Source organism: Neovison vison, chromosome 2 (assembly GCF_020171115.1).
Source record: "Neovison vison isolate M4711 chromosome 2, ASM_NN_V1, whole genome shotgun sequence".
Lineage (NCBI taxonomy): Eukaryota > Metazoa > Chordata > Mammalia > Carnivora > Mustelidae > Neogale > Neogale vison.
The window spans coordinates 29,171,598-29,311,649 of NC_058092.1; the positions used below are offsets into that span (position 1 = coordinate 29,171,598).

Below are 140,052 nucleotides of genomic sequence, written 5' to 3' on the forward strand. Positions count from 1 at the left end.
GAGAATCTCAAACCGACTCTGCCATGAGCAAGGAGTGAGGAGTGGGATGTGGGGCTCGATCCCATGACCCTGAGATCACGATCTGAGCCAAAACCAAAAGTCAGATGTTCAACCAACTGTGCCACCCAGGCGCCCCTCTCCTATCTTTTTTCAATCCCTGTTACATCTGTTAGAACCTCCCAGCAGCCACTGCCTGATTTTCCCATAAGCTACTTCTCTAGAATATTCAGAGTGGGACAACTCTGAAACTAGATTAGAGTTAAGGTGTTCAGGTCATGCCTGTACATCTCTTGCTTGAAAACTATGAATGGTGATTGTTACCCACCAGACAACTGCCTCTTTGGTCCCCTGACCAGTTGCCCCAATGCTTAAGCCACAAAAGGTCCAGCAGCCATCTCTTAAGAGACAGAAACAAGGCACCTGGCAGCTCAGTCAGTTAAGCATCTGTCTTTGGCTCAGGTCATGATCCCCCCAGTCGGGGAATCCAACCCTGAGTAGGGCACCCCACTCAGCGGGCAGTCCACTTCTCCCTCTCCTCCCCACTTACTCTCTGACACTATCTCTGTCTCTCTCTCTCAAATAAAATCTTTTAAAAAAAGATTAAAACATACAAACAACCACTGTTAAAAATACATTTATCATTAAAATATATTACATATATGAGAGAGGGGATGCATCATATACAGTTTGGAGGATTGTTGACCCGGAAAATTCCATTTGTTTCCCCAAACACCACTTTCTTCAGTACCTTCATTTTTAAGCCACTGTATTGCCCTCAGAGGCTGAGTGGCCAGCCTCAGAGTTGTTTAGTCACATCTGAGTAGGAAAGGGGGTAGGGTTTTTATATACATATATATACACACGTCCTTAGAGCCCTGGAAGCATCTGGGTGACTGTGATCTGTTTATCCAGCAGATTCCACTTGCATTCTTGCTGTCCAATTCATTCTCCCTTTAGGACCCCAAAGTTTGTTCAAATATCTGTTCAAGGGGAGCCCAGCTCAAGCTACAGGGAAGGCACTGACTATGTCCTGAAGGCAGGCTTCAGTGAGTGAGAACAAGAAACAGAGTTATTTAAAATCTTTAAAGTTTAAAAAAATAGATCTGTGTTAAATAACTGAAGTTGAACATTGACAGTCGGTTTTATTGTGGCGGATTTCCCCCATGTCTTCAGAACTCAGGGTGACAGGACTGTGACAGCCATGGTGGGGCGGGGGATGGTGTCAGGGCTCAGGAAATAGGCAGTTGCCGCTTTTGCTTCCAAGACACCTCACATCTTGTTGTGGTAGTTCTTGATCTTAAACAGGTGGGGCTGGTAATTGACTGCTTCGAGTAAAAGAGGAGAGGAGACAGGCTCAGGGTGAGTTGCAGAGGAACAGGTGAATAAATTCTTGAGCCTTCTTCTTCTCTGCCATGTCAGGCTTTTGGTGACCAGCTGGGTTTCGAAGCAGTAAGCCGCCAAATACACTAGCTGCATGAAACACACAGAAGACAAATGATTCAGCAAAAGAAACGCTACTAATTCTTGTGTTGTTGAGTTGGGAGGAGTACCTGAAAGCATTATTTTCTGCTTGGAAAAAAACTGTGTGAGGGTAAACTTGGCCCAGAGCTAGAGATTTTAGTTCCACTGCAGTGGTCTTGGGACCTTCCTCAAGCACACTTCTCATAATGAGTCTCTCAATATACAGAGATCTTTCCCACAGAAACTTGACTACTTACCTAGAATATTCTCATCCAAGTGATTTTTTGCTGATTTTTTCAGCAGTTCTCGCAGAAATGCCATCAAGTAGTTGAAGACATTTTGGTGGAATGTAGGGAGAGTAGAAATGACCTGAAAGAGGGAGAACGGGGATTTGTCTTTTCATTCATTCATTCAAACATTTGTCAGACATGTGCTATGTTCCAGGAGCTGAGTACATGATCCAAGGGACATGAGTAAGACTGTGCACAGGAAACTCCGATCACTTACCACTTGGCACAAGAGTCAAAAGAGAAGCACAGATCAAGTGCTTTGTGAATTTAGAGCTCAATAGCTTAACTATGTGCTCTCAAAAGGTTTATGGGAATAGAATAAGTTATAAGCTAGGTCTTGAATATAAGATAAAATTGGACCTGCAGAGGTAAGGACTAGGGCATTTGGGGCAAAAGAAAGTATAAAAAAATGCAAGAGAAGGAACACAGTGAGATAAGGAGAGAGAATACACAGAGAAGTCAATTTTTAGCAGGACACCCCTTGAACAGGTGCTAAGCCTGGAGGGATGGATCAGGCTAGAACTCGATGAGTACTCCAACTATCTGTGTATCATCTTTATCACTTAGGAGGCTTGTACAAGAAATATTCCAAAAGAGATTCCAATTCAGTGGATGTGGGGTGAGACTCTGGAACCTGTATTATTAGCAAGTTTTCTAGATTATTCCACCATGGCCTGTTACATGTGTGAACCATTAGGCCAGACGGTTAAAAGTCTTGCCTATTTGTTTAAGAAAATCATTCACTGGCAATGGAGAGCCAAGCGTGGTTTTTGACCAAGAGGGACGTGATGAGAGCTTTCGAGCGTGTGATCAGATTGCGGTATGAGAAACAATTGAGCAGAGGGAGAGCCAGAACGCAGAGCTTAGAACCAAGGTGAGTGGATGAGAATGGAAGACAGGTGACAGATCAAGGGAACTGGGCATGGGGGAGGTGAGCAGAGGACAACTCAGGAATGACTCAGGTTTCTGGGATGAGTCACTGGAATTCAGGGTGAAGCCACTAAAAGAAAAGGGGACGTGAGAAGAACAGGTTCGGGAAGGAGAGCTATGAAGCTGAGCTGCTAGGACACTGTATTTGAGGAACGGCGCCCACTCTGTTCCCTCAGGTCCTGTGAAGCCCAGGGCTGCAGTACCTGAATGCTCAACGCTTCTCCTCACCTGTTTACTCGCGGTGTAGTTGCCAGAACATTCCAGGCAGTTATGGTAGGTGCTGTAGCAGATGACAGGCTCTGGCAGGCTCTCCAGGAAAAGCAGCAGGGCTTCAGCTACGGAATGATTGCTGGCGGCTTTTGGCCCATCGTTAAGGAACTGGCAATGCCATGCCATGGTTAGGAAAAGGCCCAGGAGTGAGCACATGCCAGACGTGCTTGCTGCCTGCCCAGGAAGGCTCTCTGCTCAGAGCTAGGATGCCAGCCTGACATAGCGAAGGGGCCAAGCTGCTTGTCAGCTTAGCTGGGCCCTCCTGAGTTCCTGCTATATTGGTGGATTAAAGTTGTAAAGTCTTCTCTATGCAAACTTTAAGTAAGAAAAATATGACAGCTGAGGACATAAGATATGATTTTGAGCCTTAAAATCATAATCTTTCTTTTCTCTCACCTCTTAATCATATTCACACATACACACGCACGCATGCACAAATGTCTGAGGATACAGAGGCTTTCAATCATTCCAGTATCCAAACAGTCCCTGATATGCTCAAATTCTGACCTCAGGCCTGGCTGCTGGAACAGATCTTCCTGCAAAAAGAAAGTCACCAAATAATTACATTCTCAGAAAATCAATCATGATCTCCTGACCTAGAAATATGATCACCACCAAGGTGCAAAAAAGGGGCAGTGAAGTGAGGCCTTTGAATCAACTGGTAAACAATCTGAAAAAGTTAGGGCTGATGCAACGAGCTCATCCTGCCGGCCTTCCTAAGCATGCTCCCAGGACAGGTCTTTAAAGTGATAAAACATCTATTATAAAACAATAGGTAGGGAATACTACTCATAACAGCAAGGGAAAACTGAAAACGGTTTCCTGCAGTGTTGTGGAAGGATTAACCAGAAAAAGGAAAATGTGAAGAAAATATGTCATTTATAAGATGGAGAAAGTTAAAAAGATACAACCTTGCTTTGTGAAAAAAAGATTACGGCAATAAAGGTATTTCCAGGGGCACCTGGGTGGCTCTGGGTTAAGCCTCTGCCTTCGCTCAGGTCATGATGGCAGGGTCCTGGAACCAAGCCCCGCATCAGGCTCTCCGCTCAGTGGGAAGCCTGCTTCCCCCTCTCTCTCTCTGCCTGCCTCTCTGCCTACTTGTGATCTCTCTGTGTCAAATAAATAAAATCTTTAAAAATAAAGTAAAATAAAGGTATTTCCATTAGTCCTAGCATGCTTTATATTCATTTGTTTTCTTAAATGACTTAATGCCACTTAACTGAATAATAATATTCTATGTATTGTTCAAGTACACTTGAAAGGAGCTCCATGGAGAACATAAGACTACTAGCACAGTACTTAAGAATGTGACTTCTGCAGGGCGCCTGGGTGGCTCAGTCGCTGGGCATCTGCCTTTGGCTCAGGTCATGATCCCAGGGTCCTGGGGTCGAGTCCCACATCAGGCTCCCTGCTCAGCAGGAGACCTGCTTGTCCCTCTCCTACTCCCCCCTGCTTGTGTTCCCTCTCTCACTGTCTCTCTGTCAAACACATAAATAAAATCTTTTAAAAAAAAAAAAAGAATGTAACTTCTGTGCTCTCTTTGGCAGCACATACGCTAAAATTAGGACAACACAGAGAAGATTAGCATGGCTCCTGTGTGAGATTGTAGACTCCCTAGGTTCAAATCCCCATCCTGCCCAGTTATCAGCTTTGGGATCCTGACCAAGTTACGTAGCCTTCTGGACCTCAGTTCTTCATCTGAGAGCTATCGGGAGAACAAACTGAGGCAATGCTGTTAAACACTTAGAATAGTATTTGGGGACACTGTAATAAGAAGTGTGAGCGAGGGTAGAGTAAAAAGACATGTCAAGAATTTATGTTGCTCCCAAGCAGTAGAGCTGTGGTAGACTACAGTTTCTACTAGTCTCCCTATACGAATGAGTCAGTGATACAGACTGATCTGATCTCATGAAGCTGGCTCAAATCACTCTAGAAATCAGGACTCATGACTCCTGGCCTGGGGGCTCCATCTGGTCTCCTGCCTCTGTCTGGCTTAACAAGGAATTAGCCCCTCCCATTTCCATAAACTGTCAAGAGTTCCTCAAAAGGATAGGCTGATGTTCTGAGAAGGCTCCAGATGGCTTTGTACTGGGAGGACCCCAGAGGCCAGGGAAGGGTACATGTTGTGCCGTGAAGGCCATCCTATACCAGGCTGCTTCCTTTGGGGGGGTAATCAAGTGCTCTATGTAATAGCAAAGTCTCCTGGGGGTGTGAAACATGACTCTATCTGTCCCCAACTCACTCCCTTGGAAAGCGATAGCTTTCCACAGATTTGTTGGGGTAAAATCTTCTTATACCCTAAGTTCTTGGGGTTGATGTTCTTCCCCAAGGCAGTCTGGCTTCAATCAGTTCTGATTGCTTAACTACCACCTACCTGCTGGATAGCATTTTGGTACAGGTAATCAACCATCATCCAGAGCTCTTTGGGAATTCCCAAGGGGTTCTCCAACTGGACCCCATCATCTTCAGTCTGTAGGGGCATCAGAGTCTGAAAAGAAATGAAAAGCAGAGGCGCCTGGGTGGCTCAAGCGTTCAGCTCCAGTCACAGTCCCTGAGTCCTGGGATCGAGCCCCACATCAGACGCCCTGCTCAGCGGGAAGCCTGCTTCTCCCTCTCCCTCTCCCCCTGCTTGTGTTCCCTCTCTCGCTGTGTCTCCCTCTGTCAACTAAATAAATAAAAGCTTTAAAAAAAAAAAAAAGAAAAAGCATAACACGAAGGCCCGCCCATGGACCTTCTGATAGGCTGGCTCCGATAATGGGGCAGCAAACCTGCAGAGGAAGGGATGCACTTCAATCCCCTAAGCAAACATGCTACAGGCAAAAAAAAAAAAACAAAACTAGGTGACACAATCAAGGTACCAGAAGGTGATTTTTGAGAATTAGGAGTGGGTTATGACAAGCAGTTTCAATAAATCAGGTGAAATATGCATGATCATCTTTGAAAAAACATCCTGCCAACAGCATTTCACTGTCAGAAACAGGGAGACAGTGTGGTCTGGTGCGGTAAGGGCAGAGATTTGGGAGTCCAAAAACCCTAATGTAGGAGCCAGGTCCACTGCTAACTCACCGCGTGACTGCGAACAATCACTCTCCTTACTGGGCCTCTGTTTTCATCTTATATAAGGGAGAGGATAGAAGCCAAGAGTCCCTAAGTTAAAAAGTCCATTGGAACGGGGCAGGGGGTGGGATATGCCTATTACTATAAATCTGTTCTGAAGTAGAGCCCTTGGATTCAAACTGTCTCCACAGAAGTCCTTTGCATCTCAGAAAATTTAGTTCAGGATGATGAGGAAGCCGTGATTAAAACAAAAAAAGGAATAAAATCACAGGCCTGGGAAACTTCATATCTTACTATCCATGGCTGAGTTTCTCTAATGTACTATGTGTGAAAAAATTGAGAATATCTTGCTTCACTGGCTCGGCTGCTACAGTTCTAGATGCTTCCATACGTCATGTAACTTACCAGCTCTCTAATTGTTTCCAGTGGCAGTTCCAAGATTGGTTCCCTCATGTAGCACAGTGTATGAATGGGAGATCCAAAACAGCTGGGCAGGTAGTTCCCAGACACAGACAAGAAGTAATCCTTGCCCCTGTCCAAGTGCAAAACCAGAATGTCTTCGATTTTGTCTTCACCTGAGTTGAGCTTTGTAGCCGTGGTCTTATTTACAAATAGCTCCAATTCAATCTCAACAGCAGAATCTGAAGAAAAACATTAAAAGTAATGTTGGCTGGTGGGAGGCCAGGAGGAAAGGGGGAAAGAGGACAGCAGGCACAAGGCTCAGGCACAAAGGGCTGGGAAAGGGATTCAGAGGAATCAGCTAACCAGCAGGTATGTATGTGCTTGACATACAAGTCCAAGTGGGGACATGAAAACAACACACAAAAACATGGGAAGAGGCAACTGCTATGAAATTCAAGGACAAAGGAGCACAGCTCAAGTCAGAATTATTAATACAATCAGAAGGCATGGGTCAAAGAGCTTGCCCTGGGACAGGTCAGATGAAGACACCTGATCCAGGAGAAAATACAATGCAAGAAGCAGCCTGTGAATCGTCCACAAAAGAGGCTTCATCCCTCTGCCACACAGCACAACACAGAGTGCAAAGAAGTTAGGGGAAAGACATGAATGGTACATTCCAGGACCAGAGGGAATTTCTGGATTACCACCCCGTTATCTTTCCCTACAAGAGCGGACGCTGGGAGCTGATTATAGTGGGGCAGACAGTGAAAATGAGTCCTTCAGGAGCAGCACCTGCTTCCCCGCCATCTTCTGTCTTCTCTTTCTGTGAAATTACGGAACACACACACGGCTGAGAAAGCTTTCCAGGCTGACCTCATGCCCCTTCCTGTTTTATACCTTAAGTACAGATGGCTCCCCCACAGGGCTTTTAGAAGTTTCGATCAGACAGCAAACACTCAGAAACCAAAAGAGCTTACTGGAGAAAAATAAGCAGTCAGGGTAGAGCAGTCCCCAAACCAGCAGCCGGGAGCCTGGGAACGGAGGCCTCACCTGGCAGGAGGAAACCTCGGCTGGGGTTGGCGTTCAGCCACTGCTTACAGTACGACTTCTCATCAGGCTTGTTGATGAATTCAAACTGACAGGGAACTTGTCCATTATGAATTGTAAAGGACTGTACTTGCAACTGCATGTACTTCACATTCTGAAAACAGAACTGGGAACAGGCCCGGGACCAGTCGGATCAGTGCCCTTTTCTCGGCGACCTGCCCAGCCACCCCAAATGGGCAATCTCTGCCCTTTCTGGAAAGACAATGAAGGACCGCCTCTTTCAAATCATGTTTCTCCTTTAAGTTTTTCCCTAGAAGGCCACAGCCCCATGAAAGACCCGCAGTCTGTGTTTAACCCCAAAACCCAAAAACTTAGGTTGTTTGATAAATAAATTTCCTAAAGGAATCAAAGTTCAAACCTTCTATCTTCTGTGCCCAAAGACCATTTTCAAAATACCCTTTATAAATTTCACCTCCAAACTTGAAGACCAAGCACATCCTTCCAAGTAGCTGGACACCCAGGGCACTAAAAAAATATCCACACCATAAATCCCCATTTGCTTGACTTCCAGGTATTGTCCATCCGGAATGATCTATGCTGTAGCTCTTCCATGAACAATCTTCTGCCCTAACTTGACTTTCCCCACCACAGATCCCTTGTCTACACTGCCTGCCCTCCCCCCATTGCCTCTGTGTGCACCCAAGAAACTCTGACTCAACTTAATCTTGGTCAAAGCAAAATATCAGGAGGAAGACATTCCTTGCAAGAACACAGACCAGCTAAAACCAAAAAAAACACCTTTTGGCTCCTCTGCGCCATCACTTAAATCATGAATGGCCCATGTGTGGGTGAAACCTATGAGCCACAAAGGTTAAAGTCTTCTGATTCAGAAGATCAGGAGAAGAACATAATCTAAACCAACAACCCCACTCCTCTCAGCAACCAGCAGCAGCCTCCCTGGAACCAGAGGCCACATGTCAAAAAGACTGTGGAGTCTGGGGGTCGGACAGGTGGCTCCTGGATTCCTGAAACCTCACAGACGAGATTTAAGTTCTATAAATAGAGGAGCCTGTTACCAATATTGCTAACATGTCCTTCCTACCTCTCGCTTAGAAAGGGACACGGAAGGAATGTTGGCATTTTCCATCTTGTCCAGGGAGCGAATGATCTCCTCCAGAGTCTTCCGGTAACGTTCTTCATTGACCACCTTCACCTGGGAGGCAAATATCGGAGCCTGAGTGCCTTCTGCCCATTTCCTCCTTTTCAGGAAAGAGGACATGCACAGCACCGGGCAAGAACAGCTGGCGGCCACGCAGAAAGTGAAGACTGAATAGATTTAATTAATTAACCAAGAACCCAATTAACAACAGACTCAGGAAGGGTCCTCCAGAGGCCGAGCTTGTGAGGAAGTCAACTGCTTCCTGATGAGCAGGGAGAAGAAACAGGGGTGGAAGTCTGGTGGGCAGCTCTGCCGGCTCGCAGCCCTAGGGCAGAAAAATGTCCAGTGACTAGCTCTAATTCACTTGCTGCTATCCACCAGCCTGTGGTGAGACACTGCTAAGGTTTAATTTCAAATGGCATTTCTCAAGTTTTTGTAACCTATGCTCCAATGGCCAAGATTTCGTCAGGCTTTCCCTTCTGTATTCTGAGTCATAAACACAATTGTTGTCACTTTCCAATACAAAAACTCTGTAATATTCATTAGGCCCTTTTTCAAACTACTCACACCTTCACAGATTCCGATATGCCTCTACCCGAACCCTTGAGAGTGGATAACGTAAAGGAACAAATCACAGAAGAAGAGATAGTAAGCACGAAGATGTTCAACCTCACCAGCAAAATCAAACAAATGTGATTTAGAATAATGAAAGATCTCTTTCTTTTAGCTCACTGGGCTGGCAGAAATTTAAGATGGCTAAACTCCAATATTAGCCAGGGTGGGGGAAATAAGCTCATACAGAGTTGGCAGACGGGAGGAGGAGGAAGCTCTACCTTTACTGACATGGAAAGATCTGCTAAGACATAGTCAGTAGGAGAAAAAAAAGATACTATCTCAGAACAATATGTATAGAGGTGCCTGGGTGGCTCAGTGGGTTAAAGCCTCTGCCTTCAGCTCAAGTCATGATCCCACGGTCTTGAGATCGAGCCCAGCATCGGGCTCTCTGCTCGTCAGGGAGCCTGCTTTCTCCTTTCTCTCTCTGCCTGCCTCTCTGCCTACTTGTGATCTCTGTCTGTCAAATAAATAAATGAAATCTTTAAAAAAAAAAAAAAAGAACAATATGTATAATATGATCTCTTTTATGAAAAGAAAAAATACCCTCTATGTTGTATATAGAATACTGCCCTGTTTATAAATGCACAGAAAAACTCCTGGAAAAATGCAGGCCAAAAAGCAAAGCGAAACTTGCACAGACAAAGAAATATATAGTAGAATTATACCAAAATAATTATGAATAAAATTTAAATATAAACAACTCTTTTGGTTTTTTTATTTTTAAATAATCTCTATGCCCAACGTGATGCTCAAACTCACAACCCCAAGATCAAGAGTTGCATGCTCCACGGACTAAGCCAGCCAGGTGCCCCTAAAAATAATTTTTAAAAGCTTTCTCACACAGGGTGGAGGAGAAGACCAGAACGACAAAAGTGGTCTTCGTTATAGGAACCAATTCCCCATAGGGGTGCTCAGGATGGGTGTCGGCTGCCCACCTACCCCAATGTCAAACACCGAGCTGACAGGCTTGTGGTCGCTGGTCTTCAGGCCCATGTGGCTCTGGTAACTCAGCTGAGTGATGTTCTTCCCTTTCCAGAGGACCCGGTCACACCAGGCAGGAGCACGACACTTCTCACTGAAATGCAAAGTCCGCACTGGGGCCCCCACACAGGCAAGCACATCCACTGCCTGGCCAGTGCCCCGGGGCAGCTGGGGAATGACCAGGCAGGGCCTACAAGTCCAGGTGACCCCAGGGTCCCAAGAAGGCACAGAGATTCGGGCCCACCAGGGGATAGCATATCCCATCACCCAAGACAGCCGTGAGGGCTCCAAGCCAAATGCTGTTCAGAATGAATCTCTGTTCTTTACCTTCCTATGGGGAGGAGATGAAAAAAAGCAATCTGGAAGTAAGTACTCCGTGGTCCTTAAAACATGGTGCTTGACACAGCCTCTCAATTCTTACTGCCTCAGTTATAATCCTGGTTCTAGGCTAGCCTGCTTGGGAGGCTCTATACCTTACTTTTTTTCTCTTCTTTTACAATTTTATTTTTAAGTAATCGCTACACCCAATGTGGGGCTTGAACTCATGACCCCAAGATCAAGAGTGGCTCAAGAGCTGCCTGAGCCAGCCAGGCACCCTTTGGAAGGCTCTTTACTTTTTGCCTGCCTCAGTTCCCCGATCTAGAAGCTGACGATGATAAATCACACCTCTTTCAGCTGGCAGATGAAGACTAAGTGAGGTCACAGAAGTCAAGTGCATGAAATAATGTGAAGCATACCAGAAGCACTAACGAAAAGTGATAAACTCCTATGTAATGACCAAGTATAAGCTAAGTGGGCTGGAGTCATCCTATCCCCCTAAGCATAGCTGGAAAGTAAATTAGTACAGAACAAAGGCTAAGGCACTCAAAAAGAAAACATGCAGGAAGACAGAGCTGCTGAATGAGCAGATGCTGCCAGAAAATGTCTGACCAGGGGCACCTGGGTGGCTCAGTGGGTTAATAAGCCTCTGCCTTCGGCTCAGGTCATGATCTCCGGGTCCTGGATTGAGCCCCGAGTAAGGCGCTCTGCTCAGTGGGGAGCCTGCTTCCCCCCTTCTCTCTGTCTACCTGCCTTTCTGTCTACTTGTGCTCTCTCTCTCTCTGTCAAAGAAAATGTCTGACCAGAGCACAAAACACGGGGAAGTCACAGGAATCCTATCACCTTCTGTAGGCCAATGGGGACAAGAGCTTCCCTGAATTTTGGGGTTTCCATTTGCTCAGCCCCCTGGAAGCAGCCCCCTACCTACCTGGTATCCCAGTCATCGGAGCCAGTATCATACTTATAGGTAGGCTGGAACGTGAGTTTGCCTTCAATGAAGCCTTCAAAGACAGCCTTGGTAGCCATCTGAGTTTTCAGCTACAAGAAGAGATGGAAGGGAAAAAAAAAAAAAAAATCATCTCAGAATAAAAAAGTCAAACCTTGAATTAGCAGAGGAAAGGAAATCAATCTGGAATCTGAACCCTAACCCAAAGGGAAAGGCCCAGGAGAAAGCTATCCTGGAAGATCTTGACAGCTAACTCCTAGGAAGGGGAGCGAGCTGACAATTCCTTTGCCTGTTGTACCGTTTTGTGTGTGTGTGTGTGTGTGTGTGTGTGTGTGTGTTGTTATTATTTTTTAAGATTTTATTTATTTATTTGACAGACAGAGATCACAAGTAGGCAGAGGCAGGCAGAGAGAGAGAGAGAGAGAGAGAAGCAGGCTCCCTGCTGAGCAGAGAGCCCTATCCGAGGCTTGATCCCAAGACCCTGAGATCATGACCTAGGCCACAGGCAGAGGCTTAACCCACTGAGCCACCCAGGGGCCCCTGTTGTACCATTTTTAAGGCTCTTTTATAAGAGGATATTTGTATCCAGGGGGCCTGAGTACCATCTTGCTGAGATGTCCCTAAGAGGATCAGGTACCAACAGAAAAAGGTCTGGGAAGATACTACCCAAAAAGCAAAGGGGAACTTCCAGGTATCTAAAAATAAATAGCAGAACGGGCACCTGGGTGGCTCAGTGGGTTAAGCCTCTGCCTTCAGCTCAGGTCATGATCTCAGGTCATGATCTCTGGGATCGAGGCCCACATCAGGCTCTCTGCTCAGTGGGGAGCCTGTTTCCTCCTCTCTCTCTACCTGCCTCTCTGCCTACCTGTGACCTCTCTCTCTCTCTCTCTCAAATAAATAAATAAAATCTTAAAAAAATAAAAATAAAAATAAATAGCAGAAGGATACCAAAACATGTATGAATTAAATTTAAACAATCTTCTAAAGGAGTTTATCAAACAAGTTACACGAACTAGGGGAAGCTCTGTGCCTTGACTTCCCCCATTCGCAAATTGTGGATTTGTAACAGAATCTGCCACTCAGGACTGTTGGAAAGAACTGTCAACTTAGAAGGGCATCTGGAACATTCTGAGAACAGCCAGCATTCCTCCCACTATACTCATTTTAGGGACTTCCTCCAGATCACACTCGCAGCAAGATTAACAACCACAGGTGTTCCTCTGTCCTCCCTGGAGGACCAAGCTCGGCCCTATGAGGACTGATGAAGAACTTTCAGCTAACACTGGAGACAGGGGGCAGCTACTCAGGGAACAACAATTGCCAAATTCCCCAAAACATGAATTCCTAAAAAAAAAAACTCCTAAGGGAAAACCCACAGAAATAATAAAAATGGAGATATTAATGTAGGATGATTCTTAAATCAGTATACATAGACCTTAAAACCATCTGGGAAGTAGAGAACACACGGAACAGGTACTGTTACCTGAAGAAAGACCAGGAAAAAAATAATAAATAAAAATTTAAAAAATAAATAAATCAATAAATGAACCTGGGGGAGGGGGGAAATAGAAAAGAAGGCAAGAGGCAGTGGGCATGAAACCACCAGGGAAGTTAGAATGCCTCACTCAGGAATACAGATGCAGTAAACTCAGTTACAGAGTAGACCGGATTAATGCTGAAATAGGGACTAAAGAGGGAAAAAAGGTAATTTACCAAGGAAAGAAACTGGCAAGAAAAATGGTCCAAAAAAGATTATTCCATAAAGAAAGATATAACAAAGTTGATATTTTTTCCCCTTTGACTGATGTGCACCAGGGGACAAAAGGGTTAACAGAAAGATCCAGACTGATGACAATAAGAAGGGGGCTACAGACTAAAATGAAAAGGGACTTTAACATTCTGAACGACTCTGATGATTTGAACAGTCTTGAAACCCACAGAGAAGGGTATAGCCTGACGAAAGTCATCGAGACTCAGGTGGCTCTTGTCCTGTGAAATGGCTAATGCTCCGAGCAAGAAACACTGACCCCAACCACGGCAGAGAACCGCAGCTTACCGAACTGGTTCCTGTGGGACGTGAGGAAATCGGTTCAGGAAGAAGAGTGGTCATTTACACTAGACAAGTCTGGTGAGAGCAGGAGGGGGCAAGGCAGACTCACTCAGAAAACAATTAAATTGTCTTAAACATCCCAAGTGTCTTTAGGAGAAGCTTGGTACCCCTTCACCCCTACCGGAATGAATCAATAAATGGGCACTGGGGAAAGAGGTTGAGAGAGAGAGAGAGAGAGAGAGACTGAGACAGAGAACACACATGCTCTTGCCATCCCCAGGGGGATGAGGCACCTGGAGAGAAGAGCCAGTGGGGTCGGGGGGCGGGGAAGGTGGGGGAACAGCCAGGGACAAGGCTGTTCAGCAACTCCTCGGGGAAGCCTATCCCATCAAGGAAGAAGAGGCTGAGGGTGGGGAAGCCAGGCCTTCCTGCGAGCTCACAGTGGGGGGACAGCTGCCAAAGAAGGCCCAGGAGGCCACGTGTACCTGATCATACGCATACAGGGTTTGAAAGTCCTTCTCCTCGATGAGGTTCTTCACTGTCTCCACGTCCAGCTCTTCTATCCTGTAGTTGAGGTCCCCCAGCCACAAGATCACACTGTGAGGACAGAACACAAAGGCCACAGGTTGGGGAGGGACTTTACCCATCCTACCCGGCGTGCTTCTGAAGGAAGGCCTTTGAGGCCAGCTTCTTGGGAGCTGGGAGGGCACTGACTCTGCTGTTCGGGAAATCTTTTCTCTTGCCACTCCATTTCACGTCACGGCTAACATGCTGCTTACTCAGGGACCTTTTGCTCCAGGTTCATCAGAAACAGCCTTGAGTTGTCCTGGACCGTTTTACGCTGTGTGGTTGGAAAGATAGTCTAATAAGATCTAAAAGCAAGACAACCATTTACCTCATTCCTGGGAAGAGGCACAAAAGATCAAATATTGAGAGTCAGGTCAGTTGCTCGGGGACTCCAAACCAGAGGATGCCATGATGTCGCCTCCATGCACATGACAGTCCACAAATACACTCTCAGCCTTTGTTTCTAGAACTGAGGTGCTCTGAAACAAAGTTCAACCTGTACAGTGGAGTCTGGGTTTAACCCCCACTGTATCATCGGTTGGCTCTTTTTGCAAAGTGGGACAGGTGGTTTGTCACAGCCGCTGCTTCGGGAGAAGGGTAACCGGACATCCCCGAATGACAGCGCACAGCCTGCCAGGTCCAATGCCACGCCATCCGAAGCCAGCAGCCAGGTCATTAAAGAACCCGCACAGCAGGACACACGCACCAAAACAAAAGCATCCACAAGCTCAAAGCGGACAAACTGACATGCGAGTGGCCACCTCCCAAACTAGGGCGCTGGGAGTCCAGCAGAACGGAAGACACACTGCCTGCTAGGTTCCCTGGAGAAGGAAAGCCATCCTGTCAGCTTCCAGAACACCAGTGAGCCCAAGACCGTTCCACCACCGCAGCAGGCGGGATGCGAGGCTTGCATCTGGGGACTCCCCGGCTGACACCATGGCCTCAGGGGCTTGCTTCTTCCTTTGTCTAAAAGAAGTGGCACACGCTTCGAGTGTTACTGTAAAGTCTGAAATTCTAATATGCCCTGACTTGAGACATATAGAACGTCTTAGAGATAAAGAAAACAAAGATTAGCACAAGATGCTCTAAGCAGCTATCACAGCAGCTTTGTAAAGCTGGCTCGAGAGGGAAGGCGGACCACTGCAGTGCAAATCTCAATAACATGTGCTTTTGGAAAGAAAAGACCCATACTATCCTGAAGCCTACTTCTGAAACCCGGACTTGAGACGCTCACTGTCTGGTGGCTTTCCTCGTGGGGTTTAATTCAAGGCAGACCCACGTTAAAATAAATCTTATACGTGTTCTGGGGACAAATGATGTGCAAGAAAGAGTCTAGAGGCCTGCCTGATGGTATGTTAGGACACGGAACATTCCCACGAGACATAACCCACATGTAAGCGAGCGATGGCTAGAATCCCCACTCTGGGAGTGGAAAGCCTCCCCCAAGCACCTCCATGACAAAACAGAGAGGCCCCAATTCCGCAACGTTGGAGCAGTGAACTACTTGGGGTCTGAGCCCAGACTCACTCGTGTTTGCTGATGGTGAGAGGGGGAAGGCCTGGGTCAATCTGACAAAACTGCATTCGAGAACAGATGTCTTTATAGTCCTGGTTCCTCCTCTCATACTCTTCTGTGTGGGCTGCCAAGTGAGAATTCACTACGCAGATGCTGGTGTTGTGGAACTGGAATCTGATGGCCACGCCTCCTTTGTTACCCTACGGGAAAAGAGCCCGGAAGAACGCAATTCACAACGTCAACATGGCTGCCATTTAAATCTGCATGCTTTCAACATATTTTCTCTTCAATATCATCCTGACAGCTAAGTGAAGCAGTTTGTATTTTCATTTAATTTTTTTTTAGAGGGGGAGAGGGAGAGAGACTATCTCCAGCAGACTCCCCACTGAGTGCAGAACCCAACACAGCGCTGAATCTCACGACCCTGGGTTGTGACTGGAGCTGAAATAGAAAATCGGACGCTTAAGCAATGGAGCCACCCAAGGACCCCTACTGTCTCTATTTTAACAGGTAGGTAAACAAATCCAAGAAAGCAGAGTGACCAACCAGTGGCAAAGCTGAGTCCACTTTTCACTATATCACAGGCAAACCACATGCTTGGTCTTCTCCGCAGGAAACTAAGCTCTTGTAGGAGAACCTAAAAGCAGGACTTCATGGGTGCCTGGGTGGCTCAGTGGGTTAAAGCCTCTGCCTTTGGCTCAGGTCATGATCCCAGAGTCCTGGGTTGGAGCCCCACATCGGGTTCCCTGCTCAGCAGGGAGCCTGCTTCCCTTCCTCTCTCTCTGCCTGCCTCTCTGCCTACTTGTGATCTCTGTCAAATAAAATCTTAAAAAAAAAAAAAAAAAAAAAGCAGGACTTCAAGAGCCTCAAGAAGAGGAAATTGCAAACCTATTATCGGCATTCTTTATCTTGGTTTTCTGCAATGTGTTTCATGGGTGAAATGATCACTTCATGATCAGCTGGAGGCTCTGGTGTGGCGCAGACAGGGATGTGCGCCAAACTAGCCAGCAGCTCACGAAATTACAACTTCTAAGTGGTCCGCTCTGTCTCACCCTGCTTAAGGGCACCATTCATCTTGTCACACCAGTCCCCTCGAACTGGGACACACCAGTCACAGTGTCGTGAGAGGCAGGGTTGAAACCTTAGGGATCAAGCATAGCCCCCAAACTCACCATCCTGCCCATGATCCCCGTCCCCACGGTCTCGGCTTCCACCTCGGAGATGTGCGCTGCATGTTCCTGTTTGACATACAACAGCAGCATAATCCCCACCAGTCGGACGAGCTTCACCTGGACAACAGAGCCAGACATTCCCATCACAGCATGAACCAGAAACCAAAAACAGGAAGATACATCCCAGATGAAAAGTGGTGTTGAAGCCGGCCGAGGATGCCAATGTGTTTCCTTCTCCACAGCAGGACACAGGGAACTCACCTGTGCAGCTCACCAAGCATGCTCTGTGATAACCCAAGTAGCCTACCACTGCCCAGACCTGCATCTCTCCTACCCAGAGCGCCTCTTCTGGAGGACTTGGAATTGGAAGAATTAGGATGGGCTTATAATAACGGTGACAGGTCTCAGAATTTCCTTGCATAGCAACATACAATTAAGGGTCACTGACCCCTCGCTTACCTTCGCATACTTGGCATCTGGGTGAAGACCTTCTGACACAGCTTTAAACCACTCTTCCTCCTTCGGGGTATCATGGAAGAAAAAGGCTTCCTTACTCAGATCAAGCTCCTGGAACCTATAATAAGCAGCAAGCAGTCAGACAGTCGAGAAGAGTCGTGTGCAAAACAGCACATCCTCAGATTGGGTGAGCTATGTGTATCCTTGCTTTCCAGCTAAATCACAGGGCCCTCGAGGGGAGAGAAATAAATATGTGGAACCAAGGGACTAAATGCTAAGGAGCTACCAGCGCTTTGACGAGCTGTCACCCACTTCCTCTCTATAACCAGCCTGGGAAGCAGTCAGAAGTGTCTCCATTTTACCCCTGAGACTCCTGATTCACACAAGCAGCAAATGACAAACTGGGGACCATGCCTACATCTAGATCAATTCCAATTCTAGGCCCTTCTCACTTTACTACACAGGCTCCTTTGTTGCCCCCCTCCCCATTCACAGTGCCCAGGACAGGGCTAGTAGGATAATATGTACCGAAGAAAAAATGACTGACTGATGGAGCCTTATAAAAAAAAAAAAGCCAGTCAGTTAAGTGTCTGACTCTTGATTTCGCCTCAGGTCGTGATCCTGAGATCAAGCCCCGCATCAGACTCCACGCTAGGCATAGAACCTGCTTAGGGTTCTCTCTCTCTCTACCTCTCCCTACTTGTGCACTCTCTCTCTCTCTCTCAACAAAATTGAAACAAAAAAATAAATAAAGCTGGGGCGCCTGGGTGGCTCAGTCGGTTAAGCATCTGCCTTCAGTTCTGGTCACGATCCCGGGATCCTGAGATGGAGCCCCACATCAGGCTCCCTGCTCAGCGGGGAGCCCGTTTCTCCCTCTCCCTTTGCCCCTCCCTTCTGTTTCTGCTCTTTCTCTCTGTCAAATAAATAAATAAGATCTTAAAAATAAATAAATAAACAAAGCTAACCTTACTTCCCTGGCAAAAGCTATTTTCGCCTTGTGACCAATAAAGACCCGAACATCTAAGTGATATAAGTCAGTTTGAGTGTAGTAATTTTAACAGAGGGCTGCACAAAATAACAGCATTTAAATGCCAAGCACATCGCTTTAATGATGCCAGAAATTTGTTTAATTCCAGGAAGAACATCAAACAGAGAAGCAGCTGTTATTAAGCACATGGTCATTTTTCAATTCCTTTACCTGCTGTGAGAACTCAGTTATACATTCATGTCCTTGTCCCTTCCCCTCAGCTATATTTTCTGGAGCTGGAGAGGCAGAACTGAGAAGAGAAGCACTCACCCCACACAGTATACATCTGGGGCCGGGATGCCGTGGCTTAGCCAGGGCCGGAGGCCTTCTTTTGGGGACTGGCCATTCACGTTGTATGTTCCCACAAAAAACCTGTCAGCAAAGAGAACGGATCAGTCCCTTGGGAGGACAATGGATGTGATGGGGAAAGCATCCTACGCTGACTCCACCCAGTTTCAGGCTCTCTGGAAACAAATTTTAAGACATTTCCAGACATTGAGCAATGTCACCCCAGACATTGACCAAGGACTGTGACACTGAAGGGTGACTTGCAGTCTGTCATGATAGTTGTTGCTTTTGTGGTAACTTCAAATAGTATGGGCCTACTGTGAACATTGCTATTTAGCCTTGGCAGCCATTAGAGCCATAATCCACAGAATGATTCCTCGGCCTGTGTGTGCTGGGGAAATGAAAGAAAAATGAAAAGTACCTTGGTAATTATCTTCAGAAGGAAAGCAACTGCAGTGTTCACCGTAAGGGATTGTTTGTATACCTGGAAGCAATGTCACTTGGTATTACAGGCCCCGTGCACGGATTTAAAAAGATTTAGCAGAATCCTGCAGCCTCTATTCATTTAACTTTTGGTAGTCCTGTCTAAACAAATTACCAAACACCAATTTCATTTCACTAACTTCAGTTTAAATGACTTCCTTCAAAGGTCCAGAATGACCAAGAGATACACAAATATCAGGATATCGTTCCTTCTTCTGTCCTTTATACCTCTTCAAATACTGCCATAATTATCTGTAAGCTGTGTGACTCCGCTATACCACACCTACCACCATGCCTGGCCAGAAAAGACAGAATAAATGGCTGCTCCTGAAGAGTGAAAGGAAATGATCATTTTGAGAATGCCGGGTGAGATTCTGCAGAAGGATCTGTTTCCAAATCCAGCGTAGGAAGTGAAGTGCTGAAATTTCAGAGCTGAATGATCATTTTATTTTGAAAACAGTCTGCCCAGTTAATCTACCTGAAGTTCTGGATATAGGTATAATCCTCTTCTTTCTGCATGAGACGTGATTTCACTATTGTATCTCGTAGCCCGAACTTCTGCATGGATAAAATGTGAGCCTTGTCTGATACCATGATAGTGGAGGAGCGGACCATGTCGGTGATTTCACTCTTGGATTTATTCTGTCTAGAAAAACAAACAGACAAAACTTTATCACATTCTGATGAATTCCCCATAACAAAATACATGAACATGAAGCTAGAAGTTTTCACACACAAATTGTCTGAGTCACAGAAGACGAACAGAGGCCAAAGTCAAATGTATTTACTAAAACAAACAAACAAACAAAAACAAACTCACTACATCTGTGTGTAATTAAGTAAATTTGTGTGTTGTTGAATGTATATAGCACATTGGTCCAGAGATTTTCTTTTTTTTTTTTAAGATTTTATTTATTTATTTGACAGAGTAGGCAGAGAGGCAGGCAGAGAGAGAGAGGTAAGAAGGCTCCCCGCTGAGCAGAGAGCCCAAAGCAGGGCTTGATCCCAGGACCCTGAGATCATGACCTGAGCTGAAGGCAGAGGCTCAACCCATTGAGCCACCCAGATGCCCCTGATCTGGAGATTTTCTGATAGAGATCTCAGATCGGAGGGGACCTTAAAGACATTTTGATCTAATCCCTTCCTTTCCCAAATAGCAAAAATAAGATCTAGCACCATCCACCCAGCTGGATGGCAGCCGAGTATGGACTAGAACCCAGATGGGACAGTACTCTTTCTAGACCCTACTGCCTCATGTAACAAGTCTATAAAACTACCCAGATCCTTTGACTTGAAAATTCTACTGTAACTCTTTCACACAGGAATAATCCGGAATAAAAGAGGAGCAATGAAAGTTCGCATTTCACGATTATTTATGTAGTTTTAATAGCCAAACTAACAATTATTCAAATGCCAACATTTAAAGTCAAGGAAAATTTAAAAATTGACATATTTACCTAATAGAAGCCCAATAAAAGTGCAAGAAACTTTTGCCGAACATTATTTAATGAATTGAGATATAGAGCACTTGCAACAACTTCTGGCCACAGAAGTATCTGATATCATATCATCAAGTCCATACTAATTACGGCCATGTAAAAATGTATCTGTGTAACCAAAAAGGCTCCAAGTGAACTGAGCAGGACAGATCCAGCTACACTTAAAGTTCAGGGATTGTTCGTTTCTGCTTAAGTGCATAAAAATACGGAAACAAGCAAGTTTTTTTTTTTAATCTTGACCAGCTGTTTCTGGCTATGAGCAGCAGGGGGCACTGGTGTACAGACTAAATATAAGAGCACATCAGGAAAAAGAAAAGTAAATAAAAACAGAAAAAAAGAAGTATCGGCCGCCTGGGTGGCTCAGTTGGTTGGACAACCACCTTCCGCTTGGGTCATGGTCCTGGAGTCCTGGGATCCAGTCCCGTACTGGGCTCCCAGCTCCACTGGGAGCTTGCTTCTACTTCTGACCTTCTCCCCTCTCGCACTCTCTCTCACTCTCTCTCAAATAAATAAAATATTTTTTAAAAAAATTTTTTAGAAAAAGAAGAATTATCTTCAGAGTCAGGAAACTCCTAAGAGAATGTAAGGGAGAAATAAAAATGTTTCTAATCTTCTAGATGTCTAAGGTAGAGTTAGACTGCCAGTTTCAAATCCTAGATGGGCTACTTGCTAGTTCTGGATCTTGTGTAAATGATATAAAGTCTTTTCACCTGCAACGGTAGAACATAGTAGACAATAGTACTTATCTTAAAAAAAAAAAAATAGTACTTATCTTTTAGGTCAAAATAAGATAATCCAGGTAAGAGCATGGAGCCTGCGTACACAGTAAATGCTCAATGAACATCCAACATTTCTTAAACCAGCCACCCTGGGACAACTTACATCACGCACAGCAATGGTCTCAGTTCTCTGTTGAGGAGAACTGCGGCCCTAGGACGTACAAATGAATGGACAGCTGCATTACCTTGTGAGTAAGCTGTCTGGTGTATCCTGAGCACAAGAGCTTGGGTCCACAAGCAGGCCTCTCTTATCTGACCGTGAATCATCAAAGTCAGAAGCACCTAAGGGGAAGGGGAAGGAATGAAAACAGGCTTACACAGACTTAAACATAGAGAGCACAGCTTCTCTAATTGTTGTCTACGAATCACTGGTTGTGCACATAATGCTTGAAAGCATAGGTAAGGTGGATGGTGGTACCGTGTGGAGCACAAGAGAGAGGGCGAAAAAAACAAGCATTTCATCCAGAGATCTTAACTTCTGAAAATGTAACTCTCAGCTGGTCCGACTCCCTTTTCCTAGAGACGGAATGCCTAACAGAAAGAATAAAAACTATGCAAGCTGCAGACCTAAGTTCCTTTACTGGCTCTACTATTTACTGACCTTCTGACTTCAAGCAAGTCATCCAACCTATCTCAATCTCAGTGACTTGACATGCCCTGCCCTTCTCACAGGTTTATTGCCGGGATCAAATAGTTGACACGTGAGTAAGCATTTTGGAGGCAACACGGCATATTATGAAATATAAGATAGTGATCTCATTTCCATTTACTCCAAGTGGAACTTCAAGTTCAAGGAGAAGAGAGCCAATGGTCAGAGATCTGACGCTGGAAAGGGAGGATCTAAGTGTTAGAGAATAGCCTATCATTGTTAATAAATTGCCTCAAAAACAAAAGAGCAAACCAAGGACCTTTTTTTTTTTTTTAAGATTTTATTTATTTATTTGACAGACAGAGATCACAAGTAGACAGAGAGGCAGGCAGAGAGACAGAGAGAGGGAAGCAGGCTCCCTGCTGAGCAGAGAGCCCGATGCGGGATTCGATCCCAGGACCCTGAGATAATGACCTGAGCCGAAGGCAGCGGCCTAACCCACTGAGCCACCCAGGTGCCCCTCAAGGACTTTTAATATATAAATACTTTGGGACAGTTGTTAAACCAAGATAAACCTGAAAAGGAAAAGTAATCTGCCAATAGCTTCTTTGCTCCTTAAAAGCCAAATCTCTTGTCCACAGAAAACAGAATGGAGAGGCCACAGAACCGGGCTGCTTCAACATACAAGTTAAAAGGAGCACTGCAGGCATGAACCATCACGAAAGAATTCTGCCCTGAAGACTATTACTAAACATGGATTTTTCGACCATGCATTCACAGGAACCAGAACACACACACACACACACACACACAAATTTGAAACGTGAAAATAATATTTCAAAATGCCAATCACCAAGGCCTTTCAATTTTGTTTCCTGAATGCCACTCAAATCAATACAGCCCAATGTGACCCTATGACCCATGTTACCAACATCTCCCTGGAATGACTTCAAACTAATCTCCAGGCCTCCCTTCTTACTCCAACATCTCTGACCCAATTTCTACACTGTGGCCAAAGGATTTTTTGAAAAAGGAAGGCTAATCACATCACTTAAGACCTTTTAAAAGCTTCCCATTGAATAAACTTAAACCTCCCAGTATGGCTGCCAAGTCTCCCTTCAGTCGGGATCCCACCTGCCCTCTTGCATGTCTCACCATAGTCCTCTGCCTCCCACCCCCTTGAATGCCATAGTCTATTAAAGTTACTGCAGTTACACCACAATCCCATCAGAAACCCACTTCCTTCTTTCATTTTACTTTACACGGCTAACTCCTACCCATCCCGGGGCCAGGGGTGAGCAAACTTCTCTGCAAAAGGCCAGAGCATAAATGTCCAAGGCTCTGCAGGCCAAACCGTCTCCATCACAACAATCTGACCCTGTCGTCACAGCGAAAAGAAGCCACGAGCATGGCTGTGTTCCAGGAAAACTTTATTTATGGACACTGAAATCTGAAGATTACATAATTTTTACATGTCACAAAATATGAATCTCTTTTAATTCTTTTCAAACATTGAAAACTATAAAAACTATTCTTAGCTCCCAGGCTGTAAAAAAAAAAAAAAAAAAAAAAAAAGCAGGCAATGAGCTGGACTTGGCTCATGGACTATACTTAGCCGAGTCCTGCTATAGACCACATGTCAGGGGTCACGTCTTCGAAGATGCCATCTCTAACTTCCCCTAGATCAGGCCAGATACCCTGCCACTGGTGTCCCACAGCATCCTGCACGTCTCATTAGAGCCTCAACTGCTGTGTATTATAATGTTCGTCCCCCAGTTAGACTGGAAGCTTACTGAGGACAAACTATGTCTGATTTATTCATCACTGCATCTCCATTACCCAGCACATAAAAAGCAGTTCAACCATTCAACAATTCAACAGAAAATACTGGATGTGGGGCACCTGGGTGGCTCAGTTGGTTAAGTGGCTGCCTTCAGCTCAGGTCATGATCCTAGGGTCCTGGGATCGAGCCCCATGTCGGGCTCTCAGCTCAGTGGAGAGCCTGTTTCTCCCTCTCCCTGCCTCTCTGCCTACTTGTGTTCTGTCAAATAAATGAATAAAATCTTACAAAAAAAAAAAGAAAATATTGGATGCACATGGATTCTTTATGTATCTTATATAAATATGTAACATCTAAGCTCCAGTCTGTAGCCTTCTTTTGGAATGTCTCAGGTCATCTTCCCATTATCTTCAGCATACAACAAAAATAAGAAAGGCAAGGCTTCTGGAATTCTACAACTCCATGGTTCACCAAATGATTTCTGAGAACTAAATCCCCAGCTGTATTCTACCTCTCTTGCTTTACTCTCACTGAACTCTAAAACTTAGAGAACCAAGGAACCGGAGTTAATGTATGGTATACTGGGAAATCTTTAAAAATGGCTGAAATCCAAAAAGCTGACAATACCCATTGCTGGCAAGGATGTGAAGCAACAGTAATTCTCATTTATTGACTGTGAACGGAAAATGGCCCCTTTGCAAACAGTTTAGTAGTTTCTTACAAAGCTAAACACAGCCTTACCATAGGATCCAGCAATCACACTGCTAGATATTTATCTATTTGAAGGTTTATGTCCATATAAAAACCAGCACATAACTTTAAAAAAAAAAAAAAGATTTTATGGGGCGCCTGGGTGGCTCAGTGGGTTAAAGTCTCTGCCTTCAGCTCAGGTCATGATCCCAGCGTCCTGGGATTGAGCCCCGAGTCGGGCTCTCTGCTTGGTGGGGAGCCTGCTTCCCTTCCTCTCTCTCTCTGCCTACTTGTGATCTCTCTCTGTCAAATAAAAAAAAAAAATTATTTATTTGAGAGAGAGAGAGAGCATGAGGGGGGGATAAGGGCAGAGGAAGAGGAAGAGGAACAAGCAGACTCCCCACTAAGCGCACAGCCCAGTGCAGGGCTGGATCCCAGGACCCTGAGATGACAACCTGAGTTAGATGCTTAACTGACTGAGCCACCCAGGCGCCCCTACAGTGGCTTTACTCATACTCAAAAACTGAAAGCAACCAAGATGTCCTTCAATAAATGACTGGGTAAACAAACTACGGTTTATCTATACAATGAAATATTATTCAGCAATAAAAAATGAGCCACCAAGTCGCAAAAAGGCATGAATGAATCTTAAATGCATCATGTGAGGTGAAAGAAGTCATTGCAAAGAGGCTCCACGCTGCAGGACTCCAATCACACAACCTACGGTAAAGCGAAACTCTAGAGATGGTAAGCAGTGGGTGGGTAAGGATTAAGTAAGTGACACACAGGGGACTTTTTAGGGCAGTGAAACTACTCTGTGAGAAGTTGTAAGGGTGGATACATGACACTATCCATAGGCTTCAAAACCCACAGAACTTTATAGCACACAGTAATATATGCAAATACTTAAAAAATCATTTTGAAAATCAAAGGATCCTGGAGTGATATGTGGAAAATGACAAAAGAATCTAACTATATTACAAATGTATGAAACAGCCTCACTGAGGGGGGACAGAGGAAAAAAGTGCTGACTTTAATAACTTTGGAAATGAGTGGAATCTGTAAGACTAAAGGCAAAATGAACTGCTCCTAAGCACTCTACTCTAAGTGATAACGCTGTCTCCCACAGAGACATGGGTTAACAATTCTAAAGCCGCTATACATGGATCCTGGAATTTAACACTTAAGAAAACATAGAGAGTTGGGGTGCCTGGGTGGCTCAGTGCGTTAAAGCCTCTTCCTTCAGCCCAGGTCATGATCCCAGGGTCCTGGGACCAAGCCCCACATTGGGCTCTCTGCTCAGTGGGGAGCCTGCTTCTCTGCCTACTTGGGATCTCTCTCTGTCAAATAAAAAAAACCTTTTTAAATAAAAAAATCTTAAAAAAAAATAGAGAGTGGATTGTGGGAGCCAGGTTTCTCATTGCTGGAGTGGGAGGTTCCAGATAAACAAGGGGAAGAGGCTAGAATGTGGTAATGGGTTAAAATTGGAGATATCAGCATGAGTTCATGTCTACCTAATATAGATACATACGGTTACATGTAGAAATATAGAGATACACATATTTAAGTATACACATGTACATTTCCTTGTGCCATCTGCTAAGACGGCCTAGAAGCAAGGACACACCAGTAGCAAGGACCAATCTTTAATGCCCAATCTTAGTTTCCAATACCATTCTCAAATAAAAGGAACAGCGGCTCCTTGAGATATGGTTATTTTAGGACTGGGGTAGGCAATATACAAGACAGAGCATCTTCCAGTGTCAGAAAACAAGAAAGTACTTTTAAAAACTCCAAAAATAAAAACACCCACAATGATAAGGGTATGTCAAAGGGACATAGGAGCCAACCATAAGAACTCCAATGGTCCGGCAAAGCCCTGGCCGGAGACGGCTTCTCCAGCTACACTCTTTCCCAGCTAGGTGATCTCACTTAGTCTCACAGTTTTAAAGATTTTATTATTTGACAGAGATCACAAGTAAGTAGAGAGGCAGGCACCGGGGGATTGGGGGGGAAGTAGGCTCCTCGCTGAGCAGAGAGCCTGATGGGGGGCTCGATCCCAGTACCCTGAGATCATGACCTGAGCCAAAGGCAGAAGCTTTAACCCACTGAGCCACCCAGGTGCCCCAGTCTCACAGTTTTAAACACCACCTCCATGCTGACCACTCCCAGTCCCCATGCTCCAGCCTTTCACCTGAGCTCCAGACTGTTCTGTGCTGCTGCCCCCCTTAGGCTTCTTCACCTCGGTAGACAGAACCATCACCGGACCAGCTGCGCAGAACAGAAACCTGAGACTTGCTTGAGACTCCTCTTTCTTCACCTGATTCCCACAGCTAATTCATCAGCAATTCAGCCAAGGTCTACCTTCAGAAACATACCTGGAATCTCTCACCACAGCAGCTTCCTAACTGTTCTTGACTTCCACCCTTACACCTCCTGCCGTTAGTTTTCTAGACAGCGGCCAGAGTGAAGAGAAGGTGCTTACGACTTTCAAGTCACTTCCCACACCTCGGAACCAAACTGAGAGAGTTGAGAAGGCCCTCCCGAAGCTGGCCCCCACACCCCGCTGGCCCCATCCACTGCGCTCTCCCTCAGTCTGCTCTGGCCACATCTCCTTTCCTGCTATTCCCGGGCATGTCGAGCTCACTCCTAACTCAGAGACTTTGCTCTTGCGGATCCCTCTGCCTGGAATGCTTTTCCTTCAGATCTCTGCATGACTCTGCATTTCCTTCAGGGCTCTGCTCAGATCTCAGAGGCCATGCCACCCTATCTAAACAGCACCCCACCAACCCCATGACACTTTATCCCCTTACTCCAGAGCTTCCAGATTCCTCTGTCCATAGCACCCTTACTACCACAATGATTTTTTTCAAAGAGCCTATAGGCCAAAAGAAGTACTGACCAGTGCTGTTCAAGTAGTTAGGACCAAAATAAAATCGCTGATTATTTAACTTCTAACAACTTAAGTAGCACTTTGAAAATGAATACTCATAAATAGGAGGAAAAGATACTATTTGTATTTCCTTTGAAATAATCAGAATTACCGACTAAGGAGGTGGCTATGCAGGTTGGGCACTGCATACCCTCTCAAACCTTGGAATCCAAGGGGACACGGCTTACGATGTGCCACATTGATTTGTGCCTGGTACTTGCCTGTGATCCCAGCAACCACCCAACCCAGCTTCGCAAAGACACCGTGTCACCAAAAGAAACGCAGCATCATCTAATGTTGAAGCTGTGAACTACTTTGAGCTAGAAGGTCACGACATGGCAGACACGACAGGTATCTCTGTCATGTCCCACGGTGGGACGTGTCCCACACCGTGTCCCAACTCTGACGTGTCGCACCGTGAATTCCCTGCACAGCGCCGGGGAGCCACAGCATACTATCTGGGAACCACAATCCTGTTACCTCATTCCTCTTAGTACTAATACCATCTGATATCATATCTCGTAAGTATTCCTCAGCTTATTGGAGGCTATGCCCCCTGAAAGGTAAGCTCTGGAAGGCAGGAGCCTTGTCCTCATGCTCTTTCCCAGGTATCTGGATCAGCGCCTGGTTTAGTAACTACTACAGTGTTAAATGCAAGCAAGTATCAGGAAACGTAAGCTGAAGCCTAGCTGTGGCATTATCTTCCTGTGTGACAAGTTCCTTCTTTGGGTCTCAGTTTCTTCGTCTACAAAGTAGGAACTTCAGTGGCTTTATGATGGGCCAAGGCAAATTAGGGACTAAGGGTTAGAGCTCTGATCCTGCATCAGTGCTTCCTAAGGATCTTGTTTTGAGGGGGAGGTTCCTACCAACAGCCAGATTGAAAGGACATCTCCTGGGGACAAGTGGCATGTCCCGATGGATTCAGCTGCTGTCCATAAGTGGACTTGAAAATCGCCCTGCAGATCTACATCGCTGTGTCTGCCGCAGGACCCAGTCCAGCAAGGACAAGAACATCTTCATTCCTCACTCCGTGCATGGAAACTTTAAGGCATGATTTGGGGGATTTCCAGCCACAAGGCAGTCTTCTCGGAATCTCTTCTCCCCTGAATCTAGCACGGAAGCTGGCTGTCAGCGGCTCTTTGCCAAATTTACCATCATGTAGCCCCATGGTTCCTTCTTGACCACAGCTTCCTGTCCTTCCTCCTCTCCTGCTTCCCTACTCCCACTCTGCCCTTTTTCCGACCTCAGACCTCCATTTCTTTGTCAGCCAATCTAACAGCTGACATCTGGGTTTTCCCTTTCTTCCCATGTTTGTCCTTCAAGTTCTATAAATCCTCTCTCTTGAATATTTTTATATCTGACCCTCTTCCCTATCCCTACGGCCATGCCTTAGGTTAGGCTCTTACTGTTTCTGGAAAGCACATTCAGTGACTTCCCCGCCTCCATGATCTCCCCCTCTCCAGTCCATTCTGCCACCATCTTGAAGAAAACCCAAATCTGAGCAGGTCATTCCTGTGCCTCAAATCCCACAATAACTTCTATCACCCGTGCAATAAACCCCAAACCTCAGAGTATTACATACAAAGACCTTTGTAATCAGCCCAGACTCCCTTTCCAGCCCCATCTCCTGCCATCCTCCCCCAAACGAGTCACAGCAAAACGACTTCTCTCTTTGCATGCTGCCTCCTCACCCACACCCCCGACCCTAATCACCGCCCAATCCCACCACCACGGGGTGAGTTTCAGTCATCCTTGCAGACTCGGCTCGGGATTCACCTCCTTCAAAAGGTCTTCTCTGGCCCTCGTATCTTCACACACCCAGGGTTTGCCCTGGCAAGGGATTTGTCATAACAGAACAAAAACTGTTTAACTCCTTCTGCCTCCCTTCTTCAGCTAGACTACAAGCTTCCCGGGCGCAGGAATTGCTTTTTCTCTGTGGCCCTCGGCTCACCACAGTTTATGGAACATATCAGGCAGCCAGTAGACACACGTTGAACAAACAGCCACAGGGCAGAGAGCAAGTTCAGCATTATTTCTGGTTATTTGTTTATTTATTTATTTTTATTTAAATTCAATTTTGTTTTTAATTAAAGATTTCTATTTGTTTGAGAGAGAGAGAGCAGAGTGAGAGAGAGAACACAAGCAAGGGGTGTGGCAGGCAGAGGGAGAGGGAGAAGCAGACTCCCCCCTGAGCAGGGAGCCCGACTGGGTCTCAATCCCAGGACCCTGCGATCGTGACCTGAGCCAAAGGCAGCAGACGCTTAACCGAGCCACCCAAGTGCCCCTGGGTGCTTTCCTGATGACCATCTTTCACACCTACAAGTGACACCATGTCCCTGAAGAGCCTACGGAGGAAGTAGGTCAACCATAGTAACAGCTTGATCTGGTGTATAAAACTGCAAAAGTGTTGTTCTTCTTGCAAATTCTGTGCATTGCACTGCACAGCTTAGAAACACACCCCCTCTCCCATATGTGGCTAAACAGATGACAATGCCCCTGGAGGCCCCTTCCTTAGCCCAAGCAGCAACAGAGCCTAAAACAGGTCCCCCAATTCCTGATCTGAAACCCAAATTCCAGGTGACCTTGGAATTCGTAATTCGGGGGATTTTATTAATTTATTTATTTTAGATTTTTTACTTATTTATTTGACACAGAGAGAGAGAGAGAGACAGAGAGAGTGCACTAGTTGGGGGCAGGGAGAAGGAGAAGCAGGTTCCTCATGGAGCAGGGACCCCAATGCAGGATGCGATCCCAGGACCCTGGGATCATGACCTGAACCGAAGGCAGATGCTCAACCGATTGAGCCAGCCAGGTACCCCATCATTTGGGGGACTTTGGAAAGCTAATATGTTACCTACGCTGCCTATAATACAATACCCCCAGCAGAGTCTGAGGCGACACCAAGGAATCGAGCACTTTAATTCCACAATGCAACCTAGGAGTAGTCATACGAGGTGGGATAAAGAAAGCCTATAAATAGCCTCATGTCAGTCCAAGCAAGTCTTATTGCCAAACTGAGCTTGGGCCAAACTTGCAAAAAAAAAATTTTCAGTCTTTGGAGCTCTTAGGACTTCAGAACTGCTGATAAGGGAATGAAGATGGTAGTTAAGGGCATGCATGGCCTGACAAAGCTACACACATCAGAAAGGAATAGAGTATATGTATGTGCACACATAAAACAGGCTTATAAATATACCTATACATTTTACAGACATACATGTACACACATTGGAGAGCCTGGAAGGGGAGAAACCAAAGGGTCGAGAGTTGTCATTTCTCCGAGGTAGGACTTCGTTTGCTTTTTGCTTATAGGCACTTTCAAAGTTAGCTACGATGTGTATTTTATTTATATACATCTATCACAGGCTTTGAAATTGAAGACCCAGATTCCATTTTGGACTCTGCCAGTCATTAGCTCTATGACTCTGGGCAAGTCACTAACTTCTAGTCACTAACTTCAAGTCACTAACTTCTCTAAGCTTAGGCTCCTCCACTGACCAGAGATAACAGTGTATCTGCCCTCTATGGTTGCCATCTTCTCTTCCTATGGTTAACTAGAGCCTCTTCCTCCCTGCAAGGCCAAAAAGAGCTCTAGAAGCCAAACCAGACCTACTGAAGGCCCAATCTTCAAAACCAAGACAGGAGGCAAGGTCTCAATGCCAATGTCTTGTGGCCAGGCCTATCACTGACCTGGGGAGGGGGATTTTTTCTCAAACAGGACATCACAGGAGGAAAAAACAGTAAATTCAAACCCAAATCCAAGTACCAAACTTCTTTCCAGAATTGTATATGAGGCAGCAACATTTTTTCTTTTTCCCCAGCAACATTATTTCTTAATTCGGTTGCCCCTTCTATCTCCCCCTCTTGCTCCATTTCCTCCTAGAAGTCCCCTAGTTATCTGGAAGTACTCCCCAAGATCTAGACCAGCACAGTCCGACAGAACTTCCCGTGATGGCAGGAATGTTCTGCAACTTCACTGCCTGAAACAATAGCCACTAGCCACACTGAAACACTTGAAATGTTCAGAGAGAGAATGAGAAACTGGATTTTTATCTTATTTACCTAAATGAAATGTAAATAGCCACGTGTGGCTGCCAGAGAAAGTCGTGCAGATGGTCGCGCTCCTTCTCTTCCACGAGAATCCTCAATCATCACAGTCCACTCCGGACGGAGCTGTCCAGCTCTGCCTGAGCGCAGTCCTGTCACCGTCTACATCTCCACCCGATGTCCTATGTTGTCCCAGGGAAAGCGGTCATTGGACTGCTTGACCCTCTCTCCCTGAGCTATCCCTTGTCACCTGCACCTGCCCTGTCCCCACCAGCCCAGTGGGGATACAATCCTGCCATCCACTCAACCCCCTCGCTCAACCCTCTCACTGGGCCCCCAGAGCTGATGGCCTCGTTCCTAAGGCTGTCTTCTCCCAGGCCAACCTCTCCTCAACTTGTCACCGCAAGAGCTCCCACTACAGGATCTTCTCCCTTCTCCCTACCCAGCTTTGTGTCTGGAGGTGGCCAGACTGAATTCTGGTTTCCTGTCTCTCTGCTCCAAAGCTTTCAGTGCTGCACTGCTGCCTGCAGGTTAAGATACAAACTGGTTGGACTAGCAGATGAGGCCCTTTACAAACTGGCCCTCCTCCCCAGCTCACGGCTCCACCACTTAGAAACAGCCCCATCAAAACAGCCACAACGGCCAGGTTATACCGCCAGGTTCATTGTGTAAGCCACCCTCACACCTGCCTCTAGAGTGAAGCCCCTCTCCCTCACATGGCCCACTCCCACTGCCATGCCAGTCCCGGGTCTCATTTCTCCGACGTCTTGAGACCTTCTTGTCCATAGAACTTGTGTGGCCTTCTAAGAGAAATTAGAGTGTTTGGGGAAAGAAGTCTTGGGCTTTAGAATAAAACAGCCCTGGCTTTGTCACTGACTCCATTCATTACCTTGTATGAAACCTCAAGCAAGTTACTTAATTTGTTTCCTTATTTGAAAATGCAGATGAGACCACCGAACTTACAGAGAAGCCAAAGGAATAACCAAATGAAATCTAACTGGGTCAAGAGCCTAGCACAATGCTTGGTACACAGCAGACGAGCAGAAACAGTTAGTGCTTTTCCCTCTCCCACTTGCCCCCACAACACTCCTAATCCCCCACTGCCCTGATCATAAAGCCTACCATTTATCAAGTACCCTCTAATTGCCATGGATTCTCCTAAGTGCTTCTCTGTTATTTCCAATTATTGGCTTCTTTTTGCAAATAAGGATACTGAGGCCCACAGCAGAGAGCAGACACACCCAAGGACACAGAACCAAGCCAGTAAATGGCACAAGTGACATTAAAGCCCAGATCTGCCTGCCTCCAGTCTCCCCCTCTGCAAGCACGAGCACAACATCTTCGATGAAACTGCCAACTTGCAGAGGTGAGCTCTCTATGAGTCTGTCTGGATAGCAACGCAAAAGTACTACTATGGTGTCCACTGTCCACCGGGTGTGTGGGTGTGTGGCTGTTAGTGCTGGGTGGAGGCCATGCCCTACCCTTGCTGAGCATCTACCAGAGAGGTCTGGGAGGACCCTTCCTATCTTCTCAGCTACTGGCCTTCGCATTCCTTTTCCAGCACACTAGAAGAACCGGCAAAACCATGGGAGAAAAATACCTCACGATTCAAACTGTCAGCAGTGAGTGAGCTGGTTCAGTTCTTATCAGTGACACTGCACTGCGTACACAGGGGGCCATGCTGTGCACTGTCACAGCCTACAACAGCAACACATAGTGGCAAGGGATACACTCAGCTGGTGTGCCTGGGTGGCTCAGTAGGTTAAGCCTCTGCGTTTGGCTCAGGTGGTGGTCTCAGGGTCCTGGATTGAGCCCTGCTGAGCAGGGAGCCTGCGTCCCCCCCCCGGCCTCTGCCTGCCTCTCTGCCTACTTGTGATCTCTCTCCTGTCTAATACATAAATAAAATCTTAAAAAAGAGAGAGAGAGAGAGAGATACACTCAACTGACAGGAAGATAAACAGATCCAGATCCAACTACCCAGAATCCAAGTCAAGGCTGTGTTAATGATGACAGTGATAGAACCACTATCGTGAATGATATTAATAGCAAATACTCAGGGCTTACTACATGCCAGGCATGGCTTTAAATGCTCTCCATTTATTTAATCTTCACAGCTACTCCAGCAGTAAGTGCTATTATTATCTGCACTTTACAGACCAGAAAGTAAATACAAAGATCTTCAGTAACTTGCCCCAGAACACAGAAATAATAAATGGCACAGCCAGGAGTCAAACCCAGGGAATCTGGGTCCAGGGTTTGTGCTTTTAACCAGTAAACTATATTAACTATCAGAAAAACGTGAAGTTCAGAAAACATTTCTGGCAAAAGAAATAATTTCAGTACAATGATATGGCATTATGGTATCCTCAGAAAAAAGGAATAATAAGTAGGATAAACAAGTAGGAAGGAAAAATTTCGTTTCAGAAGCATTAGGGGAGATGAAAGGATGAGGGCTCAAGCATTAGATTCAAACTGACAGCTGGAGTTCTGTTCTAAAGTCTGTCACTGACCCGTGAGTGATCACAGGCATGTTACCTACCCTCTCTGAGTCTCAATCTCTCCATCTGAGAAATGAATATCCTCTTACTGTACTTTTATGGCACATGTGAGACCCACAGTCCCATAGTAAGCATTTAATAAGTGGTAACTGAAAATAATAATAGTTCACATACATTTTTATAAACAAATTTTTCTTTTAAAGGATTTGTTAGTAATACATATATACTAGTAATATATAGCCAAGGTGTTAAGACTTTGAATGCCATGTAGAGCTTGGATTTTATTCTATGATCAACGGGAGCTAGAGGACGCCTGGCTGGCTGTAGGAAGAGCAGGCGACTCCTGATCTTGGGGTCCTGAGTTTGAGCTTCATGTGGGGCATGGAGTCTATTAAAAAAAAAAAAAAAGGTGGGAGGAGCTATGTAAATAGCACACAAAGCAGGAAGTCTTGGAGAAAAGCCTGTAACACAGGGCACCCAGCATTACAAACAATGGAAAGAATCAATTTTTCCTATTTCAGCCTAGCCACCACCCAAACAGTTCTGTTACTTTATTAAAAGTTGAATAACTAGGGGCACCTGGGTGGCTCAGTGGGTTAAAGCCTTTGCCTTCAGCTCGGGTCATGATCCAGGTGTCCTGGGATCGAGCCCCGCATCAGGCTGTCTGCCTGCCTCTCTGCCTACTTGTGATCTCTGTCTGTCAAATAAATAAATAAAATCTTTAGAAAAAAAAAAAAGTTGAATAACTATGCTTCTTCATTTTCTCTTCTTTTCTTTTCTTCCTTTAGAGATCTCTAAAAACATATCCTGTGTCCTACAAACCGACAAGCCCTGTATTCAAGCTCCAATCTGTACCCTGTGCAAATCCGACTTGGGTTGGCAAGGGCTAACCATGACCAGTTCAGCTTTCTTTCTTTCTTTTCCTTCTTTTTTTTTTTTTTTTAATATTTTATTTATTTATTTGACAGAGAGATAGAGAGCACAAGTAGGCAGAGCCACAGGCAGAGGGAGAGAGAGAAGCAGGCTTCCCACTGAGCAGGGAGCTCAATCCCAAGACCTTGGGATCGTGACCTGAGCCAAAGGCAGATGCCTAACTGAATGAGCCACCCAGGCGCCCCCCAGTTCAGCTTTCAAGGAGGAAGACTCCAGTGCAACCACTTCACAGCAATACGTTATAGTGGTGACAGACCACTGGACAGATGACGTAACTTTTTCCCTCCAGGCTCTCCTTTCGCTGGACCTTCTGTGAACTGTCTGGGTCTGGCCATACAGCTAAAAGAGAAGTGGCAAGACCAAACCAGGAAGGGAGGGAAGAGGAGTTCAGGGCATGCTCAGAGAGGAAGGGGGCAGGAGCTGCTCACGTGACTAAGCACTTCAAGGGATGAACTGCCTGGGTCGCTATAGCTCAAAGTCACAGACATTTTTTGAGTACCTACTGATGTGCAAGGCTGAATCTGGCTGGCATTTGGGGGGGGGGAGGATGCAAAAATGCTAAGAACAGCAAGTTCAAGCTTGTAAAAATGTAGCTGAACGATCAGTCAACAAAGATGAAAATGCAAAGGGCTTTATCCAAAAATTACAAGCAGTCAAGTTTGAAGAAGAGGAAATGAAGGTGAGGGGGGCAGATAAGACGAGATAAGATAACAGGGGGCTGAAGCCAGGCTGTGCAGGACTTGAACAGCCATGTGGACAAGAGGAAGTGGCAAAACACTCAAGTTCACATACAAAATAGTAGGGTATGATAAAATTTAGAGTCTAAGGAGATCCCTACGGAGAAGGCTTAAGGTTAGGAAGGCTTGTAGGGAAGCCACTGGGTTCATTCAGGTAAGAGGCTACTTATATGAACTATGGGATTAAAAATTTTTTTAATTTTCCAAAAAAAATTTTTTTTTTTAAGATTTTATTTTATTTATTTGAGAGAGAGAGACAGTGAGAGAGAGCATGAGCGAGGAGAAGGTCAGAGGGAGAAGCAGACTCCCCATGGAGCTGGGAGCCTGATGTGGGACTCGATCCTGAGACTCCAGGATCACGCCCTGAGCCGGAGGCAGTCGTTTAACCAACTGCGCCACCCAGGCGTCCCTAATTTTCCAAAATTTTTAATTGCAGAAAAAGAATGGATAGAATGTGGTTATTAGGAGAGGAGAGGGAAGAGTCCAGGATGACTGAGGTTTTTAGTGACTGTATTAACAGAAAGGAAACAGGAGGGAGAGCAGAAGAAAGATGATGATGAGTGGTTACCTGAAAGAAACCAGCCTAGGATAGGCCCTGAAGAGAGCAGCCAGTTTCTAAGCTCTGGGAAGTGCGCATTTGCAATTCCTGAATGTGTTTCCCAAAAGGAAGCACCTCTAAATAATTCAGAGTTTCTCTCCCTCCCTCTTCCTCTGACCCTCTCCTCAAATAAATAAATATTTATAAGTAAATAAACAAAGGGACGCCTGAGTGTCTCAGTCGGTAAAGCATCTAACTTTGGCTCAGGTCATGATCTCGGGGGTCCTGGGACTCCCTACTCAACAGGGAGTCTGCTTCTCCCTCTCCCTCTGCCTGCTGCTCCCCTGCTAATGCTCTCTCTGTGTCAAATAAATAAACAAAATCTTTAAATAAATTAACTAAATAATTCAGAGGTAACCTTTTAAGAGACAAACATTTACTCTCCTTGTATAGATGGAAGAAAGGAAAATCAAGAGACACAGCTAATATTATACCAAGGTGAAATAAGGAAAATAAATATTAAAATATCCAGGCCACTTAGCCACACACATTGTTCAAATCCTCATCATTCATCCAGCTTCTGCCACCTTCGGCTAGCCTAAGCATCATCGCTGGTAAAGCCTACAAATTTGTTACAGTATATTTTAAGCAGCAAAGAAAACATGCAAGTCAGCTAACTTTTATGTTCCAACACTGTCTTCCCTCTAATAAATATTGATGCCTCTCTTCCTGAACCTTCAGTCCCTGAGGAATTTTCTGTGCAGAGCTCTACTTCTAAGTGAATGTTTGTGGGTCACTTCTCTTGCTCTAGACTCCCACTGTAGAATTCCAACAGAAACTGTTTTCTGAGGGAAAGAAAAGTAGGGGTGGGGGGGCTCTCCTGTTCTGGAAAAGAACATGAGGTTAAATGGGACAAAGAGGGAAAATAGAGAAGGGAACAACAAAAGAAGGAAGAAAAAAGAGCACAGTTCTCTTTTGTTTAAAGAAACAAGGTGATTCAAACTCATTTGCTTAGAAGCCAGTGGAGCTTCCCACAAAGGCACAGAGAGAGAGGATGGGCGATATTCCCACCTGCAGAAACATCTAAGAGAATCCCTTTTCTCCACGCTAAAAGGATATGTTGGTCACAGAGATTTTACTTACTGAGAGGGGTTGGGGTGAGGGAACTGACCATCCCAGGGGTTATTTTTCCAACATTCTCTCTGGCTTCTACCCTAGTGATCTAGGTTACCCTTTAGGCTTGCCCTGAGATATAAATAGCATTCATTTCCTTTCTCAGGCCAGACAGACTTTAATGCTTTGTTTCCTGGGTCCAGGGGAAAAAATACTCACAGCACATCTCATTTGCAATCTGAGTTACTACAAAGCTGCCTCATTTTGAATCAACCATGGAAATAAGAAAACCACTTCAAAAGACCAAAATTTGTTTGTTATTACCACTTTGTTAAATCAGCCCAGAAGAGCCCCTATGGCACGTCTGAGTAGTTCTTTCCCTTTCTAGCGCATACCTTAGAATCTTCCAGAACACAGCTCCAGGTCTTTGCATGTGCCCAGGATGAAATGCAGGTGAATGTTTTACAGAAGGACAGTGATGAGTGCAGAGGCCTATGCAGGATACCCCAAGGAGCTTTCTGGATAAAAGCACCTTCTTGCTGGATAGAACTAAGAAGGCATTTGTCCTTATTCCTTTTTATGAAAAAGCTCCATCAAGAACAAATAAGTGAAGCAGAAAAGTCCCCACCTGTGATGGCTACTTGTCTGAGGCCAGTGCAATTTCTTAGCCCAAGAGAATCAGATGAACAGGCTACCACTCCACCTGCAGCCCACATTTCAGCAACACATCTGTCAGACCTCTCTGTTAGACCGTCAGCTCCTTGAGGGAGCCCTGTTTCTTCTGAAGTGCCTCTTGAGTAGCATTTTTAAAGCAGCCTTTTGCCTCGGGTTGGTTCCTCAGGCTATCAGGAAGTGGATATTTTGATCATATGCATATCGGAAGAATCCAATCCACTACCTGTTTCTCTTGGGGCCCCCAGCTATCCAGAACATCCAGAGGAGGCCCAAAGAGGGATTCTCCTCTGAGGCCAGAGCAACTCTGGAAACAGAGACGAGAGATAGAACTAAGGCTTGGTGTTCTCTTACCAATCTTACCATGAGCAACTTAGCAATTAATCGCATAACCCCACTTACTGTAGGTACAAAGATGGGGCCAAGTCATTTTAAACCAAAAATAAAACCAAAACCATGACAATAATTCCTCACCAGCATGTGACTAGGTTTTGTTCTGTGAATGGAAATGAAAGATTCTGAGATCCCTGCACATTTATCACCCATGGGCGGACAAGCTGCCTTCAGAGCTGTCCGGACTTCTGGAAGACCTCTCTCCACTTAGGGAATGAAGCACTGCAGCAACCTGGCGCTGGCCAAGAACACACGACCCACCCCCTTCCGTGGCCACTGGGCCTGTTCTCAGTTGTAGGCTCTCACCAGCCCCAGCACCACAGCCCAGAATGTCATGGGAACTGAAGCAACAGCCCTCTCCAGAGCAGTAGTTCAAGTGAGACGAGAGAAGCCCAAGAAGGATGCAAACTGTCGGCACCCTCAGGTGCCTCAACCGCGCCTGGTGGCAGCTGCAATGAAGGAAAAGCATAAGCACTAAGGAAGTCCTTTGCTCACCCAATTTCCTCCCATTTTACAAACTTTGTGCAACATGTTATCCCCACCCAGCCCCTCATAGTTTCCAAGCCTTATAAGAGCAAGTGGAGTGCTGGCCACATTTACACAGCTACTTGACAGGCTCTTCATCTTTCGCAAATGGCTGAGAAAAGGGGCACGAATGGGTACCAATGGTCATGCCAGAGCTCACACGTAACTGGTGCCGCATGGGCACACCCAGGAGAAAAACATACCAGAGGGCCCTTGCAGAAAATCCAGAAGCTGGTCAGAAAATCCAGGTCTGCAGGTCCTCCCAAAGCACCAGACTGACGCACACTTCAGCCCTGGGCCTCTCGCTTTCCAAAAGACTACCTCCTGCTCAACAATTGGCCTTTTGTGCTGCACAACATTCCCCAGTAAGGGCTCGGTTTAAAGAATCTAGTCCCTTTCACCTGGCCTCCAGTCCCAGGGTAGGCAGGGCTCTCTGGGACTCCAGATCTGTGCACACCCCCATCGATCACCCCCATCTATCTTCGGGCGAGCCAATGACGGACAGGAGAACCGGGAAGCCCCAATACACATACCCTTCCTCGCCCAAAGGAAAGCACCGTCATGGCGAGCGCACCCCCAACACAAGCCAAACACGCAAGGTCAGAATGGAGAAACTGAGGCTCAGAGAGGGGCAGCGACCGGCCCCAGGTCACACAGCGAGTCAGGAACGGAGCTTTACTACAACCCCAGCCTCCGGATCCCTAAGTACCACACAGCCCTCCGCCTGCCCTCAACCACGCCGGCGAAGAATAATATCCCCACGGAACTTCAGTCCCAGCGTCCCCGCCTCCGAAGGACCAGGACCTTGGTCTTTGCCCAGTGCGTCCACCGGCCAAACCGCAGACCGTGCGCGCCCGAGGCCCGGGCCCGTCGCCCCTCCCCGCCCCGAGCCCCAGCCCAGCTACCCACAGCCCGCCAAAGACCTGCAGAGTCGCGCTCTCGAGAGCCGGCGGCGGCGGACATTTCCCTGCCTGCTTCTTCAAGCTCTTCATCACGCCGCCCGCACCGCCCCACCCGCTCCGCCCTCAGAGGGGCCCACCCCGCTTGTCACCTCCGCCAATCGAAGGCCGATCTTTTCCATAGCCCCGCCCCTAAACAGGAAAAAGTGCCCGCCCCCATAGCCGCATCTCCTCCAATCCCTACCAGCCGTTTCGAGACGGATACCTGCCTCCGCCAATTCCGGCGAACCGCGGCGCGGTACCTGGAGGCGAGTTCCAACCGAATGGCGTGGGCGGCTCAAACTCCGGCCGGGTGCACCTGTATCCAGACAGCCACAGGAACTCAGGATCTGGAGTCGCAGGGTCGAAACCTGTGGCGGGAATATGGAGGGAATGCTGAGGCATGGGCTTGAAGGGCCTGTTTCACCTCTGCATGACTGTATTCCGGTGAACAAGTCGCTCAGCCTCCCGGGAGGGTCCCTAAGCCCGCTTCCCGGCGCAGTCGGTGCGTTTCAGATTCAAATGCAATAATAAATGTGAAAACAAAAGAAACCTTCCAGGCTAGACCCGCACCACTATGTGCCAATGCCTGCGCTTCCCTTTGTGTTACTCCTTATCCTCACAACTAACTTCAGGAGGTAGGGAACTATTACGCCATGGCAGCTGAACTCAGAGAGTCTAAGGTCAGGCAGTGGGAATTCAAATAGCTGTCAGTAGTAGGGAGCGGGTAGGGTGCTTTAATGGCCCATAATCTCCCTCAGCGACTTGTAAACTACTCCAAATAAACACACACTCTAAGTGAAAGGAGCGTGCTAGCTCTGGGATGTGCCTTCAAGACAAGGCCTCTCAATGACAAGCCTTCTGGTTCCCGCTTAATCAGACTGCCACTCCTTCCTAGAAAATTTTGAGTGGTTCTGTCTCTCACTCAAAACCAGTTCTGTCTCAGCCCCAAATGCTTTTGGTCTCCTATGCGCTTTTGCCTGGTCTTGTAAAACTGCACAAACCTGACCGAACTGAATTGGATTTGCAAGAGCATCATAATTGAAGACATTTGGGTTCCAGGCCCCAGTGTGGCACTGCCAGACACAGCTTTTAAATTCTTTTCAGCATTTACATACTGTTAACCCATCCTGCACCTCATCTGATCCTCACAAAACTCTTGGAATAGTCGGGAAGGGAGGTTCATATCTCCACTGTACAAATGATAAAGTCAAGGCCTAAAGAAATAAAACATACTGTTCACATTCACGACTAGGAAGTAGCGGAGCTGGGATCTGAACTGAAATTTCTGGACCCCGTGGGCATGAGTTAGAACCTGGGGTTGCAAATCTCATCATAGTACTTCCATCGATTAATGAGCTTAGGTAAGTTATTTACCTTCTCTATGTCAGTTTACTCATCTGTAAAACAGGGTATCTACTCTTCAGCATTGCTCAAAAGAAAGAACAGGAGAATGTGGTTGGTGTGCGTTGTCTAGATGTCTAGGAAAATATCTGGGACATAGTAGGTGTTCATTTCATTAGCTGCTTCTTTTCCCTAGCTGTGGTTTCTTGACCAAGGTAGTTCCACTCCCTGGCCTTTTGTGCTGCCCATTATCCACCAAGAACTGGGTGGAGAAAACCTATCTCCTTTCACCTTTCACCTCAGACCTCATCCTGGACTCCAGTCCCGTTATCTGTAAAATGCAAGGGTTGGGCTTGTAGACAGACACCCAAGAGCTTTCAGCAATGAGAGTCCCCTCTTCTCTGGGCCCCTCCCTGAGGAAGTCCACATGGGATGACTGCTCAGAGAAGAAATTGATTCAGTGCAGGTTCCTGCTGGTTGTCCCAAGTGTGGGCCCCAGAAGGCTGAACAGGGAAGATAGTGGATAGACACACACTTAAGCCTTAAAGAGGGAAGTCGTCCTCGACTCCTCTCTCTCCATCTTCACGCCGGCCTCAATTTCTATTCTTGCATTCAACATATATCCATGAAGGATCTACCAAGTGCCAAGCACTGTTCCAAACACTGGGGGTAAATTTGTGAACACAACTCAAACTCATTCCCCCTGGGGGGAACCTTCATTCCTTTCAGTCTGAACTCTCCAGGGCACACTTTGCTCCCTGTCCCCATTACCAGGCCCTAGCCTAAGCCTCAGTTTTGTTTGTTTGGGTTTTTTTCTTTTAAGATTTATTTATGGGGGGGAGGAGGGAAAGAGGGAGAGAGAATCTTAAGCAGTCTCCCTGCTGAGCATGGAGCCCAACATGGGGCTTGATCCCCCAGCCCCGAGATCATGACCAGAGTTGAAACCAACATCCAGGCACTCAAGTGACCGAGCTATCAGGCGCCCCTCCCAGCCTAAGTTTTTTACTCCTGAACCCCTGCAATACACTTCCGTTGACCTCCCTGCTCTCCCCTTCAGCACCAGTTTTCCAGGAAATGGGCACATTTTCCTACATGCAAATCCTACCTTGCCATTCCTTTGTTTAAAACTCCTACAGCTCCCCACAAGCTGTAGGGCAAAGTCCAAGGTCTTTGCTGGTTAGTTAAAACCCTTCCCTGAGCTGTCTGTGCTGGCCTCTCCTGGCTCAGCTTCCTCCACACCCTCCTACCCCACATTTGATCCCACCCAACAACCTTCTCTTGCCTCAGACAGCCCTTTCCCCCTTGTTGCCTGCCTGGGAAAAACCTCATTCACCTTTCCGCTCTCAGCTTACACGTCACCTCCCCCAACAAAGTTTTTCTTCATGGAGCCGTTCATATGGGATACAGTGGCGTGAGCTTAGGAAGCACTCGTAAAAGATTCTGCATCAAATCACAAGAGCTCGGGGCACCTGGGTGGCTCAGTACGTTAAGTATCTGACTTGGGTCATGATGTCAGGGTCATGGGATTGAGCCCCACATGGAGCCCTGCATCAGGCTTTGTGCTCAATGGGGAGTCAGCTGCCCCTTGTGTCTCTACCTCTGCTCCTCCTTTCCCCCTGCTCGTGTTCTCCTTCTGTCTCTCTCTCTCAAATAAATAAAATATTGAAAACAAGCAAACAAAACCCATAAAGAGCTCAAGCTCTGGAGAAGACTATCTAGTCCTGTCTAATCCTGACTCCATGGTTTACCAGCTGTGACCTAAGACACCTCTCTGAGCCTCAGGTGCCCAATCTGTAAAATGGAGGCATTGCTAACCCCTGCCTTGTAAGGCAGTGGTAAGGAAAATGGTGTAATGCATGAAAAGGTTCGAACACATGCATCAACAGTGGATGTTGGCTAAGTTATGGACCCTCTCCTACAGAAAGATGAACCGGTTTCTGAGCTCCAACTATTTATGCTATTATGCTATTTAATTCTCATACTTCATGAGGGAGATATTCTTGATATACACAAGTCTACAAGTCAAGGTTCAGACAGGTAAGGTGGTTTGCCCCAAGTCACACACAGCTAGGGATCCGCAAAGATAGGTTTCAAAGGCAAGGGGCTGTGTAGCTTCAAGGTCCGTGCTCTTTGCTATTAACTATTATGATCCCTCCTACAGGATGGCACAACAGATAGCGGACTGGGCTTCTATTACCCCTCCTACATCTACTACTGATAACCATAATATGAGTTATCCATATTAGTTGAAGCTTTGGAGACAAATTTCCCCCTGCTCGTAGGGTAAACTTTAAACCCCTTAACCAGGGGGGCGCCTGGGTGGCTCAGTGGGTTGAAGCCTCTGCCTTCGGGTTGGGTCATGGTCCCAGGGTCCTGAGATTGAGCCCCACATTGGGCTCTCTGCTCAGTGGGGAGCCTGCTTCCTTCTCCCTCTGTGCCTGCCTCTCTGCCTACTTGTGGTCTCTGTCTTTCAAATAAGTAAATAAATCTTTAAAACAACAACAACAAAACCCTTAACCAGGCATTCAAGGCTCGTAATTTTGTTTCTACTTCCTTTTCCCACGTATGCCAGGTTGCACCCAAAGCCAGTCTCCTGGGGCACCTGGGTGGCTCAGTGGGTTGAGCCTATGCCTTCTGCTCAGGTCATGATCTCAAGGTCCTGGGATTGAGCTCCACATTGGGCTCTCTGCTCAGCAGGCAGCCTGCTTCCCCCACCCCCGGCCCCTGCCTGCCTCTCCACCTACTTGTGATCTCTCTCTCTGTCAAATAAATAAATAAAAACTTTTTAAAAAAAATAAATAAATAAAAGCCAGTCTCCTTCCTGGCGTACCATGTAGCTAAGTTGGAACCCCCTGGACGGTCAGTGTCTGTGGTGAGACCATGATGGAAGGAAGGCGTCCCCCACCCCATTCCCACAGAGACAAGGTGTTGGCTGGAAAGGAAACAAGTAACAGTATTCGGTAACACCTAAGGCCAGCACCTGGTGGCTGGGATTTGCATGTTCTGTGGCTAATCCTCTGTTCTGTACAAACTCTCCTTTCCCTGCCTGGCTGAAATCCTGCTCTAAACAAATTTTTCCCCAGAAACCATGAACCTCTCACTGCTAAGCCAAAGCTAGACTCGTTCCTCAACTGCAGTGGGAGAGAGAGCAGGGTTCAAGGGCAGGAGAGCCCACGTACCCAACCTCTCTTGGTTCCAGCTGTGGTTGCCAGAGAGAGGGAAGATGGGTCTCTAGAAGCTTCTGAACCGCCAACTTGTAAGAGATTCTGCATCAGAATCACAGCCTTCCCTGTGCAGCCCTGCCCAGAGCCAGGAGGACAAAGAGGACTGTGCTGGATGTAAAACTAGGGTCTGGAAATGGGAAACCAGAAATGCAAACACATGTTTGGTTCGTGGCCTGAGGGCACTCTGGCCTCCTGCCAGCAACTTTGAGAAGGCACAGAAACTGTGGAGTATGGGGCCAAAGGGTGGAAAGTCAACTGGCAGCAAGTAGGTCAGTGCCCAGCCAACGCCCCCACCCCACCCCAGAGAACCTGGGGTCTTACCTACCTGGACAGGCCTTGGCAACTTCTTGGAGGAACATCCTGGTGTGTGAACCGAAGGGCAGCAGGAACACGAGGCTGAGCTCCGCCGTGTCCAGCTGGACGGTCACATCTGAGCCTACACAGGGGAGGTGGAAATTGAGCCCTTGGCCTCTAGGAACCAAGGGCTAAGGCTGGAGGCCCCAAAATGGAAGAGAATCAGTCCCCCAAGATCCCAAATCTCCTTTGGCCTGTAAGCAGTTCACCCATACGAAGTTACTTAATTTCTCTCGGCCTCCATTACCTCGTCCATAAACTAGGGATGACAACAGTAATAACCTCACAGAGTTGTGAGGAAAGCAGCCTGTGATGCCTGTGAAGCTCCTAGCACAGTGCCTGGCACAAGAAAACCAGCGATTAGATGTTCATTCCTGTTGTTCTTACCACTGCCCCCACTACTGCAGTCTAGCCAAGGAGATGAACATTAAACAGATTCACAGTGATAATTAAATCACCGTGAGTGCCACAGACCGGCGAAGATGAGAAAAAGGAACGGGTATGCATGAGGCTCAGACAATTTCAGGGGGCTCAACTCAACCTTCCTGGAGAAAGCCCAGTGTGGACTGAAGCCCCGAAGGATGAGTTGGCTAAGTGAAAGCAGGTGTGGGGTCCTTCAGGAGGAGGGTACAGCATGGGCAGGGGCTTGGTGGAGGTGGGGTAGGGGGTGGAGGGGGCGGGGAGCGTGTCATGTTCACGGTGATGGAAGCCATCCAGAGGATTCCAAGCACAGCAAGGAGGAGGAAAATGGTGGAACCCAGGCCAGAGAGGTGGACGGGCCTGATCCTGCAGCGTCCTGCTTGCCACAGGAAGGACATCACCATGCTCTTATTTTACACCATTCTTCTCTCTGCAGCTCCTCTACCCCCGTCCCAGCTGGGACTCACGCTGAAAGGACCACTCACCAAGAATGTAGAGTTCGCCATCTGGGGACACTGTGGGGAGGGAAAGGCAAAAGCCCTTAGCCGTGGAGCACCCTAGCCCCTGCAAGGGCAGACATGACCCAGGGACCCAGAGGAGAGGGACTCATACCGCCCAGCCCCTGTAGCACCTTCTTCCAGCGTAAAATCCCGTGAGACTGGCACTATCTGGTCCAAAGAGACATCGTCCCCCGTAATGGCCATCCTCCGATGCGTATACAGGAAGAGACTAAGGGCAGGAAGCAGCAGTGAAGACGGGGCTCCCTAACTGTCCCTTAAGCCTTACGTGCTCACACTCCCTCCTTGGTCCCTAGGGTCGTGCTGGTGGTGCCCAGCGATGCATAGTCCTCATGCCCTCTCTGTCCATGGTGCCCATCAGAGACCACCATTCTATGGATAGGTCCTCGAAGCTGAACATGTCTCATCTGGGGGACGTCCCTGCTTTGTGTGTAAAACACATGCGTGATCTAGCCATTGCCTGTGACAGCAACAGTACAACTTCAGCCGCCCCCTTCCCTCTCTGACCACAATTTTGCTATCTGCAAAGTGAGGGTGGTAGATTAGAAAATGTCTCATGCCTCTCCCTCCTGGCTCTGAGACCGTGAGGCTCACTTTCTGGCTCTGAGACCTTTGATAAGGAGTCTTCATTCTCTCTCTGCTTCTGTGTAATACGTAGGCATTAGTAGCAACATTTACTGGGTACTTTCTGTGTCCTTCACAGGGTCTGAGACATGTTACGTGTACTGACCCACTCTAATCTTTAATCTGGACAAACTGAGGGACAGAGTTTGCTTGCTCCAGATCATGGGGCTCAGGGGCGTGGGTGGCTCATTCGATTAAGCGTCCGACTCTTGATGTTGTGACCCTGAGCCACACTCGGGTCACACTCTCGGACATAGAACCCTGAGTGGGGCTCCGTGTTGTGGAGCCTGTTTGAGATGCTCTCTTGCCCTCTCCCTCTGCCCCTCTCCCACCCCACTGGCTCGCATGCTCTCTCCCTAAAACAAAAAGAAAAAAAAGTCACGTGGCTCAGAAGTAATAAAACCTGGATTTGAATCCAGGCAGAAAGAGCATGCAGCTCAAGATCCGAGCAAGTACACGAAGTCATCTGTGCGTGAGGCGTTCCTTCATCAGACTGTTGAGGATTTTATAAGCTAATACACATGAAGGGCTTAGAATATAACGTTCAAAGTATTTAAATATCATTAGTATAATTAATCTCTAAGACTTAAGACTGGGCCCCAGAGGGATGGCTGAAGTCCAGCTGGAGGGTATGGTGAAGGATAACCCTGAGGCCTGACAGGCAAGGACCAAACCCCTCACTTACGCATGTTCCTGGCCACCTTGTTTCGGGCGGTGACGCACGAGTCCCAGGAGGCGGCTCTGTCTGCTGTCTCCCTCACACAGCACACCTTGTAGTGCCTGCTGCGTAGGGTCAAGGGAAACCAAAACAAAACCCGAGGCCAGGCCTCTGCCAGCCCAGCCCAGCCCAGCCCACCTTCCCTGCCTTTCCATCGCTCACCCAGATTCGCTGTGTGACCTTGGGTGAGTCACTTCACTTCTCTGATTCTTCCTCATCGGTGACATGGGGACTGATAACCCCCAATTAATAGTAGGTTGGGAGGATAACAGAGTATTTAAAGCACAGGGCAGAGTCCAGGACTGAGCAAGTACTTAGTAAATACTGGTTTCCTTCTCCCCGATGCCAGAGAGAGGGAGGAGAGCAGACAGATACATAGACAGGTCCGTTCCACTGCCCAGGGTCAGGGTGGGTGCTGGGGCTGGGAGCTCCGTGCTGGGAAGGATATGATGATGCAGTATTCCCCCTCAGCCAGGGTCTCCTGGATCGCCACAGACTGGTCCATGCTGAGCCCTGCTGGGCAGACACACCCTGGAGAGCAGCAGATAGGAGCCCCCTTTGGTCAACATGTTACCCAGGAGGTGATGGAGCTGCCGCAGAAGGCTGGGGGGCAGCCTTCCCTAAGAGGGGCCCTTGTAAAGGGAGAGGGTAGAGGAGGCCTGACCATCCTCTTCCTCCTCCTTAGATGGGCCTTTTAGTTTCCAGGGGGAGGGGCCATCTCATTGGCCCTGGAGGGATGTACAATTTGTTGTACCACCCTTTGTCTGGAAGGGCATCCAGTTGTTTCTGAGTGGGGTCCTGTCAACTAGTTGGAAGGTGGGCGTCTTTTCCCCTTACTGGAGAGGGAGACACAGTCCCACTGCCCCTGGGATAGAGCTCTGTCTCCCTTTGTGGGGAGCAGTAGTGGTCCTCTCTGGGAGGCACCTTTCTGGGAGGTGTCCATGGTGTGTCTGCATGGGTTTGGGGGGAAATGTCCTATTCCCAGGAAGGGAGGTGTCTCATCCTGGACAAGGACCCCAGTCCTGTTCCTCTTTCGTTGGAGACAGGAAAAAACATCCCATTGCTCCTTGGTCCTCCCGCCCGCCCAGCAGGCCTCATTGCATCAGCCACAGGCCAGGGGGGTGTCCAGTAGTGACAGCCACAGGATAAGGGTCTCAGCCCTCAGTTTGCCCACTCCCTCCTGCCCAGCTCTGCCCTGGCTTCCCCGCTCCGCACCTGCTCCCAGCCCCCTACCATTGTCACCTACCTCCTGAGCTGTCACCGCTGGGTACGTGGGACACTGCGGCCCTGGCTGGCGAGGGACTACGTTTCCCAGTAGCCTTTGCGCCACAAGATGGTCAGCCAGCCTGCAAGTCCCAGCATGCCCGCACCAATCACAGGGGTGCTGGTGGGGGGGGGCTCACCCCCACCTCCACTCCCCACCCCCATTAACTCCTTAGGTCCTGGGCTATGCTGGGTTTCCCGTTCCGGAAGGTTTTCTTAATGACTGCTCTAACCTCTACCCCTGCCCTCTAAGTCTTGGGGCCAGAGCTCCCCGCCCAGGGCCGGGAAGGAAGACAGCCACGTCTTCCTTAAGGGAAAAAAAGAATGCATTTTCACTTTCTCCTCTATTACGTCCTTAATTCCTCTCTCCCCCGCTGGCCAGCTCTTGCCTCGACTGGAACGCTTTCTCCCCACAGAACTACCTTGTCCTAGCTTGAAGAACAGCACTGTTGAAGAACCATCGCCTCAGTTTCCCAGATGGAGAAACTGAAGATCAGAGAGGTTAAACAGCGTGACCAAAGCCCTGCAGCTAGCAAGTGGCAAAACTGGGCTCAGTTAAAGTCTCGCTCCAGCTTCCATGCATTGATCCTGCCACTCACTGCCACCTTTCCTCCTTTCTCTCTGTGTGCGTGATGTCTGTGCGTGACGTGTGTGTGATGGGAGCACCTGGTCCTGCCTGCCTCATGGGACTGCTGGAAGACCATGGATGTGAGTGTGCTTTGTAAAGGGGGTTACCCTGTTCCTGGGCACTGCCAGGAAGAGACCCAGAGACTCAATCCTCCTCCTTCTCCTTCTCCCCCACCTCTGGGAGGAGAGAGGACTTGGAAGGGAGTCCCTCAGCTCTCAAGACAGCCTATTACTCTCAAGCCTCCTCCCCTGATGTATGCACTTTCTCCTTTTGGGCCTTGATTTCTGCATCTAGGATAAGGAGTTTCCCCCAGATGGAAGAAAGGGGCCACCTCCGATATGGGAGTCCAGGACGAGTCTCTCACCCTGTTGGCTATGTCACTGTAAGCTGAAAGCTCCCTGAGGAGAGGGCTATGTCTTTTCCATATCACCCAGTGCGGTTTCTGGCACAGTTGGCCCGCAGACTGTGTTTACTGAGTCAGGGAATTAATGAATTGTCCTAATGAATACATCTTCTCTTAAGCTTTGACCCAAACGAAAGGGTCAGTCCTGGGGAAGGAGTGGCCACTGTGACCTCAAACCAGTGCCCCTTCTCTTTCACTAAGCTGAGAGTTGCTGCCCTAATGGCCAGTCCAACTCTACACATGGAAACAGCTTCCAGAAACAGATGGTGCCTTCTTCCCAGTCTCCTTTTGCCAGAAATCCACAACTCAAATGGACCTCAGGTTTATTTGAATTTGATTTCAAATTTATGTGGGGGATGAGGAGAAAGTGAATTGATTCAGACCCTTAGGGATAAAGCGGGTGGGGTCACCAGGAAAGTAGGGGAACCCCAATTCCTCCCCACTCTTAATGACAAAAGCTAGGGAAGAAGGTCTGGGAAAGGTGGATGGGGCCAGACTTTGGTGTCCTCCCATTTGATGGGGGTCAGGAGAGAGGTTCTGTTTTTCCAGACAAACTCCAGCCTCTCCCTGGAACTGGTGCTGAGGCCCTGCCCCCTTGGAGTGCACCAAGTTCAGGCCCAGGCCCTGGGAGGGAGAAGTGGGGATCCTGGAATCCAGGCTGTGGACTCCATCAAACCTTTTCACTAAAGATATAGCTGCAGTTATCCGAGCTGGGGTGGGACTGGGGGCTTGCAGGGACTATGGGGTCTTCTTAGCTGCTGCTTCTGGGTTCTGCTGGGTCCAGCTGGAGGAGTGGGAAGGGAGCAAGGCAGAGTGGAGGAGTAGCAGTATGGACCCAGCCAAGGCCCAGGGCAGGGGTCTCCTAGTGAAGATTCCCATCCAGTTGGAGGCAGTTGCCTGGGATTGAGGCTTGGCAGCACCCCTCCTAGCAGGGATGAACCACAGCCCTGGGACCCCCCAGAGGTCCCTGCCATGCAGGCTTGGCTGCAGCCCACAGTATGGCTTGAGCTGGACCAGTTGAGCTGCAAGAAAAGATGGGACCATTTATACTCCACTTGCCCCTGGCCCCCACTCACCGAGGCAGAAAGTGCTAAGTGGGTCATGTGTGGAGCTGAACCTCCCTGGTCCCCCAGCTCCCTCCCCACAAGGTCAACCAGCCAGGCCCCAGAGAACATACAGGGTGAGCAGAAACAAGGAAGCCTACCATGGAGACTTGGGAAATCCCAGCTGCTGCCCTGGATTTAGTATAACTCAGAGCTGAGAGGGACAAGCATGCTGGACCCCAGGCAGCCTAGCCCCCAGCAGGTCTAGCTCCAGCCAGATTCTTCAGCTGCTGACCTCCTCTGTGCAAGCAGGAGAAGAAAGGGCACAGTTTGAGGGAGGACAGCCCTGCAATCTTTGGAGTACTCCCAGTGCTCACGGAACAACCATCCAAACCCTCAGGGCCCAGGGTCAGAGCTTTCTGCCCTTCGAAGAAGTCCCTCCCTTGCAAGAGAAGGTGGCATAGGTTTTCCCCTGCAAGAGAAGGTGAAGGCAGGCTGAGAGGCTGGGAAGTCCATTCGGGCTGAACAGGGCGTGAATGTTGCACAGAAGCAAGGAGACTTCTTGCTTGTGTCTGTCCGTTGGTCCAAGCCCCCACTCTTTTCCTGGCCTCTGCCTCCCAGAGCAGGCAGGTGTGAAAGGGGCTCCCTCCCTAGTGGGAAGCAGCTTGTCCCTGGAATGGTCAAGTGGCCTAGCCCTGGAAGCCCAGCAGGGCTGCCTAGGCAAGTGTTGAGATACCTCCGCTGCAGGGGAGTATGGTGGTAACTGCTCTTTGAAGTCCCAGCCCCCACCCCAGAAATGGCTTACATTTGGGAGGGGGGCAGTCACAACCGCAAACTCCCCACTGTGCTGCCAGCTTGGACCAGCTTCCACGGAGCTTGTGGGAAGGGGAGTGCTGGTGGGGAGAGGGGGAAGGAGGGGCTGGGAGGGGTAAACTGGGGGGGGTGGAGCCCCAAAAGTATAAAGCTCAAACTTGGGGAGTGGTGAGGAGAGTAGATTCCAAAGGTAAGGAAGGGTCAGCCTGGCCAGGCTTAGAGGTTAGGGTGTTGCTAGAGGCTGAGGGTTGGTGAAAACTGAGCTCAGGCTCAAGGGCTTTTCAAAGAGTGGGTATCACATTTGGGGGCTCGTAGGTGGGCAAGGCTCAGAGCTCAAGGGGCCAGTGGGAGAAGTCAGAGCAGGGGCAATGGCTCTGGCCCCAGGCTGGTGGGGCTGCTCTGCTGAGGCTGGCTCAGAAAGTACTGAGTCCTGTGGGCTGCCACTGCGGCCCCACACAGAGCAAAGGCCTGGGCTGGCAGCCTGCTGTTGGCCCGGCAGGCAAGGGCTAGGACTGGTTTCATTTCCCCCATAACTGAGGTTGCACTGGGCTGCCTATGTATTGGGCAGCACTGAGTCGAATCAGCTGGAAGAATAGAGTGTGGGGATTCTGGGAGGAATATGGATGGCTAGTCCTGGACCAAGCTCAACCCCCTGCCCCAACACCAGTCCTGGACCAAGCTCAACCCCCTGCACCAACCCCAGTCCTGGACCAAGCTCAACCCCCTGCCCCAACCCCAGTCCTGGACCAAGCTCAACCCCCTGCACCAACCCCAGCAACTGACTCCTCTTCTTCCCGTCAGCATCTCTCTTCCAGCGCCTTACCACTGCATGCAGGGTCAGCAGCAGCGCAGCCCCGCCCTTCACCTCCCAGCAAGGATGCTCCCATGCTCCCCACGCTCTTTGCCTCCTGGTAGCCCATCTGTCCAGAGCTGTGCATATCTGCGGACAGGCTTGAACCCTGTGGCTCTATTCCCATGGGGTGAAGGCATCAGGAGGCTTTCTCCTCCTGGACAGGAGCAGGGGTCAGCTGGCTTCACCCCAGGTTCTGGGCTACCAGTTAAGACCTGCAGGAGAGGAGGAGAAGGAGGGGGGGGCCACTGCGGGGGCAGCCAGTTCAAGGGTCATAAGTCAAGGAAGGGTCAAGTGAAAGAGGTCATGAGGTCAGGGAGAAGGAGGGGCAGTCCCAGGTCCAGCAACAGTCATGAGTTAGGGTTGGTCACAGAGGACAGCTACTTCTGAGCAAAGCAGCCGAATGGCTACTGCTGGCCACAGGCATCTTCTGTCGAAGTGCTGTTGGAGCCAGAGAGTGAAAGACCCAGCTGAGGGCTACACACACGAGGGGCAGAGGCAGTGCTTGGGATCCAAGGTGCTGATGTGAGGCTTGGCCGGAGGGGCCACGTCACTCTCTACTTTCACCCCTTCTAATTTTATTCTTCTTTTGTAAGTAATCTCTACTCCCAACATGGGGTTCGAACTCACGACCCTGAGATCAAGAGTCACACGCTCTAAGTACTAAGCCAGCCAGGTGCCCCTACTTTCACCTCTTCTTACCACCAGGCGCCTCAGTCTCTCTGCTGCTCCCCTCCCCTCCAACACCATAAGCAAGAGGCAGCTCTCACATCAACACCTGTCCAAGGGGAACTGTTTCCTAAAGTGAATAGGTCAAGAGAAAGGCCCAGAGGCTCTCCGGACGCCTGTGTCCATGTGAAAGGAAGGGCTTCCCACATAAGGCTCTTTTCCTCCTCCCTGGTTTGGGTAGATAAGGCTGGAGGGACAGCTCGATTGTGAGGGGGCGGGGCACTCAGAGAATAACCTGGCTGGTTAGCTCAGCTGCCTTACTTTTGGCTCTTGCCCATCTACTTTAGATTGCGCACCTCTCCATGCATAGAGAGCACATTCCCAATATTCCCAGTGCCATACCACTCCCCTCGCCATCGACCTACTTGCACACCTGAGGCTACGTGTGCATGCTGCAGCCGCTGGAATCACTTGTCAGCTCCGGGACTTCCTTCCCACATTGCCGCCACTGGAGCCATGGGGGCCACAGTAGGATGTCCAGACCGTAGCCAGATGGAGGAATTAAAGCCAGTTGGCAGCACTGGCAGATTGAAGGACCCCCATCCCAGAGTCCCACTGGGACATGCCTGTTTGTGTAGATCAGAAGCCTGGTGGGGAGAGAGGACTCTCAGGAGCGACAGAAGGGTGGGGAGGCCGTGTTCGTCCAGAACCCACCTGGAATGGGAGAACTTGGGCTGGCTGGTGGTCGAAAGGGTGGTGTGCGGGGAGAGCCCACAGGTCCATTCTTACCATGAGAACTCTGGGGTGAGGCTGCGGGTAGGATCCGAACAATGAGGGGTAGCCATCGTCCCAAGGATAACGTAATGCAGAGGGAGGGGAAACATGGTGGAATCCTGCTCACTTCCCCAGCACATTGGTTACGTTTATGGTACTCTTCCTTGTGAAGCCCGCCAGCTCAAGTTGACCCCCGGGAAGGGATCAGAAGGAAAGTGGAGAAATGGGATGGCCAGTTGGGTCTGGACACAGATGAATGGGCTTTCCTCTCAGGGGTGGGACCAAGAAGACTCCTGTTTCTGGGAGTTTCATCCCAGGATCAGCCTCTGGGTTCAGTTTCCTGCCAGCCTTCCTTCTCTGATGAGCAGCCTTTCTTCTTGAAGAGGGATCGGAGTCCCCTGTTCTCAGCAGGAAGCACCCTGGTCTCCACCAGGAGGTGGAGGTTCAGACTCCACATCTAAGGCAGAGAGTCCTATAAGACTCAGGAACCAAGAATGGATTTCGGGGCATTCGTGAAGCTTAAAAATGGAGCGCATAGTACCTATGCACATGTATTTTCCTGGGGAGAAAATCCACACAATTTTTCTTTGTATTTCCTTTTTTTTTTTTTTTTTTTTAAGATTTTATTTGTCAGAGAGAGAGCACACAGAAGCTGGGAGAGGAGCAGGCAGAGGAAGCAGACTCCTTGCTGATCAGAGAGCCTGATGAGGAGCTTAATCCCAGGACCCTGAGATCATGACCCAAGCCAAAGGCAGATACTCAGTGGAGCCACTCAGGTGTCCTCATCTTTGTATTTTCCAAAGAAATCTAGGATCCCAGAAAGATGAAGGATTACTGCTGTAAGCCAGGGAAGAACCATCCCGCTCCTGCCTGAGCCAGTCAGGGCGCTGAGCGGGAACCCTGTTCTTGATATGGCAGAGCCCCTGAAGTCCAGATTTCAAAGCGTTCCCTCTGTGAGAACCGGTTCTGCCAGTCTGGCCGAGCCTCTGCTGATAGCTCCATGCCCCCTGGGCCTGGTGCAGTTGGCCAGCGGGCTTTCTCCCTGCCCAGGCTGTCACTGGGCCTCCATACCCCTGCTTCTGCCCCCACTCACCATCTCACCTCCACCTAATCCTCAAGGTTTGTAAATCAAGCCGGGACATGGAAGGCACTAAAAAATATTTGGATGAATGTAACAAAGAAGAAAAGGATCCATAGCTGCTACAGGAAGGACCCCCGGGTTCCTCCAAGACTGCTCTGGTGCCCAGTTCGCAGGGCGGTAGTTACCTGGGCAAGGGTGATGGCAGGACTCCTCGGAACCTGATCTGCCTCCCCTCCCCGCAGTAGAAGACGGGTCCCTGCACTGACCCTGGGATCCAGGTACCCACTCCCACAGAGGAGGTTCCGAGGGCCGTAACAGTTGGGAAGCAGCAGGTACATCCCCGGGGAGCCCCAGTGCTGCCACTGTGCCAGAAGGAAGGCTGGAGGACGTGCCCTCCTGTTTTCCACTTCCAGGGCTTTGTTCAACTCTCTTCCCACACGGAAGGGTCTCCTTGCGCTCGAGGCCAGTTTTTGGTATTCGGTGCTTCCAGTTGCTCAATTAGATTTAATTATCCACTCACTGCGCTTCAGGAGCTCAGTCCCTGGGGAGCTTGTCCAACTGGGGTTTTAAGCAACAGAAGGAGTCAAAGCAGAAAGAAACAGGTGAGGAGGTGCCGAAAGAGATGGTTAAACCAGGAGGGAAACAGCAGTCCAGAGTGACGTGCCACAAGGGCAGGGGTGGTGAGACCTTACTGCCGTGAGGCGACCAGGGCAACATGGGAGCGTGAGGAAGAGCGCCAGTTCCGGAGCTGGGACTTTTAAGCAGATGGATTACAGACAGACAGGGGCGTCTGGGTGGCTCAGTTGTTAAGCGTCTGCTTCTGCTCAGGTCATCATCCCCAGGTTCTGGGATCAAGTCCCTCATCAAGCTCGCTGCTCAGCAGAGAGGCTGCTTCTCCCTCTCCCATTCCCCCCTGCTTGTGTTCCTTCTCTCGCTGTGTCTCTGTCAAATAAATAAATAAAATATTAAAAAAAAAAAAAAAAAAGTACAGACAGACAAACTGAAGGTCTGAGTGCTGAGGGCCAAAGGAGGCCTCTGGAGAAATCCTGTTCTGGAGGAGGCTCTGGGCTTCAGACAGTCATGCCTGTGGGCAGATCACTGCCTCCTTGGCTCCTCTAGGTCTTTTCCATGTGGGATACCAGATTCAGAGGTCAGGGCAACTGCTCAAGCCACCCGAATCTTGGTTACTTGGGGTTGGAGTACACAAGCATATTAGCCACTTCCTAGTCAAGTAGGGATCTTGCAGAAGAGACAGAGAGACAGGATCACCAAAGATTTGTACTAAACTAGCAAGCCGGTGAACTCACAGCTGGTCTTACAGCCACTGTGTGCCAGGTCGCTGAGGTGTGGGGCTGGGGCAGGCGTAGGGCTGTGGGCCCATTCCAGGACAGCTCAACTCCTTCCTGGCAAATCCTGGTGCCACAATCTTGTCCTTAGCAGAGGCCCTGGCTTGCCCTCCCCATCTTTGTCTAATACCTGCAGAACTGGCTGACTCAACTAGGGCAGGGCGTATCCTGGAGCGATGCACCTTTGGGGACAGCACAGAAAATGGGCCTGGGGAAAAGGTAAGTCAGATCTACCTAAGAGAATAAATGTAACATAACCAGTGCTCTTCAAACCTTAGTTGCCACTTAAATTGATGAGAAAGAGGTAGGGAAGTGTTAAGAACCAAAGGATTGCGTTAGTCCACGATCCTGGGCTTTAGTACAAGACACATTCCGAAGAAGGGCTGGGTTTATTTTCTGATGGAATCTTTTAATATAAAACAAAGATAAAACACATTTCAACCCTGCCATCTGCTAGCACGTCTTGTTCTTTACAAGAAGCACGCTAGACCTTAACGACTAAGTAGCAGAGTCTTTAGGAGCATTTGGTTGGGAGAAATAGAAAAAGCAGATTCCAGGGAAGCCTGGGCAAGACCCAAAGCTGAGATTCGTCCCTGAACACTACAGCAGTCCTTGTCTTTTCAGATCCTCATAGGTCTTCTTATTCACAACATTCCCACTGGAGTCTTCATACTCCTCCTGGAAGGAAAGGGGCACACTATTAGCTATGTCTCCTGGGAGAAATGTCTGGAACCAGCCTCTGGGTACCTGAGCTCACCCTGGCTTGATCTCATGGCATGCATCTAAGATAGCCTTACTCAACAGGGGTCTGCCAGAGAATCCAACCTGACTGCTCCAGGCATCCACTGCGTGCCATGATCTAACATATCCGAGGCATCTAGCATGCTACAATTTATGACCTACCTTTGGGATACCTGAGAAAATAGTCTGTTCACATCACTCTCTGTGTCTAAGATGATGAACGCTGGTTGAGAAAGGGTGACCAAAGGCAACAGTTCTCTAATGATTCCCAAGACCCTAGGTTTCTGCCCTTTCTACCGGAGACCACTGAAGGGTTGAAAGGGAGGCCGAGAAGGCTGAGCTTCCTCATTTCAAGTATAATTCTCCTTTATTTTATATACTGGAATTCTACATTACAGTTTGTAAAGGACTTCGCTGCTTTAAAAAAAAAAAGAAAAGAAAAGAAAAGAAAAAGGAATACTGGAAATCTCTGACCTAAAAAAAAAGGAACAGCTGCCACACCTCACATACACATCATTCCTTACCTCTGAAATCTGCTCTGTGGGATGACTATCTCAGGACCAACGAGGAAACACCTCATGAGACAGGCTCATCTTCACTGGGTGCTTTCCTCAAAGGAGACCTAACCTATGATATGGATTCACAACTTCTTAGCCTGTGAATCCTCGTGGCAGGGCAAGGCACTGGGTACTCCTGCTTGCCACTTCAACATTTTAAGAGCAGAATACAGTCTGTCTTAAGACACACATTTCAAGTCTGACACATGTGAATATCACAAATAAACTAGGCTTACAAGTCAAGAGCCAATTTACAGATACTGGCACAGAATACTCGCCACTACTATGACCCAGGGACCGCCTTTCTCCTCCCTTCTACAGGGTGAGGGAGCGGTCACTTGACACTCTCCCGATGCTACGTTAGCACCCACCTCGGTGTCAGGCTGCCATCGTTCTGACGCCTTCTGCAGTTTCAGCTTGGCCCACACTGCAGGATGAGAAATGAGCAGCAGTCAAGACTGGACTGAGTATCCATCAGGCAGACAGGGGTTACAACATCCCTGTCCCCATTAAGGTCCTCCTGGATGACGCTGTGCTTGAGACTTTTGCCTGCCCCGGACTGGAATTTCAGTTCTGGCCCACCCACAGACAAAACCCCCTCCATGGCAACTCTTACCACAATCTCTGCTTTGCTCTAAAAGGAAAGTTGGACCAAATATAACCAAAGACCTCTTAGAACACAGAACTGATATGCCCTCAAAGAAGTTAGTGTGTACAACCTACAGGAATTATGGGACAAACTAACCTTAAGGTCTTAAAGTTCATTACAGAAGAGAAAGAGAAAGGGAACACCAGGCTGGGTCAAATATGTTTCTTTAAAGCCTGGTGTGTAGATTTCAAAAGCTTCAGAGGAGGAAAATAAAAGATGAAATATCATGACCAAAAAATCCAAAAGATAAGATAGCTCAGCAAACACTGAAAATATTAAAACGAGAAGACGGACAGTTCAGTAAAAGTATTCCGATGAAGAGGAAAGGGACCGGATGCTTCCAGAAATGACCACAGATTCAAAGGGAGCAAAAACACATACACAGGGCAGGACAGGCACTGAACCAGGAAAGACAGACCTAACTCTGATAGACTGGTGAGGACAGGTGCACTCCCAGAAGAGAGATCCACACAGAACAGCTAGGACAGGACCACTGAGGGAGAGAGGTTAAATATTACCAGTATTAGGAATATTGATTCCTAGCTGCTTCCACATTTCCCACCAAGTAGAGTGACTCTAAACTTGACAAGATTATATTGTGATAAGCAGTGAGTGTTATGTGTAAGAGATGAATCACTAAATTCTACTCCTGAAACTATTTTGACGCTATGTGTTAACAACTAAAATTTAAATAAAGACTTGAAATATTTAAAAAAATACTTGACAAGAGTGGAAAAAATACCATAGAGAGCAAGCTGAATCCTAACACAGGGGACATGACAGGGAAACAATAGATGAGAAAGTGCTTGGCTCTGTGTACAGATGCTCGCTTCATTAACCTTTCCTTCCTTGCTCATTGCTTCAAATCTTCAAATGAGCTCAAGTCTTCAGGCCCAGGCAATACACACATTACAAGCGAACAGAAAATTTATCATGTGCTACAAGGAACCAGGGCAGTGTCATGTCACACTCTATGTCCAGGCCATTCAGGAATCCAGTCCAGAGTGGTACTATAATACTGGAGACTGGAAATACTGTTGTGACTGCCCCCCCCCCTTTTGGAGCCGTCGTGATTTTTCTTTCAGAAAAGAAATGGATGTAGGAAACTATGGATCAGTAAGGGGGATTATTCTTCAGAGGGTTCTGGAAACAATTAGAAAAGAATGGGATCACCTTGGGCGCCAGTGTGGATTCACTAAGTGAAGTGAATGAATTGATTTTCCTGTTTTTGATGAGCTAGCTGACCCAATAAAAAACCAGAGACATAGGATATCACAATTTTAGCAAAACCATTCCTCTCACTGGCAACGTCCAGAGTTCATTACAACATTTACATTTCTTATGCTATTACTGTAGATAACATGGTGGTAACTGAACTTGATGCCGTAAATTTATCAGTTAGATAAATTTGTACCTAGTGAATACTGGTCTGTAGTGACTACCCATCTAAATCATGGGGGTCTCTGGTGGCAATTTCACAGTGCTCTTTCTTTCTTTTTTTTTTTTTTTTTAAAGATTTTACTTATTTATTTGACAGAGAGAGATCACAAGTAGACAGAGAGGCAGGCAGAGAGAGAGAGAGAGAGGGAAGCAGGCTCTCCGTTGAGCAGAGAGTCCGATGCGGGACTCGATCCCAGGACCCTGAGATCATGACCTGAGCCGAAGGCAGCGGCCTAACCCACTGAGCCACCCAGGCACCCCTCACAGTGCTCTTTCTTAACTGTTTTTTCTACAACTTAAAAAAAGAAAACAAAAACAGGGGCACCTGGGTGGCTCAGCTGGTTAAGTGTCCGGCTTTCATTTCGCCTCAGGTCAATCTCAGGATCTTGAGATCAAGCCCTGCACTGGGCTCCACGTGTGGAGCACACTTAGGATTCTTTTTTTTTTAAGATTTTATTTATTCATTTGACACAGAGAGAGAACAAGTAAGCAGAGAGGCAGGCAGAGAGAGAGGAAGGGAAGCAGGTTCCCTGCTGAGCAGAGAGCCCAATGCGGGACTTGATCCTAGGACCCTGAGATCATGACCTGAGCTGAAGGCAGCGGCTTAACCCACTGAGCCACCCAGGCGCCCCACACTTAGGATTCTTACTCTTCCTCTCCCTCTACCCCACCCCACCCATTTGTGTGTGAGCATGTGTGTGCTCTCTCTCTAAAATAGTAATAATGATGATGATGATAAAAATAAAAGTTAGATTAAAAACAAATAACCATAGTTTAAATGGGAGTGCCAAATCCCTCCCTCCTGACTAAAAACTCCAGAAGGAAAACTTCAACAGAATAATCTAAAACAAAGACCAACAAGTTAATCCAGCATGAAAGCTATGCCAATGGTTACTTCCCTGTCCACCCCCTTATTAGGGAACACATCTTTTTGATGTGTTCTAGAAGAAGCAGTAACCACTTGTGCTGCTGACTCCTGGACACCCAGCTGACTGGACTACAGATGGCACTGGACCAGTTGTGTCTCCCCTTAGTCCTATAAATGGGGACACCAAGACCTACATGGAGATGGACGAAAGCAGTCTCTGAAAACTGAGGAAGGGCATCAGAGCAGGGCTAGGGTTGCCCGCATGTGAACTCAGGTGAAAAGATACAAGAAAGTGGAGAAGGTGTATATACAGAGAAGCACAGCTGAATAAGCATATTCTTGCAAAAAGGGTGGAGAGCATGCAGTTAGTTATTCCAGATGTCTACTTCGGAACCTTCAAGAAAAAAAAAAAGGACAATCCAGGTTTAATAAAAAAGAATTCTACCACCAACAGGAAATGAAAAAAAATTACAGAAACTCTAGGGGCGCCTGAGTGGCTCAGTGGGTTAAGCTTCTGCCTTCAGCTCAGGTCATGATCTCAGGGTCTTGGGATCGAGTCCCACATCGGGCTCTCTGCTCCACAGGGAGTCTGTTTCCTCCTTTCTCTCTCTCTCTGCCTGCCTCTCTGCCTACTTGTGATCTCTCTCTCTGTCAAATAAATAAATAAAGAAAGAAACTCTATATCATGAAAGAATTAACCTCCATTCAGTAATTAATCGCTTAATACTGGTGAGACATCTGGAATAAAGCCTGTCACCATCTAGTGGGAGCCAATATGTGTACAATCATTGATCTGCTATGAAAGTCAGAAAGGAAGCCAGAGAGTTACTCCAGGATACTCAAACAGAGGAACAATGCTTGGGGAAATGAGAAGGGGAGAGGTGATGATAAATTTATAGTAAATCTATGATCTGCTGAGGGTGGAGTAAAAAAGTGAAAGGACAAAATGATATTGAAATAGAGGTAAAACCATAAATGTTATACAGAGATACAAAATATTAAGGAAAGTCATGATGGATGGAAATACTGCAACAAATCAAAGAAGTGGCAGTAATAAAAATGTGTATGGGACTGATTAATCGAGACATCTGAATCAAAGGAACAGATTTTGGGGGTGTCTGGGTGGCTCAGCTGATTAAGAGTCCAACTCTTGATCTCAGCTCAGGTCATGATCTCAGGGTTGGGAGATTGAGCCCTGCATCAGGTTCCGAACTGGGCACGGAGTCTGCTTAAGATTCTCTCTCTCTCTCTTTTTGCCCCTGCCCTAGCCCCCAGAGCTTGCACTCTGTCACTCTCTACTAAAAAAAAAAAAAAAAAGAAGAGGTAGATTCTGAAAATAATTTGGCTAATGGAAAGATGGTGGAATCATGAGCCTGCCAACAATGTTCTGGAAAAAAGTAAGTTTTTCTAAAAATCTAGGTAAGACCAAGGAGAGAATCCATGACATTTCTTCCTGGAATCAATTTAATGATCAACTATTTTTATTTTTATTTATTTATTATTTATTTAATTTTAAAAAATATTTTATTTAGGCACCTGGGTGGCTCAGTTGGTTCAGTGACTGACTGCCTTGGCCTCAGGTCATGATCCTGGAGTCCCAGGATCAAGCCCTATGTCAGGCTCCCTGCTTGGTGGGGAGTCTGCTTCTCCCTTTGATCCATCCCCCTCTCATGTTCTGTCTCTCTCTGTCTCTCAAATAAATAAAAATTTTAAATTAACATATAATGTATTATTTGCTTTGGGGGTACAGGTCTGTGAATCATCAGTCTTACACATTTCACAGCACTCACCATAGCACATACCCTCCCCAATGTCCATAACCCAGACACCGCATCCCTCCCCCTAATAAATCAAATCTTAAAAAGAAATAAAATATTTATCTATCAGAGAGAGAGAGAGAGAGATAAAGAGAGCGTGCGCACAGGCAGAGGGAGAAGCAGGCTCTTCAGTAAGCAAGGAGCCCAAGGTGGGACTTGATCCAGGTGTCCCAACTATTTTTATTTTTTAAACATTTTATTTATTTAAGAGGCGCCTGGGTGGCTCAGTTGCTAAGCATCTGCCTTTGGCGTCTGCTGGGCAGAAGGCCTGCGTCTCCCTCTCCCACTCCCCCTGGTTGTGTTCCCTCTCTTGCTGTGTCTCTGTCAGATAAATAAATAAAGCCTTAAAAAAAAAAAAAAAAACTTAAAAAAAATTTTTTGTTTATTTAAGTAATCTCAACACCCAACATGGAGCTCAAATTCACAACCCTGAGAGTCACATGCTCATTCAATGAAGCCAGCCAGGCACCCTGACCATGAACTCTTTAATTGGTGAGGGTGAGTGAAAGGAGGTAGTCTAGCACTGTGGGAAGAGAAAAGACTCTGCCGTAGGACATGGGTTTGATCCCTGGGTTTTTCCCATTTACAAGGTATGGGACCTGGAAAAAGTTACCTAACTTTCCTCTTCTGAAAATGCGGGTGACCTACTACCTCAATCAACTATATAATTAAAAATACTCTTTTAAATAATTTCTTAAGAGTCAGAAATAACATCTTTAATAAAGTCTCAATATAACATATCAATAATGGATATTCCTAATGGATTTCTGAAAGAATGACATCTGGTTCTACATGCCTCTATTAAAAATAATAAAGAAACAAACAGAAGAAAGTTCTCATCTAAAGACTTAAGAAAGGAATAAAAAATCCCTGAGATTACAGAAAGTATTGGCAGGAAAAAGAATATAAAACACAAGAGAAATGAAGCACTTGGTTTCTACTTTGTCATGATGAATCAAGGCATTTATGGGTTATTAACTGGAAAATCTTTCTACGCTGGTCCCTTTGTATGAAGAAATAACCTATTTAAATATAAATAGTTTCAAATGACAAAAGAGAATATAGTGGTAATTCCATCCATTTTATGTCCTCAATACTGTTTTGATCCTTAAACCTGACAAGTGATTCAAACGAAAACAAGAAGCACATCTTTTATTTACAGACACAAATATAAAACTTCTGAGGAGAATCCTAATAGGATAAATAACGCATTGAGAGTATCCACCCCCAATACAAAAGAATCCAGGAATGCTGTTTAATCCAATGCTGGATAAAAAAGAGTGGTAAAGGTGCAATCTTTCTCTTGTGCAATGTGATTAATAAAACCATCAGCCAATCTTAAAATCAGTGTAGATGAACAAGCATCATTCCCTTGGAAAACACCAGCCAGGTAAGAATGACCTATCACCTACTTCTATTTAATTTAACATAAGACTTGGGGAAAATGCTAAGGATCCTATCCATGGAACAAACAAACATGAAACAAAATTAATCAAAGTATCACTTTTGTTTTAGCAGTTGGCATGAGTGTAAGCTTAAAATGTTATCAATATCAATCTCAAGGAATGAGGCAAATTGCAGGACATAAAAATATACACATATCCACAACCTGCTGCCCCTAGCCCTGGATACACCAGGGTACTGGGGGTAGTGAGCTGTAGGACTGGCCACTGATCTGGTGTCTAGGGAAGGGGAAATAAAGCATACTTACAGGAGACAGCATCTTCGATCTGTGTCACATTAGCAAAGTGGGCCGTGTTTGGGATGCCCAAACACCTCATGCCATGGGCATGACGCCACTCCTAGGAGAAGAGAGAAGAGAAAGGAGGTGAAAATGAGAAGTAAAAGGCTGTGAAATGGGAATAACTGAACACAGGGCACGAGCTCCACTCTATTCATAAACCCTAACTTGACCCTTTGCAAAAGACTCCACCTAATGGCAGCATTCCTTCTGCGGCTCCCGTTTGTAAACAGCTGGCCACGACTGATAAGGGGCAGTTATTTCAAAGCAGCATTGCATTGTTCTCCTCACTCGGCTGGTTTCTCAAACCAAGATCCAGATCTAATAATAGTCCAGACAAAACCTGTGTCAAGACCACAGCAAAACACCACCACTCTAACCAGAGGCCTCCCACACAGCCCCCACCACCAGCGTGAGTAAGCACGACGGACGGCAGGTCACCTCTGTAAGTAAGGGCGAAGACTGCTCACCAGGCATAAGCAGGGATGTGCAAGAGAGCACGGAGAGCCAACGACAGCTTGGGCTCACGGATGGCAAACGGCATGGGCTTTATCTTGGCCACCAATTCTAATGTACTAGAGGGAGTACTGAGAAAAACTCAGAGATGACTCGGGCTCAAGAGAAAAGACCCAAGTGATATGGATGTCTGAGGAAGGAAGCGAGGAGTTCATATACATTCTCTGCCCTGGGTCTAGCAAATCTTTCCATTTGTAAAACTTCCTTCTGAGTACGAAGAATCAAAGGCAGAAACACGATAAGGATGAATCCACTCTCTGGAGTACTACCCAGATAAGGCCTTTTCTCAAGAATTGCTTGATAAATGTCATCCTCTTAGCTCCTGTTTTTCAAAGAGGCAAACACCCATTTAAGACACAAAGAAGGAGGCAGTCAGTCCCTTCTTTGGTCCTGTGTACTAGCAGTGGGTAGAGAGCTGAGTGAGGAGTCAGAGGATGGTCTAAGGTGCTGACAGAAAGATAAACTGAGAGAAGTATAATACGCACAAGCAAACCGAAATGAATTTCAAATAGCAGAGTGCCAGAATGCCTCCAGAAACCATCTTAGGCATTATTCTAGCTAGCAGGGTGCCAAAGGTCAAATGCCACATGCTTGACTTTAGATCCACTCCTTGCTTCTCTTAAGCTCTGGACACCAGCGCTACTCTCGGGGTGTTCCTATCCTCTCTAAAAGCTGCATGTTTCATATTTTAATTTCCAGGAGAAATGGCTCTGAATTCCTTACAGCAAAATGCCGCTGGAAAGCCTTGGGACCTCGGTAGGTGTAATTTCCACAAATCTCACAGTTATAGTTGATGTTTAGACCATGAAGCTTGTACAGCCAGTAGGGAATAGGCTAAAAGAAATCAGAGAGGAAATAGTATTAGACTCATGTCCGCTTCCTGAACGGGCGATGGGAAGGAAGGTGGTAAGTAGGCACGTACTTTGCCATCCCAGCCAAGGGGCAGGTTCTTGGGGTTGTAAATGATCTCATTCTCTTCGTCTTCACTTTCACTCTCACTTATCTGCTCTTCCTCTTCTTCTTCTCGCTCTTCCCCGGTCCTTGCCTGCTTACGTTGTACATTTTCATGAGTGAGATGTCGCTGTTCCTAAGTCAGGTCCAGAAATGAAAGGGAAGTCAGAGAAAAGTAGTGAAGAACAAGAAGGGCAATTTTCTACAACTCTTGCTGACCCCTTACCTTCCAAAGATACGGTTTTCTTTTTTTTCTTTTTTAAAGATTTTATCATTTGACAGACAGAGAGCAAGAAAGAGCGAGCACAAGAAGGGGGAGGAGAGGGAGAAGCAGGCTCCCCACCAAGCAGGGAGCCGGATGAGGTACTTGATCCCAGGACCCTGGGATCATAACCTGAGCTGAAGGCAGCCGTTTAACCGACTGAACCACCCAGGTGCCCTGGATATGGTTTTCTTACTTGTACAATAAAGGGAAAATCTTGCCTTCTTATCAAAACTCCTTATCAATAGGCTCTCCCTGATCCTGAAGGAAAAAGTCAAAAGTTTTAGGTCACTTGCCTAAGATACTCATCTTAGGCCATGGTCATCTTAGGCCATGGACTAATGCAGAACAACGGAGAACAAAGTCTTTTCTGTCTCTAAAAATATTTCCTTACCCAGTCCGTTCTTCTCCTTCCTTACCAAGAAGACAACCTTCTAACTTGCCCTGAGTCTCTCCTCATTCCAGTCCAACTTCCATTTTTCCCGCCAAATTTATGTACTTTTAAGAGCCCCAATCTAATGTTATACTTTAAAACATTTTGTCCTTTTTTTTTTAAAGATTTTATTTTTTTTATTTTTTATTTTTTAAAGATTTTTTATTTATTTGTCAGAGAGGGAGAGAGAGCACAGGCAGACAGAATGGCAGGCAGAGGCAGAGGGAGAAGCAGGCTCCCTGCTGAGCAAGGAGCCCGATGTGGGACTCGATCCCAGAACGCTGGGATCATGACCTGAGCCGAAGGCAGCTGCTTAACCAACTGAGCCACCCAGACGTCCCTAAAGATTTTATTTATTTGACAGAGACATAGCGAGAGAGGGGGAACACAAGCAGGGGGAGTGGGAGAGGGAGAGGCAGTCTTCCTGCTGAGCAGGGAGCCCAATTCAGGGCTCAATTCCAGGACCCTGGGATCATGACCTGAGCCAAAGGCAGACACTTAACAACTGAGCCACCCAGGCGCCTCCTGTCTTTCTACAGTTTTATTTATTTATAAAAGTATTTTTATTTATTTGACAGAGATAGACACAGCAGAAGAGAGAACACAAGTGGGATGACTAGGAGAGGGAGAAGCAGGCGACTCGGGGCTCGATCCCAGGATCCCAGGATCATTACCTGAGTAGAAGGCAGACCCTTAACGCCTGAGCCACCCAGATGCCCTCTTTCTACTATTTAAAGAACAAAGTCCAAATCTCCAACATAACTGTCCAAATTATTCTCTGACTACTCCCACCCTTACAAGGTACACTCCACACACACTGGTTTTCTTCTCATTATGTCCTAATATCTGTTTTCTCTCCATGATGTTTTTACCTTCATCCTTTCTGTTTCTTCTTTCTAGAACATTCTTTTTCCCGCTTTCTACTTAGAAAGCTTAGTCTCAATGTGTCACAGCACGCACAGCACTGCAGTCACTTATCTCCCCCCACCGCAAAGTGGCCTTTTCAAAGTCAAGAGGCATGTCATACTCACTATCGTATCCAAGGATTGGGCAAAATGTCTGGAAACCAACAGGCATCAATAAATGGTAAGCCAATTGTAAAAATCCTATCAGTACATAACAGGAGCAACTTCTAAAAACCATTCCGGCTGAAACTTTAGAGAGTGGTGCCACCTCCTGGCAGGGAAGGCAAAATGCTCTCAAAGGAGAGAACAAAAAGTAGTCAGAACATCTTGGGTCATAGGTACAGATTAGCCTCCCAATCATCTTTAGAGGACTAGCAACTCAGACTGCTGTCCATAGTAACAGCCAGGTTCACTGTGGAGAATATTAGTGGCCCTAGTGTCCAACATTCTAACTAGCCCTTTAGTGAAAGCAGCTGGGAACCAACAAGTGACCAGTTATATAGCTAATATATGCATGTATATTATACGCATATATAGCTATTATATACCTCAAACAAAGGCAGAATGAAAACACCCAGACAACTGACAGGGACATGTAAACAAGCTATCTGAGCCAGAACTATCACTTAAAACACCATCTGAACATCTATAAAGGGAAAGGCTCTGAGAGCAGTTGAAAATTGTACAGACGCTCTGAAAGGCTGCTCTTCTGCAGGACTCCCAGAGATAGTGCCCATCTTTTTCTTCTATCTTCTCTTGCCTGAAAGAGCGATTTCCCTTGTATTCCATTTCCTTTCTCTCTGAGATAAGCATCCTGTCTGGTGAGGCATTTTCCCACTCCCAACCCACCCTTGGCTCTTTCTTGAAAGAATATTCAAGAATCTGCTCATAGCAAGCTTTGTATACCACTAGCATTCTAGCCCTAGCAAATTCCTTGTTATCTTCTGAATATGTAAGTAATGTCTTTTCATAGCAAGTTATACCTGAAACGCTGCTCTAAGCAGACTTCCTTCTAATGCCTTTTGAGTATCTGCTTCCATCTCCTAGATATATTCAGGAACTTCTAGGTATATTCCGGAATGCAAAGAATCTACACCATTCTGGATACTACGCTGAGAGGGTTGTCTGTTCTTTCTGCTTGGCTTCATGGCAACTGAGCAACCTTGGGAATATCACCCAAAAACAGGCACCTACGAACAGAACGGAACCTCACTGAAGGGTCAAGTATCTGAGAGAACCTTACTTTCTGCTGAACTAGTTTAAAACCTACCCTTCTTCTTTCGTTCCTAAAAAAAAAAAAATCCTGTGAGTTCACATTTCTCTGATTCCCACACCTTATAGTATTTACTGCTCTCAGCAGAGTCCATTACTCACCCCAAGAATCTCTACATATTCATAGATCTGGGCTTCTAGGAAAGCAATGTCTTTGTTCCTCTCAGTGTCTCTGGAAACAAGAAAAAAGGTGTATCACTCAAGGATTCTTTCACCCAAAGCCTTATCCCATGTCTGGGAACATTTATTCCAAGTGTGCATTAAAAACTACAAGCATGTGACAACTGTTATGCTGTGAAAGCAAATGCTCTGTTCAGCTCAGGACTTGCTGATGGAAGGGATTGAGGTTATTTCTTGGAATGCATGGAAGCTGCCTCTCTAATCTCATTCTAGAAGACATAAAACACATCAAGACACTTAAATTTCCATCATTATAATCTACAAAGAAAATGTAGCAGAGGAGACAATCTCTGGGACAGACTTAGGCCCAAATTCTGATTCTTAGTACTTAGTAACTATAAGATAGTGGGGATATGCCTTAACTTTTCTAAGTCCGTATCTGCAAAAGATCAGGGTAAAAGCTACTTTTCTTTCTTTTTTTTAAAAAACCCGCATCGGGCTCTCTGCTCAGCAGGGAGCCTGCTTCCCTTCCCCTCTCTCTGCCTGCCTCTCTGCCTAATGTGATCTCTCTGTCAAATAAATAAATAAAATCTTTAAAAAAAAAAAAAAAAAGATTTTATTTATTTGACACAGAGCACAGAGATCCCAAGTAGGCAGAGAGAAAGAGGGGGAAGCAGGCTCCCCGCTGAGCAGACAGTCCAATGCTGGGCTCGATCCCAGGACCCCGAGATCATAACCTGAACCAAAGGCAGAGGCTTAACCCACTGAGCCACTCAGGTGCCCCTAAAAGCTACTTTTCAGAATTATAAAGCGCACGTTAAAAAAAAATACCCTGTACAAGCATGAGGCTCAAGAAGAGATTTAACTACAGGGACGAAAGGTACAGCACAGGGAACACAGCCAACGGCACTGCAATAGGTTCTGTGGCAACAGATGGCAGGTATGCTTGTGCATGGCACAACGTAGAGTTGTCAGATCACTACCTTGTACACCTCAAACTAATGTAACACTGTGTGTCAACCATACTATGATTTTAAAAAGATTCAATTATCACTAGTAAAAACAAACTTAGAAAAATATTTTTGGAACCTATTTAGCTTCCATAGCCTCCTGAGGTAACAAAAAGTACCTAGAGAGGCGCGTGGGTGCTCAGTTGGGTCAGCTCAGGTCGTGATCCCAGGGTCATTGTAGGAAGCAGGAAGCCTGCTTCTCCCTCTCTGCCTACTTGTGTTCTCTGTCAAATAAATAAATAAAATCTTAAAAAAAAAAAAAAGTACCTAGAGCTGTTTTAACATTAACCCACTCTCAATCACCGGAGCACAAACTGTTCTTGGTGTATAACAATGATGGCGCTCTCTACCATTTGCACAGAAAACGGCAAACTGTATCTCTCTGAATCAATAATGGTGATAAACTCGGTTGCTGCGGTAAAAATTCTCCGGGGAATAACATCTTAGAACTGTCCACAGAGATGCCACCCCAGCCACTCACCGCTTGGTGCCTTTTGACTTGGGATTTTTGGCAAACAGGGAGGTGTCAAGTGACTCCAGGGACTTTCCTTTGGTGCTGAAGAGCCTCTGGGCTCGCTCTTCTAGGGTCCTAAGGAGACAGGAGGGGTAAAGATATCAGAGTTACTCTACCATATGGTTCTGCATACTTCGGCGGTGCGGGATAACAGAAAGAATGGCATCAGAGTCCGTTATTGTGCAAACATACAGTAAACTGGGACAGTTCTGAAAAAGCAGTCTCTTACCCACCACACTTCAAGCCTAACGCTAAGAGTGCAGATTTCAATCTGTCCAGACCCAGGGAGGCCAACTCCTACATAAAAAATAAAGAGCCAAGTTACAATTTCATATAAATAGACTTTGAGAAACAACAAATGCTTAAGCTTAGGTCTTTACAGGTGGGTGTGTGGGTGTTCTGGAAGCTGTGGCAAGACCATACATTCCATAGCCAATAGCTAGCACTCAGCTCAGACTCTCCAAAGTCTGAGTCTGTGGTCTAGTTCATATGCAATCATACTGGTAGTGACTACCTCCACTCATAAGTCTCATAAAGTTTATACTTTTCTTTTTTTTTTTTCCAATTTATTTATTTTCAGAAAAACAGTATTCATTTTTTCACCACACCCAGTGCTCCATGAAAGCTGTGCCCTCTATAATACCCATCACCTGGTACCCCAACCTCCCACCCCCCCCGCCACTTCAAACCCCTCAGATTGTTTTTCAGAGTCCATAGTCTCTCATGGTTCATCTCCCCTTCCAATTTACCCAAAAGCACATACCCTCCCCAATGTCCATAACCCTACCCCCCTTCTTCCAACCCCCCTCCCCCCAAGTTTATACTTTTCAAAGTAGATGGGTAAACTTTTTTCTTTTTAGATTTATCATTCCATATTTTTTGTAGATGCCTGGTTCTAGGAACTGGTGTCTTACCATGGCATTAGAAACAGACTGAGTGGTTTCTCTGAGGAGTGAACATGTGGGGCCAGTATAGTTACTAAAGAGAACATACCTCCCAGGAAGAGAATGCAGAAAGGTCAAGATGGGCTCCAGCATGAGTCAGGGCACTGCTTGTCTCTTTCTGGCAAGAACAACAGTAAGATCCAGGTTTAAATGAAGACAAGGGAGCCATCTATCTACATTACCAGGTGGCAGATGGCCTCTTTCTTATATGCATGTGTGACTATGAATTGAATTCCCATAAGAGCAGAGCCAAAGACAAGATCGTTCTTTCTCTCCCTGAGAGTTCAGGAAAACCCAAGTTTATCACCAGGACTGAAAACACATGATGGAGATTCTAGCACATAATCTTTGCAGTTTGGGGTCAATAAGAACCACACAGCAGTAATGACATAGCTGGCAAAAATGCTAGGCTCGGCCAATGGCAAGGAGGCCCTGACAAATCTCATTCCAAAGCATGCACGGCAAGAATGTCTGACATATGTGGCAGGGGACACCTCACAGTCACACTTATCCCGAGGGATCAGCAGCTAATGCCCTAAGGCAGAGGCTCAGTATTCAAGTAAAACTATTAATCCAATTCCTCTGCATGTCCTCTCCCCTACCCCACTAAAGCTTACCGGCCATCCAGGAAAGGTACCATTCTCCCATTTCTTCTCAAATTCATTCTGAATCTTCCCAAAAAGTTCATTCTGATCTTGGAGGGGCTTCACTCGATCTGTGTAATCTTGAAGGTACTCAAGCAGCATCTCCAAATATCTATACAGGAACAATACAGAGAAAACAGAGTATTTTTTTATATACTGTTATACCCCATAAAATAAAATTCCAGTGATACCAGTTTTTAAAAGTAATACTAATTTTTATTATTATTATTTTTTAAAGATTTATTTGTCAGAGAGAGAGGTGAGAGAGCGAGCACAGGCAGACAGAGAGGCAGGCAGAGGCATAGGGAGAAGCAGGCTCCCTGCCGAGCAAGGAGCCCGATGTGGGACTCGATCCCAGGACGCTGAGATCATGACCTGAGCCGAAGGCAGCTGCTTAACCAACTGAGCCACCCAGGCGTCCCAAAAGTAATACTAATTTTTAGAATGAGCTTACAATTGAATTTTTTCTTAACACATCATCTTGATTTTGACCTTTCTGATCTCATTTCATCATAATTTCAAATGATAAAATCTTATTTAACTCACATAAAAGAAGTTAGGTAAAGAGAAAATGAGGAAGAGAGAAAGTCAGTAGTACAGATCACAAACCACAGGCATAAAAACACACAAAAAACCTTTCCATCTGTACAACAGTCATGCACCTCACTTCGGTCACAATAAGAAATGCTAATCTTTTTGTTAAACTCAAGGCACAGATCCCTGAATGAGACTTCTTTCTACAATGAAACAAATTTAACAGCCTCCATGTAAAATCACAGATGTGCCAACGATGCACATTCTTCCAGAGCCAGAGTAAGACACATGTTTAAAACTGGCATTCGAAATCTCTCTCCTTCAATAAACGTGGAAGCCATTTGTGTCCTTATTTCAGGCAATAAAATTCAGAACTCTGCCATCAAATCTTTACATTAAATAACCTAATCAAATCCAGGAGAGGCCTAGAGGCTAGCAATGCCTACCTCTTATATTCGGCATTCTTCCTTTCTTTAGGAATGTCAAATAACTGGTCAAAGATGGAGAGATACGTGATATAATCCAGCTTCTGAAAAAAGAAATGACAAGAGATCCAGTTAGGGGTTTGCACCAAGTTGCACTAGAGTCTCTAATAAATGAGATCAAAACTGAGTGTTGTCTAATAAAAGGACCAGCTCATCTTAGTCTTTGCTTGCCCATGACTTAATTTCTACACGACCTGGGGTGTGAATGCCACTGCACTGAGCAGACTTATCAGACATGCAATTAACTGAAAAATAAAGATCAAATCAATCAACAGTAAATGAAAGAAACATTTGTCCAACACTAACTGAATGCAAACCGAAGGCTCTGACACCCACTACATCCTAAACTAAGGTTCTGAAGTGCCATTTGTTCACTCATGGCGTCACTTACTGAGCATCTTTGGACCAAGTATGTGGATACAGATGAGAACAAGACAGATATAGGACCTGAACTCTTGGAGCTTAAAGTACAGTCACTTGAGGGGCGCCTGGGTGGCTCAGTGGGTTAGGCCGCTGCCTTCGGCTCAGGTCATGATCTCAGGGTCCTGGGATCGAGTCCCGCATCGGGCTCTCTGCTCAGCAGGGAGCCTGCTTCCCTCTCTCTCTCTCTGCCTGCCTCTCTGTCTACTTGTGATCTCTCTCTGTCAAATAAATAAATAAAATCTTAATAAAAAAAAAATAAAGTACAGTCACTGAACTTTTGGGACATTTCCTCACAACTCCATGAGGATCTTAATCATACACCTTCTTGTGACCTTTCTGAGACTGTCATACTGGATCCCAAATCTTGTGATAAAAGACACTTTTGCAGGCAGAGATTATATTTCCATATTTTTCACATACCTACTACGTGTGTCTATTGCAGGGGCTCACTGTGAGTCTTTTAAAAAAATATTTTATGTTTATAAAAGCAAAATATGTATCAATAAGCAATAAAATTTGTTAGTAAAATAGTATGCTTGGGGCACCTGGCTGACTCAGTCTATAGAGCATGTGACTCTTGATCTCAGGGTCTTGAGTCAAGGCCCATGTTGGCTGCAGAGTTCACTCAAAAAAATAAAAATAAATAGGGGCACCGAGGTGGCTCAGTCGGCCGAGTGTCCAACTCTTGGTTTTAGCTCAGGTCATGATCTCAAGACTGTGAGATGGAGCCTGTGTCAGACTCTGGTGTCAGTGCTCCACAGGGAGTCTGCTTAAGATTCTCTGCCTCTGTCCCTACCCTGTGTGTGCATGTACACACACATGCACTCTCTCTCTAAATATATATTTTTTAAAAATTTAAAAACTAAAAATAAGACTGTTGTATCCACTATAAATACCTTTCATTTTACATACTATTTCATTCCAAGAAAGCCCATTACGTCTTTTCTAATGGTTACAAAACACAAGGTAGTTTAATTGCTCTCTGTCCAGAAGCCCCAGCCTGCCATCCCGACCCACCTCTAGAATCAGAAGCACTGTCATCCCGTGTGTCCCCCGTCCCCCATACCCAACCACCACCACCACTGGCCCTACCTCTGAGGCCTTTAGGTTAATGTATTTGAGGTAACAGTCATGGAGATCAAGATAACGACCATAGCCCTCTTCATCTGTGAACTCGACCAAGTCTAAAAGAATCAAAGATATATCAGTGATTCAGACATTAAAGACCACTTCCTTGTATGTGGCTCTTCAAATGGATGGCTAGTTGTCTGTGACACGACATAGCCCTTCACCCAAATGTCCTTGTCCTCCCTATGCTCAGGAAGTCAACAGACCTCAGTTTTCCAGGCCAGTGAACTTGAGCAAGGGTAGTACAGTGAGTATTTTGTTCAAGTCCAATTTAGGACATCAATCCAGCTGAGAACATGGCAATAAAATTTCTCTGGGGCTCTGTTTTCCAGGGCTCGGAGGGAAAATCTAAGCTCTGTCATGAACCTGCACTTTTGTTAGTGCTCGAGAGAAATATTGAAACCTACTTACTTTGTGCTTCTTCACTTGGATTCTCTCGAGCCTTCAGAAGCTCCTCAAATTCCACTGACATTGGCACACAGATCTGAAGGGAAGAAAGAAAAATTCAGACGGATTTTTAATAAAAAAGTTGCAATGCTGCAGAAATGGGCTATATAGTAAGTTAGACTTCTGATGTTTGAGACTTGATTTTCATTAGGAGCCTACTATTATTCCGCAGTTACCTTGCTTTTTTCTTTTCCTTTTTTGGTATCATTTGACTAAAAACTCCTAAAGTAACACATGCTCACAAAAACCAAAGTCCCCCTTTAGCACTGTTAAGAGACCTTTTTATACCATCTGTTTCCAAATTTTGCTCAACATTAGGATTACCTGGGATATTTAAAAAAAAAAAATCTTAAAAAAAATTAAAATATAAAAATCCCCAAAGGATTTAAACATATCCTACAAAATTTGCAAACCACTATTCTGTATATTTAAATACATGCATATGTACATGCACCTACAGGCAAGTGTAAGGTGTTTATTTTTTCACATAAGTGGACTTTTTTCCCTTAGTATACCTTGAGCATCCTTCTAATCCTTTTTAAAAACCACCTATTTCCGGGCGCCTGGGTAGCTCAGTCCTTAAGTGTCTGGATCCCATGGTCCTGGGATCAAGCCCCGCATCAGGCTCCCTGCTCTGTGGGAAGCCTGCTTCTCCCTCTCCCTCTGCTGCTCCCCCTGGTTGTGTTCCCTCTTTCACCGTCTGCATCAAATAAATAAATAAATAAATAAAACCAAACCATTTATTTCTTATCACCTTTCTAACAAGGCTAGAATAAGGTTAACATACCAGAATGGTACTCATGTCTTCTCTCTTAGCAAGATGCTTGATGCTTAAAGGGGTGGGAAGACTTCTGCTGGTGTGAGAAAGTGCCCTCATCCATCAAGTCAACCTCAAACATTAAGTCTATGAGCTAATTATCAGATCTAAATCACAAGCTTTTTTTTTTTTTTTTTTTTAATTTCATGCCTGACCCCAGTCACTTAACTTGTACCCATAGGACACTTCTATCTATATAATGTATAACATCACCTGAAAAGCAACATATATAAAAATTCATTCCCACTTCAAGTGGGTTACCTCTTTATCTTCCCCAAGGGAACAAACAACTTCCCAGTTACACAGTCATGAAAGCTCAGAATAATCCATAACCGACCCCTTTCCACATCTGCTACAGCCATGGCCTTGCTCCCTTCCACCCCTAGAACTTCTCCTGAGGCACCTGGTTGGCCCATTCGTTAAGCATCTGCCTTCAGCTCAGGTCATGATCCTGGGGTCCTAGGACAGAGCCTGGCATCGGGCTCTCTACTCAGTGGGAAGCCTACTTCTTCCTCCCCCATCCCCCACTGTGTTCCCTCTCTCACTGTGCCTCTGTCAAATAAACAAAACAAAACAAAAAAACTCCTCCCCCTAGAACTCTGGTCAGTTGTTAGTGTTCAATCACTTCTAGATAATTGGGATATAATCCCTATTCCTTATACTATTTCAATACAGTGGGGTACACATTCACTGTCATAAAATATAATCAGATCATAAAGATTAATTTCAAGGGAGGACTGGATAAGGAAATATACTTCATGAAAAAGTTGGCCTCTGGGCTAAACGCTGACAGTATAATGATCACTGTTAAGTAAGTACAGCCTCTTTGTGTTAGATGGATCCCCTAGGTAGCAGATTTTAAGACAGAGTTAGGAGTGCAAGGATTTTATTGGGGGTAATGCCTGGGAAAGATAAAAACCAAGAGAGAGGATGACTGGGCAGGGATAGCCTACACTGTGATTCAGACCAAGTCTTTACCTTCCCAGTGGGGAGCTGAGGAGCAAAGAATGCTCATTACAAGAGTTTTGCACTGAATGGAAATATCCAGGCCATAGTATCTTCACTTGTGCTCTATCCCTGGCTGGGGCTACCCAGGAAGAGTGTGGCCTTGGCCTAAAGATGAGGGGGAAACTGGAAGTATTGGAGTTACAGGATGTCACCTAAATGGTTCTTTTTTTTTTTTTTTTAAAAAGATTTTATTTATTATTTGACAGAGAGATCACAAGTAGGCAGAGAAGCAGGCAGAGAGAGAGGGGGGAAGCAGGCTCCCTGCTGAGCAGAGAGCCCGATGCGGGGCTCCATCCCAGGACCCTGAGATCATGACCTGAACTGAAGGCAGAGGCTTTAACCCACTGAGTCACCTAGGCGCCCCTAAATAGTTCTTTTGAAGGGACATCTGAATGGTGCACTTCCATCCTCCTTATGCCTTTCCTTCAGTATGCTCTTCAAGCAGGTTTGGAAAAAATACTTTCTGAGTATCATACCTCATTTGGGTGTTTCCGATGGAATTCCTTTATTTGCTTGAGTCTATTATAAAACTCGGCAAATTCATTGGGTCCTGAAATGGCATTGAGTTCCTCCTTTCGTAATCTGCAATACCAGAAAAAATTCAAAGAACACAGTGCACAAAATCAGTCCTTGAAGCATGGCTCTTCAGAGGTGCTAACTCCTGGACTAGAAGTGACTATCACTTACCCATCCTTATCATCATACAAATCCCGCAGGTTCCCACTGACTTCCATGTACCTCTGAAAGATAAACACAAAACTCATCAGAACAAAGCAATCTGGGATGCCTGGGTGGCTCAGTTGGTTAAGCAGCTGCCTTCGGCTCAGGTCACGATCCCAGCGTCCTGGGATCGAGTCCCACATCGGGCTCCTTGCTCCGCAGGGAGCCTGCTTCTCCCTCTGACTCTGCCTGCCACTCTGTCTGCCTGTGCTCGCTCTCACTCGCACTCTCTCTGACAAATAAGTAAATAAAATCTTTAAAAAACAAAAAACAAAAAAACAGAACAAAGCAATCTGTACAACCACAGGGCTAAGCAACCAACAGAGCTCACTAGTCAAGGCCCAGGGAAACCCTGAGAGATGTTAAAAGTTCCTAGTCTCTTTTCAAAACTTTTGGGACCAGATTTGCTTCAGAATTTGGAATTTCTAAGTTGGGAAAAATATTATATATCAAGTAACATCCCTGCTGGAATCTGGGACACCTATTAATAATTCTGCAGTAAAAATTATGCATTATTTAATAAATGGGCTAAAGACCATCCAAAGCTTATCTGTTAAGGTCAGGGTTTTGCTGCCAAATGAGATCAAGTCAGATGTTGCCACCAAGTAATTACATCCCCCCACGCCCCCAAAACCACAAAGAAAATCTTTGTTTTCACAGTATTTCGGATTTGGGAATTTAAATAAGGAACTAGAGGCTAACAATACTAATTATCTTCTGCGAATTGGAAACTCTGATTAGGTCTTCCAATCCTTTCTAAACAGACTTCAAATACATGCAAAAACAGAAAGCATTTTGTATAATGAACCTTCATTTACCTATCACTCAGCAGTTAGCATCAACATTTGATTCATTTCCTAAAAGTACAAAATTGAACTATTACTAAGCAAACCTGGTTTGCTAGGTAAAAATTTCAAAATGGTATTCTGAGAGGGGTGCCTGGGTGGCTCAGTGGGATAAAGCCTCTGCCTTTGGCTCAGGTCATGATCTCAGAATCCTGGGATCCAGCCCCGCATAGGGCTCTGCTCAGCGGGAAGCCTGCGTTCCCCTCTCTCTCTCTGCCTGCTTCTCCACCTACTTGAGATCTCTGTCTGTCACATAAATAAATACTTTTTTTAAAAAATGGTATTCTGGGGCGCCTGGGTGGCTCAGTGGGTTAAGCCGCTGCCTTCGGCTCAGGTCATGATCTCAGGGTCCTGGGATCGAGTCCCACATCGGGCTCTCTGCTCAGCAAGGAGCCTGTTTCCCCCTCTCTCTCTCTGCCTGCCTCTCCGTCTACTTGTGCTGCTCTGCTTGTGATCTGTCAAATAAATAAATAAAATCTTAAAAAAAAATGGTATTCTGGGAGGAAAACACTAATACCCAACATTGGGGAGGGGGGCGGGGGTAGGGATGGTACCTTTTGTGCCCGGGCCACTGACTCCTCCTAACTATTCTTTGTACATCATTGGGCACAGGATGGTATGAATAAGAGGTCCCATTCAGGGGTGAGGAAGGACAGCTCAGCACTCTCGGGTTTGGAAGCCGCGAGGACTTCTCCAGTCAGACAACCCTCGACTGGTCCATCTGGCTACCTTTAGCTGGACTGGTCTCATACTGAGACCCCGAACCCCGCCTTCCCTCACTTTCGCAGCTCATCCCGACCCAAAGAGAGGCGGGCAACGAAGCACTCACATCTTGCATGGCCCGTGTGCGGTGGTCAGAATTGATCTGGTCCCGGAGCTGGAGAAAAGCAAACGGTGACACAGGCGCCGTTAGTCGGAGTTCTGAGGATGGAAAGGCCGCCCGAGGGCGGAGCTTAACCGCCCAGGTGTCGGCGGCTGCCGCCGAGGCCTGGGGAGTGCTGGGCTTCAGGGGTCGGTTACCACGGCCCGAGCTCGGAGAGGAAGCCCCGGAGGGAGCCGGATGGGGCGCGGGAGGGTCTCGGGGCCAAAGAAAGCCCTCCGAGGTTAAACATCGGGATGGGGCCCAGCCTCGACGTAGCCTTTGCCCAGGTCCCACTCACCGTGGACTTCTTAGTGAGCATCTCTTTGGCCATGACATCCATGAGCCGTTCCTTCTCCTCATGATACCTCCGCTGCTGCTCCAGAATTGTCTCCATTTCTCCTCCGCCTCTGCACCTCGATTCAGACCACCGACACGGCCGGAAACGACTCCAGCTACTTTGCGCGCCCGCGCCCCACACTGAGCGTCCGGGCGCACCAAAGTTCCGCGGACGCCGGAAGTGCCTCGGGGACTCGAAGAAAAGGGAGCATCACAAGGTAAGCATAGCCGGTGTGCTCGAGGTGGCAGCAGTGCCCCCTGCTGGCCGGAGGTGTCGTGGAGCGATGCAGAGTAATTTCCCGGTGCCTCTAGGGGGCGTACAGAAATTCAAGAATCTGAGGTTAAGGGGCCGACTTCCTGGAGTTTTTATGAGGCGGGTGGGGCAGGCAGGGACCTCCCCGACTGAGGAGTAGTTGAAAAACCTGTATGGGAGTTGGGGGACCGGACGTTGAGTCTTTAGCTTTCAGCGTGACTTCTGTTAACGTTTTTTCCTTCTCTAGACCTCGGTGTCCTTCTTGTTAATAATGTCTCTCTCTCTCTCTCCCTTTCTCGAGGTGCTTGGGTGGCTCAGTGGGTTAAGCCTCCGCCTTTGGCTCAGGTCATGATCTCAAGGTCCTGGGATCGAGCCCCACATTGGGCTCTCTGCTTAGCAATGAGCCTGTTTCCCCCTCTCTCTCTGCGTGCTGCTCTGCTTGTGAACTCTCTGTCAAACAAATAAATGAAATGTTTTAAAAAAAAAATCTCTCGGGACGCCTGGGTGGCTCAGTTGGTTGGACGACTGCCTGCGGCTCAGGGCGTGATCCTGGAGTCCTGGGATCGAGTCCCACATCGGGCTCCCAGCTCCATGGGGAGTCTGCTTCGCTCTCTGACCTTCTCCTCGCTCATGCTCTCTCTCACTGTCTCTCTCTCTCAAATAAATAAATAAAGTTAAAAAAAAAATCTCTCTGTTTTTTTTTTTTTCTTCAAGAAATTCACATGTGTAGGGCTGCCTGGGTAGCTCAGTCGGTTAAGCATTTGCCTTCGGCTCAGGTCATGATCCCAGAGTCTTGGGATCGAGCCCCACATCAGGTTCTCTGCTCAGCAAAGAGTCTGCTTCTCCCTCTGCCCAGGCGCCCCCCCCATGCCCGCCAGCAGGGGCATTCTCTCTCTCTCTGAAATAAATAAAATATTTTAAAAAACAACAAGTTCACATGTGGAGAAAAACCTAATTGTAAGCAAGGGGTCTGGTTAAATAAAAAATGGTACATTCACGCAGTGAAATGCTATACAGCCATAAAAAAAGAATGAAGCAAGTTTCTAGGTATAGAAATTAAAACATATGTCCATATATTCAGATGGTCATAGCAGTGTTATTTATAATCAACAAAACTGGTCGCAGCTCCAACATCCATTAGCTGATGAATGAAAATGTGGTATATCCATACAGTGGGATAGTATTCAGCAATAAAGGAATGTTACAATATAGACGAACCATGAAAACATCATACTAAGAAAAAGAAGCCATACACAAAAAACGACATAGGATATACTGAGATGAAATGTCCAGAAAGGCAAATATATGGAGCAGAAAGTAGATGAGTGGTTTTCTGTGGCTGGGAAGAAGATTGGAAGTGACAGCAAATTTGGTGGTGATAGAAATGTTTTAAAATTGGATTGTGGAGAGAGTTCCACAATGCTATTAAATTTGTTCAAAGTAATTGAATTGTACACTCAAAGCGGGTGAATTTTATGTTATGGACTTTATGGAACTTATCCCTCAATAAAGCTGTTTAAAAAAATCTATATGAACTCAATGGAAAGATGGCCACACAAAGTGAAAAAAAATCTAGACACATAATAGTGTGTATAAAAATAGATGCACGAAGAGGTTATTTCTGTGAGGATATCCAAGTAACAGTAAACAATGGTTGTTTATGAGGAGATATCCCAGAAGATCTGGTACAGGCGGGAAACTTTTCTTTGTGTGTACTCAGCATGAAAGGTTTTTTCTTAAAATGTACATATATTACTTTCACATTTTAAAAAAATGTTTATTTATTTATTTATTTCACACACACACACACACACACAGATAGAGAGAGCCAGAGAGTACAAGCAGAGGGAATGGCAGAGGGAGAGGGAGAAGCAGGCTCTGCACTGAGGAGAGAACCCAACCCTGGGATCATAACCTGAGCTGAAGGCAGCTGCTTAACCGTCTGAGCCACCCACCCCACTTTCGCATTTTAAAAAATAAACTTAAAACTCAAAATGAAAATATATATGTACATAAGCATGCTTAACAAAAAAGAACCAGGAGGCTGTAATATATCAAGGAATTATTAGTGATTTACCTATTCTCTTTACTTTTTGTAAGTCTCCAATTTTTCTAAAATAGGAATGCGTTGCTTTTTGTTTTTTAAAGTTTGAAAAATAACACAGGATGATAATGACTCTTGTCTTGCCGGCTCATGGGGTGTTTTGAGGGTTATATTTATGCCTAAAAATTTAAGCAAGATTTCAACCTTAAAGAGAGCACCCCTGGCAAAATTCACCAGAGGTGCCCCACCCCTCCCCAAAGAGGTGGGAAATCTCTATTCAAGACTGAAGACAATCTGTGTGTGTGTGTGTGTGTGTATGTGTTTGGTAGGGTTTGGAATCTACCATATTTCATCAAATATGAGATGCCATCAAATGTTAACTCCACCATTTTATGTTACACTAAGAAAGAAAAATTTGTTAAACTGTGTCACATCTTCTATTATACAATGCATCTGGGTTTCCAAGATGTTAAATCTGAAAAATGTTTCTCTTGAAATCAATGTCACCGTAATTGTGTATCTTTTCCTCTTAGGGGGGTGGACCACTTAAGCAAAAGCATTCACCTTCTTTCCCTTAAAGCCTTCTCCTTTTCCTTGAGCCAGTCACCAAGTCGTGTTTTTTCCACCCCGATGCCTCTTTACCTCTCTCCTCCACCAGTACACCAGTTTCCAACAGAGCCTGCTCATCTTACCCCTGCTATCCATTATTCATGCTGTAGCCAGAGTGATCACTTATGCCCCTGCTTAAACATTTCCACTGGCTGCTTTACCCGTAGGGTGAGGTCTGTTTCACTTGGCATTACATTTTTTGTGACCTGGCCTCTGCCTGCCATTTTAGTCTCTCGGCACTTCCTCCGAATGAAATTATTTGCTGCTGCCCGAAGCGCCGTATGTTTCTTCAGCTCGCCCTTTCTTTGCACCAGCTGTTTTCTATGCTCGGACGACTCTTCCTCAACAAGTATTTATTGAACACGTAGTAAGTGCCAGGAGCGGAGAACAGTAGCGCGAGCAAGGCAGGCGCGAGCCCAGTTCTCGAAGAAGCCGGTGGGAGAGACAAAAATGTAAACATGTAATTATTAATTATAAGCACGCGTGGTGGGTATTTGTAAAGGTTTGTTGAACATGTCAACCACAGCCCCAGAAAGTTTAAGATTCGAATCCGCCCGGGAGGCAGTCTGAAAGGAATCTACCTGTGACTCCCTAGGTGACTTTGTGGAACTGCCGAGTGGAGTCTCCACCTCTGTGAAGTGGAAAAATGCGCGCCCCGCAGGATTTCTGGGAGGATTTAGTGTGAGATACAGATGATCACGCGGGTCAGCCGGACCCGTGGGCCCCCCTCCCAGGGGACGCGAGGTTCACCCGCACCGTGGCGCCGGTCCCCACCCCAGGAGGCGGCGAGCGGGACCAGGAGCTCCCTAAGCCGCGCGCCCCGCGAGGGCGCACCAGTGTGCCTCCGACCGTCCCGGGCCGAGGGCGGGGCAGGGGCCGCCGGCGTCGGACTCCGGCAGAGGGGAGCAGCGCTCCGCCCCATCTCCCCACTTTGGGGGACAGCCCCCCTCTCTCATTCCCGCCTCCGCCCCTGAATCACGGGGGGGCGGGGCCGTGACCCATTCATGCCGGGAATCAGATCCAGATGTTCCCGCGGCGCGTGCAGCTGCATCCTTGCCTTTTTTGGCAAAAAACGTGCGGCCGCGAGCGGATCCCGGGCCGCCTCCGCTAATCCTCGGGAAGAGGGGGAAGGGGGTTGGGGGTCTGGGCCCAGACTGGGAATCCGCACGGGGTGCTCTGCGGGATTTGGGAAGGGCTGCTAAAGGAGGGGGGCGGTTTGTACTGCAGCGGGGAACCCACCGCCAACTCCACTCGAGTCCGGGACCTCCCCCAAACCCCTCCCATCCCCAACCGGAGGAAAAAGCCCTTCGCCAGTACTGGGGAGGCTGGTTAAGCCTGAGAGGGACGGTAGCAGCGTCGGGGATCCCAGTTCTCCGGAGATTTTCCACCCCGTGGCCCAGCAGCTTCCTCCTCTGCCCTGCACCGAGGAGGTCTGGAAGAGCCTGAGTCTCCCGGTCTGCGACGGAACCCCCCACCCCACCACCCGCAGACAAACACAGAGAGGCCTTCGCTTCCTCACACTGCTTTATTGCAGAATCTGGAAGAGGGGGGAATGAACCAATTCCACCCCTCTGCCCATCTCTGGGCAAAACGGAGCGCAAACAAAATGAGAAAACACTCGACAGACACGGACTGGGCAAAACCCTGTGCTCTAGGATCCCCTTAAACAGTGAACCCCTGATTTGCTGCCTAGAGAGCCCCAGCCCTGGGGATACGGTGGGATTGGGGGTGGGGAGGATCAAGCCTGAGAAGAGTCCACTTCTGAGGGCTTCTCAGGCACCCATAGAAGACCTAAAGTCTCTGGAAAAAAGTCTAGATTGAAGGGGGCCTGGGTCCCAGAGTCCAGGTTTGGAGGGTTGGATAGAGAGCCCTGATCTGGGGAGAGGTCTTGGTCTGGGCACCAGACTGTGGGGAAAGGGCTGAATTCTGAAGTCCAGGCTTGCGAAAGGGATCTGAACCATGGAGGCTCCATAAAGGTCCAGGTTTGGGGGCCCTGGGTCAGGGAGTACCGGTATGGGGGTGTTGGAGTGGGGAAGCTAAATCCTGGAGCCCAGGAGGAGCCCTGATTTGAGGAAGGGCTGGGTCCCAAAGATGGTATGGAAAAGGAGCCTTAGTCCTTGGAGCCCTGGTTTGGGAGGCCTGGGCCCCGGAGTCCTGGCTCAGGGCCCTGCCTGGCTGCAACCCTGGCACAGCACTTGGTCTCCATCCGGCACAAAGCCTTGGCCCACCAGGGAGGTGGAGCAGCGGGCGCAGGAGAAGCAGCTGTGGTGCCAGTGGCGGTCTTCAAAGGACACATACTTGCCTCCGCCGAGTCCTGGAGGGGAGGCTGGAGGTTAGCTCCGAGGGTCCAGAGCATAGTCCTGTCCCTCAGACTCACCCCATTCCAGATCCCGATCCCGTTCCCTTGCTTGCACCCTACCCGCCATGCTCGCTGACCCATGTCGCACCTGTGATGGGGCTTTTGCAGCTGCTGCACTTGGGTGCAAAGAGTTCTCCAAAACAGGCCACGCAGTAGGGATCATCATCCCGGGAGGTGAACTGCTGCCCTGCCAGGGGCGTCTGGCATCCCGTGCAGACCAGGCATTCTCGATGCCAGGGCTGGTCACGGTAGGTCACGCCGCCTTGCGTCAGCGTCTGTGGGGGCAGCACCGGTCAGCAGTGGGGAGCGGTGATCCCCACCCTGGGACAGAGCCTCGCTCACTCCCCACCCCCGACCGGCCCTGCCCCCACCTTGCTGCAGCGAGCACAGCGAGGGGCAAACTTGTTCTCATAGCAGGGGACGCAGTAGTGAGCACCCTTGTCCGGCACGAAGGAACGGGAGCCGAGAGGCTGTTCACAGCCGCTGCACAGGAAGCAATGCTCGTGCCACGTCTGGCCTCCATATTCCAGCTTCCGGGACCCTGTGGGGAACAGGGGTCCCTCTCAGAGGCTGGGTCCCAAGCTCCTGAGGGCTGCCCTCTGCTGCCCTTGAGAAGAGACCCCGCTGTTCCCAAAGCCTAAGCTGGGTGGCATCCACACACATGCATCAGGACCCTCATAACCCGTATGGCACCCACGACCCGCTCCTCCCCAAGACGACACATGCTAGGCCCCCAGAATCTAGACGCGAGGGGTCTGGCATGTGTGAAGTCCCCACATGTGCTAGATAGGACCACGTCAGCATCCACCAGGCCCCCATGTCACAGGCACGATGACTCAGCACATGCTAAGCCCTTACACACCAGACACGATAGCTTTAGCACACCCGCAAAGACACAGGTGCACTACACCAGCGAGTCTCTGCCCCCACTGGATTCTAATGCCGGGCACCGATTCAGTACCTGCGAAGCCTTGGTGTCTACTAATCATGTCATTGTCCCCATGTCCTCAGCCCTCACCTATCTATGAGGCATGAAGGTCACCATACATGTTAGGCCCTGTTTACCCATCTCTACCCCGATGTACCCAGCAGGATGGTCTCACTGAACTCCTCGCTCCTAGTGTACTAAATACGCAGGTGTGTCTCAAGCTTGTCAGTCTGCCCATGCACGGTAAGCCCACAGGTTTGTACCAGGTCTGGCACATGTTAAACCCTCAGGAACATTCCAAGCATGTGGGTTCCTGCACATGCTAAGCGCTCATGTGTATCCCTGGGCATGCCAGTCCCTGTGCATGCTCATCTCCCAGGAGCGTACAGGCAGGACCGGTCCTGTACGTGCTCAATTTCCAAAAAGATGCCATGCGTGCAGATCTTTGTAATACTAAGCCTCCCGGGATGCACCATACACGTGCCCGTCCCTCGGCCATGCACGGAGCCTGCGCAGAGGCCTGGCATCAGGGCGGCAGGTGCACGGCGGGGCCTCCGGGGACGTACCGGGCATGACAGTCTCCCCGCAGGCGGAGCACTGTGACGAGAAGGCGCTGCAGTAGCAATCATTGCAGAGCAGCTCGTTGTCCTGGCAGGTGAAGGGCTCGTCGGCCAGGGAGCGCTTGCAGCGGCAGCAGCGGAAGCAGCCCTCGTGGAAGTGGCGGTCTTCATAGAACAGCTCCTGCAGGGAGCATGGCAAGGGCCTGGCACCCATGCCCCTCTGCCAGCCTCCACCCACTCCTTGCCCGGTCTGGTCCAGTCCTTACCCTGGAGTCGTGCCCGATAAGCTGCTGGCACTCGGCACAGGTGTTGGCAAAGGTGCTGTCATAGCAGGGCACACAGTAGGGACCATCGTCCGTCTGGATGTATTTGCGGCCATACAGGCTCTCACTGCATTTTGCACAGTCAAAGGCCTCGCTCATGGTGGCTGTGAGTGAGCTCTGCCAGGTGCCAAAGGTGGGGTATGGGTCACCCAGTCGGGCTGTGGCTTAGCCCCTTGCAAAAGCCCTTTGTGTTAAAAACAACAACTACAACAACAACAAACCCAAGAGACCAGGCCTAAGAAATGTGGGGTCCAAACAGCAGATGATGAAGATGGGGGTGCTTCTGGAAAGCCAGTTGTGCATGTTTACTTCTGTATTTAACAGTGTGTAGAGGCGGGGGGGGGGGGGGAGAAGGGGTCAGGAAAAAATCAGGAAGCAGAAGTTGTTTTCTTATCTGAGCCCTGGCAGATCTGGGGGGAGGGGGCTTTTCCTGGGTCAGTGACTCATTTCCTGCCCCAGCCTGAGTTTAGCTTCTACTGTCCCTACTGTCCCCAAAGGGACAGGAGCAGGGGCAGAGAGTCACCCCACTCTCTATCACGAGTGAAGAGCACTCCCGCCCTCTTCTGACTCCCAGGAAGGGGCCTTAGGGATATGGAAAAAGGAACCTCCACTCAGAGCTCCAGAGTGAGGAGCTTAGGGATATGAATGGGCTGTGCCCGCCCTCTCCCGTTCCAGGAGCCAGTGGAATGTTAGAGGGATATTGGGCCATGAATGGTGGAGGTGGAAGTCACCTCGGGCCTCCTTCCGTCCGGGAGAATCAGCCCAAGCAAGGACTTCAGAGGCTCAGGCTAGGTTTAAGCAGGAAGGAAATCCTGTAAGCTGGATACAGCCAAGCTTCCCCAGCTGGACCCTCTGCCCTCACCCCCATGCAGCCCCTGCTGGGTCTCTTGGTCACACCAGCCTGGACAGCCTTGGCCTGCACATCTGCAGCAGCTGTGGCAGAAGGATGGCTAGATGTCAGGTTTGGCCCGCAACAGGGGCAAGAAAAAGGAAGTGAGATGCCTGGGGAGGGAGGGGGAACTGAAGACAGGGATTACGCAGCATGCCCCTGCCATCTCCAGCCAGGCATCCCTCCTGGCAGATCTTTCCAGTCCCCTGGGTCATTATTTCCCTCCCCCTGCCTCTGGGAGAAACAGCGTCTCCCCAGCTTTTCTGGTTTCTGAGGGTTTGGGGTAGGGGGAGTAGAGGGTGAGGGAATGGGAGCCACAGAAGACATTTTCTCCCCAATCAGGCCCCCTCTTGGGTGGGGAGTCAGGCAAGGGGGAGCCCTCAGAGCTGCTGCTGCAGAACCCAGCCCCCACCAAACCTCAGACACTTTCCATTTTCTCAGGAACAAAGCATGTTTGCGGGATGAGGTCATCCACACAGCTGCCTCTGGAACAGGAGCATAGGGAGTGGGGGGGCAGGGAAGTGGGGTTCCCAGTCCCTTCTGCTGCCCCTGACTCCAGTCTCTAGCCCCAGGTTCAGAGCTCCCCGCCCCAGCGTCCTCCGTCATGAAGCCTGCTTTCTAAGGGCTGGGATCCCTGGCTGGGTGGAGAGGAACCACCAGGATTCATAGGAAGGGGATGTTCTCACAGCTGCAGAGGAGCCTGGAGAGGACAAAGGAACCCACCAACCCACTACCCACCCCCCCAGCACCACTAACTGGCAGTCCCCAGCCTGCCCAGGCTCAAGTTGAAGGAAAAGTGCTCTTTTTCTCGGCCACCCCCAGTGGGAAATTCTGGCCAAGAAGCATTGCTCTGGCTTGGAGTTCAGATTCCAGGTGCCAGCAAACGCCCAAGCCTAGAGGGCCTGGCTCTTGAAGGGATGTTCTGTGAACTCAAAGCTGCCCTTCTGTACAATGTGTGTGTTGGGGGGAATACAAAGTTCATACCCCAGGCCAGGCCGTGAGGCCTCCAGGGGCTGGGATCTTCAGAGAGGAGATTCTGGGGGAGAGCTATGATGTACAGTAGAGGGTAGCCCTCTTTCTTGGTCCACTCCCCACCAGTCAGGCTGGGTTTCCTCTGGCCCAGCATCTGAGGGTTGCCTGGGCTGTCAGCCACTGGGCAGCAGGGGGCAACACAGGTGGAGCGTGTGGCTGTGGTCTGTCCGGGAGTGACCCGAGTCTTTTCCTTCCTTCCTGGCGTGGCCCACAGCAGCCAACACCTTCCCGGGCCCAGGCTAGCCCTGGGGCCAGACCCTGGGAGGCAGTCACCACTCTGAAACAGGGGCACCCCAAATAGGGTATGGGCATGGCTTCTGTTTCCTTCCCAGAATCCCCCAGGCTCTTAGTCTGTCCAGCTGGATGCTAATGAGGACAGAGTGAAGGGCACAGTCAAGGCCCACCTGTCCCTGCCCATCCCCCTCCCTCACCATCTCCCTCCTACTTTCCTTGGCAGTGCTAGGGGACTGAAGACAGCCGGTCTTATATTCCTTCATGGCTAGTGGGGTATTGGGGGGGGTGCAAGGGGAGACTGCTCAGTCTGCCAGATGGTTCTCAGTCCCCGCTTCCACCAACAAACACACACACACACACACACACACACACCCCTACACCTGACCCAGACACACACACATCTGACACATCCTGGTGAACCTTCCAGAGCTCAGAACGGCTGGATAAATGGCTGAGGCATGTGGCTTACAGAGGCTCAAATGTGGCATGTGGATCTGAATCCTGACTTCTTTCCTTACTAGCTGGGTGATCTTGGGCAAGTCACTTAAGGTCCCTGGGCCTGTTTCCTTATCTAAGCTTACCTCCTACTCCTGCGGTTGCTGTCAGGCTGAAATGTTGGTGCTTGGAAAGCACCTGGCAGAAAGTGAGTAGTCAGTAAAATGGTAGCCGTTGGTGTTTTTATTATTAGCCCCTCACATACCAGGGGTCAGAGAAGTTTCTGAGCCAGGCCTGGGTCAGGGAGCTGGCCTGGGTTTTGACCTGGGAGTTCTCAGGGTAGACCCATGGATAGAACAAAGAGCCCCCCCGCTGCCCCGGCCCTGTTCTGCTGGGCGAAGTAAAGATGCCCAGGACGTGGCCAGGGAGCTCAGTGGGACCAGCCTGACCCCAGAGAGACCCGTCACCCAGGTACACAGGTGTAAGTACCTGCACAATGTCCTGCTTTGCACGAAGTGCCATCCTATCCACCATTTCACCATATCTCCCAGAAGACAGGCAGGATAGGGGATCATTCCCATCTTACAGTTGAGCATAGAAACCAGGGACAAGCCAGGCCCAAGGTCACTCAGGTCTCAGAAAGGCCTGCTTTCCAGCCTGGAGCCCTTTCCTGTTTTTCCCCCTAAAATTGCTGCAGTGGCAGTAAAGGGGGTGGTCAACACTTAAGAGCAGGGGTATGGGAGATACGGGGTGACATCACCAGCACAGGAACCTCACTCTTCTCCCCCAGCTGCCAACCCTGCTGTTGGAAGACACCCAGAAGCCTTTCCAACTACCCATGCCAACCGCTCAACTCCTTTGCCCCCCTCCACCATGCACTGTCCAGGAGGACCCTGGCCAGGTCCCACAGCTGTGAGTCAGGATCAGAGCAGACCCCTCCCCCAGCTCCCATGAACTGACAGGAGATTTAAGGGGAGAAACCTAATTCCCCCCACCCCCTCACCTCCTGCTATCAGGCACCAACCCCAAACTTTTCCTTCTCTCCTCTCCTCCCCCCATGGGGCCTAGGAGTCAAAGGAGTTTAGGGGAAGGGGGGTGGGAAGCAGGATCCAGCAGCTGCCTTGGGGACAGCAGAGGAACAGTTCATTCACCCTGAGTCCCCCAGGGCTGAAGCAGCCCGTCCAAGATGTGAGTTTAAAAATAAGTTGGGCTGTCTTGGTATATGCCTGGGGCTCCTTTTTGATCTCGGTCTGTCTTCAGGTCCTCTGCCTCACAGGGGTCTGGCTGGCCCAGAGTTTCTGTTTCCCCACATCCTTGCTTCCCAGTCTTTCAGGCCAGAGTCTTCACAGGTCTCTGGGAAGCTGTCAATGCGCCCCCATCAAAGTCAGCTCTGCCCCACTCAGCCAGTCCGTTCCTCTGCACACTTGAGCGGTCTTTCTGTTTTGCGTTTATCTCTCTGGCTGGTTAGCTCCCAATGCCCCCGCACACCCCCGCGGGTTTCTACCCCTGGACACCCAAATCTTGGTTCCTGAGTCTCTCTAAGGGGTTCCTACCCCTTCTCTCACTTAGCACCTCTGTTGCTGAGTGTCTCTGTCTCCAGTTTCTGGAGGGCTCTCTAGGCCTCACAGAGGCTAATCTATCACGAGGCTAAGGAATCTTAGGCTTCAGCGCCCCTCACTTGCCTAAGACCCTGCAAAGCCCCGGGAAGGTCGCTACAACGTGTCCACGGGGGGCAATGCATGCTTCTCCTTCAAATGCTCCGCTCCACAAAACCTGGGTCGGTCCCTCTGCCTCGGGTCTGCCTCTCGGTGACTCTACCGCCAAGCCTCTGTCCTTTCCTCGGGTATCCCTGCAGCCTCCTGTCTAAGCCTGACTCTGCTGTCCCAGTCTCGGTCGCGCTCCACCGGGCTTTCTGGGAGCCTCACTTTTTCGAACCCTCCCGGTGACTCGCTTCACTCTGGCTTCTCCGTTTCAAACTTGGCCCCCTCCCCCGCCCAAGTCTCGGAGCAGCCCCCGCCCCGCTTGGCGTCCAGGATCAGTGCGATCCGGGAGGCACCCTCCGGGGCTCAGCGCCCCCGCGCCGCCCGCTCCCAGCGCGCCCCGGGTCATCTCGGCCGTACCCGGGTCGGGAGCAGGGGGCGGCGGCTGGGGCAGGGAGAGGGGATTCGGAGCCGGGTTCGGCGGGGAGCTCACCTCGAAGCGGGCGGCGGCGGAGGGGAAGCCGGGCCGCGCGTCCCTCGCCGGCTCGTACCTGCGGGCCGGGCAGGGCTGGGGCAGAGCAAGCCGCCCGCGAGGCTGCCGGCTGCACACGGACTGTGTGGGCGAGTGGGAGCACTGCCCCAACCCCTCCCCGAGGAAGTGCGCGCGGGGCCCGCCCCGCCCGGACCCCGCCCCCTGGCCGCCCCTGCCCGCGGGGTGGGGATCCCGCCCCGGCCCCGCATCCCAGAGGGTGGGGGCCAGACCCCGCCCACATCTCCTTTTTTGCGCTGGAGCCCGCTCCAGGTCCCCTCGGCCGGCCCAGTCTAACCTGGCTCTCCCAACCTTCCCGGGTGGCCAGGACCCCGCCCCCGTCCCCTCTTCGCTTTCGCCGTACTCTCCCCCTGCCTTCCCCTCTCTCATCGGCAGCCAGCGGGAGACTGCTCTACTCCATCTCAAGGAAGGAGTACAGTATCCAGCAGACCAAACCAAGGTCCATTAGGGGACCAAGAGTCCATGCCTCTTCGTGAGTGCGTCCCTCCCACCGAATCTAGCTTACCCCCCACCCCCACCCCGGGGGTCACACCTAGACCGAGTTTGTAAGAGTACTTAATCAAGCCTGGGGGGGAGTGGTTTTGATTCTGCTGTCATGGCCCTATCAGTGGGAACCAAGGTGTTCTCTGGCAACAAGCAGTGAAGAGAAGACCCCCTAACCCCGGAGAGGACCTTGACCTTTAAAGCGCTTGATTTCAGGGCTCTGAGTGGCAAAAACAGAAGTAACCAACTCCTCACCTCCAGCCGCGTCCTGGGACAGAGAAGTTTGGCCTTGGTTTCCACAGTGCCCAGGAATAGTTTTGACCTTTGAAGCCCAGGGGAGACCCTAATCCTTGGCCTCATGGTTTTTGGATTTCTCAGGGAGGGGTGTGAAGCGTGTGCTCAGATGGGGCACTGCAGGGTTGGTGGAGGGAAGTGGAGGGAACCCCTCCTCCCCCACCTCTACAGTTTCCAGTCTTCTGGCTTCCTCCCTGTGCCTGGGAGGGAGGACTGGCGTCTGCCAGGGACACAAGGCCCCTCCAGGTCCTTGAGGCCAACTCCCCTGGGATCCTCAGGCTTGTCACTAGGCATAAATAGCCTTGATGTAGAAGGGTGGGGGAGGGAAGAGGAGGCTCTGCTGTACTGTTTGCAAAACAAGAGACAACAAACCAACCCTAGAAATAACCTCAGCATCTAGAGTAGAGATTCAGGTGCCCACAGAGGTTCTCCCATCCCCCAGGCTGGATCCAGCCAAGTTCTCAGAGCAGAGGCTCATTCCCATCCAGGCTGGAGCTCCTGAATTCCTTCCACTCCCATCTCTGAATCATATGCTTGCCTTCCTGGGTCCCAAGTCACCCTTGAGGCCAGGTTTCCCTCCAAATCAAACTAATTGCTTTATTATTGTTCCTGATACCTGGACTGTAAGTGCCATGAGGGCAGGGACTAGGTCCTTCTTGTTCACTACCCCATTCCCAGTACTTACTCCGAAGCTGGCACATAATAAATATCTGATGAATGAATGAATGAATGGCACTGCTTCAGTTTGCACTCCTCTCTACCTCAGTTTGGACCACAGGTACCTGCTAACCAGAGTCTAGGGAGTAAGCAGCCCGCCCACCGGTGGGCCCTTTCTCTGGGCTTTGTCTTGCAGGTGTAGGTGACTCCTAGACCTGGGGAGGGCAGGGAAGATTGCCTGGTTGGAGTAGATGACAAGGCAGGGTCTGATCTGGGGTAAGGAGAGGGCAAAGATGAGCTGCTTTCAGAGAGGGAGGGCTTAAGACTGAGTAAGGAAGGTGATGGATCAAAGATAGAGTTGGAGTCTCTGGTGTTTCCTCAAGGCTTGAACCTCTGCTGAACAGCCTTAATAAGAGCTGGCATGTCCTGAGTGCTTTGCACCAGTCCCTCCCGGCCTAAACACTTTGTGTATATATATATATATATATTTGGGGGCACCTGGGTGGCTCAGTGGGTTAAAGCCTCTGCCTTCGGCTCAGGTCATGATCCCAGGGTCCTGGGATCAAGCCCCGAGTCGGACTCTCCGCTCAGCAGGGAGCCTGCTTCCCCGCTCTCTCTCTGCCTGCCTCTCTGCCTACTTGTGATCTCTGTCTGTCAAATAAATAAATAAAATCTTAAAAAAATATATATATATAAAAGATTTTAAATAAATATATTTTTTGGCAGAGAGAGATACAGTGAGAGAGGGAAGGAACACAAGTAGGGGGAGTGGGAGAGGGAGAAGCAGGCCTCCTGCTGAGTAAGGAGCCTGACACGGGGCTCCATCCCAGGACCCTGGATCATGACCTGAGCTGAAAGAAGATGCTCAAAGACTGAGCCACCCAGGCGCCCCAGCACTTTGCATACATTAATGTACTTGATTATCCCACAACTGTATGAAATGTGTATTCTTACCCCCATTTTAAGGTTGAGAAAATGGAGGTACAGAGAGAATAAGTAACCTGCCAAAGGTGACACAGCTAATAATAGCAAAGGCTGGATTCAAATCCACACAATCAAATGTCAGAGCTCCTTATGCCATAAAGGGCTTAACCGGCAGGCCCTGCAGCCTCTTTTTCACTCAACCTCTTTTCGCTTCAGTTTGCTCATCCCTTAAGAGTGCTTGACTCCCTGTCTCCCAGCATTCTCATGAGTATTAGAGGAGAGTACACAGTAGGTATTGAGTATGTGGGACTCACTCGGCCCAACACATTCCCTTTCATGGTCCAGTGTTAAGGTTCTGCTGCTTGGATTGGGAGTCAGGAGGCCAGAGAAAATTAGATTTTTGGCTTGGGCCAGGCTGGGGGAGGGACACTGGTAGAGGGCAGGGGCTATGTGTCCTTTCCCCTCCCCATTTCTAGCTTTCCAGTGGGCTCACATTTCCCTTGGCCCAGGAGGACTACGTGCCCCAGGGAGGTCTAGGGATCAGCCACATGGACTCCCTGTTCCCATTTCCCATCAGTCCTCCCCCCCTTCTCTAGGGAACAGGTGTGTCTGAGCTGGGGCTGGAAGAAGAGCCTGATTGCTGGATGACTAGCCTTGGGTGAGTGGGATCTGGCAATCCCTTTGCCCCTCAGGAAGCCCCCACACACCCTTCCTTATCTCACGCTGGAGGAGGTCTCACTCTGGGTCTTCTGGCTGTTCTCTCACCTTGGAAGCATTTTTTTTTTAATTTTTTAAAGATTTTATTTATTTATTTGACAGAGAGAGATCACGAGTAGGCAGAGAGGCAGGCAGAGAGAGAGAGGAGGAAGCAGGCTCTCTGCTGAGCAGAGAACCCGATGCGGGACTCAATCCCAGGACCCTGAAATCCTGACCTGAGGCGAGGCAGCGGCTTAACCCACTGAGCCACCAGGCGCCCCAACCTTGGAAGCATTTTTAAAGAGGAGCCCCTGAGTGACAACTGACAGGCCTCTCTTGGTTTCCTGTGGGTGCTGAATCACTCCCCGATGCTTGTGATCACAAGCCCTTCTTTCCCCAGTGAGAAAACTTCCTTCCTTCTCTGGGCGTATTGCCCACTCTTACCCACTGGGCTGCCTGGAGCCCCCGCCTGGCCTCATGGCTTAGCAGACACCCTCTTTCAGATTGCCCAGAAACACTATTCTCATGAACCCAAGCCTCGCAATACTCTGTGGGTGTAGAGGGTGAAGTGAGTGACTTCTAAAGAGTATGCAGGGTTGGGGGTGGGTGGGGCAGGAGAATTAACCTGTTAAATGCCCTCTACAAGCAAGGCACCATGCTAAGTGTTAGTCATTGCCTCCTTCGGTTCTCACAAAAGCGGTATGAGTTGGTTATGTTATTATTTCTGTCTGATAGGATAGGAGGCAGGGCTCTGAGAATTTGACCACGTGCCCTAAATCCAAGCTGATAGCGGTGGCTGTGCTATTCAAACCCAAGGCTGATTCCTGGGTCCCTTAACGGAGCTGGGGCTGGAATGGTGGATCAAATCACGAAGGGCCTTGTCTTTCAACGGTTAAGTCACAAATGCGGTGCAAGTTTGTTAATGTCTATGACCTGAGTTGGGCAAAAGGCTCAGATTGAGAGGCAGGAAAAAACTTTTCACATGGCAGATCTCAGCTACTTTCAGCTTTGTCATGCCCACCCTTCTGCTGGACTGGCACCTCCCGGGACTGAGGAGAGGATTTCCTCGGAGAGCCTCAGTGGGAGGCGTGAGCTCTGTCACGACAAATGGGTGCAATTGCAGAACTCACTGAGGGTTAGCTTCATGTGATAGAAAAGAAAACCAAACACCTCTGAAGGGCCCTACTGTGCCCAACCCTCTCTCTAGCCTTACTGGTACCTTTAGTAACAACAACCAACAACCATTGCTCCAATTGATTGTGAACTCGTTCAAGGGGTGAACACAGCATTAAGAACTTTAAACATATTAGTTCTTTTAATCCTTACAACAATTTCGCGGACATACTATTATTACTATCATTTTACAGATGGGGAGATTGAGGTTCATTGAAGCTAATTTTGTCTTGGCTGGTGGCAGTTAGGATCAGAACACACCTCTGTGGTTTTTGGTCCTAATCGTTACATTGTACCACCTCTGAAACTCATTCTGTCAGCCAGCCATTCCTTCAGGGTGTGAGGGACTCAAAGCTTTTAACTACCGCCGGGAGAGAACTCCTGCATTAAACTGTGAGCCTCTCGACAGTCCTGTGAAGCAAGCAGAACACGCTATTATTATCCTTGTTTTATGGACGAGAAAAATGATGCTCATTAAAATCAAAAGACCTGTCAAAAGTCACACAGCTGGTAAGTGGCAGACCCAAACATGGCTTTAAGTTCTCCTGTCTATAGGGTGCGCTTTCCCGCACAGGATAAAAAATTCACACGACTCGTACCTTGTCACGCACTGCATAAATCGGGTAATTGGAGCGGAGCTGTAGGTGACTGCGCATGCGCACACCCAAGCCCTGCTCAGCCCGAGGGCTGTGCCAGCCACGTGTTCCCAGGAGCCAACGCGGAGCCGAGCGCGAAAACGAGATCTCTGTACACGTGCACAAGTTCTGGCGAATGAGAACAGACCCTTGCAGAGTCACGGGACTAGACCCAGGAAACTACACTTCCCAGAAGCCGCTTGGAGCTGGACGCCACCGCTGGAGGACGTAGTTCCGGAAAAGGCGGCGCCGGATAGGCTGCGGATAGGACGTGGGCTGTTCTAAGCAGCTGGCACCCCGGCCCATTTCCGGTAGGATAGGCGGACGCGGCCGCCGAGGGTTTGCGGAGAAGGCGTTGTCTACTCGAGTTTTTCCAGGCGTGAGCAGACATGGCGGCGGCTTTTCGGAAGGCGGCTAAGTCCCGGCAGCGGGAACACCGAGAGCGAAGCCAGGTAGGACCGCACAGCCCTCACGAGTGCTGGCCCGTGGCCTCATGTGCTACCCTCGCCTCCTCCCTCACTCCACCTGCGGGCCCCGGTCCCTTCCCAACGTCAAGGTGGCACGTTAATAAACTGAAATGTATGCTGAAGACGCGGGCGTGCCTGGGGCGGAGCCTCGCGGCATGGCGAGGTCGGGGGTCGTCGTTCTCGCTCTGGGAGGAGCATTGGCTGTTTTGGCGAGTTTTCAGGGAGGGAGTTGGGCGAGACACCGTATAAAGCGCTTGACTGGGGGGAAGGTGAGGTCAGAGTGCACACGGGCTGGAACTGGAACCCCATCTGTGGGCCCTGCCCGCTGCATAGGGGGTCTGTGACCCAAGAGGTTGGTGATGATCATGTTTTTATCACCGTGTGGCGTGGGCATTGTGCAAAGTCCGTGAAGCTCCGCCACATACATTTTTGTTTATGTCTCACAGTGTAATGTTGATGTTTTCTATCCCCATTATACAGATGAGGAAGCTGAGGCCCAGGGAGCTGAAGTGACTTGCCTAGTGACAAACACCAAATTCAGGTGGATAAACAGTTGTAGGACTTTGGAGGGTGTGTCTGTGTTGAGAAGGTTGAATAGAAATTCGTTTAGTATATGAAGAATCAGTGTATTCATTCCATTTTGCTTAGAAATCACATCATAACCAATCCAGAAGGGCCCTTAGGGATATCTGGTCCAGCTTCATTTGGCAGTTGGGGAAGAGGGAGAAGGGCTCATGCAGAGTTGTGTTTCTGACTGATGGGATGGAACTAAGGCCTCTTGACTGCAGTTTAGTCTTCCTGCTTAATATCATTTATCAGACATTTATTGTGCACTTGCTATGTGCTCGGTGTGCTGGGAGCAGTAGTGTAATTTGTTTGCCACCCTGTCTGAACCTATTCGTGGACTTGTGTAAAACTCATGATAGAAAATGTTTGTTGTGTGCCAGAGCCAGAGAAAGTGCAGAATGCTTTACTGTCATTATCTCATTTAACTCTCACACCATGTGGAAGTAGGTATTACTATTTTCTCACATATGGAGATGGGGAAGCTAAGGCTCCGATAGGTTAACTTGCCCAAAGACATACAGTGCATACTGACAAGCAGCAAAGCCAGGAATCAGGCCCCATGTTTTGAATCCAGAGGCCACTAAAAGATGAGTTAAGAGGCACCTTTATAAGAGATGACACATGAAGAATGCCAGATGAGGAATTTGAAAGCAAAGAGTAGAGATGATGAGGGAAATCATCACGATGGAACTTGCTGGACTTGAAAGGCAACGATAATAGCATTTTGAGCACTTACTGTATGCTAGGTACAGCCCAACAGCTATACAGGATCATGTTCTTAAATCTGCAGCATGTCTGTGAGGTGGATATTATCCTCATTTTCCAGATGAGGACTCTGATGCTTAAAGAGATTGAATAATGTGTCTAAAGTCACAGTTGTAAGTAGTTGATTTGGATTAACAGAGAAGACCGGGCTTCTTTGGCTGGCCATAAGCATGACATGGTCATGTCTGAGTAGGAATAGAGGGACTTTGTGGGAGAGATGAAGAGAAGGCCATGCTGGCGAGAGCTCCATGTTTGGGTCAATTTAGACTTTATTCTCTAGATCCTTTACTGAGGTGCTGGGTAAGCTCCAAAGATGTTTTGTATGGAGGGGGTAGGTGTGCTTAGAGGAGCTATTAATGACGCAATGCCAGGTCTCCTATAACACAGATCCCTTTGAATTAGTGTTTTTGTATTTTTTGGATAGATACCCAGTAGTGTGATTCCTGGATCATAGAGTAGTTCTATTTTTAACTTTTTGAGGAAGCTGCATACTGTTTTCCATAGTGGCTGCACCAGTTTGCATTCCCAGCACCAGTGTAAGAGGGTTCCTTTTTCTCCATGTCCTCACCAGCACCTGTTCTTGTGTTCTGTTTGTTACTATTATTTCTTTTTAGTGTTGGTGTTATTTTAATTACTGAGTTATTTATTATTTCATTTCAAGGATAAGAGACGTGACTAAAAATCTCATCTAAATTATTGGAGAAGTTTAAACAGAGAGAGGTATTATGTACTTCTTCAAAAGTTGAGATTATTCAGAGCAGAAGATGCAGTCTTCGGGTGGTGAGGAAGAGCACAGACTGTGGCCCCATATGGAACGGGTTCCAGTTCTAGCTTTGCCAGTTATTCTGTGTTCTTGGGCAAGCCTCATTCCCCTTTTGGAAAATTGGGATAACAGTTGTGTGTTTTATCTACTCCTCTTGTTTGTTGTGGGGATTAAATGAGATTGTAACAAGCATAGCAGATTGTTTTGTAACAGAGTTGGTGTCTAATAACTGTGGCCTGTTATCGTGTGGGCAGAAACATCTAGCACAGACACTGACATGTATTAATTGCTCAACAAATAGCTTGTAGAAAGATGGTGCCAAGATACAGTCCTTCCATACTATCCAAGTTCTGTGTAAGAAAAAGTATTTTGTGTCACACTTGGCTTTTTCTCTCATATTTCTTATCAAAGATATAATAGTAATATGCTGGGTACCTGCTTTGTGCCAGGCCATGTGCAGACACTCCCACTCATAGAGGCTCATTTAATCCTCATGATAACCATGAGAAGCAGGTACTGTTACTCTCATTTTATAATTAGGAACCAGCGGCTCAGAGAAGTTAAGTGACTTGCCCAAGGTCACAGGTTGTTAAGAGGTAAAGCTTGGATTTGAACCTCATTCTCCAAACTAAATTTAGTGCCCTTGCCACAGTTGCCTCCCTGTTAATTATGTTTTCCCTTCATAGTATTTTATAAACCCTTGGATTAAGTCTGTAGTAATTTTAGTACAGCTGGCAACTGCTTGCTTAGTGCCGAGTCATTGTTGCCTCTCTCTCTGTCCTTAATAGGCCAGGAAGCCTACTATGGCAGTGCTTGTGACCTCTCTGGCGGCTGTATGGTACCTCTCATCCTTGGGCAGAGCCCAGTTGGGGGAGGGGGGGAGGGAACAGGGTAGCAAGTTGGCTCCAAGGACATGGATTTACTGAGCACTCCAGAGACTCTTGTTCCTGTCAGGTGTCATGTTGATTTCAGTATGTTTTTGCTGAGGAAACTAAGAGTTCTTTTTTTTTTTTTTCCTTTTGTCTTCTAGCCTGGCTTTCGAAAACATCTGGGCCTGTTGGAGAAAAAGAAAGATTACAAACTTCGTGCAGAGTGAGTTCAGTTTTCTGGTGGAGGTGCTGCCGAGAAAGCTGACAGCTTCCCTGCACTGCAGCTGAATTGTTCAGTGTCTGACGGGATAATTTCTTGCCATTGACAAAATGGCCAAAACTCTGGCAACCTGTCACATACTTGTCTGTGACCCTAACCTTTTCTCTTTGTTGGGCAGGGCATAATTTATTTAACTGTAGTTGCATTGTGAAATTTTTTTTTCTTTTTTCTTTTTTTAATTATGTTGCTCTAGATAGTTTTCTCAGATTGGCTTTGATTTGCTCCTGCCTTGGTGTGTGAGCCAAAAGCTGAATCTTTTTTTTCCCTCTCCCTTTTCTTGAAATGCGAGATATAATCTAAAATTCCAGTCATTGAGTCTCTTACATCACTGCGTGTGTGGTGTGGAATGAAGAGATGTGAAAGATGGATTCATAAGACTGAGCGTGGGTGATAATGAACTCTGAAAACATTTTATAAAACAATTACCCCCATTCTTTTCCTTTAGCACTTTATTTGCAGAATACTTTATAATTGTTTGTTAACCATGCTTGTCAGCTGAGGTCCTTTTGTGCTCCTGGTACAGATGGTGATGGATTAAGTGGATTGCTCTGCATCCCAGAGTTTTTAACGCTAATAATGATAACTGAATGCTATTACTGCACTAGGCAGTGTTTTAGAAGACTTGCAATTTTTACACTTATGCATTCCTCCCAGTAACCTTCTGGGAGGCTATTACTATCATACCCATTTTATAGATTAAATTGAGATACAGATTGGTTAACTAATTTACCCACATTACTTAGCCAGAAGTGGTAGAGTCCAGATTTTCATCCTAATAGTCTGGCTCCAGAGTCCATGATTCTAGTCTATATGCTGTATTGCACTGTGGAGTTTCTGAATCTTATTTGGTCACTTGGTGCCCAAGTTTGCTTTAGAACCCTGTCTAGGGGTACCTGGGTGACTCAGTGGGTTGGGCCTCTGCCTTTGGCTCAGGTCATGGTCTTGGGGTCCTGGGATTGAAGCCTGCATCAGGCTCTCTGCTCATCGGGGAGCCTGCTTCCCTCCTCCCTCTGCCTGCGTCTCTGCCTACTTGTGATCTCTCTTTCTCTCTCTCTTTGTCAAATAAATAAAATCTTGGGAAAAAAAAAGAGAACCCTGTCTAATGAGCTCTGATGTGTGCTTTGTTTGGTGTTTCCCTGTGAGGAGGTAAACGGCACTAAAATATGTGAGATGTTAATCTCAGGTGAGTTTTGGGATAGGAGAGGAGCCTACACAGACAGTAGCTCAACATCAGTGACTGTGGAGTCTGGATCAAATCTAGTCATTGCTTTGGCTTTTTTGGGTTTCATTTTAAGTAAACTTTAGATGCTTCTAAAGTTTGCTCATTGTGAGTTTGTTGTTTTTGTTGTGAACCTCATTTAACCTTTTAGTGACTACCGAAAAAAACAGGAATACCTCAGAGCTCTCCGGAAGAAGGCTCTTGAAAAAAATCCAGATGAATTCTACTACAAAATGACTCGGGTTAAACTCCAGGTGGGTGCCTAATGGATCAGTTGGTATTCTGAGCTCCACCTCATTAAAGAAAATAAGGATGGGGGAAGAGATGGAGAGGAAGGATCCTTGGCCTTTACTTAGCCCTTCTCTAGTTGGTCCAGGTGTTCTTGGTCCCTGTCCAAGGCAAATTGCCCCTTTATGAACAGCATGCATTTCTGCTCCGGAATCTGAGTTGTTTTATGTCTGGAGCTGTTCTTAGAATGGATGACAAGGTGCTAAATTGAACACGCATCTTGGGCTTTGTGTACTGGACCGCTGTTGCATATGGTATTCAACCGAATACCATAGCTAATAGTCATGAGCTATGTTAATGACTTATTCATGATTTTAATCTAATAGGGAATGTATGTTTTAAATTTGGATTTTAGGATGGAGTTCACGTTATTAAGGAGACTAAGGAGGAAGTAACTCCAGAACAACTGAAACTGATGAGAACCCAGGATGTCAAATATATAGAAATGAAAAGGGTTGCGGAAGCTAAGGTAATAATTGAAACCCGTTGTTCTGGTGTATTTTTGTTATTGAAGAAAAATAAAAATTCACTGGTATCAAATTGTAAGTTGATTTCTTCTGGCATTTACAGATTAAAAGTGCTTCTTGATGGTGGTAGTGATTGAGAAGTATAGTCAATATGGTGGAGTGAAAAGCGTTCATGTTTGGAAATGAGACTTATTTAGGTTTGAATTCTGGCTTTGCCATTTATTAGCCCCATGATTATGGATAAATTAACTTTTTTGAGAGATTGATGCCTTGTTTCTATCTCATGGGAATGTTAAGTGAGTTTTGTGGAATGTGTAGCCCAGTACCTGACATGTGGTTGATGCTTGGTAAATTTTAGTTACCTTTTCCTTTAAAAAAATGAGGCACATTTTTTGGTGGCCCGTGATAATGATGTGAAATGGTTTAAACTTGTGCATGTTCATTTCTGATACCCTGACGAACCCAATGTAAAATGGGATCATGTTCTGTATTCTAGAAAATTGAAAGACTAAAATCAGAGCTCCATCTGCTGGATTTCCAGGGGAAGCAGCAGAATAAGCATGTGTTTTTTTTTGACACCAAAAAGGAAGGTATGAAATATATGAGGGTTTCTGGGATTTCTAGTGTGTTGGTCTGTTTGGCATTATAGGGTGCCTTAAGAATTGTCTTGACTTTCAGTTGAGCAGTTTGATGTTGCCACTCACCTGCGAACAGCCCCGGAACTTGTTGACAGAGTCTTTAACAGACCAACAATAGAGACTTTGCAGAAGGAGAAAGTGAAGGGGGTTACCCAGCAGACTCGACTGAAGGTAATTTCCTCTGTTGTTTTTTGAGTCTGAGCTTAGGAGCATCTAGGGTTGGTTGGTTGGTTGGTTTTTGTCACTGCACTGGGGATGGGAGTGGAAGAGGGTTCCTTGGGGTTTTGTTTTTGGTTTGGGGTCCTTGGTTTTTAAGATTGGGGAACTTGTGGCCTAATGGTCAGTAGTTTAGGGTCTGGCTTTTAGATTTGCATTTGAATCCCACCTCTCACTCTGGGGTTTGTGCTTTTAAGGCTTGTGCCTGATTCAGAGAGAGGAGGGGACACTGAAGATTAAGGGATTTGGTATATTCTGATACCGCACCTTTAGCACCAAACATATGTCTCAGAAAGTCTTTACGTATTATGCATTTGTAACCAAAGTTGTTGTTTTTTTTTTTTTTTTAAGATTTTATTTATTTATTTGACAGACAGAGATCACAAGTAGGCAGAGAGGCAGGCAGAGAGAGAGAGGAGGAAGCAGGCTCCCTGCAGAGCAGAGAGCTTGATGTGGGGCTCGATCCCAGGACCCTGGGATCATGACCTGAGCCCCCCAGGTGCCCTGTAACCAAAGTTTTGTATTGACTTTTCCTTATGGTGCCTTCCATCTCTGGAACTGGGTTTGTGCAGAAGACATGCTTTTTTCTCAAAGCCTTCTGGAGTTGAACTCTCACTTCTGACTGATTCATTTAAAAAAATGCTGTCAATGTGTTTCAAGCAGACAGCTGTTCTGTTTTGATTTGAATCATTTACACCGCATCAGCTTTGCTTCCAATGTTTAATTTCACAGCAGTTTCTCTAGCTCAGAGGCAGCTAAACTTGCTGTAGTAATATAAATACCCCTAATTAGTTTGACTATATTGGGTAATCCCATAAATTTGACAGTCTGTGTAATAAAGTGAAAACAAAAGCTGTCTGAAACCACTGCTGTGAGACTGTGCTAGAATTGGTGAATTGTTTAAATCTGAAGCCCAGTCATAGTCCCCTCTTGAAGATAACACTTCCAGCTGAGGAGCCGGCTGACTAGTGTTCTCGTGATAACCCTGTTTGTCAATTAGTTGTATTTTCAATTAGCTGTGTCACTAACACTTCTCAAGTGTTGTGGTAGTCCCTAAAGAGATTAGTGCTCCAAACAGAACAGTTCACCAGCACGCCTTTTGAGAAGTTGGGAAGGTTTGGATCTTGCCATTTTTGTCGAGTGGTATTGTTTCTTTCGGTGGTTCTGTTGAGAGCAAAAATATGTTCATTAAGACTGCTGGTGGGTGATTGCAAGGGAATTTTTAACCTGTAACTTGGAGGGGTAGACAGTCTGTGGGTGGGCTTCAGGAAGTCTGTGAACACTCTTTCACGCTGATACTTTGTGTAAATGGGTATATATGTTTGCACAGATTTGTACCAACACACATACATGCTTATTTCAAGAAAGAATGAAAAAAAAAAAAAAGAATCCAAAGCTTTCATGAGTTTCTCAGGGGTTTTTAATTCCCCCAAATTTAAGGACCCCTGGCCTTTGAGGGGGATTCAGCGGGGAGTGTTCTTGGGTCAGCTCTCACCAGAAAAGTCCCTCTCTCTGAGTTCTGTGGTTCTCAGACATCAGCACACTGGCCAGTGGCCTTTCTGTCCTCTGTTCACATTGTGTAGGGTTTCCAGGTCTGGCTCATTCCTGTATTGCCTTAGGTAACCGGGACGCTCACATAGAGGTTGAACAGCTTAGTGTAGTAGTGGAAAGATTCCTGGGATCTCTGAGACTCTCGGGACAGTCCTGACTCTGTTCCAGGTGAACCACGTGTCCCTGGGCAAGTCTCCAGGGTTCTGCTTAGTTCTAGAATGTGGTGTTCCTAAAATGGACAATTTTATAGTCCCTTGTTGTGTTGATTTCTGAGTGAGAAGGGAGTTGATGAAACCATTTATGCGTTGGGACTTAAGTGGATTAAAAAGCAGGTTTTTTATTCATTTATATCTTGTTCATTTTATTGAAAATGTGTGTATTTTTTTTTTCGCAGCGGATAGCTAAAGAAAGACAAAAGCAGTATAACTGCCTGACACAGCGGATTGAACGGGAGAAGAAATTGTTTGTTATTGCACAGAAAATTCAAACACGAAAAGATCTTCTGGTGAGGAGAGAGAGCCTGAGGCCTTCCCCCCCCCCCTTCCTCTTGTAAAGGTCTTAACTGAAACTGGATTTCAGCTGTGTGTAAATCAACCCCAGTGAAAATGTCTGCTCCTCAGGGGCAGTGGTTTGAGCCAGTGTCTGTTACTCTGACAGTGTTGAAATGTTCCTTGATTAAGAAGGGTAATAAGGGGCTTATTAGTCAGTGCTCTGGAACAGCAAAGGGTAGGATCAGGTAGCACATGAACTTTATAGCTTGTGAGCAGCTACGTGTAACATTTAAACAGGTTAACAAAACAGTGCGTGTCACTCACTGGTGTTTAAAAATAGACAACATTGTGTAGTTAAAGAGCACAACTAAGGATTATGCGGTGTCCTGTTCATATTCTTATCATTCCTTTGAATGTCAGATTCTTCAGCTTTGCAGATCCTTCAGATCTGCCTTTCTCAGCTAGGGTTCTGTGAGAATATGCCCTACAAAAATATTAATTTGAGTACCTCCCTCTCAGTTTTTCTAAGAACTTCTACACACTGGTAGCATTCTAGATCCCCGGGGGAGAAAAGGATTCATTGTGTTTGGGGATACTTTGGGGTGGTGGGCTTCTTCTCTTCTGCACTTTGAGAAGGACTGAACTAGGGCCTTTCTAATGGTAGTTTATTAACCTAATTGTTTTTCAAAACCCTCTCCTGATGTTTACTGGTAACTTTTTTACTCTTTTGTAGGATAAAACTCAGAAGGTGAAGGTGAAGAAACAAACCGTGAACTCTCCAGCTATTTACAAATTCCAAAGTCGTCGAAAACGTTGAAGTGGTATACATAAGCTTTGTCATTCCACATGGAAAATAATTGTTTTTTTCCTGACTTCACATTCCATTAGTCTGAATGACATGGTTTTTCCTGTTTGTAACTTTAATTTATTACAGATCTGGCATTTGATATCTTTCTGCGAACAACATTTAAACGCTTTCCTTTGTCTTACTTTTTTTGGGATATGAAATCATGCCCCAATATATCTTTATATACCCATGTATTTTCTTCATGCTGACCATTCTATAATCTCATTATGACAAATTTTGGAAAAAAATGAATTCCTCTCTAACCCCAGTACTTACTGAAGAACACCAAAGTTATTAGTGCTAGGAGCTAGGACATTGGAAGTGAACAATATTGTGAATGTTCTGCTTTATTTTCTCCCTTCTGTAAAGACATGTACTGGTTTTTTTTTTTTTTTTTTTGCTTTATTTTTGTGTTCTGTAAGTATAATTATAGCAAACAATTTTATACCTTTTTTACTTAAATTAGCCCTTCCATTTTGTTACATCACTAAATTTTAAAAAAGTAATATATGTCCGTAGTAAAAATTAAAATAAATATTTTTATTATTTATTTGCATGTCCTATCCAGTGGGTAGACCGATTTTACCCTCCTTCCTTCTGTGTTTATTGGCTATTCAGGTGGCTTCATAAATTAGCCAAGGAGGAATTTTTTTTTTCCCTTATACTTGATAGCTACAGATAGAAACCTTGGAACGAGGAACCCACAGTGGCACCTCCTTATTGATGAAGCCCAGTCAAACAGACAGGGCCTTCTGTTCCTGCCCTCTACACTTCTGGCCAACTCATGATTCCAAGGCTATAAATGGCTTGGTTCAGGCCTTTGCCCTGGTGATAGGGCCTCCAGGGCATGTGTAGTAGCTTTCTTCCCAGAGTCTCACCCCTCCCTGCCCATGGAGGGGAGGTAGGCTGAGGCTGTCAAGACAGGGCTGAGCATGCTTAAAGCAAAGGTGGGAGGAGCAGGGTTCTGGGAGGCTTGCTTACACCTCACCCCCTGGAGGAGGAACAGCTGTGCCTGGATTTTAAAGAGTCAAAAAAAAAAAAGAAAAAAAAATCATCGTTAAAACAGTATGTTCTTATGACTGCTAGGCTCCTGTACAAAGTGTAAAATGAAAGCCTGTTTCCTCAGGGTGTACCCAGTGGGATTTAGATCTGGGATCCCTGGAAAAGAGGAAGAGGGCTGGGGAATAGAAGCTAGCAGCTTTTGCCTTAAGGAAGTGCTTCCCAGTCTGTGTGTTTCCCTCTTGGGGGGTGGTGAGCTAAGTACATGTTGATGGTCTTACAACATGAAGGGTCTGGGGGACTGAGTTCTGAGCCAGGGAAGGGATTTATCCCATGGGTGTTGGACAGAGGGGTGGGCAGACTAAGCAAAAATCTGTTCTTGACACAGAACAGCTTGGTACTGCTGCTCTATCACTTGTCCCTGCTGGGTAGGAGGTAAGGAGTATACCTGATGCCTTTTTGTTGGAGTTTACGTTACACAAAGGTACTTGACACACAGGATGCAGCTCGGACCTCATAAACACAGGTGCATGCACATCTGTGTACCCTCTGGTACACGAACATGCCTCTCGTCCACAGGTGACACACGGGGTCCTCACATGTTGTGTAGGAACACAATGATACCTGAAGAGGTATGTGCACAGGCCAGTTGGAGTATCGCAAGTGCCAGGTTGGAGGCAGAGAACTGTGAGGGGATAAAACTGGGTGTCCTGCACTGCTGTTCTACTGAGGGCTGTCTCTGAGGCCCTAGGAGAGAGTGGCTTTCCCTTGTGACTAACCTAAGACAAGCTCCAGCCTCATGCGTCCTAAAAACAGGCCAGGACTTCATGCTTTGGTGCTCAGCGGGGCCTCAGACTCCTGGCTCATTGCTTGGGAAGGGGAAAGACTATTGTTTCCTTAGGATCCACCCCTCCAGGCCCAGCGGCTGTTTTGGGCTCTTGGTGGAGCCTGCTATGGCTAGGCCAAGGGGAATGAACGTGGGCAGCCTACGGAGGTGGAAAGCATTTCTCTGAGTCAGAACTTGTGTGGTTCAGGTCTCTTGTACAAATGAGGGCTCCAGAGTGTCAGCTACTTTAGCTGCTGTGGGACACCCAGGTCTCCCCAGTAGAGAACCCAGCTGTCCTGCCTTAGTCCCACTCTGTTGCCACTTCTTAGAGCCCTTGTGACTCAAGCAGGAGAGGGTCAGGCCCTAGCTTTATTCTTGGATTTTATCTTTTTTTTTGACTCTGGAGGGAACTGATTATTGGCAACAGGGTAGGAAAAGGCCCAGTAGGTGGAGCTGCTGCCCCTTTGCTGGGGTTATTTCTCTGGGTGCTGGTATCTACCCTCTTAGCACTCTTGGCTTCTGTTGGAAGCATCCCGTGCTCCATTGGTGCTCAGTGCCTGTTTATTGGATTTAATGCCATGGGGGAGAGCTCTTGGCAAAAAAGATTTTCTCCACGCTTGCTCCACCACTTTGAGATTAGTGTGGCCCCAAGACAAGGCCTGGGCAGGAAAGGGCTTTCCCCTCATTTCTAGTGAGGCCTACGGAGGAGGCTTATCGTTGAGTCCCACAATGAGGGTGGTTCCAACGGGAAATGGTAGGGGTCTCCCCATGTGCAGTTGTGAGGGTTTGTGTCTGGCTCTCCCCCCGCTGCTGGCTGTGGGGCAGTGAACAATTGGAGCTGCACGTCCTCCAGCAGGGAAGGCAGCCAGCAGACGCAGACTTGCTCTGCCTGCCTGTAGAGGCCGGTGAGGCCAGGGCCTGTCGAGACTTGCACTGGTGAGGCAAGTGGGTGTGTGGTGCCGGCCTCCTTCCTCAAGCTCTCCCAGCGTGGCCATTCACAGCCTCATGCACAGGGTGTTGGGCAAGGGGGGGGGGCGTGTAAAGCTTGGGTGGGAGTCTTGGCTCAAAGCCCCAGGTGAGTGGAGGAACTGGGGGTGGACCTGGAGTACTATTGGGGCTGAGCCGGCAGGTTTCTTGGGCTTGGGTTGTTGCCTCCTGGGGTCAGAGGGTGTGCGCTCTCTCACCGAGCCGGTCACCAGACCTCGCTGTTGGCGGGGCTCTCACCCAGCTCTGTGGGTCTGTCTCAGCAGAAAGTGCATGGAAGGATTGGGGAGAAGCTTCGAAAGCCTGAGAGGCAGAGCTGGCTTTCCCAAGTCCACCCTGTAGAGTGTGGAAGCTCAAGAGGCTGCCCGGGTCATGCTTCTTGTTCTTTCCTAAACTGCTCCGGTTGGAGAGGAAGAAAAAGAAATCTCTCCTGCTTCTTCAGACTATGGAATCTCTGTTCCTCTTTCCTGGATCCACCATCGTTACATTTGGAGAGTTCTGTCTCCTCTGTATCTCTCGTAACCAAAGTTTTACCTAGTAGTCTCTGTCCAGTCTTGTCTGCTTCACTTGATAGCTCTGATAATGCTGAGAGCCCTTTCCTCTCTTGTGTTGGGGAACACAGTGTTTGGTGTCAGGCCTGTGGTACAGTCCTGAGTCCCCTGCTTTGGTGGTAGTAGACATTGGGCCAGAACAGAGCTGGACCTGGCTATTTCTAGGCAAGAGGAGTTTATCTGGGGACTGCTGTGTTGGGGGTTAAGGGTGGGAAGGAAGCCCTTTCCATTCCTCCTGTTATCTATCACCTGATGGCCATGCTCAGATCATAAGTGTTAATGAAATTGTGGTGCCCCGGAGGCAGTTGGGCAGCCCCCCCCCCCGCCCTGAATCAGCCTGACTCATTTTTAGCTTTCTCCCAGTTACCCCAAAGGCTTCTCTTTTGAGGCGACAAATGTAGGGGGTTGGTTTCAGGTTTCATGTTTTTACATTACTGAGTGGAAAAAAAACCCTTTCCAAACCAAAAACAAAACAAAACAAAACAAAAACCCCCAGCTTTTACAGCAGAAACAACATGTCCCAAGAGCACTGGAAATTTCCCCATCCCCTCTCCTCATCTGCTCAGCCACAGAGACCAGTGACAGAGGGGTTAAGAGGTGGGGGTTGGAGCTAGGGTAAGTAGAGTATTGGGGACAGCCCCTTTGGAGGTGGCAGCATTTGCCTTCCTGCTTAAAGGCAGGGGAGAGCCTTTGCAGAGCCCTCTGGCTCTGGAGCCAGTAGTATTGCCAAGGGGTGGGGCCAGTCCGCTCCGGAGCGGCAGGGGCTGGGGGAGGAAACCATCTCATATCTTTAGCTAATTTGATCCCAGGAGGTGGAGGGCAAGTCCCTCCCTCAGAGAGGGCTCTTTAGGTGGGGTGGTAGGTGGGAAGCTGCAGGGTCCATCTGGCACACGGAGACTGGGGGGCCACCTCCTCCTGTTACTGGCTGGTAGTATTATAAACCACTCCCTGCCTGACCCCCGACAGGGGCAGATGGCCTCCATGGCAGATGGAGACTAGGCCAGCAATGGCTGGGTGAGCTTTCCAGTCCCAGCCTGGCTTCTCTGGCTAATAAGACAATCGAGAGGGAAAGTGACAGGGCTAAGTGTGTGTGTGTTTAGGAGATGGGAGTCCTGGCCTTGTTGGGTCATTCTGGGGGAGAGGTAAAGAGGGAACCTCAGATGAGATCATTGGGTCTTGGGGGCACACCCAGTTTCTTGTGTAGAAGTGGCTCGGGGTCCTGACACTGCCCACCTGCCCAGGCTCCCAGAGCTGCCCCAGTTAGCTCTCAAGTGAAGGGGATGGTCCCCAGGATGGGAGTCTCTACTGCAGCTGGAGCCTGGTGGGCTTGAGGCAGACCTCCTGCTAGGTCCCCAGAGCTGGGCCTGGGCAGCGGCTCCTCCCAAAGGACGCGCCCGTTTATTATGCGCTCGGGCTCCCTCACTGCGCAGGCAGGCAGCGGCCTTCATTAGCGGGGGAGCTGGGGTCTGTTTTGGCTGCCTCATCAGCATCAGTGAACTGCGTCCCTGCGAGATTTGATACAATTTAATTAACCTAATTAAAAGCTCTGATTGCAGAGATGATTGGGGTAGCGCCAGCAGCGACTGCATATTTATAATGAGCTGCAAGGTGTGGGACCGCAGCCAAACGCCACGCATCCTAATGAGCGGGAGCTGAGAGCCAGGGAGCGGGAGAGGGAACGTTTATTTTTGGCAACAATGCCCAGTTCCTCCCTGCCAGGGAGTCAGAGACCCAGGGAGTGAAGATGGACCTGCCCACTGAGCTCTTCTGAGCAAGGTGGAAGCAGGAGTGCGTGCTCCCCACGCGTTCTTGTGCCTTTGGACGCCCACATGAACGCACATGTTTGCTGCTTGCAGAGTGGGGGGCTGGGACCCCAACAGTGCACTTTTCCTGCCTGTCTCCATCTCTGGGAATCGGGCTACCTTCTGAACCACGGGCCCTGGTTTGAGGAAATGGCTCAGTAGAACCACCCGGATTTTAAGACTTCGGGATCCCTGGGCTGCTCTCCCAGACTTGCCAAGGCAGATCTGGGTGGACAGGAATAGACCAAGAGGCTGGGTGGGGGTCAGAAAGGGGATCTGGACGTCCCAGGAGACCCAAGTGAGGATCTTGGGCCTGGAGCAGACAAGGAGAAGTGGCAGAGGTAAACCTCCAGCCCCTCCTGGAGCCTCACCTGCTCGCTGGCTTCTGAGGATGTTGTCCAGAGAGGGCTGCCTCCCCTGGACTGTCCTCTGCCACTGCTTCCGTCTGGGGAGTCTCAGTTTGTCTGACTCAGCGTTTCCGCTGTAAATCACATCTAATAATAACGAGAGTGAGAGCTGTGGCAGAGAGGCTGTGGGTGAAGGGGGCGCCGGTGAGAAGGGGCATACTGCCCAGGTGCACTGGGGTGTTAAGTGGGGAGGGTGGCAGGAATGGGGGCTGGGTTCTGGGAGCCACCATCAGAGGCCTTTGAGAGGAAGAAGGTGGGAGTGCCCCCCCCCCCGCCCCGTCCCCCATCCCTGCCCTGGGAGCTTGTAGAGGTCATGAGCTCATCCTGGCTGTCCCAGCCCCCCAGTGCTCTGAGTGCTGCCAGGACAAGATGAGATTTGTCCCCAGCCCACCTTGCAGAGCTGCAGCTGTTCAGCTCCCTTATCAATCTTCTCTGTGGGTTTAATCATCTCTCTGTCATCCTGCTGGGACAGCCCTCCCCTTCCTGCCCCAGCTTTCCTCCAAGCCCCTCCCCCAGACATACCATCTTCTCTCTCCTGGACTTCCTTTCTAGGAGACAGAGGGTGGGCCAGGGCGGCTTTACCCCAGGTTCAGTCTCGGGGGTGGGGGGTGGGGGTTCCCTGTTTTTGCAAGGAATACGGGATGGGTACAGGTGGTGCTGGCGAAGAATCTGTCCCAGCCAGGTTCCCAGTATCTTTGGTTCCATGCCAGGGCAGGGTCTGGAGGTTGGCCATGAGGGCCTTCAGCCCAAATCCAAGAGATTCTTGCGCTGGTGGTGTCCATCCCTTCCTTCTCCGGAAGAAGGCCAGCCCTTTGGGAGCTGGGTCCACCCACGGCCAGCCATCCAGCCAGCTCTGGCTTCTTTTCCTGGGTGGGTCCTGTGGGCCCAGGCTCCATGGAGCCCTGTGGGCACAGGGGCCCGTGGGCAGGAACCACAAGCCCACAGCTTTGCGTGCATCTTGGGAAAAAGGGTGCCCAGGAGTCAATGGAGCCTGTGTTGTGGTCCAGGCTAGGAGCCAGGGCACAAGGGGCTGTGAGGCCCCTCCCAGTGCTGACGTTCAAGATGACCTTCAGGGCAACTTTTCAACCCCCTCTGCTTCACTCTCCCCTCCAGAGCATTTGGGGGAATGGGCAGGGAGGGGTGACATGGGATGGTGTATGTGCCCCTCGGAGGGAACACGGGAAAGAGGGCCCTTCCTCCCCCCTACTCTGTGGCTCCCACTTAGGCAATCTCAGTGCAAATGGAAAGCGGGCTTCTTCCCATTTCTCAGAAGGGGATGGAAAGCCCTAAAGAGGGCCAGAATTCTGGGGATCATCACCCAGGTAGGGGCTGAAAGACTCTCAAGATAGGGGCTAAAAGAACCCCCCTCAGAGGGTCCCATTGGGTGGAGACCATCAGTTCTGGAGGGGCACTGACTAGTTGGGCTGGGGGGGGCTGGTCCGGTTCAGCCCAAGGCTGGGCCCTGTAGGACAATGGCATGTTGATGAGGACTTGGTTCTTTCCTCACATGACTTGATGGGGGTGGATGGACTGCACGTGGCTGAGCCGCCAGGGCTGACCTTTGGTCGCTGGCTAGGGAAGAGAGGAAGCCATGAAGCTCTCCTGCCCACTCAGTGCCCTGGGCACCCTTCCGCCCCCGCCCGAGGCACTGCCCTCTGGGCACACACACTCTGTCTTCACCTACCTTCTTTCAGTCTCTCTCTTCCCTTTCTCTTTGCTCCACTTGTGTGTGAGTGTGTGTGTACTGTGTGTGAGCATGTGTGTGAGAGCGTGAGCAAGGAGGCATCCCGAGGATGAAGGACAGTGAGAGAAACACGCTTTGTGGGTTCTTTCCAGTCAAGGATGAACCTAGTTTTTGCTGTGGGGACAACGCCAGTATAGGGCCAAAGTGGGCATGCGTGTGTGTCTATGCACGTGTCTTCTTGGGCAGGGTGGACACGTGTGTCCGTGGGGAGAGCAGCGCTCCTTCCTTGGGCTTACCGTGTGACCTGTGTCATCTGTGGGAGAGGGGGCGACTTCTCCGGCAAGCATCTTCCACCTCTTGTGGAGCCGTAGCGCCCTCTCTGGCACAGGGCCGTGGGCACTCTCCAAAGGAAAAAAGACTTCTTTTGGGTGGTGTAATTATCATGATCAATGAAGTTAATGGAAAAATTACTCTTCAGTGAGGAGGCAAGGTGCGTGCACACATGTGTGCACCAACACATACACGTACACAGTAAAAGCTAACCACAGACAAGGGTATGCGCAGGGAGAGTCCTGATAGAGAGAGGCAGGGGTGCTCATATGTACACCTCTGATCCTTATGTGGGGTTATCTGTCCTCTTCCTCACCGAGATGCTCAGGCAGATGTACCAATGGGGGCTCTCCCAGGAGAGTCTTTCCCTGAGGTCTCCTGGGGGTTGAGGGCAAGGGCCTCTGAGCTGGGGCAAGCCACTACGAATGACTTGACCCAGCAGTTTGAAAGAGAGCCTAAGGCCTGACTTTGTCAAATAACATTATGAACATTACGCAAAGATTTTTAAATGAGCTCTCCTTGGTGGGGAGCCCCGTAGAACTTTTTTTCTTCAGGGCTAGTCTACCCTGCATCCCCTTGGTGGCCCTGGTACTATGTGGAGGGAAGTTAAATTTCCAGACCTGGGATCAGGTGGGGATGGGTGCCCAGATACTAGCACGAAGAGGCCCGTGGGTGAGAAAGGGACAGCATATATGACCTCAGACTTAATTCTCTAGGCATCTCTCAAATTAACAGCTTTGAGTGGTTTGGCTGAGGAGCATTTCTGGACATTTCCACCTCCTTCTCTATTCCTTTTTTTGCCCCCCCCCCCCATAGTTCTGTTAATCCCACTGCATGCTGGGGAGATCGTGCAGGAGTGGTCCTTCGCACTGAAGCAGAAAGGACAGAGCTTGGAGGGGGCTGGGACGGAGGCTGGGGCTGAGGTTGGCACGGGGCACAGCCGGGATGAGGCTGGGGCAGAGGCTGAGGCCAGGATCTGCAGTTGAGGCCAAGTAGAGCACGGACGAAGGTGGGGTTGTTGGAGGTTGGGTTGGCAGAGCATCTCTTTCAGTCTTGACAGGATTCAGAGAAGCCTATTTTTGGAGTCCAGGGCAGATGTTCTCCCCCAGTGAAGAGAATGTTTGGTGTCTGTGCTCCCCTCGGAGGGGCGGGATAGATCCCCTCCCCCTGCTCCCCTCAGCTCAGCAGAGTCATACATCACCAAGGGACCGGGGCTCCCTAGATGTATTGCCCTAATACGTCGCTATAGCAACCCCACTCCAATCCTGCATTATTCTAATGTGGTGCCCCTCCCCACTGTGATGTATAGCTTAGGTCTCAGAGCAGCGAGGCCCCTTCTCTGAGTCTGCTCCAAGTACCCCAGGGATGGGTTGGTTGGAGGCTGCCTTGGCTTCTTTGGGCCCTCTTGCTTCTCTTCCCTCTTTGCACGGGATCCTTTGTGAGGCTGGGTGTGGGGATGGGGTCCGGCCCATGGGCCCACCCACCCGCCTGCCCAGAGAGGGGAACCGGCAGGCCATGTGTCCTGGCCCTGGCACACGAGTGCCTGACGCACCGACCCACGCCAGCCTGCCTGGCCTGGGGACCTGAGGCCCTGGGGTTGGGGGCCAGGGCAGGACAATGGCTGCATTCCTGCTGTGAGCCACAGGCCCCCATTGTTCCTGTGGACACTGCCTACTTGAGGGCTGTGATTCTGGCTCTCACCCCATGGGGGGCGTAGGATGCTCCCTGGACCACTCCCCCGTGGGACCATAGAGGGGTGATTCATGGGGTGGCCAGGGCATAGCAAGCCCCAGCTGTGCCCAGATTCTGGGGGGTGGGAGGGGGAGGCGACTAAGGGTTGTTTGTGCCCGCAGCGGGGGGGTGGTGGGTGGTGGCGGATGTTGAATAGTCAGAGGACTCTGGGCTGTGGACACCCACCACATCATCTCCTACCCTTCCTCATGTGTGGGCCACTCAGAGAGGCCCCATTGTCAGAGGGGCCGGCCCACCCAGGCTAGAAGGGAAACAGTGATTGAGAGGGTCTACCTCAGAGCTGAGAGGACCACCACTCACATTACACTGGTGGGGAAATTGAGGTCTGGAGAATCGTGGGGACTACTTAAATTCACACAGCTAGGTGGTGACAGGCCTGTGACCAGAACATTTCTCCATATGTCCCTGGTGCTGAGATGCTGCTGCCATTTCTGGTAGAAAAACTGAGTCTCAGTTGTGCTCTTTGGCCTTAGCAGAAGTTATGTTCATAAGTGCCTTCCTGTCCTCTACTTCCTTTGAAATCTCTCTAGTTCAGATCAGCGCTTTGTATCCCTAGAGTGAGAAATCAGAGCCTAAGGCCTCCTAGGGCCATACAGAAGCCATACTGACTGTATTTTCTATGGGGCCCTGAAGAAAAGAGTGGAGCGTGGAGGTTCTTGGTGCTTTGACACCCAAGATGCATAGATGTAACAATAGCCTCATTGTTTCCTCCCAAATAATGGTCTCACTTGGGCCCTCACATGCTACACTACATGACTGAGAGGTAGGGAGGAGAAGAAGCAAATCCAGGAGTGTTTTAAGGACAGGGGTCTTGGTCTGATTTATCTCTGTGTTCTCAGTGCTCAACATAGGGCCTGATTGTTAAACTGGATGATTGAATGAGTGGATGGATGGTTGGGTAGATGAATGGATGGTTGGTTGAAGGTGGTTGAGGGTTTCATGGGCGAATGGATGAGTGATGGGTGGATTGATGAATGAGCTAGTGGATGGATGTAGGATGTAGGATGTAGGATGTAGGATGGCTAGCTGGCTGGCTGGCTGGCTAGATGGAAAGATAAATGAGGGAATGCCCACTTCACATATTGAACTCCAGGGATGACCCAACTTGGGTTATATGGAAGATGGACAATGGAGTGAGGCCTGGACTTAGGTACCTGGACCCTATCTTTGATGTAAGGATGCCCTGTAGCATAGTTTGGTGGTCAACCTCTCAGTAGGGTGGGATCTGAAGGAATCTATAGTCAGACTTAGTCTCATAGCAGGTGGCTCCCCAGGGTCAAGGGGACCCTTAATCCCGAGTTGAGTCTTCTGTGCTCAGATCGGAGGAGGAGGTAAGAGCCCATTAGTGGAAGGGTCCTGGGTAGGGGAGAAAGAAGGATAAAGTTCAGGAAGGGGCAATGAGTGGGGTCTTGAGGGCACTGGGGCTGAGTGGTTTTGCCCTCTTGGGATCAAGCCCTGAGCAGGGAGCTCCAAGGCAAACTCGTATTCATTCTTCATGACCCAGCTTAATTGATGGTACCATCTATGAGGTTTTCTCTGACCATGTGGGAGCTATCTCCCCAGATCCTACACAGAGCCTTAGAAGGAGCTCAGTGCACATTCTTGGGGACATGGGGTTACCATGAAGAGGCAGAAGTAAGGGATAAGTTGGGAGACTGCTACTAAGTTTCTGGGTCCTTTTTGGCAAGTCCCTCAATGTCCTTGGGTCTCTATTTCCTCATCTGTGGAGTGGGGATGGAGACCTTGAACTTGTCTTTCCAGAGCGGTTTTGAGAAATAAGAGCAATAATTCTAGGGGCGGGGGAAGCACTAGGCATCATTTTTTCCACACTGATTCAGCCCAGCAATAATATAATAATATATATTGTACATATGAAATTAATTTTATAGCTGACATTTAATGTGTACTTACAACATGCCAGGCACTCTTTGAAGTGTTTATGTATATTTCTCAGCAGTCCTGCCAGGCAGGTACTATCATTTTCTTTTGATAGATGAGGAAACTGAGGTATGGAGAGCATAAGTAGCTTGCCTGAGGTCCCACAGTATAGGCAGCAGGTGGTGTAGCCAGAATGAAAGCCTGGGCAGACACCAGGGCCCACCTTCTTTGCCTCTATATGTGGTTGCTCAGTATGCAGCTCTCCGAATGGACACATCGGGAGGGCTTCCTGACCTCTTGGGTGATCCCAGGCAAGGCATCCAACTTCCCTGGGCCTCATGGGACTTACCTGATGGCAAGGTGGTGGAGAATAGGAGCAGATCCTAGTCCATTAGCTCCCACACGCTTCATCCCCAAGCTTCTCTCTCTGGCCCAGTCTTGAGTTCTGGAAGCTCCTCTGCTTTGGGTACATGCCCCCAAGCACTGGCTGCTGCTCTTCCCAGCCAGGAATGTAAATAGAACCGAGGTGTCAGATAAAGTTGGTTTTATTGCAGCTTTGATTGTTAACTAGTCATGCTGCCTTGAATAGGTCACTAAAACTCTTTGGGTCCTAGTTTGCTCATCTGCAAAATAAGAGTAAGTAATGCGAGATAATGAAAGTAAGTACGAAGTAAGTGCTGGATAAGTATTGTGTCAGAAAGCCTTGGGCAGGGTGGGGGCCATGGTCTACGCTCATTACATTTTGGTTGTCTTTCCCATTCACTTGTTTCTGTACAAGGCCCTGCATGGGCCCCATGCAGCTTTCATTCATCACCTACTGATGCCAAGCACTTTCTGTGCGTCACCCCACTTAATTCTCAAAATAGCTCTATGATGTAGGAATTGTCCTTGTCAACGTATCACGGAACCAAGGCACAGAAAGGGTAAGTAGCTGGCCTGAAGTCACACAGCTGCAAAGAGGAAGAGCCAGGATTTGTACCCGATCTGTCTGGTGCTACAGATCCTGTGCTTCGCCCTTCTGCTGTCTGCTTGTCATTAGATGTAAGATGCAGAGCTTCCCTGGGCACTCTAATGACAATGGGAGAAGGCAGGTGACTCACAACGGTTGGAGGGGGTCTTCCTGGAGAGCCAGGTCTGCCCACAAGCTCCCTGGGGTCAACTCTAGCAGCTTCCACATGGAGGAAACACTCCCTCCCGTCAGGGTGGCCAGCCCCAGGGAAAGGGACAAACACCGTGACAATTTCCCACCCAAAACAGGGAGAGCAGTAGCTGCGCGGGGTCTGGGTCTGCTCCCGTTCAGAGCTGAATAATCTGGAGCCTTTGAAGAAGGATTTCTGAAAAGCCATCAGGAGTGAATCATTGACTTAGGGAGGCGATGAATCAACGGGGAGTTCATAAAACGGCAAATGAATCGGGTGTGAGAACGACGGAGCCACCGCTATTCCCCAGAACCCTCCGGGGACAGAGAGCCGAGAGAAAAGAAATAAAAATAACACGGGGCCTCACGCCTGCTACAAACCCCAGTCAGCCCCTCCTTCCACAGGGAAAAACAGAGGGGACAGAGGGTCGAGCCCCACCGGTGGGTGACATGGGGCCAGAGGGGCGCTCCCAGGGCACTCCGGGCTCCCTGGGTCCAGGCTGTGGGTGCAATTAGCAAACGTCTTTCCCCCTTCTTTTCAGGAGCCCTCACAAGAAAGAACACTGATTTTGACGAACACCCAAAATAATGTGAGATCAGGCACCATGCATTATGCATGAGGTCTGATTTAACATGAACATTATTTCTTGTGTACGAGACCATATGCCTCCGTGCTGTCTGTGCAGCCTAATAATACCCAGACCCACCCTGGTCAGGCTCAGCTAAAGACATGTCCACTGGCTGTGTGCTTGGGGGGCGTGGAAGCAGAGCCCTCCTGGTACTTAGCTCATCTGAAGGGAGCCCATTCAGAGGCCCTGGAGGTGGGTGGGAGGTGGGTCGTGTCCCTGGAGAAACACCAGGGAGCTGTGGGGTGGGTGCGACTGTGTGAGAGTAGAGCGTGTGTGTGTGCGTGTGCGTGTGTGCGTGTGTGTGTGTGCGTGTGTGTGTGTGAGTGACATCAGGTGCCTAGGACCAGGGGATGGTTCATTGCGTGGTGATGTGGGGACATGTGCATTGCTGAGGTTTTGCTGCACAAGAGGGACGACGGCAGGAAAGGATAGATCTAATTGCTGTGTGTGTTTGTATATATACACGCATATGTACGTGTGGGGGTGTGTGTTTAAAAAATAAGATCACACATACATACAAACACACAGCCTAACTTTAATTATCTGAAGGGAGCAGGAGAGATCTGGGAGGAGCCGGGGACAATGACGGGCAGGGATTGGAAAGCAGTTTGTGGGGTAAGTGCTTTCAAATTCTGAGAGAAAGGGCCCTGGTCCAATGCTGCAAAGCATGGTTGTGTGTGTTCAATCGAATGTTTACAAGTGCCAGGTAGCTCTGGAGAGCTCGGTGCCGGAGACCACAGGGTTGGTCCCAGGGAAGCATTACGGTGGTACGGGTGTGACCACGAGTGTGTGAGCGGGCAAGCTGGCAAGGGCGGGCTTGGGGTTTTAGTTGGCTGAGGGGAGGAGGGCTGGGGATGGGTGTGAGTGGGAGAGAGACGGGAGGCAGTGTGATGGCGAATTCCTGAGAATGGCTGGGGGAATGGGTGGGGTGATGGGCGAAGGAAGGGTGTGGGCAAGCCTGTGTGTGTGTGTGTGTGTGTGTGTGTGACTCAGGCTTGCTTTCTTGGAGGTGACAGTTGCCTCTGCTCTACCTGGCACCTGACCCTCCATAGAGTAGCCAACTTGAAGCAGAACTTTGGGAGGATGCTTAGCTGTGAGCTTGGCCCTGGTGACCGTGGCCATGTCCCAGCTCAGGGACCAATAGAGGGCAGTCCTCCCACATGGAGCCCCGGAAGGGCTGGCCGAACAGTAGCTCCAGGGACAGGACTGTCGGCTCCTCCGGCTTCAGTCACTAAGTTGGAGGCCCTGGGTGACTCCTGTTCGCTAAGCTTAGGGGAGCAGCTGGGCCAGATAACCAGCCTACTGCCCTCACTCCTACCCTTGCTCAGATGGGTCTTGTATTTGGAGCTTTCTGGAGCTCAAGCCCTGCTGGGAAAAGCCTGAACCTGGGTCATCACTGGGATCTTGACCCTCCCACATGCAGGCCCAGAGCCTCATCAGAGGAGACTGGATTCCAAACAGCTCTGGGGAGTAGGTACCGGTGGTTGGGAGTCAGCGAGTCCTGTGGGTGCCCAGTCGGGTCCTGGAGTCAAGGGATGATTGCACGGGACCTGAGCCATGCCACATATAAGCCAGCACAACCTCCTGGGGCAGGAGGTGGAGGGGAGAATACAGACCTCCTTGGGGTTTAGGGCCAGGCACCTTCTGCGTTTGCCTTGGGGAGCACAGGTGACCACAGTGGCCACCTTCCTTCTTCCCGTTTTAGCCACCCCCCACACCCCCCCCACACTAGCAGTGTTCTCCCAGCTCCAAGTATTCGTGGCGTAGTGTGGTCTTCCTTTCTGGATCTCTGGGAGTGGCTCGGATTTGCAGGCACAGTGGTTCACACACCAACACACTGAGGTTCCTATGGGGAGAGAGATGCTCTCTTAATGAACACAATCTGTGGCCACATGATCATAGACAATACTTTTCTTCAAGAGAGAAGGGAAGAGACATGGGCTCAGAGGACGCTCTCTGCTCGGGAACGCTTGGGTTTCCTCGCATGCTGATGCCAGGGCTGTCTGCCTCCCTTGAAGGAGGGTGAGTCGGAGGCTCTCGGGAGCGGTGGCTCCGCATCCACGCGGGATGGCGGGACCTTTCCTAAACCGTACCCGTACTCGAGCCAGGGAGGGAAGATGAGGCCAGGGCCAAATCTCTCTCTCCCTCTGGTTTCTCCTTCCACAGTCAAATGTGCTGCGGGTCCTATAGTCACCCCAGGCTGGAGACAGGGGAAAGGAGCCCTGGGGACTTCTCTGACCAAGGGCTTGGTCCCTGGGTAGCTGTCCTAGGCTGCTGTCTCATTAAGTAAAAATCTTCACAGCATGGAAGCTTTTCTTCCATCCTCGTCTCCACTTTTTTTTTCTTCCCATTTTTTTGTTCTCCTCAGCTGCCGCTGGTTCTTGGGAGGCCACATTGTTTTGCTGTTTTTTGAGTTGACTTGCTTAAATAATAAATCCACCCTCTTGTACGGGATTAAGCAGACAATTAGGAAATCAATCAGTCAATTGGTGTCAGCTGCAGGCAGAGGCCAGTGAAAGGCCCCTGTATGCCCTGTCGCCTTCCCGACCTCCAAACCTGCTGAGGCTCAGGGCGGAGCAGGCGGCAGGGAGCCCTGAGCTTCGCTTGCTTCCATTTCAGGGCCCCGAGGTTGGGACAAATCCAGGAATGGAGAAATAAGGAGACAGTGTGGGGGAGTGCGGGACTGATTTGAAGTTCTGTACTTAGTGGAGCAGGAAATGGAGGCCATGCCATCACCTGGCCGTGACATCCCCGGCCCCATCTGTAAGCCTGAGGATGTTCACTGGCCCGCCAGGGTGGGCGATGGCTGGGACACGGGTGCCAATCACAGGGCTCAGCGCCCACTAGCCTGGACTGAAGGAGGGAGGAAAAAGAAAGCAGCGGTGAGTAGAGCCTTGGAAATCTTGGCGGCCGTTGTACTTGCAGAGACAGTTCCTCCTGAGACTGAGGGTCAGAGCCCAGAAAGTCACTGGGAACTCTCAGCTTGGTACCATCATCCCAAAGCCTCGGTTTGGTTGGGGACCACCAAGCTGGCAGCCGGGGGAACACCTGTCTGGGTGCCTGGATGCGTCGGCTGGAGCCAAGGCCTCTTCCAGCCCTGGGCTTGGGCTGCTTCCCTGGAAGTAGGGGGACACACACACACACATACACACACACTCATTAAGGACACAACTTTCTCCCCCCAACCCCCATCAAGCAGTTGTGCTGCTTCAGGCTTTGTGTCCATGGAGAGTGAAAGAAACCTCATGAGGTTTCTCCTGAGAAGGGAAAGGAACTGTGTCTAGTGAGGAGGCAAGAAGAGCTAATTCATTCGTCTCTTTAAAAGTTGTTTTAAAGGAAAAAGAGGATCTTGATGGGGACACAGGTAAATCTTGGGGTTTGGCCCTGAAACCCCGATCCACCCCCACACATCAGGATTCTGGGGAGCGGGAGAGACGTTGCTGCTGAAAGCTTGAGGGGGGAGATGTCTGAGACTATGTCTCCCCCTGGCCCCCAGGTCAGGGCTGCACAACCACCGAATCTTCCTTTTGGCATACGCATCACTCCCTGAGTGTTGGGGGTGGGGGGTTCCTTGGATATCCCTCCCTGGAGAGATGGGAGGGCTTTGTGGGGGCACAGTTGTCTGTGCTCTCATTCCTCCACAGAGGGAAGTTGGGCCAGACCGTTTCTTTGCAGAGGAAGGGGACCGGCTTTTGCCTAAGCAAGCAGGCAGGACTCCCTTCCCAGGCCCACTTACATCCTGCAGGGCTGCTGTGGAAGCTGTTAGGACTCCCCGTGGATCCAGGTTAGGTTTGGGCATCGTGTATTTGTGGGTGGAGAGCCAGCTGGGGCGGACTGGCGTGGCCTGACCCCGCTTCCAACAGCCCCCTGACTTGGAAGGGTAGAGCTGGTCTGGACTCCACACGTGGAGCACAAAGTGAAACTGAAGCCAGGGCCTGATATCTTGGGGGTGGCGGGGCACTCAGAGGTGCCAGGCTGCTGGTCCAGGTGAGGCAGTCTTCTTCCTTGGCTGAGAAGCAGTCGAGTTGTACCTGAGGAATGTCCCAGATTCAGTGTGGTGTCTACAGTGTTGGAGGCCCTGGTTTGGTCTCAGGATAGTCTGTTTACAGGAGGGGACACGAGGCAGCTTCATCTTCCCTACGCTCACTCGTTGCCCAAGTAGCAGGCAGTCCTCACGGGGCCCTGAAAGAAGGTCTGCGTGGTCACCTTTGTCCCAGACAGTGTGGCCAGAACTTCAGGGGAGGTTAGCCAGGGTATCCCAACACTTCACCCGCACACCGACCCAACCCTGGTAGTAAAAAGGACAGGACACAGCCCTGGGGTACATGTTTATGTGAGTAATAAAATATTTACTATAACATAAATATAAAGGGAACTTCCCAGTCTACATTATTATTATTATTTTTTTGCAATAAAGATACAAAGAATGCACCAAAACATTGTTCTGAAAAATAAGAAAAATAAAATAACAAAATTTAAATCCAAACGGTAACAAACAGAACAAGAAATGGAGAAGGGGGAAGCTCCAAACACATCCAGAAAATAAATAGAGATGGGTCAGAAATCTGGAAATCATATTAAAATATTTTTTTTTCGGATTATTCAGTGTACAAAATCCTTTCGGATGGGGATGGAGGGCAGCCCGGAAAAACCAAAAAATAAAAACCAAGCACAAAATGTGTGTACATATCTCACATATTTACATGGTTCCCACCTCACCCCAAACTTGGGGAATTTTTCTCCTGGCCGCCCCAGCATCCCGCATCCCAGGTGGGGCTGGAAAGGGAGCAGGCGGAAGCTGCAGGGAATCAGGCAGAAGGTTCTAAGGGGAACGGCTTATTTCTACAGCTGGTCAAAAAATATCTCCAACTTTTTCAAGTTTCGTTTGTCGGTGGCCAGGAGGGCAGGGCCCCGCGGGGAGCGGGGGCCCTGCTGTGCAGCGGTCAGTCTGCAGCCGGGCAGAAGCCTCTTCCCGTGGGCTGTGTGTGGGAGCGCAGACCCCTCCCGCGTGGCCGGGAACCGAATCGCAGCTCGGATAAAACGAAACGAAAAATGAACACTCGAATTTTTTTTTTTTGTTAGTTTTTTTTTTTGTTGTTTTTGTTTTGCTTTTTGGGGGGGTAGGGCAGGGGAAGATAAGGGAAAAAAATAAATTAGGCTAGATTAAAGCTTTGGCTATTTCCTGCTTTTATACACAGACGCGGCTCTCGCGGCCTCCCCTCCGGGGCCCCGATAAATACAGTATACAGCGATTTAAATTAAGGGCGCGGGCGGAGTTAGAAGGACCCCAGGAGCCGGGAGGCTCCATGAATAAATAAAAACCGTAAAAAACCAAGCCCGGAGGAAGGGTAAGGGGATGGGGCGCATCCTTGTGGGAGAGAAGAGGCGTGGAGCGAATTAAGTGACAGTCCCCCACCCTCGACCCGCAGGCTTGGGAGTCCGCGCCGGGGAGAGGGATAGGGAACCCTCCTCTCTTCGTCCTCTCTCCCGGGGATCCCTAACCCCGTACCGCGTTACCTGTCGCTGTGGGGAGGCCGCTGCCGGGATCCGGCCCCGAACAGCCCGGGGTGGGGCAGGGGCGGGGGTCGTCGAGGGGATGGGGGCAGGGAGCAGGCGGCGGGCAGGATGCCCGGGGTGAGTTGGCGCGTTCCGGATCTTCGCTCCTCTCTCCCGGGGCTCGGGCGACGCAGCCTATCGGCTGTCTTCGCCGCTCGCCAGAGAGGGTCGTCCGGGTGTTTGGTTTTGTTCGAAAGTTTCTGGGCTTTTTGTAAAATCCAAAGCAACCGAACAAAAAGAGTTCAGGCCGCGCGGCGCCTCGCTGCGCGCCGGCGGGGGCCCGGCCCGCGGGGTCACTGCACCGAGCCGGGCAGTGTGTGGTGGTGGTGGTGGTGCAGCGCGGCCGGCGGGGGCGGCGGGGGCGCCGAGGGCGGCGATGCACCGCCCCCGCCCGGCCCCAGCTCGCCGGGTGCGTAAACGTCGTCCATGGGCGGGTGGCCGGCGCCGGCCGCCGGGGTCATGCGCTTCTCCTTCTGCCGCCGGTTGCAGAACCAGACGCGCACCACCTCCTTCTCCAGCTGCAGGCTGTCGGCCAGGCCGGTGATCTCGTGCGCCGAGGGCTTGGGGCACTTGAGAAAGTGGCTCTCGAGCGCGCCTTTCACCCCCACCTCGATGGACGTGCGTTTCTTTCGCTTGCGGCCCTGCGCCGCGATCTTGTCCAGGTTGGTAGGGCTGCCGCTGGACGAGTCGGTCTCCTCCAGCCACTTGTTGAGCAGCGGCTTGAGCTTGCACATGTTCTTGAAGCTCAGCTGCAGGGCCTCGAAGCGGCAGATGGTGGTCTGCGAGAACACGTTACCGTACAGTGTTCCCAGTGCCAGCCCCACGTCGGCCTGTGTGAAGCCCAGCTTGATGCGCCGCTGCTTGAACTGCTTGGCGAACTGCTCCAGGTCGTCCGAGCTGGGCGCGTCCTCGTCCGAGTGCTCGCCCACCGACGAGCCACCGCCGCCCGCGCCCGGGTGCAGGTGCGCCGCCGCCGCGTGCAGGCCGCCCGCGTGTGCATGTCCGTGTGCGTGTCCGTGGGCGCCCAGGTGCGGCGGAGGCGACGGCTCCAGCTGCGCCTCGTGGCCGTCCTCGTGCAGCGCGTGGTGCAGGCCGGGTCCCGCACCGCCGCCGCCCGCCGCCAGCATCCCGGCCAGGCCGCCGCCGCCGCCCCCCGGGTAGGCCGCTTGCGCATACAGCCCGAGCGGCTGGGGCTGGTGGCCCCCGCCGGCCCCTGGGGACGGCGACATAGCCGGGCCCAAGTGGTGCGCCGTGCCGCCCTGCGCCCATGCAGCGCCCGCGTGGGCCGCCCCCTGGTGCACCAGGCGCGCGTGGAAACCTCCTCCTCCGCCGCCGCCGTCGTCGGCTCGGCCGGTGCCGCCACCGCCCGCCTTGCCGTGTTCCAGGTGCGGGCCCCCGGCCCAGTCGCCGCCGCCGCCTCCTCCCGTGGGTAGCCACTGGGGGTGCGCTAGGCCCACGGGGTGGCCCGCGCCCGCGCCCAGCCACTCGTGGTGCATCAGCTTCTGCACTTCGCGGTACGCGGCCCCCGCGTGCAGCCGCTCGGCGGCCGCCGCCGCCGCCGCTGCCGCCGCGGCGTCCGGGTGCATAAGCGGTCCCGTGCCCCCGGCTCCGCCACCGGGGCCCCGCGGCAGGTACTGCGCGGTGGTGGCCATGCCGCCCCGCGCCCTGCGCCGCGCCGCCGCCGCCGCTCCTCTCCGTCTGCGGGCCCCGCCGCCGCGCTCCGCCGGCTTAAAGCCCCGACCCGCTCGGCGCTCCGGAGCCCCACCCCACCCGCCGCCCATTGGCTGCCCGCGGAGCCGCCTCCCGCCCCCCGGCCACGGCCCCCGCCCCCCGCGTCCGCCCGCCGCCTGGCCCGGCCGCCCAGAGCTCGCCATTGGGCCTCGCTCCCGGGGTCCCGCGCGCCCGCCGTGCTGATTGGCCGCTGGGGCTTCATTCACGGCCCCCCTGCCGTCCGCGTACATACTCACGCCCCGGGGGCGCGGCCGCCACGTGGGGAGTGGCGCGGGGGTGGCACTGGGACCGCACCCCCTCTCGTCCTGGCTGCGTGGGCCCCGCTTACCCCCGGAGCAGGAGACTCGGAGCCCGGCAGGTCCCACACTCCACGCGAACTGAATTCCCGCCCGTCTCCTGCCCGGGCGGCCAAGAGGCAGCGGCGGGGATTGCGGGCTCCGGGAGGCGCTAGGGCTCCGAGAAGCAGCGGAGCCCGGCTCTCCTCCCTCCGCAGTGCCGCTGCCGGCGGGCCGGGATTCCCGCGGGTCTCGGCGGCGGAGAGCGGGAGGTGGCGCGGGTCCCGGCTCGGTTCCGGCGCGGTTGCTCCCCTCGGCCTCTTCGCCTCCCGCGCTTCCAGCCGGCACGGAGCTCTCCTCTGCCCGCCTCCCCGGCCCGTCCCGTTTTCCCTCTTCTCCTTCTAGACCTAGCGTCGCAACTCCGCCAACGTACGGCGGCCCCGAGAGCGCGTCCGGCGCGGGCCGAGTCCGACCGGCTCTGGCTTTTCGCCTCGTGCAGGTTCCCCTTCCTCCGGGCTACGCGGACCAGGTGAGAACTGCGCGGGCGGCTCGGGGTACGCACCGCAGCAATGCTGCGATGCTGCGGGGAGACGGGAGCTCCCGTAACCAGGCCGCGTTCCGGGCTTTCCGAGTGAGAGGACCTCGAGGTGGAGACCTAGGCTTGGGGAAAACGCCGCCGACGGGGGTGGTAGACATGCTGCGCCCCCGGGTATCTGTCCCACGCGGCTGCCGCCCTCTCGCTCCTTCCCTCTGCGTGACCAACTCATTGGCCGAGGTCATGACCGGGTCATGCCCGGACGCGAAACTTGCTCCAGGTGAGGAGTGGCGTGGACTTGGGAAAGGGCGGCTGGCACTTCAGAAATCCTGCATGCAGGCCAGGAGCTGTCCAGCCTCGCTGGAGCTCTGAGCTGGAGTTTAACGGACTTGGCTGAGGGCTGCTGAAAAGGGATTTGAGATGGAGGAAGCCTTGCTAGGAAGGTGGAGTGTGCAATTCCGGGATCTTCTCATCTCCCCAGCAGTGAGAGGGCTCCTTGAAAGAGCCTCAGTGGACTTGGACCTCAACGCAGCCACTCCGTGCCTCTAAGCCCCACACTGGGCTGGAGGCTGAGTGTAATGAGTTGTAGCCTCCACTTTCCTGCACTGAGGCTTCCACCTGACAGCCCACTCTTTTTCCCCCTCTGGTCTTACCTCCAGTGGAGCCCTAGATTCCAGGGCCCTGGGGTCCCAGATCATAGAACTCAGCTGGGGGTCCAGCTAGACCCTACTGGGCAAGTTAGGACTGTAAATAGAGCCTCAGTGAATGAATAAAGGTAATGGGGACTTGGACAACAGCGGCAGTGGGAATGGTTCTCAGGGTGGCTGGGGCAGAGTCCATAGTGACAGGGGTCGTACTGGGTACAGACTGCTCCTCTAGGCCCTCTGTGTCTGAACCCAGCTAGGGATGCTTGGCTTTCCTGGACTCTGGCCCAAGACATGGTCACCTTGAGTCACCTTTCTTTCATAAGACCATAAAGCACTTGCCTTCCTGGCCCCTCCCCAAGCCCAGGAGGTAGGGCCAAGGTGGGAGTTCTGTATTGAAAGCGCCTCTCACCCCAGCCCTAACCCAACCAGCATGACCCCGAAGCTTGGGCTTCCAACCTGGACCTGCTACCATCTTTCTGGGCAAGAATAGCTCTGGTCCAGTGTCTGAGGCTCTGGGTTTTCCTCCCTGTAAATGGGGACTAACTGTACTGTAGGCAGCCCACCTGCCTCCTGAGGGGAGTCAGTGGGTAGTCTGAGACAATGGGGGTGAAAAGCTCTCAGAAAAGGCTTTTACTCTGGTTGTTTCTATGTGCACGCCCAATGAATGGGCATGTTACTTCCCCCTTTCTCAGCAAATCTCAGTTTCTTTCTTTCTTTCTTTTTTTTTTTTAGATTTTATTTATTTATTTGACAGAAAGAGAGAGAGAGAGAGAGAGATCACAAGTAGCAGAGAGGCAGGCAGAGCGAGAGGAGGAAGCAGACTCCCTGCTGAGCAGAGAGCCCGATGTGGGGCTCTATCCCAGGACCTTGGAATCATGACCTGAGCCAAAGGCAGAGGGTTTAACCCACTGAGCCACCCAGGCGCCGCGCAAATCTCCGTTTCTTAATCTGTAGAGTGTGGTTGTGGAGGTTTGGCCCGCCTGACCTCTCAGGCTCTTGTAGCTGTGTCTGATTCTGTGAATCTCTCAGTTCCTGTTAGAGGAAGGGAAGTGTCTGAACAGCAGTCAGGTGTACAATGTTCAGCCTTTGAACTGCCACTGAGACTTGAAGAACAGTGACCCAGGGGCACGATGGTTTAGCGAGTGCTTCTGCATTTATTCACATTTTACCTGCACCTCTCAGCCCTGTAGAAGGGCCCTGAGATTATTATTCCTGGGGTGGAGATGAAGAAACTGGGCTTGTTGGGGCGCCTGGGTGGCTCAGTGGGTTAAGCCTCTGCCTTTGGCTTGGGTCATGATCCCAGGGTCCTGGGATCGAGCCCTGCATTGGGCTCTTTGCTCAGCAGGGAGCCTGCATCCCCCCCGCCCGCCCCCGCCTGCCTCTCTGCTTACTTGCCTACTTGTGATCTCTGTCAAATAAATAAACAACAACAAAATAATTTTAAGAAACTGGGCTTCTCTGAGGCGGCAGGTGCCACTCTTCATCACGCCTGCTCCCACTGCTGTGGGATGGGGGCGGGCGCCAGTGGAGGCACTGGCTTTGGTGGTCGCAGCAGAGAGAAACCACAAGCCCCATCCCTGGTCGTTCTGTGGGGACAGACCAGGGTCAGCTGGGGCTTCTGAAGCCGGGTTCTCAGGGGTGTACTGAATTGAGGGCTGTCTGTAGCAAAGCCTGGTTCCTAGGTGACCAGTTTGTCAGGCAGCAAGACTCCTTCCCAGTTCCCCCCTACCCCCATCCCCCAGCACATCTGTGACTATGGCCGGTCTGCTTCACTGGTTTTAGCTTCAGTTTTGTCATCTTAAAATAAGACAGCGATCCCTGCTTCTCAGGACGATGCCCAAGCTCCAGTGTTAGCACCCTCGGGGCGGGCTGTGTGGACTAGGGAAGGATAACATTCCTTTCTCCGTTTTGGAAGTTTTAGACCCTCTATAATGCATGGATTTAGTCTGGAGTTAACAGTTTCTTGTATTTGAGAGTTGGGCTCCCCCCAGAGGTCTTGACCTCCTCCTTGCTTCTGCTTCTGGAGGTTTGGGTAGGACCCCAGGGGCTCTGACATATCCATTGGCAGAGATGCCCACAGTTCAACAGCCCCTCTCTAGGGGAACCCCCCCTTCCCCAGAGAGCCGACGGGGAGAAATTGGGGCATGGCAGTCGGACTACCACCTGACCCATGTAGACGCTGAACGGTTTAGGCATGCAGATGGCCGTGCATTCACACACACAACACACAGATATAGACATGCAATTTAGCCTAGGGACAAACACCCAGATTCACAGTAGGGACACATGGAGTCATCCCATTAGGATGGAATTCAGAGTCAACACAAACCAACACACAACGATAAATACAGACATGCATCCCAAAGGAAATGTGCCCAGAACGTGCACACGGGCTGCAGGAGGCTCGAGGAGGCATTGCTTCAGTGACACAGAAATATCGGAGACCTGCTGGCCCAGGGGTCACAAGCATGGAAGCTCTCACCTGGCAGGCCAGTTCCCACACACAGGTACACCCTGGTGCCCGCAAATGTGAACACACAGACACACTCACACTGTCTCCCCCAGTGCTCAGATACAAAGAGGCCAACCCTGCGCGTCATGGAGACACACAGAAGTATCTCCCCGCCCCCCACCATGGAACTAATATATCCCGCACAAGGGGTCAGAAGGCAGAGGGGGGCCAGTGCCTAGCTCAGAGTTTGGCCCTTGCCTTATGGCAGCAGTGCTGGTCCCACGGAAGCAGGGAAGCCCTTTCTTTTCATAGATATATATATATATATATATATATATATATATATATATATATATTTCTTTCTTTCTTTCCTTTTTTTTTCCTTCTTCACTTTCCTTGTCTGCAGAGGGCAGCTCCCAGCCAGGCTGCCGCCAGTCTCAGAAGCTTGTGGCCCTCCCTCCCCAGCGGGGCCCCTGCTCAGCCCACCCCCAGCCCTGGAGCTGCCTGGGCTTTCCCAGAGCCGCGAGGCCTCCTCCGGGCTCTGGAGTGTGACCGAGCGCCTGCTCATTTGACACAGGTCACCGAGCCTCCAGCAGATGGGGCCTTCCCTGTGGGGGGGTCGCGCTGCCGGGAGGGGCAGGCGGCAGGGGAGGCTCTGCAGGGGTGAACTCCAGCCCCACGTGTTCTCTCTGCAAAGGCCTGAGTCACAGACACTAACTCTGTGATCCACATTCACGCTCCTGCCTGAGAGATTCAGATGCGGCCTCTAGAAGACAAGCACACTCCCCACCAGCTCCTGTGCTCTGTAATATTCCAGACACATGCCCCAGACGGGCGAGCCAACGCAATGGCACACTGAGCAAGGTCTGGGAGGGAGGCAGAGGGGGCAGCTGGGTCTGGCTGCTTCCCCCCTTGGCCTCTGAGTCCCTGTGCTGCATCTTGTCAGTCTGATCAGTGGGCATTTGGAGTTTGGGAAACGCTGAGAGCGTTTGCATCTGGAGATCCAAGGCCTTTCACTGCTTGGGGGGAAGACAAGCTCCAGGACCCTCCCCCTGGATTCCTTACTGTAAGTCATGAGTGCCAAGAAAAGCTAAGGAGAGGCAGATCTGGGCCCACGGGGAGGGCTCCTGTGGGAGCAGGTGTCTTAGGATACCCTCCTGTGTGCATGGGCTTTGAGGTTTTGGGAGCAGGGGACAGACCCAGCTGGGAGTGGGGAGAAGAGGACGTGGCTGGCACTCACAGCTCCTTCCTTTCCCTTCTGCCAGTCTTCTCTTTATGCCCTGGATCCTGCATTTTCAGAGCGTCAAGGGTCCTGGGTTCCATCTCGGCTCAAACTCAGGCCTGCTGGATGACATTGGACTGGTCTAAGCCTCAGTGTCCTCATCTGTAAACTGGGCAGGGTGGTCCCTGGTGGGTTGCTTGTGAAGGCGAGATGAGATCATTGCCCCGATGGGAATTTGGGACGTGGGGCCTGGGTTTTTTCCCTGGCTGCTTGGGGTGAGTAAGAGCCTGTGTGAGCAGGAGTGGAACCTGCCTACTTCTCCAACCCGTTCTCGCTCAGCGGCGTCGGGAGTGCCTACGCCCACACCCTGCTCTTCCTGGGCTGGATTGTGTTTTTGACTGAAAGAGTCTGGCAGGGTCCTAGGGTCACAGGTGCCCCACCCCCCACCCCAGGGCTGTACTGGGGTCACTGTGTCCATCCGCTTCCTCTGTGCCAGATTCACAATGCCTGCCATCATCCAGAAAGCTCTCCCACATGGGATAGGATCACTGTTGCTGAGCTGTCAAGCCCTCACCTCTTCCCCTCTGTACTCAACCCCTCCAGGTGTCCTACCTGCCCCTTCTGTCCTTCCGTCCTGCCTGTGATGGCAAGATGGTGAAGAGGAGGGGAGGGGTAGAAGGGGCTCTGCTGCCTGTGGCAGAAGAGGAAGAAGCAGCTTCCTCAGTTTAATCTAAGATTCCCTATTTCTCCATCTGGGTTAAGGGAAAGAGGGATGGAAGGTGAAATATCTCTTAGGGACGAACCTTTCCTTGCTGCTTCCTTGTCCCGCTGCCCCCACCTCCTCCAAGCCCCTAAGCCATGTGGGTGGGGGTGGGGTCCTCCCAGTGCATCAGTAGAATATTCAAATTAGGGGTGGTCAATTGCTCTTAAAATTTACTTTCATTTTTAGCAGAATGGCAGCGTCTGAGCTGGTGTTAATGCCCACAATCCGGTTATGCAGAACACGCTCTCTGCAAATCGGTAAATCATTAGCGGGGATTAATCACTCTGAAAGGCTGGGGCTGGGTTTGAGTTTCTTCTTTTCTTTATACATTTTTTTTTAAACACACTTTTTCATCCGGGGTGGCTGCAAAATTCACCACCGCTGGGTGGGGTGGGATCAGTGAATGGTCATTGAAGTCCTTGTCACCTTCATCAGAAGAGTGAGGTGACCTCCTGGACCCCATGTTGACTCTGTGCCCTGACTGAAGGTGGGGAGTGGGCAGCTTGGGCGGGGTGCAGAGGAGGAAGGGGGTTCCCTTGTGTTTGTGTGTGGTACAGCGTTTACAGTCATGGGTGGGGGGCTTGGTGTGTTTGTGTGTGTGGTGGCTCAATGTTGGTGGGCTTTTGTGAATTCGTGTGTTCGTATTTAATGGATTTCCCTAAAGTATTGGTGTGCTTGTGTTAAGGTCCCTGTGCTTGGTTGGTGTAATGTGTGTGCATTAGCATTTGTAATTGTGTCAGGAGTTTCTGTTTGAGAGTGGTTTTTAAAGATCACCCCTGACCCTTCTCAGCTTCCAGGTAGCTCTGGAGAGCAGGAGGAAGGTCCCAACTTCACCTGCTGGGGGTTGGCTCAAGGTTAATTTACATGTTCATGAGCTGCTTGGTCCCCAGCTTTGCTTGGAGTGACTGAGTCTGAAGGGAGTCCCCAGCCCCCCTGCCCCCAGACCTCCCTTCCAGGACAGATGGGGTGTTTAGGCTCTCACTGAAACACCTCTTCCCATCCCACCTCTAGTGGCTGCCTGCCCAACCCATGGACCAGGAACATCCAGCACTCCATGGTTCCTGAACACCAACTTCTGCACAGTTGAAGTGTGCACAACGATAGCTCCTGACAGGAGCTGTGTGGTCATGAGGAGAAAAGCCTCCAGGGTGCCCCTGTAAAAGCTCTTGGAGACGGAGGGTCATTCTTCCAGCTTTGCTGGTGAGTGGGCCTGTCTCTCATTTTCTGTCCACCCTGGGCCAGCCTCCTGTTCCCCTCTCCCTAGCCTCCTGCTGCCCAGCTCCGTAGAAGGAAGTCATTACCCTCAAATGAGCAAGTAATGATCTTCTTAGGGTGTTGGGCAGAGATAGGAGTACGGGGATGAGGTCACAGGACCTTTTCCCTCTAGCCAGGCTCAGAGTGTGGATTAGAGGTAAGACTTAGTGGGCCTGGTCCTCGCATCCACCCGCTCCTTCCTTTAGTCCCCCAACCCCCTCCAGGGGGCTATAGTCCCCCCCAGCCTGTAGTCAGCTCAGGGAGCCTGGGCACGCTTGCCAAGGCTCGCACAGATACCCTGGACTCCTGCGCGTGTGCCCCACTCATCGCCCTGCTCTATGTGCCTTCCTTCCCTCTGCGTAGTAGACTCGCCTGGAGTCTGAGGGAGGGACATGAGGGTTCCTTGCCTGTTACAAGTTGGGGCCTCCGGAGAGAGTTGGTCAGGCTCGGTGCTGGCTGTCCTCCGCTTTCTTGAGGGTAGCAGGTGGAGGGTGGAAGTGGCAAAGGAGGATTTAGGAATTATATTTTCCCAGGGACCTCTTAGCATCTTTATGTATGTCTGGTGGCAGACATCTGTCTGAGCTTAGGGTAGCATCTGCCTGGGCTAGAGACAACATCTGTTTGAGGCTGGGACACCTGGCTGAGCCCAGCACATTATCTGGCCCCAGGACAGCTTCTGTCTGGGCCCAGGACATGTGTCTGAACCTGGCACAGCATCTGCCCGGGCCTGGCGCAACATCTTCCTGGCCTGGGGGCAATGTCTGTTTGAGCCCTGGACATCTGTCTGACTTGGGGATGTCTGCCGAGCCCGGAACAATACCTGTCTGAGCCCGGGGCTGGACTTGTCATCGCAGATAAAATCACCCTCCGTCTCAACTTTGGTCTGTGGCTGAGAAAAGAGCATACATCAGACTCACGGCCCTCCTCTCCTTTTGACCAGGTGAGGACCCTTCGGTAGAGTGCCTCGGTTTACCTCTATTTGTAGGCCCATTGGCCTGTTGGCTCTGGGTACCTCAAGGGAGAGCCAAAGCCTATACCCTGGTGGCTCCAGGAGAGTGAAGTTGAAAGAATGTGTGAGGGGAGTGAGTAAGTCATAAAGTCTGGCGACTGGCCGAGGACGTCTAGTATGAGTCTCCGTTCCTCCAGGCCTTGTGTTGAATCAAGTCAGAGTCCTCCCCCAAGACACAACTTGGACATGTCGCTTGCCTCCCAGGAAGCCTCCATTGCTCTTTACTGTGAATATCCCCAGGGGTCCTGCCTCTGCCTACCCTCTGAATCCAGCAGCACGGAGTTTCTGTTCCCACAAAAACACGGGGTCTAAGGGCGTCCTAGCTTTGCACGCACAGTTCCCTCTCTGTGGAATGCCCCCTCCCCCCATTCTTCAAGTTCAAGTTCCAGGGTCCCATGCTCTGGGAAGTCTTCTTGCTCTCATTCTACATGAAATCATGACCTTGGCCTTGCTCCCACACCGTATTGCACAGACCACCTCGGTGGGAGCATTTCTGGGCCTGCACTGTGTCATTCCTTTCTGTGCATCTGTCTCTCCTATGGGCTCGGGAGCTCCTGGGGGCAGCTGGCTCTGTTTCATCTGTCTCTCCGGCACCCAGCCCAGTTCCTGGTCTGTAGTGGTACCAGTTAAGAATGTGGCTGAATGAGCATGTGGTTGTTCCACTGTGATCTCATTTTCTTCTCTTTGTAAATTGCGGGGAGGGGGACTTAGAAATGGCAGATGCGGGCTTTTATTGTCAGGAGGAAGTAGAGACTAGCTTTCAGTTTTAGAAGAAGTGGGCTTCAGAGAAGAGGGTGTATCTTCTTATTCGTCCCTGTGAGCTGACTCAAGCTACAGGGTGCTGGGTACTAGGCCCAGGGCACCCCGGGCAAGGGCCTGATCCTGCCCAACGTTCTCTATCCGTGACCAGGGTGAAGTTATATGGGATCCAAAGGTCCCACACAGCGGCTGCCAATGGGAGTGGGCAAGAGCAGCAAAGGTGAATCCAGACGTGACAGCCTCTCTGTGAACTGTGGGGCTGGGACTGAATCCGAGCAAGGAGTCCTCTGCCCGGGGCCCAGTCCTTGATGGCAGGTGGGAGAACCAAGGCCTGGCTGAGCTGGTGTTCAGAAAAGTTCTAGGGTTCCGAGGTTTGCTTGTCCTGCCAGACAGGGGATGTCACGTGACGTGTTATGAATATAAATGTTGTGTCCAGAGCAAACTGCTCCACCTGGTCGAAGCTAGCTGCCCCCCCCCCCCCCAGGTTCAGAGGGATGTGGATTCCCAGGAGAGTAGGGAGAGGTGCAGAACGGTGGGGAGGTGGCTGAGAAGTGAATGTTCCCAGGACAGGTCTGTGCCTTGGTAGCGTTTTATTCCACCAAACTGGAACATCTTTATAGTTTTTGCTGATGATAAAGGCAATACAGGCTCCTTTGCAAAAACCCTTTACCTCGGAAATACTTGAAACAGGAAGTGGAAACCCTCCTTCATCTCTCTACCTCACCCCTCGTAACTACTCCTCCTGGCTATGTCTTTCCAGAATACGTTTGCATAGACACACTCTCTTTAATAATAGTGAAGATTTACCAAGTGTTCGCTCTGACCAGGAACTGTGCTAAGTGCTCCTACCTGGGTTCATACACGGCAGCCTCACCAAAGCACTCAGAAGAAACTGGGGCTTCTAGGCGGGATTAGTGATGGTCGTCCAAATGCGGCAGGTGCTCTTTGGGCCCCCAGGGCGACTCTAAAACGCTTCACAGGCTGGGTCTGTGGGAACGCCTGCAGTAGGCACTCAGCCAATGGTGGCTGATGCGCTTGACTGGGAAGTTCAAGAATCTGGGATTGCTCTTTGGACCCCTAGATGCAAGGGCTCTTGTTCCAAAGCCCCTGAGCCACAGGCAGCCTCACTGGTACTGGGAGATGCTGACCCAGCAATGAAAGATGTAAATTCCCACCTTGGTTTGCATGCAATTTACACATATTTATTTATGAGCACCTTTGATGCATGTCAAAGTGCCTCAGTGATTTTTCTGCTGGGCTTCCAGGTCCTGGCGAGGGCATGGCTACTGGGGGCTGGCTGTGGGCTCGGGGTATGCACGTGTGGGCTCATGGGTGGGATGAAAGTGACAGCTGTGGGTAGGTGGGTGGTGGCCAGAGGGTTGAGTGGTAGGCAGATGAGAGCCCAGGGTTCTGGCATGGGTGATTTGGACAGCTGATAGAAGTGGGAGTGTCTGTCCACATAGGGCAGGGTCCTGCTGAGGAGCTGGGGCAGGGTCAGAGCTCCAAGCCCTGGGGTGAGTGACCAGTGAGCCTGTAGGTCCACTGTCTTGGAGAAGCCAAGCTGCCAGCCAAGCTGTCTAGGTAGGAACTCAGACTCCGGGGAACTAGGGTAGGATCCGGGGCTCAGGATAGGATGCATGGTGGTGAAGGGCTTCCAAACAAGGCAGAGGATCTGAGGTAGGAGGGGGCCTCCCTCCAGAGTTCCTCCCGCTGGTGCTGCCCAGGGTAAGAGTCCCTGACTGGGGTACTCTGGAGAGGCCGTGGTCTCTGCAATCAAGGCCTTGGGAAAATCTGCCAATCAGCAAGAATAGTCTGTGTGCTGGCTGTGCCCAGCCCTGTGCCTGGCACCCTGGGGAAGACCAGTCCCAGCCTGCAAATGCTGGCAGGGGAGCTGGAGAGATAAGGAGGGAAGGGCAGGCCCTGAGCTTGATGGAAGGCTGCCTGACTGGCACCATGCGGTGCTTTCATCCATTACCTTCTTTGATCCTCAGCAGGATCAAAGGCAGTCACTATCTTATCTCCTCATTACAGAGGAGGAAGCAGAGACTCAGAGAGCTGCAGTGACTTGCTCAAGGCCACACAGCAAGTAAGTGGAGGAGGACAGATTTGAACCCAGTTCCGCCTCATTCCAGAGCTGCAGCACTTCGCCAGTTTTTTCTGCCTCAGCCAGGTGTAAAATAAAGATAACAGCTATCTTGCCTAATTGTTATGGGGGTTAAATGAGCTCAGGTGTGTAGGGAGATTAGCACAGAGGCGGGCTCACAGTAAGTGCTCAATAAAATACTTTTTTTCCTTAAGTGGTAGAACAAGGATTCTTAAATCCTGATCCATTGGACTCTGTTGTTTGCATGCTACCATGGTTTTTGCCAAGGCTAATTGGGAAGGGAGGAGTGATTGACGACAGAGCGTGACCTCCTCTGTGGGTTGAGTGAGCCCTTGTCATGAATAGACACAAATGGTCACCAGTGCACAGGAGGGATCATCTGCCAGGCCAGACCTCCTTTGGCTCAAGTTCTAGCTCTGGATAGGGTAAGGGCACTGAAACTGTCTAGTGAGGATTGCCTAGATGTGTGTGCGTATGTGCGCGCATGCGCACACATGTGCACCTGCGCGCTTGTGCTTGGTGAAAGTCCTTGACTGGGGAAGGAGAGACAACTTTGGGGAGAGGGGGAGTTCCATGAGCAGACCAGTGATAAGGGCCCTTTCTCATTTCCAGCAGCAGAGACTGGAGTCAAGTGAGGGCGTGAACCCTGTAAAGATGTGAGGGAAATCACTGCTGGCAGAAGGGACAACAAGTGCAAAGGCCCTGGGGTTGGAATGAGCTTAATGTATACATCTTCCTTTCTAGCTATAGAGACAATATTGATTTGTATCTTCTAATATTTGAAGTAGAGTAGCTAAGTGGGAGCAAGATTTACTTATTCATTCATACTTTTTGGGGGGATAGTATAGAAAATTTCCTTTATATATTTCTATATATCTGTATCTATATATAATATAGATATATTTTATTGAGACATAATTTAAATAGAGCATATTAATTTCAGAGAGCATAATGATTCAATATTTGCATACACTGGGCCATGATCACCACAATAAGCCTAGTTACCATTCTTTATCATGCGAAGTTACAAATTTTTTCTTGTGATGAGAACTTTTACTCTCTCGGCAACTTAGAAATATGCACTCCAATATTATCGACTGTAGTCATCCTGCTGTACATGACATCCCCGTGACTTACTTATTTTACAGCTGGGAACTTACACCTCTTGACCCCTGTCACCCACCTCATCTGCCCCCTACCCTGCCACCCCCGGCAACCACTATTTTGTTCTCTGTGTTTATGAGTTTTGTTTGTTCATTTGCTTTGTTTTCCATTTTTAAATTAATTAATTAATTTTTCTTAAAGATTTTATTTATTTGTTTGACAGAGAGAGCACAAGTAGGCAGAGAGGCAGGCAGAGGGAGAAAGAGAAGCAGATTCCCCACTGAGCAGGGAGCCCAATGCGGGGCTCGATCCCAGGACCCTGGGATCATGACCTGAACTGAAGGCAGGCACTTAACCGCCCGAGCCACCCAGGCACTCCCGTTTGCTTTGTTTTTTAGGTTGCACGTATAAGCAAAACCATATATATTTTTTCCCTGTCTGATTTATTTTATTTAGAATAATGCCCTCCAGGTCTACATTCATTTATACATTAATTCAGCAAATATTTAGTGCTTGCGCTGTGCCAGGTACCATCCTTAGGTACTGATGGCTGAACACTTACTGGGTGAAGACTCTGTTCCTAAGCATTTTCCATATCTTACTTTTTAAAATCTCTGCAAAACACGGCGGGGGTGGTGGTGAGGAAGCCTGGGGAGAGAGTTGGGCTCCATTTGATTCCTCCAATCTCTTCCCATCTCCCAGCCATATGGGAGCCTCTAGCCTCTGCCACCCAGAAAGACCAGGATCCCCACAATGGGTGAGGCAGGATGGTCCTGAGAACATCTCTGCTCCAGAGTTATTTTGGGTTCTGGCTGGATCTTGCTCAGGGTCAGGCCCTGAGCTTTCTGGAAGGTTCCCAGCAGACCACAGCTAGAGAGGGTGAGGTGCCTTTGTTAATCCCATCCAGCCTGGCCTGCCTCAGAATTTCCTCTCCCTGGGACTCTCAGCCACATCTTCCTGGTATACTCCCCCACTCCCAAGCCTCCACTGCTCAGTCCTGGTGCCCTCCAGCCCCCTGCATAGCTCAAGCTCTGTCCTCTGGGTTCTGCTCAGTAAGCCCAGTCTCAGCTTGGGGTGAGCCTCCTGGCAGGGAGAAGACAAGGTTTCATTCCTGCTGTCTGATGGCCCTGTCCCAAAACACTCCCTGTGCTTTGCTAACTCTGCTGGAGGCAGCATGGGTGGTGCTTACCCTACCTGGCTCCCTCTGTCCTTTCCTTAAGATAATCAAGATACAGTGCAGGCCTTGGCTGTTGTGGGCCTCTTAGTTCCTGACCACCCACCCCCCTGTGTCTGTGATCTGGGCTCCTCACTCTCTCCCATTGGAAAAGGGACAGAGAAGAGGAATTAGAAAAGTTGCTTGAAATTCAGAGGCCAAGGGGGGGAGTCTGGTGCTTTAATCAGTCTTTGGTGAATAAAGAAATCCGGCAAAGGGGGTTTTCTGGGTGGGTCGAAGGAAAAGGGAGGTCTGATACTGATGGCTTGCTAACCTGCAAACCATTTACCTATCCACTATCTACCCGCCCACCCACCCACCCACCTACCCAGGCACCTACCCATCCACCTATCCACCCACCCACCCACCCGCCCATCCATCCAACCACCTATTCCCCCATTCACCCAACTGTCTGTCCATCCATCCACCCACCCACCCACCTATCCATCCGTCCACCTACCCATTCATCCATCCACCCATCCACCCACATACCCATCCATCCATCCATCCATCCATCCATCCATCCATTCACCTATTCCCCCATTCACCCATCTGTTTGTCTATCCATCCATCCATCCATCCATCCATCTGTCCATCCGTCCACCCACCCACCCAACCACCCACCTATTCCCCCATTCACTCATCTGTCTGTCTATCCACCCATCCACCTGTCCATCCATCCATCCATCCATCCACCCACCCACTCACCCACCCACTTACCTATCTCCATCCTTCCACCTACCCAGGTACTTACCCATCCATCTACCCATCCATCCATCCATCCATCCATCCACCCATTCCCCTGTTCACTCGTCCGTCCATCCATCCATCCATCCATCCACCCACCCACCCACCCACCCATCCATCCCTTCATCTACCCACCTATCCACCCATCCCCCCTGCCATCTACCTGGCACACTGCAGACTGAATGCCTATCATAGTCACTAGTTCAGCTATGCTTATTGAGTGCATGTTGTTGGAGAGCTTTTCAGTGTTTATACATTCGTGACCCTTCTGTTTATGTTAATTCCTCTCCCCACCTGGTTCTTAGAGAAGCTCCTTGAGAAGTGGGGCTCCCATTTCTATTGAGCCACAAAGGAAAAGCTCTGTCTTGGTGGTGGGGTTGTCAGCAGCTGCCAGGTGTGGGCACCCTGGGGCCCCAGGGAAGGGGGATCTCGCAAGCTGCTCCTACCCCTGCCGGGCCAGTCTTGGGACCCTCACTGTGGCCCCGCCTAGAGGAGGCTGCGCTGCTCCAGGGCGGGGTCTTGCTGCTTGGCAGCCTGCCTGGGCTGCTGCAGGAGCTGCTGGCCCCTTGCCAGCCCCTGAAGCGTTGGGAGTGGGAAAGTTGTGTCGCTGTGGAGCCTCTCCACACTACTGTAGTTAAACAAACAGGCTGGGAAACCAGGGGCAGAGCAGGAGCCGAGAGGGGCAGCAGGGACACAGGAGAGGTGGCCTGCTGAGCTGTAAGCTGGGGAGCTGCTGT

General features: G+C 49.4%; 5 protein-coding genes and 1 pseudogene across 10 annotated transcripts; 2 read left to right on the forward strand and 4 right to left on the reverse strand.

The window, feature by feature from the left end:
- Positions 1 to 618: 618 nt before the first annotated feature.
- On the reverse strand, positions 619 to 48,227 carry INPP5B (inositol polyphosphate-5-phosphatase B). Of its 5 annotated transcripts, XM_044237848.1 has the most exons (23): positions 47,336 to 47,419; positions 46,867 to 46,961; positions 45,671 to 45,768; positions 45,525 to 45,554; positions 44,591 to 44,701; positions 39,928 to 40,068; positions 21,498 to 21,594; positions 19,513 to 19,680; positions 18,534 to 18,635; positions 17,240 to 17,354; positions 16,781 to 16,897; positions 15,621 to 15,808; positions 14,012 to 14,123; positions 11,459 to 11,568; positions 10,171 to 10,306; positions 8,560 to 8,670; positions 7,461 to 7,623; positions 6,414 to 6,649; positions 5,326 to 5,439; positions 3,403 to 3,487; positions 2,910 to 3,037; positions 1,719 to 1,830; positions 619 to 1,470 (listed from the first exon to the last, which is right to left on the reverse strand). In XM_044237848.1, exons 1-23 carry the CDS (start codon positions 47,402 to 47,404, stop codon positions 1,355 to 1,357), a joined length of 2,754 nt encoding a protein of 917 aa, XP_044093783.1. In that variant the 5' UTR covers positions 47,405 to 47,419; the 3' UTR covers positions 619 to 1,354. The 5 variants fall into 5 exon arrangements, with proteins under 5 accessions (XP_044093783.1, XP_044093778.1, XP_044093781.1 ...); XM_044237843.1 differs by lacking the exons at positions 619 to 1,470; positions 1,719 to 1,830 and adding an exon at positions 48,146 to 48,227 and having other exon boundaries at positions 2,541 to 3,037; positions 47,348 to 47,430; XM_044237846.1 differs by lacking the exons at positions 619 to 1,470; positions 1,719 to 1,830; positions 45,671 to 45,768 and adding an exon at positions 48,146 to 48,227 and having other exon boundaries at positions 2,547 to 3,037; positions 47,348 to 47,430.
- Positions 4,483 to 4,557, forward strand: LOC122901590 (annotated as a pseudogene).
- A 7,912-nt stretch (positions 48,228 to 56,139) lies between the features above and the next one.
- Positions 56,140 to 78,923, reverse strand: SF3A3 (splicing factor 3a subunit 3). Its single transcript, XM_044237849.1, has 17 exons — positions 78,721 to 78,923; positions 78,390 to 78,437; positions 76,683 to 76,735; positions 76,472 to 76,577; positions 74,135 to 74,207; positions 73,688 to 73,779; positions 72,134 to 72,216; positions 71,127 to 71,265; positions 70,559 to 70,627; positions 69,795 to 69,862; positions 69,533 to 69,640; positions 68,024 to 68,093; positions 65,021 to 65,185; positions 64,822 to 64,932; positions 63,553 to 63,643; positions 57,439 to 57,494; positions 56,140 to 56,447 (listed from the first exon to the last, which is right to left on the reverse strand). The coding sequence occupies exons 1-17, from the start codon at positions 78,814 to 78,816 to the stop codon at positions 56,370 to 56,372; spliced, it is 1,506 nt and encodes a 501-aa protein (XP_044093784.1). The 5' UTR covers positions 78,817 to 78,923; the 3' UTR covers positions 56,140 to 56,369.
- A 4,885-nt stretch (positions 78,924 to 83,808) lies between these two features.
- Positions 83,809 to 90,722, reverse strand: FHL3 (four and a half LIM domains 3). Of its 2 annotated transcripts, none has more exons than XM_044237850.1 (6): positions 90,618 to 90,722; positions 85,778 to 85,951; positions 85,518 to 85,692; positions 84,395 to 84,564; positions 84,112 to 84,298; positions 83,809 to 83,978 (listed from the first exon to the last, which is right to left on the reverse strand). In XM_044237850.1, exons 2-6 carry the CDS (start codon positions 85,931 to 85,933, stop codon positions 83,824 to 83,826), a joined length of 843 nt encoding a protein of 280 aa, XP_044093785.1. In that variant the 5' UTR covers positions 85,934 to 85,951; positions 90,618 to 90,722; the 3' UTR covers positions 83,809 to 83,823. The 2 variants fall into 2 exon arrangements, with proteins under 2 accessions (XP_044093785.1, XP_044093786.1); XM_044237851.1 differs by having other exon boundaries at positions 85,778 to 86,038.
- A 5,124-nt stretch (positions 90,723 to 95,846) lies between these two features.
- On the forward strand, positions 95,847 to 105,094 carry UTP11 (UTP11 small subunit processome component). The gene is made up of 8 exons (XM_044237852.1): positions 95,847 to 95,988; positions 99,129 to 99,190; positions 100,618 to 100,720; positions 101,110 to 101,223; positions 101,718 to 101,811; positions 101,900 to 102,030; positions 104,021 to 104,131; positions 104,851 to 105,094. Exons 1-8 carry the CDS (start codon positions 95,926 to 95,928, stop codon positions 104,932 to 104,934), a joined length of 762 nt encoding a protein of 253 aa, XP_044093787.1. The 5' UTR covers positions 95,847 to 95,925; the 3' UTR covers positions 104,935 to 105,094.
- An 18,699-nt stretch (positions 105,095 to 123,793) lies between these two features.
- On the reverse strand, positions 123,794 to 125,152 carry POU3F1 (POU class 3 homeobox 1). Its single transcript, XM_044236372.1, has one exon. It carries the CDS (start codon positions 125,150 to 125,152, stop codon positions 123,794 to 123,796), a length of 1,359 nt encoding a protein of 452 aa, XP_044092307.1.
- Between the last annotated feature and the right edge of the window lie 14,900 nt (positions 125,153 to 140,052).

Excerpts from the sequence above, each read along its gene's own strand:
- INPP5B (XM_044237843.1), bottom strand. The coding sequence starts at position 47,404 with ATGGACCAGTCTGTGGCGATCCAGGAGACCCTGGCTGAGGGGGAATAC. Across the intron at positions 11,569-14,011 it reads CCCTGTATGCGTATGATCAG|CTGAAAACTCAGATGGCTAC; the intron begins GTACACGTGGCC and ends CTCTTCTTGTAG. Across the intron at positions 10,307-11,458 it reads TCCGATGACTGGGATACCAG|TGAGAAGTGTCGTGCTCCTG; the intron begins GTAGGTAGGGGG and ends TTTGCATTTCAG.
- SF3A3 (XM_044237849.1), bottom strand. The coding sequence starts at position 78,816 with ATGGAGACAATTCTGGAGCAGCAGCGGAGGTATCATGAGGAGAAGGAA. Across the intron at positions 68,094-69,532 it reads AAGTCAAAAGGCACCAAGCG|AGACACTGAGAGGAACAAAG; the intron begins GTGAGTGGCTGG and ends TCTTGTTTCCAG. Across the intron at positions 63,644-64,821 it reads CTTTCCAGCGGCATTTTGCT|GAGTGGCGTCATGCCCATGG; the intron begins GTAAGGAATTCA and ends CTCTTCTCCTAG.
- FHL3 (XM_044237850.1), bottom strand. The coding sequence starts at position 85,933 with ATGAGCGAGGCCTTTGACTGTGCAAAATGCAGTGAGAGCCTGTATGGC. Across the intron at positions 85,693-85,777 it reads TTATCGGGCACGACTCCAGG|GAGCTGTTCTATGAAGACCG; the intron begins GTAAGGACTGGA and ends TGCTCCCTGCAG. Across the intron at positions 84,299-84,394 it reads GCTGTGCTCGCTGCAGCAAG|ACGCTGACGCAAGGCGGCGT; the intron begins GTGGGGGCAGGG and ends CTGCCCCCACAG.
- UTP11 (XM_044237852.1), top strand. The coding sequence starts at position 95,926 with ATGGCGGCGGCTTTTCGGAAGGCGGCTAAGTCCCGGCAGCGGGAACAC. Across the intron at positions 95,989-99,128 it reads AACACCGAGAGCGAAGCCAG|CCTGGCTTTCGAAAACATCT; the intron begins GTAGGACCGCAC and ends TTTGTCTTCTAG. Across the intron at positions 101,224-101,717 it reads AAAGGGTTGCGGAAGCTAAG|AAAATTGAAAGACTAAAATC; the intron begins GTAATAATTGAA and ends TCTGTATTCTAG.
- POU3F1 (XM_044236372.1), bottom strand. The coding sequence starts at position 125,152 with ATGGCCACCACCGCGCAGTACCTGCCGCGGGGCCCCGGTGGCGGAGCC.